We start from the raw sequence: 144,179 nt of genomic DNA on the forward strand, positions 1-144,179 counted from the left end.
TCTGCTCAGGTGATGGAGTGACTGCCTGCACAATCTGTCACTCCATCCGAGGTTTACAGATAGATGTTCTTTCGGGTGCAGGAAGATGGAAGTCATTCAAGAGGAGCAGGAAATGAGCATACGCGGTTCTGGGGTGACACACCCTTCGCAAAAGAAGTCGGGGGTTGGGTAGCGCTGGGCATGGAAAGGGGCACGAGGCGGGGTACTGTTCTACAAGGCCTGAACGCAGGGTTAAGAGGCTTAGACCATCCAGTTCCGCAGAGCTTGCCTTTTGCAGAGATCGAGGTTTGAAAAACTTCGTTAGCAATTAGAAGTCTTCTCTGAATTGGGAAATGAAATATGTGGAAATCCAGTCAAGCCTGATGAATGGTGTTCATCTGCCCAAGGCGTCTCAGTCTCTGGTCTATGGCCAGGGGCAGTGAGGCAGGTGTCGTTCATCCTCAGGGCAGGAACGACAGTAGACACTGAGTTGGTGCTGCGTGACCTATGGCAGGGGCCACATCTGGCTTTGCTGGTGTCTGTCAGTGAACTGCTGTGAGTGCAGAGGGGGCAGAGATGGCCGGGACACTCAGGGGTCCTTGCAGCATCTTGGTCATGACCCTCTCTAGACCAAACGGACGTAAAGGGGGCAAGGGAGGATCTGGGTTTGCTTCAGGCCACGTAAATCCTCTCCAGGGGAGTGGCTGTTCAGGTAACCGAGAGGATGAAAGGCCACAGGTGGGAGGTGCCATGTTCTTCCTCTGACATCCCATGTAAGACTGAGTTCTTTCTTTCACCTCCCTGGCTGTCTTGGAGCTCACTGTGTAGACCAAGCTGACCTTGAACTCACAGAGATCCACTTGTCTCTGCCTCCCAAGTGCTGGGATTAAAGCTTGAACCATCACAGCAATCACAATTGTAATTACCTTTGTGTTGAAAGAAAAATGCCTGGTCATCTACTGTGCAGGGACTGGGGCTATTTGTCATCTAACCCAGTTGAACTGTGTGGTCCCCATGCCCAGACCAGCTCAGCTCCTGCTGCCACTATGAGCAGACTAGACCTAGGTCCCTCCTGTTCAAACCCATAAAGTGAGCATAACTCTAGCTTGCTGTGGTCAAGTTGGAGCCTCATACACAGTTAGGAGGTCAATGTCTTATTCCTGTGAATCCTTTCTTAAAGAACATAAATAGCATGGGAACTGGAGAGATGGCCCAGTGGTTAAGACCACAGCTGCTCTTCCAGAGGACCTGGGTTCAATTCCCAGCACCCAGATGGTGGCTCACAACCATTTCTAGTGGGATCTGAAGCCCTCTGCTGGCATGCAGACATTCATACTTGACAGAGCATTCATACCTAAAACAAACAAATAAATAGGACATAGCAGGGAACTGGCTGGCAGTTCCAGCTTGTACCCACTCTGATACACGGGTCTCAGGGGTTTTCATCTAGAGCTGGGGGCCAGTTTGGGCCCTGATGAACATGATGAGACATGCCAACACATCATGTTCTGTTGTGTGGACGCTGAAAGAAAACATCCACCCGAATTTGCAATCACTTAAGGATAAGTGATGTGTTAGCATGGAGATGGCACTAGACATCAAAACACAGGAGGAGTGATTTCATGGTCACAGTGGGGAGGGGTGCCAAGTTCCTACGAGCCCATTATGTGTTTATGAAGACCGCACCCTGATAGTATGTACAATTATTCTGTTAATGATGACACCAGGGTCCTCTAGGTCAGTTTTCCGCTCAGTTCAGTCTCCTGCTCCACACACTCCCCAAATCTGGGAAGTCGTGATCCTATGCATACATTTGTCATGATCCTATATATAGGAGGCTATGTATGCATTTGAAGTTCACAAAGTACAGACTACACGCAGATACGGGGCATTTGTCAAGTCACTGAAGTTGACACAGTAGTGCTCTGCAGTCATTTGGGGCCTTATGACTCAGCTGTGGTCAAGAACCGTACTCCTGGTCTGAGGCATGAGAGCCCAGGTGCCCTTCCTTGCCTCTTCAGTGGCTGTAAGTGTGGGAACAGAACCACCAATGATCAAATGTGCTCAAGTGTGACACACACAAATGCCCTGCCCTCAGTCAGGTTCCCATACCAAGGACAGCTGGCTTGGAGAATTGCCAAGGAGACTTACCAAGCCTGAGTATATTTTTGCATGGGATGAGAACCGAGCTTTTCTTTTCTGGGGTTGTAGGGGACGTGTAACTTAGCATATCCTATCCAATTACACCATTTTGATTCAATGGGGGGGCTCGGGGGGTGCACCATAAAACTTGTGTATCAGGGGAGGCAACCCCTTAACACTTGATGACACTGGAGAAAGTTGTTACAGTTTTTACTGGCGTACTCTGAGCATTACCCAAGAAGGGGTGACTGCACACAGAACAGTGTTTCTTACAGAGACCAGGACCCTGCTTAGCTCTAACTTTTAATCCTGTGGTAATGGCAAGCTAGTGGAACAATGTTTCCATCATGGTTTCACCCAAACCCTCCAAACCAGAAGGGAAAAAGTTCTAGCGCCAGCATGACTGGCCTGGGAAACAGGCAAGACGGTCTTGCAAGGTTTCATGTTACATGCTCAAAACAAGACTGCTCCGTGGCCTCTTGCGTCTTCGGTGCCAGGCCACTAAATGAATGCAGGCACACTTACCCCTCTAACCAGTGGAGAACCAAGAACTTTCCTAGGGTGAGCCTTTATATTTTCCAGACTTCATCTCCTGGTATGGCTTCTTCTAGAAAGGTGGGAGTCAAATGGCGAGAGTGAATTCCATGGAACAAGAATCCGTTTGTGGTCATTTAGCAGATCGAGCATGTTTCATACATGCCACTAGAAAGTCAACTATTTTCTCTAAATCAGCCTTACAAACTCAGCCTTTTACAACCAGAAGGTTAAGACCTTTCTTTTAGAATTAAAAAGGAAACCAACAAAATGCAAAATAAATTATATTTTAGCATACTTCCTTCCCCACAAAGAGTTCACATCTCCAAGAAATGAAAACATATACATTGTCGGCCAAAGGCAAGGATAAGTATATTTGAAGGTAAACATGCTATTGAGTTAAGACACACACAAGATAATCCTGCTCGTGCTGTCTAGATTCCTTACAATAACTTGGTCACTATCTAGGAATTCTGAATCTTGATGTGAATGATCTGATAATGTCTTGGGGGGGAGGGGCAGAGAATGGGGGTGTCTTCAAGCAGTTGAAACTATGTGTCTATGTAAATGACCTGCTTCTGAAAAAGGGGCTTTACAAACTGAGGAAAACATCCCTTACTGGAGAGCTAATTGTCAAAAAGAAGAAAGTTAACAAGCCCTTTGATACATCAGTCCAGAAGCCAACAGTACCCGTGGTGGCTTGAGAGCCAGAGAACACAAAGTGAAGAATAGCATTAGCTTGGGAAGGGGTCCAACACACCCAGCGGCACCCCCAGGGATGGTGGCCTCCAGAAGCTAAGTGTGCTAGGGCAGGTGAGGGTCACAGGAGAACGTGTTGTGTCCCTGTCACAGGCAGGTCTCACACTGAAGTCATACCCAGACATGGGTTCAAAGCCAGTATCAAAACCAGGTGCTGGCTCCTGCCCAGTCTGCCCTCCCTTCTTAGGGCCTCCCAACGGCTTCCAGGGAGGTCCCTAAGCCTCTCATGCACTGGGGCATGGTTTCCCGTGCTAACTCACTTTCTGGGTTAGGTTCCCACCCGTCAGAGAGGTTAGTGACTGTGGTCACACAGTAAACTAACATGGAAGGCAAAGTCAGAGTTGACTTCCAAGTGGGAGACCTCCTCCATCCCATCATGCACCATCTTTTTCCCCAAATACCCTTTTAAAAAAGAAGTTGCAAATATGGTTATTAGTAGACAAAATAACCAAATTTGAAGTGTCTAAAATAAAACTGTCAACACCACACTCATTTTTGGCAACTTTAGTATCTAAGTTTGATGGCTACCCTGACCTTGGTCTCTCCTGCTAAGTGGATGAATTAACACATACACACTACGCAGCTCAGATGGGATGTTAGGCTCGTAATGTTTGTTCCAAGATGTTTGACTTTTCCAACCATCTAAGAGCCTGAAGCTTACATCCAAGTCTGAAACTGTTGGAGCCATTTAGTGGTCAGGATTCTACACAGGCTGTGCTGAGCACCCCCACATCAGTCATTAAGACTTGGAGGGACACACGGGGGCAGCTTCTCCAAAGTTCCAGGCTTCCTTCTGAGGGAACTACCGATAGCTGGTTCCAAAGTTCTCAGTACTAAGAGAACAGCTGACAGAGAGAAGCCCAGAGCTACTGTGTGCTCCTCCATGGGGGAGTACACATGTCCTACTCACGGGTGGCCTCATCTGGACTGCAGGAGGCAGGAGAACATAGCAGGACAGCAATGGTCTGCAGCTCGCTCTTATCTTACCTGAAATGAACTTTGACAGGAGACAGTTCTCAAGTGATTCACTGCCACCAACAGTGTGCCCAGACGGCATCCCAATATTTTAGAGCCTGTCCTGGAACTGGTGCTGTAGACCAGGATGGTTTCAAACTCACAGAGATCCACCTGCCTCTGGCCCCCTCCTTCCCCCAGTGCCGGGATTAAAGACGTATGTCACCACCGCATGGCTCAGGTTTGTTCTTTTATGATTATAAATAAACAAACAAATAGATAAGCAAGCAAGCAAACAAATAAATAGAATCACACTTACTCCTGGATTTGTCTGTCAGTACTTGGGACTCCAAAAGCCCAGGTTAGCTCGGCCTTCAACTCATAATGCCCCTGCCTCCACACCTCCCTACACTGAGATTGCAGGCACCGGTTACTCCCTTCCGGCAGCTTTGTCCTGTTGGCTTCCTCTTTTGGAGAGCATATCCCCCATTTACCCTACTTCAAAAGCTGCTCCATAGATAGCGTACTTCTGAGGAAAGGGGTAAATGGTCAAAGCACGAGCCCTCTGAAGTTCAATTACTGATTCCCCCCCTCCAAATTGCTGTTTTCCGGTCACTTTCAAATCCCTACATTTTGTTCACCTTCCTTTTTCTGGTAACCTAATCCTCTCTCCCTTGGAACATTGAGAACCTGCTTTTTTCTTGAAAGAATTTAAATGACCACAAAAACCAAAGTGGACTGCTTTTTATGCATAAGACAAAAGCAATGATCTTTGAGTTATAAAAAGCATCTGATACTGGTATTTACTAAGTTCTGAGTGAAGGGAACTGTACTCCACACTCCAGACGTGGATCCTCACTTTCAGAGAAGATCCTAGACAACAGCTGTCCACAGCTGCTTCCAAATCATGATGGATTAGCTGTTTCACTGCCGTAAGAGTGCTGCCTGTGCAGGTAGTTCACACCCCAGAGCTGAGGACAAGGACGCTCAGGAGAAAACCACACACCCTGCTACTCACCTGAAGCTTTCTACCAATATTTGGTATGGTTTCATGAAAACAATTTTTTTGTTGTTGTTTTTTCCGAGATAGGTTTGGAGGCTCTGAAGACCAGGCTGGCCTTGAACTCACAGAGATCCGCCTGCCTCTGCCTCCCGAGTGCTGGGATTAAAGGTGTGTGCCACCACCACCACCTGGCATGAAAGCAATTTGGTTGATACAGAATCAATTCTCTCCTACTGAAAAAAATTTTTTTACAGGGTGAAGTAGCAGATACCTATAATTCCAGCATTCTGGGGGCTGAGGAAAGAGGATTGCCATCAACTCTGAGGCCAACATGAGCTATATAACAAGACCCTAAATAAATAAATGAGTGGAGGGAGCTAAGGTAACTGGAGATGTTTTGGGTGGGAAAGCCAATTCAGATCTAAGTGGACAAGCTACACACAGTCTAAAACCACCACAGAACAAACCAAAATCTAAGACTTCAATTTAGAAACTAGTTGCCAAAGCCGTTCTGGAAGTAGATTAAATATTCAGAACACAGTATAATGGGGGGAGGGGGGGATGAGACAGGATAACGTGGAAATTTAAAGTGAAACTAGAGAAAGACCTGACAATGTGCTTTTTAGAATAAAGCTATATTGAATACATGCCCACACACGTCTGACAGCAATGTAATTAAATCATTAAACTATCAACATAAATGTACATTTCCACCAAAGCATATCTAGTAGCATAATAGTAATCAACAGTGTATTTAATAGGTCAAGACAAACATCAAAGTAGGACAATACAGTGATGCTTTGTTGAGATACCACCATTTGGCTTCCTGTAATGAGGTATTTGCAGAAGTGTTTGTTCACATTTAAACTCAAGTTCTTTTGTAGGAAAAGGGGGGTGATCATAAGAAAAAAACAACCACACATCTCCTGCCCCCAACTTACACAGCGGCATGGCAGCTTCTGCACTTCCTCTCAACACCAACGCGTTTATAATGGATTTGTTACTGGCTTTTGTTTTTGTGGGGGGTGCTGGAGACAAGCACAGCACTCTGCCAATGAACTACACCCACAAAATGTACAGCTACTTCCAAGGGTGACAACTGTACATTTTACCTGCAGTGGGTGCCGACTCCAGAAGACAAGAAAATCAACGCCTCAAAACAAAGGAGCTGAGACTGCCAGAGTAACATGGGAATTATCTAGCAATAAGCTGCCAGTTCCCTGCGAAACTGACACTGGTTCATTTAGCCCAGATACTGGTATAGAGGACATAGGTAAATCGATTCATCTCTGATACAATCTCGTTTGAATTTTTCTAAACATTCATTTAGTGTGTGTGTGCGCGTGTGTGATGTGCGTGTGTGTGTTTGTGCGTGTGTGCGTAATCTGAGTGTGCGCACACGCGCATTCTCTCCTCCCACACTCCAGTCTTCAGGCTTGGTGACCCATCTCCTCTCTCCCCCACGTGCACCCTCTTGACTCTGAAATGATCAATTCAGCTGAACAAGGAAACAATTTCATTTTGTGACTTCTTTCCCTCCTTCCTCCTCAGCCTGTCTGTGAGATGTGTCCTGGTCTATCCACAGAGCCTGGACTGGCCTCAAGCACACTCTCCCAGTCTTGGCCTCCTCTGAGAACGCCACGCTTGCAGCTGCTCTCATCTGCTCACAAATGTCGCAGTGACCCCTATGTACAGGTCGGCCAAGCTCACCACCCTAAAATCTTCAACAAAACTGGCCACTTTCATTCAGATCATGAATTTACAGGCAGCAACTGCAAGCACTCACTAACTGTCAGCACGTGGTGACCACCCCAGTGTTCTTCGGGGGTTCTATCCTAATCTAAATAGGAGTTGGTGCTGCCCTGACAGCGCTCTGATGGCGTGAGGTGCTCCCAGGATTAGCCTGGATGACGGCTACTAGGTTTAACTTCAACTTGAAATACTTCATACTTGTCTGTAGTATGCTTAAGGAATTTATTCATCTGCTTTTTAAGTAAAGAAGCTAAGTTAGTACCCTACATCTTGAAAACTTTCTTTGAATGTAATTTTCACAGTCTTTACATTTTAACTGGCATTGTTTATTACTGTTTGGCTACATTCTCTATAATTCCAGCAGCATCTTAAACAGACAATGTGTCTATGTACAATGGAAAAAAAAAACACATAATGGCTTGCAACATCAGGTAAGAGCCACAGTTTAACTGTACATGTTAGGGATGTCTGATCAGGACAGCCTGTTTTCTGCACCATGAACAACTTACATGTAAGTCTCAGCATTATGACTTGTGACAATAAAGAAAAAAAATCCGTACAAGAATGAAATACAGCATCCCGGAAAAATATTGGTTTCTACCACACAGGCAGTTAGAAAATGTTCACATTTTAACAAATCTGTACAAACCACAAGAAACATTCTATGGGACCATCATCCCACCTTGATGCTAAGAACTTTCTAGAAATGTAGAATAACCATGAACAATTTATAAATCTAGTATCTATGTGTTCCACAGCCCTAGAACCTAAAAAACTGATTTAAAGAACTCAATATGCCCAACATGGATCATTTTACATGCCTTGATTGTTAATGAATGCCTGCTTTTAATATCTCTCTATGATGTACAGTCAACTTGTGCCTTCAAGGAGGTCATTCAATTTTTTTTTTTAGCAAAAAAGCAATATCATTTAGCAGCAATTAAAGCGCCTTCGAGAAGACTTAAAAAAAATACAATATCCAATTAGAAAAGCCGTATTTTTAAACATTTGTACAAGAATAAGCTGCTGAAACTCAGTAATTGTAATACGACATCTGTACAGTAATTTACAATAGAGCCAGAAGGGAATTTATCATTATCCTGCATAGAACTGGCCTGCTTTTGGTTACACACTGTCTCCTGTTTTAATGAACAAGGCCTGGAAACAAAGAAAAACGCCTGTTAATTCTAAAACCCTGAAAGCCCTGGGAATACTATAATTTAGTGACGTCAACTGATTGGAAACAGGCAGCTTCTCTGTGTTAAAGGTGTAAAGAGCCCAGAAACGGCAGCTCCCTTTTAACACAACTGGTGGGGAAAACGGACAAGTGATTCGAGGTACAACTTGATAAAAGCCAGAATAGGCAAACAACAAAGTCTGTAACTGTCCAAAGACCCTAACTCACATTCTATTACAAAACACCACGGCCGCTGTCACTCAGTTCTTGCTTTGGTTTCTGCAGATCAGCTGCCGAGTGCTGACGCTGTACCAGGCACTGTAGCTCCTGTGTTACAATGTCTCATAATTTTTCCATGTGTTCTTAAATAATGAAAAACTACCCTTCATATTAGAACTCTCTGGTAACAATCAAATATACTTAGGTATTATAAACGTTATTTACAGTGTCCCTCTTCTTTTGTAACATGGTATTTATTCCTGTTCCGTGCTGCTCCAGGGCAGGGTGAGGAGTGTGCGCACTGAGTCATTGTCCATCCTCACACACGACTCCATGGAGAGCTTTAGTTCATAATCACTTCCTACCCACGTCCTGTGTAAAAAAAAAACCAAAACACTCAAATGCACTCAAATTCAAGTATGCATCTGGATCATGCCAATCCTGGTGGAGGGTCAGTAAGTGATCACACTTGAAGAAGGAGGTGCAGGAGTTGCTGTCAGCCCAGACATGTGTAGGTTTCCTGAAGAATTGGATCTTCGCATGTGTGGCAGAAGGTAAGGGTCATTTGCCAGCTGGTGCACATCAAATCGATCTTCTTTTCGGTAAGCCAAACAGCGTCTTATGAAGGCCTTCAAAAAGAAAGATGGCAACTGCAAATGGCCGTCTACCTTCTAGATACCAACCCATCGACTCCTACGGAAGGGTGGACACATCTACGACTATAAACATTTTTTTTTTTTCCAAGACTGGGTCCCTGGCTGACCTGGAACAAGCTCTTGTCGACCAGACTGATCTTGAACTCACAGAGATCCACCTGCCTCTGCCTCCCAAGTGATATAAATAAAGACATGTGCCACCACTGCCCAGCTAAATAGATCACACCTTATTGGAAGTTCAAACCTTAAGAACTACTAGGGGTAAAAATGAAATCTCACTTTAATTTGACTCTTCCACTGATGCCCTTGGTGCTACATTATAGCCTCAATTATTGCTTCCCTTTGGATATATTGTTGCAAAGTTCCATTTCTGCTTACAAAATTATTTTTAACTTATTTTTATTTCATGTGCATTGGTGTTCTGCCTGCATGTATGTCTGTGTGAGAGTGTCAGACCCCCTGGGACTGGAGTTACAGGCCGTGGTGAAGCATGTGGATGCTGGAAATTGATTCTGGGTCTTCTGGAATAGCAGCCAGTGCCCTTAACCACTGAGCCACCTCTCCAGCCCTCCTTTTTTTTTTTTTTTTACATCTCAGCATTAGGGTGGGCAGACTGAGTAAGACCTAAAAGTAAAGAAGGGTCCAAATGTTTTAGTTTTTCCCCCAATTTGCAAAGAAAAGCGAGTTGCTGTACACACAGAATGAGGAAGCATATTTTAGTGCTTAACGTTGAAGACAGAATATCCAAAGACCAGAACAGTCCCCTGCTTCCAGAACAAGTCAGCAGCCATTCCGGCCACTGTGGCTACAGAGGCACTGACCACACCAGAACCACAACTCAAGACACTTCACAAAATGTATATGTACCTTGGCTTCACTGCTTACAACTGGTTTTACAGGGAACTGGACTTCTGTGGCTTTTAGTATTGTGTTTTCCTGGAGAATGTCTTGTTGAGATTGATTGTGACCAAATGGCTTTAAAAAAAAAAAAAAGAATAAAATATTGAAAACAAAGAATCACCACAAAATTGTTTGTATTTTAACATTTTGTCCTTAGTTAGTTGAAAGTTGGGTTGTGGTCTCACAGAAACAAGATTATAGCTAAGAACAGCCTGGAAAAGCCTACTCAGTCAGTCCTCAGAAGATAAACCCTATATGATAGAGAAGCAAATGAGCCTGTCATTCAAGTACTCAGGAAGAAACAGCTCTAGATTTAGAGCCAGGAGACCAGGGTTTGGTCTCTATACTAGTCAGTTCTTAACAATTTAACATAAGCTAGAATTGACGGGAGCTTCAACTGAGAGAGTTGTCTCAGTAAACTGGCCCATGGTAATGCCTATGGAGCATTTTACTGCTTGCTAACTGGTATGAGAGAGTCATCCCTGGACAGTTGGTCCTTGGGTGAACAAGAAAGCAAGCTGAACAGGCTGAATAAGCCAGTAAGAAGTACTCCTCTGTGGAGTCGTGCTTCGTTACTGCCTGGAGTTACTGCCTTTGCTTCCTTCAATAGTGGACTACACCTATGCCAACCTGCATATTTCTTCCTGCCCAGTTGCTTTGGTCATGAAGTTATTCTCAGCAACAGAAAGCAAGCGAAGATAAGTCTTCATATGCTGCACATTTCTGACAGGTTTCTCCTCCTCTCTTCTCATAGTGATGGAGACTGGGCAGAATGCTAACTACACAGTTCTGATTTTAATATTAGCCAAGGTTTGGGGGAAAACTAAGTTTGTTGGTATTTCTCGAAGTTACAGGAAGAATTGATACGCAGGCCAAAAGTTTCCAGGGGACAGAGGGAGTTAAGAGAAAGTATAGCAACAAAGGACATTACACAGTGCTTGACTTCAGAGTTCCCAATAGAAACTGTTTGGAGAAAGAGAAGGAGAAGACACCAACCAAATCAATTATTAATATAATTTTCATCTCTGGTCTAAAGAAGCAATGAAGAAGAATAAGAATGCCTTTTTTATGGAGGCTCTAAATTGATCCTAAGTTACTGAAAATGTGCATGTAAAAGACAAAACAGAACATCTTAACTTATTTCTACTCAGTTGAACTGGTGTGGCACAACTTACTTTTCTACCATAGAGACACTGAAAGAAGATGACTCCAACTGACCAAACATCAACCTTGTTGGAAATCTTTGGTGGCTCTTTTCCAACTACAAAGCACTCAGGAGGCAAATACCTATAAGTAATGGGAGGGGAAAATAGAAAGAAAAGGATGCAATGTTTAGCTTAATACTTTCTAAATATTATAATGCTTATTTTATTTATACATAACCTCAGTTTTCATCAACAAAAACCACCAAAGTTTTAATTCATTTGACTCCAGACCCAAAATACAACTTTGTAAGACAGTATATTTAAATCCAAAGAAAGCATTATCATCATTGCGATAGTGTAACTGTGACAGTGTTGGATAGACTGTGGTAGTATAATCTGAGTAAGTTTCCAATAACAGAGGGAACACTCTCCTATCCTACTCCAACAGTCTCAACTGAAGGCAGTTCTCCTAAAACACACACCAGACCACTCTCTTCTTTAAGCCACCCAAATCCTTCACTTATTCCAAGGAGACAGGATCTCGTATTTCTTATTGAAACATAGACCTATCCTAATTCACAACATAAATTTCAAGACCTATAATCACTATTATCCCCTTTTTTCTCCCAAACTGGCTAGTCAAGGCCAACTCACACACTTCTGGACACGAGCTTTCTCTGTTGACCTCCATGGACCATGTAGGACGACTGCCTTCCCATGTCAGGGGAGACTGATGTGGTGTGTCTACAAAAGCATCAACTTCAAGAAGTGTGAGGAGCTTTGATTTGCCATGCAGTTTCAAGCACCACCAGTGTGTGAAATATACTAGATATCAAAACACTAACTTAAAAATTTTTAAACTGCTATTTATAAATATGATATATGAAAAGTAAAAATAAGTTCGTTATCTTGCTATATGTAAAACAATCCACCAGGCAGTGGTGGTACAAGTCTTAGGTGCCAGCACTTGGGAGATAGAGGAGGCAGGCAGATCTCTGTGAGTTCTAGGTCAGCCTCGTCTACGGAGTGAGTTCCAGGACAGCCAGGGCTGTTACACAGAGAAACCCTGTCTTGAGCCACACCGGCATCCAGTACTTTGATAAATTAAAAACAGCAGTTAACCATGGTTCATTTAAAAATATTGTTTTATGCTACGCTGAAGGTGTCTCTACATGTGTGGCCAAAGGAGCACGGCTCTTGAACAGGCAGGCATCTCACCTTGCAAGGGAGCGATTGTATGAACAATTTTGTAGGTAACAAATCTGACTGTGCTAGTCACCAATAAGGGAAAGAAAGAAAACTGACTACAGATATTGACAACAATTTTAAGTTTTATAAATGAGAAGTATTTTATAAAAGCAATATACATGTTTTAAAAGGATCATCCCAGTCCCCAAATACACAGCTAAATAACTCAGAACACTGAAAACTAATCATTTGTTTGGACCACTGTGTCTATAGGAAATATATTCTTTTTGTTGTTGTTTTTGAAACAGGGTCTTACTATGTAGACTTGGTTGGCCTGGGCCTTACTCTGTAGACCAAGCAGGACGTCAACTGACAAAGATCCTTCTGTCTCTGGCTCCCGAGTGCCGGGATTAACAGTAGATACTACCACACCAGGCCTGAAAGTAAGTCTTATGTCTCTACATAAGAACATCATGACTATTGTCCTGCAGGCCCCTAAAAGAAGGTTCCCTAACTAGGCCCACCTATAAGAAGACAATACCCCCCCACCCACAATGCTCAACGGTAGTGAAGTCAAGGTAAGAAATCGATGAGTGTTCTACAGAAAAGGAAACTTTGTATTTACTATAGGTCTCTAGGATTTTTGTTGTAAAAAAAAAAAAGGATAAAACACTTCTAATTAAGACTATTAACTTTTAGGAAATGACAAGCTTGAGTGAAAGTTTTCTTCAATGGGAAAGCAGTAACTTGACTTTTCTGAATATCGCATTTTTAGGCAGTACCACAGGCAGATGATATGACTTTCATTTTGCTTAAAGATAACCATAAATATGATGAATTCCTCTCCAGTAAAGTAAACTCAGCAAGAATCTGAGCAATTCAGGGAAATGGTCAGCACAGGCCCAAGCAAACTGTGTGAAGGCTGCGCTGGGTCCTCAGTAGTCACTTGTGTAGGTTTTATGTAGCTCTTTTCCCAATAAAACCAAACTTCTTGCTAAGCTCATTTACTGTGAGAATTAGGTTAGTTTTGAAAATGTTTGTCTGTATTTTCTACTTTGGTGACCTTGGCAGTGTGAGAATTCACACTCATGGGTTTTTGTAAACACCCAGTGTCCGGTTAGTGTCATATCAACTTGACACAAGATGTACAAGCAGAAGACACTAAGATGTACAAGCAGAAGTCAAATAAATCCTTTGCTCCCCAACCTGCTTTTTGGTCATGGTGTTTTATATTAGAAACAGTAACCATAATTAAGTCACCTAAGGACTGATAATATTCTAAATGACTTTCACATTTCTACCTACATAAAGAGATTTTTGAGAGTGAAATCTAAAGACTAAAAACGAGTCTACAATTAATAAACACTGTATCTACCATTTAAAAACTATAAAATATCACAGAACTTCTACAGAGAAGGTCCAAAGTTCACAGTTCTTACTAGTGACAGTTGGGCATTACATCAGCACAAGTACGTATTTAGATCATAACGATCATTCACTATCACAAAAGAAAACTTATGAATTCCGATTCACTTGTTTCTGGCAGCTACATATTACAGTTGTATGTGTATGCTGAGCCACTCTTTTTGCAACTTTTGATCTTTGCAGTTAAGAATGCAGAGAAGAACCTATTAGCCAGCCACGGGACTCTCCTCCTCAATTCAGAGGCTCAGTAAATCAATGCCTTTGGCATAGAAATCTCAAAGAATATTTGAAACTAAAACTTAACTTTTATAAAACACTGGGGACTAAGCAGTCTTGATAAATTTACTAAACCATTTACCAGTAAGTGCCTGCCCCTTGGGAAGTCAGATCCATTCCATCTACACCATAGCTATCATCATCCATAATCTTGGACAGACCAAAGTCAGTGATTTTGATTTCTCCACAAGCCGTTCCATCTACCAAAAGGATATTTCCTAAAAGCAAAATAGATTATTTTTAGCAATGTGCACACCCGTACGTATACACTCCCGCGCACGCACACACACACAACCTTAAATATGAATGAAAGGATAATCTTTACAAGAGTAATGTTTGGTAAATAAACATATTATCTGAGGACTGGTTGTGTTGGTGCATGTCTTTAATCCCAGCACTCAGGACACAGAGGAAGGTGGAGCTCTATGAATTCATCCAACCCAGGTTACACACAGAAACCCTGTTAAAAAACGCAAACAAAAAAGCAAACACAACCCTGTAAGACACACTTCCTGAAATACCTGGCTTAAGGTCATAATGTATAATAGGAGGTTTGATCTCATTGAGATATCGTAGGGCATTCACTATCTGCATCACAATAGACCGAGCTTCTTTCTCAGACATCAACTTGTGCTGCTTCAGGTAGAAGTCCAAGTCATTGCCTTCACAGTACTCCAGCACTGTACAAAACCTATACCGGAAAGGGAACAATCAGCAGAAATAAATCTAGTGCCACACAAAACCTACACTGGGAAAGGGAGAAATCACTATCCAGTAACTGAGAATCCTAATCGAGAGATGACACAATCAGAAACAAAGTCAGGATTCTTAAAAGAGTTCCATCTTTGTTTACTTACGTATCTGTATCCAAGGAGAAGTAATCATAAAGTTTAACTATTCTGGGGTGATCTAGCTCCTTGTGGATTCGATACTCTCTGCAGGCATGTTTGTGGTAGTTTTCTTTTTTTTCATCTCTCCAGCTTTTATTAAGCTGGTGGATCTTCACAGCAGCGTATCTTTGTTCATACAAGTCAAAAGCCTACAATTCAAGGCAGAACACAATCACAGTGCACATCAACCAAACAGCTAAAGACACAAGTTTGGGTGATAATTTTTGTAACAACTAGGGATCATCTCTAAGACAGTTCAATGATACACTTAAAGAAATAAGGCAGAAATGTCATGGTGATGAAGCAGAAAAGTAAAAATAATGTCAACTTTCACATTCAAGTTCTTTAAATGCTAATATTTGGGATCATGATAAAACAATGAAGCTAAAATTCTTTCAAATATGAGCCCACTCCTTTACATGGGTAATCTTATAGGGAGCAACCAGAAACACAAACGTCTATGACATTTTCTGTGTGTTGTAGGAAAAAAGTATTTTTATCTCTCTTTTCTTAGAAACTAACTTAAATTCTTTTCTATTTTAAAGTTATGTTTACTTTATGTGTATGGTTGTTATGCCTCTATGTTATCTGTACCTGTGCATGTAGTTTCTGCAGAGGCCAGAAGACTGCATTGCATTGGGTCCTCTGGAATAGGAGTCACACATGGTTGTGAGCTGTCCATGGGGGTGCTGGGAATCTGAGCCAAATCCTCTGGAAGAACTGTCAGTGCTCTTGACTACTGAGCCATCTCTCCAGCCGCAATTAATAGACTTTTTTGGGGGGGGGGTTTTCGAGACAAGGTTTCTCTGTTTATTGTTTTGGAGGCTGTCCTGGAACTCGCTCTGTAGACCAGGCTGGCCTCAAACTCACAGAGATCCACCTGCCTCCTGAGTGCTGGGATTAAAGGCATGTGCCACCAATGCCCGCAATTAATAGATTCTTAATAATTCTAAAACTACTGAAAAAAAAAAACCTTTTGTTATGACACTGTTCAATCTATACTCAGAAGAGGTATAATGAATGTTTATGTAGCCACTATCTAGTTAAAACATTTATTATTTCATCTATTCCCTTTAGGATGAGACAGTATGTGAGTCTAAACCCATGGTGCTATGCGTGTTAAGTGAGTGTTCTAACATCAAACACCACCTCCAACCACCTGACTTATTTCACCCTATAATATTTTTTGAAGTCCTACTAATTCTTTAATATTTATCTTTCTAAAGCCATAAAACACACACACACCATCACACCTAACTGTATCAATAAGAATACCTAATCTGATCTAGTATACAATCTTCAATCAATTTTCCCAATTGCCTAAAAAAAAAATCCTCAAATCACTAGCCTATTTCATAAATAACAGGAATATTATTAGTACTTTAACTTTTGCGTAATTTATAAGTATTTTAAATCTTTTGCTATTTTATCTTAGGCAACCTCAATGTGATCTGAACTATAAATTTTTAACCTTACTATGTGTATACAAGTGCAGTTATCTTCAGAAGTCAGAGGCATTAGATAGATCAGCCTTGAACTGGAGTTACAGGCAGATGTGAACCTTCTTACAAGGGCACTTGAAACTGACTGAACTCAGGTCCCTTGGTAGAGCAGCACAGAACAGCACATGTCCTTATTGCGGAACCATCTCTCCAGCCCCATAAATGTTTTACATACCAAGTGATGCTAAAGAAAGCTGAACAGCTTAAGTTTCATTGTGACTTATATGAAAAGATGGCCTGTTAAAAAACACTTAGTAACTTGCATGTTTGTTAAAGGTCTCCTTACTAGCTTAAGCAGAGGGAAACACTTTGCTAGTCAGCGTCAGCTGACTGGCTAGCAAGCAGAGCCACCCCCGAGCATGTGGGCCTAGATTGTGTAAAAAAGGGTAAGCACATGCCAGAGGAACCAAGCCTGTAATCAGCATCCCTCCTTCCCTCTTGCTCCCAGCTCTGGCTTGAGTTTCTGTTTGGCTTCCCTCAATGTAGGACTGTAACCTGTAAGATGAAGTAACTGTCCCCTCCCCAAGCTGTTTTAGTCCATTGTGTATGTCACAGCAAGAAAGAGGCAGACTACAACAAGGAGTAAAGTGACTTTATGACAAAATTACAAAACTGTGAGATCAACAGAGCAGAGGAACAGAGCCTCTGACAACAGGGAGACTGTGTGCTAGTGAGTACCAGCACCTCATGGAGCTTCAGGCTTAGGTAAAGCTAAAATGGCTGAGAAGATGGAATGAGGACTATGTAGGTATAAAAGACAACAAATCCCACCATAAGCTCTTTTTAGGTAATGAGACTGATGATAAAGTCAATCTAAAGCCAGTACACAAAGGCCACATGGTTTTAACTATACCCCCTCCACCAGCATAAAGAACAGAGAACAGTACCTTATACACCTCACTAAAGCCACCTCTTCCAAGCAGATGAAGTAATAAATATCTTTCATTTAATGTTGGATGATCTTTGAACCTTAAAAAGGCAGGGAGAAAAAAAAAACATCTATTTTGGCACATTAAAAGAACACTAGGAGCTCTGTGTACTTAATTCCCACTCTTGACTTTGACTCCCAGCTCTGTCCTTGTCACTTACCTGCTGCCAATTTTGCATACTAGCCAGCAGCTGCTTCTATGCTCTCTTAATCTTTCCACATAGTATCACCTATGTTAGCTTCTGCACTTACAAAGTATAACTATAACAGCTAGCCTCTGACAGCACCATCAATTATGCTCTATAGGAAGTCCCTTATTCCTCATAAGCTACTTTTCTTGCAAAAAATGTAAATTTACATTGAGTCATGAATGATCAAGATTTTATAGTACTGACTTGTATTTAAAAATAATTGTATTTATCAACTGATCTTTGTTCCTGGTTATATCCTAGTGTCTTTGAACTACAGTTCATCTATTTTAAAAGCAAGAATTTTTCAAATGTTTAAAAATAAGAAAAAAATACTCTCAAGTAATACATACTACCATTACTAGCTAGTGTTTATTGTAGCTGATTTATTGTAAAGATTTATTGTTTACAGTGATCTGTCTGCATGTGTCCTTGCAGGCCAGAAGAGGGCACCAGATCTCATTACAGATGGTTGTGAGCCACCGTGTGGGTGCTAGAATTGAGCTCAGGTCTTCTGAAAAAGCAGGCAGTGCTCTTCCATCTCTTCAGTCCATAACTGCTGTATGTTGAGTAATACATGCTATCATTACTACCTAATGCTTATCATACCTGCTATATTAAGCAACTTACATAGTTCATTTATTTAGTTCTCAACCAATCCTATGAAACAAAGCCTCTCATGTCTGTGTACAGATAAGGGCTTGGCTGCTACATACAAAAGGATCAGACTGGGTAAACTGTACAGGTTAACAGTAATACATGGAAGGGCTTGGCAGAAAAATATAGTGTCCAAAATTTATACTCTGACAGCAATAGTTTTAAAATGCCAGATGTAAAAATACCACATTTGTGCAATTTTACTGAAAATAAGTTTGTAAAGTTTCTCCTGAAAACTGTAGAAAACAGATTTCTGCTTAGACTGCAGGTACATTGCAAAACTGTAACAATTTACTTTATCTTAAATTCTTAAACCAGAGCCACAAATACTGAACTTAATTTTCAAAGTAAGTTAATTTCAAATTAGTTTTTTTGTTTTGTTTTGTTGTTACGAGACAGGGTTTCTCTGCATTGTTTTGGGGCTGTCGGTCCAGCCCAGCCTCGAACTCACAGAGATCCGCCTGCCTCTGCCTCCCGAGTGCTGGGATTAAAGGCGTGTGCCACCACCGCCCAGCCAATTTCAAATTAGTTTTATCCCATTTGTTTTATTAAGACTTTAACCTGATGGAATTTAGGGTATTCTCTGTTATTTCATTTCTCTCACATGCTAAAGCAATCTGTGTTTATGAATTACACATCCAGAGATGATCACAAGGGCCCTTTCTAAGCAAGGCTTTTACATTTCACAAGAGAAAATTTATATAAAGTTACGAAGCTTTAAATTACACCACTAGCCTTAGAAATCAAGTGTCAACAGACACATTTCTCTTATATACACTAATAAATGAAGATCTAGTAGATACAGGTTATTTTTAATGCACCATCCAAGACACTCATTCTAATAATTAGATTTAAACCAGAGACTACAATTTGTAGTTCTTTCCCGTTTCTTCTTATATTTTATGATCTTAGATATATAACTTGTAATAATTTCTCCTTCATTCCTGTAACATTAATTTTGACATTCAGTCAAGAAATACCTATTAGATGCCTACCATGTCCCAAGTACTATCCTAGGTTTGACGATGCAGGAAGATCAAAACAATGATCTTACTCAAGAAGCTTACAGGTTAGGGGGAGGAGACAGATAATAAAACAAAACAAAAAGAACCAGACAGTGACAATGACCATGGTAAACTGAAGAAAAGGGTATGAAAGGGGAAGTGAGGGGAAGCAGCTGGTCAGGGCGTACTTGGGGTGAAAGAAAAAGAAAGCCCCTCGCATGTTCAGAAAGGGAGTGAGAGAGGTGGGGTGGGGACGTAGCGGGGGAGCAGAACACACAGACAGCCAAGCCAGTAGCACTGTGGAATGTTTCTATGTGCAGAGATGCTGACAAAGAAAATGTTTGTTTTCCATGGGAGAGGAAGAGGACTTGTGTCATGTACAACTGCAGTGACTTACTGTGAATTATCCTCATTGTTTATTCTCTTGAGCTCCCGTATGTGAAGATTCCTGACTCTTTCCAAACGCTCCAATTCTGCCTGGATTTCGGCCTCTTCCTGAAGATGAAGGGAGGAAGCTGTAACAAGCTCCATTTATTTGTGATATAAAAAGACATTTTACATGTGTCCATAGTCACAGCGATGAGACCGACAGTGTATTACAAAGTACCACCGAGTTAGAAGACCAGGGTGCGCTCTCGGTGCCTCAGAAACAAGAGCAGAGGCCTATTGTGGGTCTATCCTCTACCTCAAAGCTGCACCTAGGTGAAAACCCATCCTTTCTGTACTCTGAAGAATCTATTTTGATAATGTCTACACGGAGTGACTGCAAGGGAGTATGAAGCTGGCTTATCACACAGATGGGTTCCCAAATCTTAATTTAAGAGGAACAAATTTACTAGCACAAAGCAAATGAAAGGAAAAATGGAATAGTTAGTACCTTATAAAATTTAGAATACAAACACACTCAAACACAATCGTTAGATAAATCCTTGTAATCTTAAAAATGCATTCCAGCAAATTTATGACTAGCAATGGCAAGGCCAAGTCCGAAAGAAGCACTTCGAACACTCAGTATGATGACACACGCACTTCCTTGTCTTCATGTGTACTGGTGCTTTGTCTGTGAGGGGTAGAATCCCTTACGACTAGAATTGGAAACAGTCGGGAGTTGCCATGTAAGTGCTGGGAATTGAACCCAGATCTTTTGGGAGAGCAGCCTGTGTTCTTACCCTTTTAGCCCTCTCCCCAGCCTGCATTTTCATATCTTAAAATACAAATTTTTAAGGAAAATTCAAAGTAAGACAGTAAGGCAAATTAAGGAAGCATAGTCTCTCCCTCCTTCTCACACACATATGCCTTTGTCAATGTTACTTTAAGTACTATCTACAGATGGATACAAACATGTCAAATTGATGGAATTTTCTAGAAATGTCCAATTTTAAAAATATTTTGGGGCTGGAGAGATGGCTCAGTGGATAAGAGCATTGACTGCTCTTCCTGATGTCCTGGGTTAAATTCCCAGTACCCACATGGCAACTCACAACTGTCTGTGACTCCAAGATCTAACACCCTCACACACACATACATGCAGGCAAAACACCAATGCACATAAATTAAAAAGAATCAATTATTGTAAAAATGTTTTGAATAGGATTATTTACTGAGTAAATACATGCAGATTACAGTAATCTATTGTTTCTGTATTATAACTATTAATCTACTGTAGAAAATAGACGAGATATTATTTCTGAATACTATAGTTGAATATCCTCTATTCTATTGCTTCTTTACTTCTCTCTAGTTACTTCTTGTTTGACATTAACAGGAAGTGATGGTGCACCATATAATCCCAACATGTGGGAGACTAGAGTAATGAAGATTATAAATCTGAATGTAGTTTGAGATACTTAAGGGAAGGGGGAAAGATACAGACAGATGATTGACAGACAGACAGACAGACAGACAGACAGACAGACAGACAGTCAGTCAGTCAGTCAGTCAGTCAGTCAGAGATAAAGTATACCGAGCCTGTCAGAATAGCAACTGAAACACTTGTTGCAATTTTACTTGGAATTACTGCATGGGGATACAATTTCAGCATATACTTCCAGAAATTTAGACTTAACTATTGAATTACAAGATTCACCTTTGACTGATGAACAGAATAACACTTCGGGTATCTATATAATAGAGGTGAACTACATTTACACCTCCCATCTAGTAAGGTCTAGTAATTCTTAGACCTTACAAAGGGCATACTCTAGGGGGAATATAATTTTGCAACAGCAATTTCACTGAGAAAAAGTATGTTGTTATAGAATGAGTACTGAGGCCTTAATTCTTACTATGATATCATCTGGGTCTTTTGAGATATAATATGTCAGTGTTAGTAGTAAGTTATGAAGTTGGGGCTTTAAGACGAGATTAGTATGCTTATGAGATCTCTGTCACACTAAATATATACCCCCCAAACCATGTATAAACCAGGAAGATGGTCTTCTCTGAAACCAAACTCTGATAAATCCTGATCTAGAATCTGAAACAAAAATTTTTGTTGCTCAAGCCACCAATCTGTTATTTTGTTATGGCAGCACAAGCAAACATATACATTCTTTTAGGCCGATGGTTCTCAGCCCTCCTAATGCTGTGACCCTTTAATACAGTTCCTCATGTTGTGGTGACCCCCAACCATAAAATTATTTTTGTTACTACTTCATAACTGTAATTTTGCTACTGTTATGACTCAGAATGAAAAAGCCCGATATGCAATCCACAAGTTGTGAACAACTGCTTAAGCAAATGTTAGAGGGAATACTGTTCAGTAACCTCTCCTAACAGAAAAGGACATGGCCCAACTGGAACACGGCTCCAGGAGTAACAACTAAGCTCCCTTGCCTCAGCTGCTTTCCAAATGTCTGCTCTATAGGCTATGTTCTTATGGCTTAAGAATGACATTCAGGGCGGTGGTGGTGCATGCCTTTAATCCCAGCACTCGGGAGGCAGAGGCAGGCAGATCTCTGTGGGTTTGAGACCAGCCTGGTCTACAAGAGCTAGTTCCAGGACAGCCTCCAAAGCCACAGAGAAACCCTGTCTCGAAAAACAAAAAAGACATTCATCTTTTTCAGTGGGTTCAGAAGTGAGGAGGAGCTGAGTTCACAGCTAATCACCATAGAATGGTGTCTTCAGACTCACAGAAAAGTCAGGTTAAATTCATAAAATAAGAGAATCTAACCAAGTACTATGTTTCCCTGGGCATTATGGCACCACCTTTAGTCCTAGCACTCCAGAGGCAGAAACAGGCAGATCTGAGTTCAAGGCAAGCCTGGACTACAGAGCAAACTCTGGGCCAGCCAAGGCTGCACACTGAGACCCTATCTCAAAAATAAAAGTTCTAATTCTGGATTCAACCACTAGTTAGCCAGTTATTTAAAACAGAGACTCTGTAGGCAGTTACAGAGTAGAAGGAACATCAGTAAGAACAGATTGCATTAAAGAGCAGTGGGTTTGGTGATGAAACACAAAATAAAAGAGCAGCTCTTCTCTATTCAAGCCAAAAAAAAAAAAAAAATCAATCAACTAGCAATTTACTAATATATACTGCAATAGTTCACAGCACCTTAAAACAATGTTTACGGTGTGATATACATCACAAAAATCAATAGCAGATCTCAATACTGCCTCATTAGTTGACCTGCAAAAACACTACTTTCATATATATATATATTTGTTTCTCTGTGTAGCCTGGCTGTCCTGGAGCTCACTCTGTAGACCAGGCTGGCCTCAAACTCACAGAGATCAACCTGTCTCTGCCTGTCCAGTGTTGGGATTAAAGGTGTGTGCCTCTACCGTCTGGTATTTTCTAATATTTTTAACGGAAAATAAGTTTCATGACCACTTCAACAGAACACTTGTCACTTAACAGATCTTCAGCACAAAAAATGTATCTTATTCATAATTAGTCTCCTTTGGCAACATAATATTGCCTGGTTCATGAATTACATCATATCCACTCCACTGTCTTGCTCTCCAACTCCTATGTCCTTCCATTTCCTCTTGAATTCATGACCTCTTCTTTAAAACACACACACATACACATAAGAGAGTTATCAATTACTTCAAATTTATCCTTATTATGTAGATAGAGAAGATATGAGCCAATAGAAGTATGAACCAACAGGCAAACAATTATGAACGATATAGAACAGGCCTGACTCTGGAATTCATAGCTGTCTTCTTTTCTAATTTCATCGTTCTAGTTTCGTTTCCAATCAGGACATCTGCCATCACTGACGGGAACATACTCTGTCTTTCCTGAGGGTATTTAACTAGCTTAGGTATCTCCCCGTCCAGTCTCTGTTATTAATGTTTACTGATGTCCCCCTCTTCCCTTACTTCACTTTCTTCATTCCTGCCTAAGAGAGAACGGTGTGTGAGGGCGTGGGACATGTGTTTGTTTTAGTCTCTTCAAATGTACAAAAATACACACTGAAACTTCTAACTGGGCATGAATGCTAAACAAGACAGGCGTGTTCCTCTGCAAGCTTCTCCATTTTATATAAACAAAGCAAAACCCTGTCTAAGCAGCTGCAAATAAACATAAGAATTCCAGTGACTGGCAAATTTAAAATACAATATTGAATATTATTCTCCTATACTGCTGTATTACAGAGGAAATCCCTTGGCTATTAACCACAGTGCTGACATTGTCTAGAGGGCTCATGTGTGGCACAAAGGACAATAGAATGCAGCCCTTTCTTCCAGCTTTCCATCTCCTTTGAACCTATTTAGGTGGGTCACATACCCTTAAAAAAGTATAAAAATAATTAACTTTTTATTCAGGATGTGTGCACACATTTATAATTTTAACTGGAAATGGCCAGTGGCCAAGAAAGTGTTCTCCTTTGTGAAGCAGTGATTTCTAGATTAAACAACTCTGATCTAAGTGAGGGAACCTCAAGTTGCAATATTAAAACAGCAAAAAAAACCAACAACAACAACAACAACAAAAAACACCAGCAAAAATCTCTCTCTCTCTCTTCCCCCCATGTGCATGTGCGCGCGCGCGCGCGTGTGTGTGTGTGTGTGTGTGTGTGTAGATAGAGTGTCATATGACCCAAGCTAGCTTGGATTTCTGATCCTCCTTGGATACTATGTGTGCACTACCACCTCCAGACACTAGGGCTATAACCTTAATAATGCATGCTAGGCAAATACTTCCAAGTGAGTGCATCGCCAGCCCCACAGAAATGTTTAAATCCTACTGCTTAGACAAGTAAATTAATATTAAACACCAAAGAAAGAAAACGTTATCTCTAAATCTTCCTTTTGGTAAGTGTCTATCATCTACAACCAGATCAGGGGTCTGATTACAAGACCCAGAGTGTGTCAAGTCTCTGGTGAGGAGGAGATAGACCATAAACACAGACAGCTTCCATCTATAGTTAGCTAGTTGCATGCTCTCATTAGCCACCCTTCAAAATCTACTCATTTTTAAGTAGGAAAAAATAGTAAGGACAAAATGTCACCTGAAGAATGCGAATGTGGTTCTTAGCACCTTTCTTGCCCATACACAACCAGAAGCCTCCTGACATTTTTCCTGGGCTTAACTGTGACTTTTTCAAATACAATGCACTTTCTACCAATGTGCCCCTAAAAACTACTCCTACTCCTCAAAGAGTAGAACCCTGTGCCACAGCATACAGAAACATAATGTGTCTATGGATGGCCTTGAGTGAGAGAATTTTCAAAGACTTCTTTTAGTTATGGACACAAATACAGAAGTGAACATTCTAATATTATACTGCTCATTATCTTTACTCAAAACTAAAATGCAAAAAAAAGTCACATATGGAACTTATTTTTGTGGTCACACTAAGGATTTGATAACTTGGATGACATTAAGTGTTCTAAAAAGGCCAAAAGAGATACAAAGTCAGGAGTATGTGGAGTCAATTCACCTAAAAACACCCTGCATTCTCCACTGTTTGAAAAGCGTGCAGGCAACCCAGTTCTGTGCATTTCAACTGGCTGCACGTCCTTCTGTGAGCAGTGAGTGAGAAAGAGCTGTGAGCTTGCTCTCGGCCTGTAAAGAGTTCACCATGGTTAGTACTGCTGCTGCTGCTGCCTGTCACTGCTTGTTTCTCTCTGCAGGTGCCAGTATCGTCAGAGAAGGAACAGGATGTCAGTGGCAGAGTTGTTGCTACACTGTTATCTCTTCAGAACGAAGCACAAGGATGAATGCCATATCGCAAGGAGCAGAGGAGAAAGAGAGAAAGAAATGGTGTCAGGTGGCATGCTGGATGTGAGTCTGTTTCAGTAGAGACTGAGATGACGGTCGGTCAACACTTAGCTGACTGCCTCTGTGTCTGTGGATGGTTCTTCCCCAGCCCTATTTCAATTACAAGCTGGTCATGGCTCCCCAGTAAAACTTCTGGCACTTTAACCAGGTCTTATAACTTTGTCTCTCTGTCTCTCTCTCTCTCTCTCTCTCTCTCTCTCTCTCTCTCTCAATCCCCAACCCCTCCTTTACTGTTTAGTACCCGATACTAAGACATCAAGCTTTCTAGCATTCTCTTCTTCAAATAACCACATATTTAAAATATAAATCTGAAGAAAACAGTGGGTGTGCTAGTGCAGACCTTTAGTCCCAGCACATGGGAGACAGAGTTCCAGGCCAGTCAGGGTATATAGTGAGACCCTGTCTCAAAATACCCAACTACAGAAACTAGAGAAAGAGCAACTATATCCACCCACTGCTCACATTATAAACATATGGAAATAGTCATTGAAAAGGAGGCAGAGAAAACTAATTGGCTTGTTGCCCACCAACTGTGTTACTCATGTAAAGCCCATGCACTCAGAAAGCTAGAGCTAATGTTCACTTGAAAGAGTTATTACAATCTGAGCAACTCCCAGCACTCGGGAGGCAGAGGTGGGTAGATCTAAGTTTGAGGTCAGCCTAGTCTACATAGTGAGTTCACTACAGCCAGGGCTATATAGAGGCACATTGCCTAATCAAAGAATTATTGCAATTTGTCTTAAAAGAAGAAAAAGGGTCACATTGTATAATTCTGTTGACTGAGAATCATGCCTTTACAGACAGGCTAAAGAAATAAACCACTTATGAATGTGTGAGTAATGACCGCATAAACTCTTAACAACTCAATTCTTTTCTTTATAAATATTAAGTAATCTGTTTTTTTGTTTTTGTCTTTTGAGACAGGGTTTCTCTGTGTAACAGCCCTGGCTGTCCTGGAACTCTCTCTGCAGAAGAGGCTGACCTAGAACTCACAGAGATCTGCCTGCCCCTGCCTCCTGAGTGTGGGACTAAAGCCGTGCGCCACCACCACCACCCAGCTTAAATTACGCTCTTGTGCTTAGTGCTGTGGCTGGAATCCAGGCCTCCCTCGTATAGAGCAGGAGAGTGCTCTATATTTTGGTTTTTTTGTTGTTGTTGTTTTATTTTGGGAGGGGTGCGGCATATGGCTCTCACTGCTTGGTGAGACACCCAATATTTTGGGAATACAGGAACGTGCCACCATGCCTAGCTTAGGAATTCTTGATGTACCAAGAAATACTACAGTGCTCTTCCTACGCCTACAAGACAAGCCTAATACTAAGCTAAGCACTTAAATAAAGGTTACAATTACAATTTTGGAGGCAAATTTGATTCATTTAACTTTATTCCACATACTTTCGAAGGTGCCTGCTTGATTTTATCACACTTTAAAACTTTATTTTCTAAAACTACAGAGTAGCATAGATATAGAGCATTATGATTCATTTAATAGTAAACAAGCTTCTCTATATTATCTATCTCTTCAATTATCATTGGAATATAAGATGCACATGACTAGATCATGAACTACATAACAAATTATCCATTTTAAGCAGCAAATGGATCTTCTATTCTAAATTCTCATGGTGCTGAATTTAACAAAAAATACGCTTGCAATTTAGGGCTAGCAAGCCTAATATAATAATCCTACTTTATGTTAAGAATTTACTTCAGGGAGAGACAGGAAGAGACAAGGCCTGAAGGTGGAAGGGAAGAGGAGAGAGATCTTTGCTACTATAACATACCCAGCTTCACACCTGTGCCCTTACCTGACCTGCTAGTACACTCAGCAGGCTCCACGACATCAAGCACTCACAGATGAGAACAGACCCAGCCTATGGGAGAAACTACACCCTTGCAGCTGAGGTACGCCCTGCCAGCTACCAAACCCAGGAGCTTAGGAACTGGGAAGACAACATGTTCTCTTGAATCAAGTCTGTCCTTTTGTGTATTGAGTCTCAGTCTGTCTCTGTCTCTGTCTCTCTGTCTCTCTCTGAATGACCTACTTTCTAGCTGTGCTTTAGAAATGCATTGCTAGTACAACTTAAGTTCCTGCTTACTACTTTCCAATTGAACAACTAAAACATAAGTACCCAGTTGTGAGCAGCAGCTCCTATTTAGTCACTCTCTAGGGTGGTTACTCGCTCAGTCTTATCATCTCTCTGCACTGCCAACAACTGCCTTTAAAACACATTCATTCTTCTCACCCAAAACTGTCCCTAAGAAGAGAACAGTACGTATGTAAGACTCTCAGCACTGTGAACTGACACTTTTCCCCCAGAATATTTCATGGCGGAGAACAAAAAAAGAGTTGGGAACTAATCAGGTAGAAGATGTTAGAAACCTAAGCCTCACAGCAAATTTGATATATAAACTGGGAAAATACAGAGAAACTGATTATAGAGGACAGTTATTAGAAAAGAGTAAATATGAAACACATAGTATGTCAAACAGTGGGAAAAATGAAAGATGGGTGTAGGTCAAAAGATGAGCTATTCTATTAACAGTGTGGGCAAATGTTACCTAGTAATGAGATAGACGTAGATGTCACTGAATATTTTCAGAGTACCTTAAATTCAATCATCAACCAACAAAATAATAAACCCTTCTCTGAATGCTGTCAAAGCTGTATTTTTAAAAAGTACACAGATGAAGGCTGACTTTAACTGCTATAAAATTTTAGTTTTATCCAACAAAATAGATATAAGAATACTTTAAATTTGCTACCAAATGTGAGACTAGTGACCCCCAAACAAAGCTCTAAATACATCTTCAGTAGCACAACTAAGAATTCACTCAGCAATAGTGTAGCAATTAACATGCAGTCTCAGTAGCAATATAATTAAGGATTTCCTTGGCCATACAGTGCAAGCAATCAAACATACAGTATCCCTTTACTATCAAGCAATCAAACACACAGTATCCCTTTACTATCAAGGACTGGCCAGAAAACACGCTAAACTTTTCTGTGTTCAAACAAAAGCACTAAAACGATTGCGGAACTTTATTTATGCATGCATGCACCTCACATGCCACAGTGGCACAAGTGTGGAGGTCAAAGGACGGTGGCCAGAATCATTTTGCTTCTTCTATCACGTAGATCCTGGGTTGCCAGGCAGCAACAAGCACCTTTACCTGCTGAGCCATTTTACTTGCCCTTGGTGAATTTTTATATGGGGCATCAAACATCCCCTCTTAACAAAACAACTTAGGTGGACACACAAATACTTATGACTCATCTGTACTAAAAGATCCCTCCCACCTCACTGTTCATTAATAGCTGCGTTATTGCTACAGCTCTATTTACAGTTCCGTCCACTACAGACAAAAGACTGCTGTTAAATATACATCTCAAAGGCATGGGAAAACTGACCAATCACAACAGAACAGAAGGATGTTGGAGAAACAGAAGAGGGTAAATAAATTATTTTGGGATTCTCTGCTCAGGTAATTTAGGTTGATGCTTTCCGAGCAGTGGCACAGGCCAATGTGGCATGGTGATGGTCACTAGAGTTATCTGCAAGCTCTAACCAAGTAGCATTTGGGAAACATCTCAAACAGGTGTTAATATGTAGTTCACTAGCAGCTGCGTCTACCATATGGGGCCCTTGGTCCTATCCCACTCTGCTCATCAGAGATGACTCAAAGACATTTTCTTCACTTACTTTATTATACCTATACATCATTCTATCTTTTAAAAAATTAAATAACTGATAATCAGAAAGCAGAATAAAACAATGGCAAGAAGAAAATTTTGGGTCTGTTCATAACCTCATTTTGATAGAAAAACAATCTCTACTGGTATTTGGAAATGAGTTTCATCAAACTCGAACCTATAAAAACTAAGGAATGAATGACTAAAATTTCTAAGTAAGCACAAAATGATACAGTAACAACAACTTAACAACACAGCAAGCCATTTTCAATTGTATCACTTCACACTACATCCTTTAGGTTATAAAAAAATGTCCTCTTTATGTATTTTGATTAAAAAATTTAAACAAATAATAGTGAATAAATTAAGTCAAAGAAATGAACACAGTTCTCCACACTCTTGACAACAAGCCAGAGACCCAGCATGGGCTGCACATACCTTTTTGAGATGTCCTAGTCTAAGTTTGAAAATTTCCTCTTGTTCATGATATTCTGCCAGAGTCAGCCTGTCAAAAGTGAGATTTTAATTATACATTGAGGTTAATGCTTAGTACTTCTTAAAAATTAAAAACAAAACATGATGAAAAAGAAAAATCACAACAAAATACAAATGTCAAAATACTGACAACTTGAAGCTTAAAACTTAGAAGTCGTAAAAACCCCTTTAAGATACTCTTCAGTATACATTTAACATTTCTGAATGGCGTAATTAACTACTATGCAAGAGGTGTAAGCATAGTCCTACAACTGCAAAACCCTCACAACTGCATCACTTGTGAGGGCCTCAGCAAGGAGACCAAGAGTTCCAGAGCAGCTTGGACTAAAAGCTAGACCCTGACACAAAACTAAACAGTAGAAATGAACTGTTGCAAGGTGTATGCGGACGGAGTGAGGGAAGGAGGAGGAAAATGAGACTACAGGAAAACAAAGTGAGGAAAATAACATCGAATAGTTCCTGGGTTTGCAAATGTGCCACAGGTACAAACAAGTTTACCTACTAACACTGTTTTCTAATCTTAAAAAGTATGGCTTTATCAAAAAATGGCTCAGAATTATATCAAACTATATAAAAAATTTAAAGCTGGTTATATAAAGGAATACACAGATTTTTTTTCTTAAACCTGAATTATAAAATATAGCTAAAGTCTGGTATTTGGATCAAAGTTAAAGCTTGGCCTCTGTAGCAAGATCCCAACATGAGAAATTTCAAAGTTCCTATACATATTGCTGGAATTTCTTGAAGGGATGTGTATTATTGTCTTAAGTTTTCAGGCTTCTAATTTTCTTTATATTTTATGATTACAGCTGTTAAAAATAACAAAAGTTGCAAAAACTATCTCCAGAGGATTTTGCATATAGTGTTTGGGGTATTTACAGATGCCAATTTCATGGTTCCTATCCCAGGGACATGACTTATAACTATAACATAAGCCCCAACATTGCAAAAAAGAAGAGTAGCTTTTTAGATTTTCTGCTGTTCATTTGCATTAATGAAAAATGTTTTAAAGAAATCTATGGTGTAACTGGGCAGTGGTGGCACATGTCTTTAATCCCAGCACTCTATGAGGTCGAAGCCAACCTGGACTACAGAGCTAGATCCAGGACAGGCTCCAAAGCCACAGAGAAACCCTGTCTTGAAAAAACAAAAAGGAAATCTATGGTGCTGGAGAGATAGCTCAGTAATTGGGAGCATTTACTGTACTTCCAGAGGACCTGACTTCAGTTCCCAACATCATGGCAGGCAGTTCACAACTGCCTGTAGCTCTTCAGCACTGGGGTAGTCTGATGCTCTGACCTCTGCCAGCACCTACATACATACATGTGGTACACACACACACACACACACACACACACACACACACACACACACACACACACACACACACACACACAGCTGTATCTTCAAAAGAGAAGGAAATTTATGTATTTAGGTCAAAGAGACTGGTTAATCAGGATCTCATTCAAAATAACAGAGCTAAGCAGACAGTGTTAAAATCAGCAGCCTTAAATTACCAGGTATTTTGTAGTACATACTTTAACATGATTAAAAAAAAATTACCTTCTTAAGCAAGTCAATTTGTCATGTCACTTAGCAAATCTCATATGCATAAATGGAAACACATAGCTAATTTCTTCCCATATAAACTGCACCCATTATTAAAGTATTAATAATAGATAATAGGTAGATAGCTCCGGTTACCTATAAACACCAGCTTATCTACTTAGGAGCTTTGTGTTCAATTTCACTTTGAGTGTAAACAATTTAAACCTTGTAAGACTAACTTTTAATAGCCTTCCATAGTGAGTGATAATCTGTACTTGGTTTTGGCCCAGGTCTCACTGTACATCTTTGACAAGCCAGGATGGCCTCAGATTCAGAGACCCACTTGCCTCTGCCTCCCAAGTGCTGGGATTAAAAAGCACTTAACAATAGTTTAACATTGTTAGAGTTAGACAACAGAAATAACAAAAATTAGCAAATATTTAGTTTTAAAAGAAACTTATCATCCAATGTTTTAAAGACATTGTGTAAGCAGGAAAACCAACCTGAAGCCTCAAAACTATACAACCAAAGTTATAGTGTTGAGAGGAGCACAGCATAGCTCCTCCGATGATTACAATCCAGTAAATATTTACTGAATATTTTATCAGGAGCCATGCACTGACTAAAAAAAAAAGCTAGCATTTTTAAGATGACAGCATTGACAACATAGAATACTGAGGAAGTGAGATTAGTCTGTCTCTGAAAACCAAGTTAGGAACAGGAAAGAAACCTTCTTCCCTACGATCAGGGGCAGGACAGGACGCCCACTTTCACTACTACTACTCAGAACTATACCGCAAGTAATAAGAGCAGGAAAGAGTGACGAAATGTATTCTAACTGTACAGGAAGAACGAAGAGTATCTTCACAGACGACACAATTCTACAAGCTCAAAATAAAATCCCAAAGAAAAGCAAAAATAAATCCTGCAACGCGCTAAGATGTGAGACAACACGTAGAAATCGTTGTTTCTACATACTAAAAACAAACAGCCCATTTCAAAAGCATTCAACATGAGCCAATGAAAAGTTCTAGAAATAAATTTAAGCCAGTAGGTTAAAATTTTTTATGTAAGAACTATAAAATATTGCTACAGAATAAAAGGACCAGGTGTATATACAGCAGAGTTAAAGGACCAGGTGTCTATACAGCAGGGTAAAAGGACCAGGTGTCTATACAGCAGGGTAAAAGGACCAGGAGTCTATACAGCAGGGTAAAAGGACCAGGTGTCTATACAGCAGAGTTAAAGGACCAGGAGTCTATACAGCAGAGTTAGAAACCAAAACTTTAAAATAGCTACTGTTATTAAATATATAGCTCCTTACTTTAAAAAAAAATTTTTTTAAAAAACAAGCCATTGGACTAATTTTAGCAGAAAACTGGGAATAACTCGAAGAAATGATTCTGAGATGGATTTTGAAGAAGCTTAGCTTGGGTAGTCTGTACATGTAGTATCAGATTTTTAGAAACCTAAGGCAGGAGGACAGCTTGAGCCCTGAAATTCAAGACCAGCCTGGTAACATAGGGAGATAAAGACGAAAGCAAAGGACTCAACAAAAATGGAGCAGATGTGAGAAAAAGAGAAGCTGAAGATTAATGGATGAATAGCATGTAAGAAAATGGAATACAACTAGTACAGAGAACACAAGACATGGTCATTACATGTGTGGAGAGACAGAATAGAATTTCCACAAGACATCAAAGGGTATCTACATCTTTACCCACATAAATTTTTGTACAGCTCCCTAAATTTTATATAAACATGTAACTTTTTAAAGTATCACCATTGTCCTTTGAGTTGTAAAAAGTAATTGACACAGAAAATTAAAAAAACAAAACAGAAAAGAAACAACTATCTGTAGCTACCTGTGAGAAGGGTTCACAGGTCTGGAAAATAACGGCAGCATACTTAAAAGGCAATTGATTCGAACATTAGATTGTTATAGCCAACTGATTCCGATACACAGAAGAGCAGACCCCACTCTGTACTAAAAAAATCAGACTTTGAGCTTTATGTCAGATAAAATTTTTCAATTAACATTTTTTCTGGTGTAACTATTTTTGTTTTAGTAGTATTAATTATGAATAACTTCTCACTGCTAACAATTTTATTTAGAGAGAAATCTAAAACAGGCTTACAGTTGTGGTAAATTTGGCCTAACAAAGGGATCATTTTCTGCTCCGTTGACTGCCTTGTTTTTTCTTTGTTTTGGTTCAGAATTGGTAGCAGGTGCCTGAGAATTATTAGCTGTGGGAGGTTTGCGTTTGGCTAGAAGTTTCCTTTGCCGTTCAATATCTTCCCTTTGTTGATTCACCCATTCTTGTTGTCTGTGTAAAAATGAACAAACAAAGTCATATTAATCTCCCATTACTTTCAAATGAAAAAAAATACATCATAAGAAACAATCAATTTAAACCTGTATTCTTTTGGTCCCACTCTTTTTTTTTACAATTTTAAGTATTTACTTAGTTGTTTTATGTGTATAAGTAGTTTGCTCATTGAATTTTAGACAGGACCTCACCGCGGGGCCTTGAATGACTTGCCCTCTGCCTCTCGAGTGCTGCGATTAAAAGTGTACATCAACACAAACGAGGGTTGATGTATGTACACATATATGCACATGCATCACAAGTGTGCCTGGTGTCTGTAGAGGTCAGATGAGGGTAACAGCTCCCCTGAACTAGAGTTACAAAAGGTTGTGAGCCATTACCTGTATGCTAGAAACTAAACTCAAGCCCTTAAGTGCTCTGAAGAGCAGTCAAGGGCTCTTAACAACACAGACATCTCCAACCCCTTGCAGCCCACTCTGGTGAAGCAAAACAACCTACAGGTCTCACTTCACACAGTCTTTAAGATGTCCCTAAACCTCCCTGGAATGTCACATCATGTAACAACACACAGCAAGTCTTCAATCAATGCTTATCAGATACAGGGTATGCAAATGATTTTGTTTTCTGTGAAATGATTTTGTTTTCTATGAAAACATGTAACTACTGGCATTATATATATATTGGTTTTTTCGAGACAGGGTTTCTCTGTGTAACTTTGGAGCCTATCCTGGCACTTACTCTGTAGACCAGGCAGGCCTGGAAATCATAGAAATCTGCCTGCCTCTGCCTCCTGAGTGCTGGGATTAAAGGCATGCACCAGCAACGCCTGGCAGTATTTTATTTCTTAAATTATTTTTCCTTTATGTGTATTGGTGTTTTGCCCACATGTATGTCTGTATACCACATGTACCAGAGGCCTGCAGAGGCCAAAAGAAAACACTGGATGCCTTGGGACTGAAATTACAGATTGTGAACTGCCATGTAAGACTTGGGAATTAAACCTGGGTCCTCTGGGAGAGCATCCAGTGCTCTTCCACCGAACCATCTCTCCAGCCCCTAATACTGTAGACCATGAACATTACTGTAGGACAGTCAGGGCTGAGTTTAGTAGCAGAGATTCTTGCTCACAAAATATTAAAAGTTATGGTTTTCATCTCAAATCCATTTCCTGCTCTCTACTTTTACATTCAGAATTTAGCTCAAGCATAAACAGTCTATCTTAACTGTCAAAATTTTATCTTCCTCCTAATATTACTTTTATATTATCATCAAGCTACTCAATATCTCAATTCTGATCACATATACTACATATTAATCTTTAACTAGCTAATTAAACCCCAAACTCATTAGGTTTGGAGAGATTTTGTCTTTCATTGTGATAAGCTAATAGCTAGCACAGCTGTCGCCAACAAAAGTTAAATAAACCTATTGAGAGCTTTTTTTTTTTTTAAGGAAAATACACTGTACTCTTTAGATGAAAGCTACTTATGTTAACCTTCTGTTAAATAATGTAGCTGTCTTATGAATTCAAATAGTAAGGAGATGCTGAACATAATTCCAAATTTATAATTCTTTAAAGTAATGAAAATTCAAACCACTAAGTTTTAAAAATGCAGTAATGGGGCTGGAGAGGTGGTTCAGGGCTTAATTACATACATTACTCTTCCTAAGGACAAGAGTGCCAGTCCCAGGGTTCACATCAGGTGGCTCAAAGTCGCCCGTTACTTCAGCTCTGATGCCATTGCACTCATACACACATACACATAATTAAAAATAAATTTTAAAAAATGTAACCATTACTAACTTCACAAGATTTTGAAATGCAAAACCATCTGTCCACTGTTCAGTAAAAGAAGCGCCATGTCTAACTGTTGTAAAGTGCCCAAGGCGTAACCGGTCTTGCATACTCTTCTCTCTGCTTGACAATTTTTCTTGTGTACTCTGAAAATGAGGGGGGGAAATTAATTATATTCATTCAAATTATAAAAGCATGCAAGGCAAAACAATATACTAAGGGAAAGGAAAATTTAGTACTAACTCACCTTTTCAATAAGAAGTTTCTTGCTCATTGATATGCACTTATTTAATCGTTCTTTGTATTTTTCAAGTAATTTTTGTTGATCATCTATTTGCCGCCTGAGATCACAGTTGGCCTACAACATGGTAGAAAATGAAAGGTCTATAATCAGTGTACATGAAAATCTTAGTAATCGTTTTAGTGGTTTGAATAAATTATGTAGATAAGATAAATACTGAAGTCTATTTACTATTAAACATTAATTTAACCTTATAGAGAACATATAGAAAATTCATGTACACATTCTAGACATTCACATATATATTCCAAGGTATATAATTTTGGCTACATAATTTGAATCTGAGTTCAGTTCCCTTTTTTTTTTTTTTTCCTTTTTTCATGACAGGGTTTCTTTGTGTAGTCCTTGTTCTCTTGTAACTCACTCTGTTGGCCAGGCTGGACTCAAACTCAAGAAGATCTGCCTGCCTCTGCCTCCTGAGTGCTGGGACTAAAGCTGTGCACCACCACCACCACCCAGCCAGTTCCCTTATTTCTAAATGGAAGTAGTATAACCTCAGCTAAAAATAAAATGTGCTATATCACGTGTGTAACCCATTTAAGAGGGAATGTGAATTTCTTCTCTCACACCACATGATCTTTCACACCACTTTCTCTACTGAACAGGGACAATACTGTAATTTGTTGACCCAATTAACTACTTTGAGAGCTCCTTGAATAGGTACCTCACAGAGGAGGCCTCTCTCTAACTCACAGAGTGTGACTACCCCTGCCATCACAGGAAGAGAATTACTACTGTGTCATGCTCAGATAACCTGCACCCCCCCAAATTTTCTAAATCACCAGGTCTGGAGGAGAGCCTGGGAATTATACTTTCTCCAGTCATGCTGCTGCTCCTACTCCTGGGTACCAAGAGCCACAGGTCTAGGCCAATCACACAGAAACCAAGAGACTAAAGTATAGTACTTTCAAATACTGGGAGAAAATAATTGTCAACTTAAAGCTACATGCTCAATAAAACTGTATATCAAAGGCAGCAAAATGAGATCTAGCACAAACAGATCTTCACTGTTAAAACAGTTCAAACAAAGCCTCAACATGGTTTGAGAGTCAGCAGGAATGTTTAACTTGAACTTGCCTCAAAATTTCATTAAGGTTGCAGACAGCCAAAATGAAGGGAAGGGTATTTGTTTAATGGCACATCTAGGGTTTTCTGTATATATCCAAGTTGTGTGGCTGTCTGAGAGTCTTTCACTATAAGTGTAGCTCAGACTAGCTTTAAACTTAAGATCCTGCTGCCCTCAGAGAGCTGGGTTATGGGCAAAAACCATGTGTAGTGTTTAATCAAGATTTAATATAAAGCCATAGTAATTATAATCACTCTAATCTTCTTCTTGCATAATAGTGGAAATAAAATGTTTTATTCTGGACAGATATGTACCTAGCTAAAGGAATACAATTCTTAACTTGTCTTACAAAGAAATTTAAGTAGATTCAGTAGAATATTCAAGAAAGCTGCGCATAGAACTGTGCTTTTTCTCTTCTCGCCTACTCTCTGGAGTCTGTTTAGAATACAGGTACTGTGACTTTGACTATTTTAATTTAGACCCAGAGGTGACCTTCAAGATGTAAACCATGCACTGAAGACTTCAAGAAGCAAACTGCTGAAGGAGCCAAGTTCTCATGAAACCGTGAGGCAATTATATCTAAGTGGCTAACACTTGTGTTCTTTCTAAAAGCACATTTCTATCTCATGTAAAGTACCGCTGTGTATATTGTGTTACTAACAAAGACAACTACTAAACACTAATATAGTGTCTCAGGATTGATTTAGTAATACACAAAACAAAACAAAGGGACACAGGACAGAAGGAGGGGCATTGCATTTAGAAATAAGATTTAATGGTGGAGCCTGGATAGCCTGGTTATCAATATAGGAAAAAATCAAAATGAAACCCTATTTCACACTATACCACAAGCCAATTCTAGCAAGATCAACAAATTGTACCAAAAGATCAATTTCTTTACTCTTAAAAATTTTTGAGAATATAATTACATTTCTCCCTCCCCCCTCCCCCCCCCCGCTTTCTTTCTTTCGAGACAGGGTTTCTCTGTGGCTTTGGAGGCTGTCCTGGAACTAGCTCTTGCAGACCAGGCTGGTCTCGAACCCACAGAGATCTGCCTGCCTCTGCATCCCGAGTAATGGGATTAAAGATGTGTGACACCACCACCCAGCTATGGCCTCATTTTTCATTGGAGAACATCTTTAGGCTCTTATAATTACTTCTTTTAGTATCTTTGATAATAATTTAGTATACATAAAGTAAAAGCTATAGACCTAAGATATTTAGTAATGTAAAAACATATAATTATCAAAAGACAACATGATGTACAAAAGACAGCATGATGTAATGAAAACACATCTCACAAAGTGGAAGAAGTCAGCATACAAAAAATGAAAAACTGAAAACAAAGAAAGGTCCTGGGTTTGATCTCCAACACAACACCCCCCCCTCCATACATACACACACGATGGCATTCATCTCTAATCGTAGCACTTGGGATGTAGAGCCAAAAGATACCAGAAATTCAAGGCCAGCCTGAGCTAAGCCATGATGAGACTCCGTGTCTCAACTTATTTCACAGAAAACAAGACAGCTAACTAATAAGTATTTTAGAAGATGTTTTAAAAATGATGCTGAAAACCAATCAGTAAACAGATGTGTAAGAAAAGTACAAGATACCATGTTACACCTATTCATCAGTGCCATCGGGAAGAACAGTGTTTTAAATCTTATAGCACTAAGATTTGGCACAGACAATGAGCAACAGTTCTGTTATGTTAACAGAATAACTTAGGGGGAAATTTGGGTATTATAATGTACAAGATGTACATGCTCTGTGCTCTCTTTTATTGCCTTATTTCCTATGCTTACAACACAGGAAAATCTTGCATTTACCTGAGGAGACATGTATTGAGAATTTTTTAGCAGAATTCTTTGTATTAGAAAAATCAGAAACAAAACACCAGCCAAAATTGGAAGAATCATGTAAATTATGGTACATTCTTTAGGGTCTTAGTGTAGACACAGGAAGGAACAAACCACGGTGTTAGGGTTTAAATCTATAAACCACCCCTCCAAAGGCTCACATGTTAAATAAGGAATAGCTGACAGACAGCTGATGAGGCCTTGAGAGGTGACTGGATCAAGAGAGCTTTTATTTCAACAGAGGATTAACCAATAAACTGACTCTAATACTGGGTCCTGGCAGAGGAAGGACATCCCTGGGAGGAGGGCTGAAGTTGAAATGCATGGATTCCATCTGACTCTCATTGTTTCTCTGCTCCCTGGCTACCATGAAGTAAGCAGCATTGCTCTTACAGGTACATCCTGCTTTTTGCCCTAGTCCTTCCATCACGACGTTCCTGTCTTACTATAGGTCCAGAAAAAACAAAGCCAAGAGACAACAAATTAAAATTTGTGAAAACTGTGAACCAAAATAAATCTTCCTTTAAGTTGATGTAACCAGGTACTCTGCCACAGCAATGAAAAGTAACTTATCTAGTTACACTTATCAATGTAGGTGTGAATGAACACATGTAATGTTCATAAAAACAAGCAAAGGATCCATAGAGGATAATTTAAACAAATAATAAAGTGTTAAAAAAGAATGTATACACAGTGGCTGGAAAGATGGCTCAATCTGTAAAGTGCTTGCAAGTCCAAAGAACTGAGTTTGACCCCCCAGAAGCCATGGGATGGGCTCGTAATCAATCCCAGTACTGGAGAGGAGAGACAGGAGGATTCCTAGGGTTCAGTCTACTCTAATTGGTAAGCTTAAAGCAAATGAGAGTACCAGCCTCAAAGGATGGGGACACACACAGATATATACACGCATATAGCACAACTATAGAGAAATACAAGGGAAGGAAAAACACATGCATCGTTAATGCCAGAAGAGTGGTCAGCAGCGAGGGATGTGACACAGCAATGTCCCAGAGGTACAAAGGCACCACACATACTGGTTTTATTAAGTTTTGATGCCACTGGTTCTCAGTGCTGCTTTAAAATTTTTTAAATTATCAACATCCATGCTACATCACATCAATTTAATCAGAGTTCCATAAGGTAGACTCCAAAATTAGTACTTCCATCTGGTGATCCTAACGAGTGGCAAGGGACAAAAAAATTTCTGCTTTATGCCTCACTCAGATTTTAAGTATACTTTTGGGTGCATTTTTAAATTTTATTGTATGCATGAATGTGTGTCTATGGGTGTGAATGAACATGCCAAGGTGTTTGTGTACAATTTACAACTCATAGTCAATTCTCTCCTTCGACCTTTATGTAGGTTCTGGGGACCCAACTTAGATCTCCAGGCTTACACAGCAAGTACCCTTATCTGCTATGCCACTTGCCAAACAGCTTAGATTTATTTATTGATTTACATACTTGGTAGTTTTATTTTATGTGTATTAGAATGTCTTGCCTGCACGCATTTCTGTGCACCACATGCATGAAGTGCCCGAGGAGGCCATAGGAGTACGTCAAATCCCCTGGAACTGACGTTAGAGAGGGCTGTGAGCCACCATGTGGGTTCTGGGAACCCAAACCAGGACTTTGTGCAAGAGCAGCAAGTGTTCTTATCCACTGAGCTATTTCACCAGTGTCTGAATTTATTTTTAAAAATATGGTTTCCATTAAAAATCTCAGAGGACTATGGTAGCAGTGCCACCCTCAGTGGTATCGGATGTCAGGCAGATAGCAATAAACTACCTATCAGTAAATAGGTATCTGACTGGTAGGTATATGATCAAATAAAAAAAATTATAAACCTACAACCCCCCACCCCACACTGGCAACACAGTTTTTCTGTGTAATCTTAGTTGTGGCCTTGAGCTCACAAAAGATCTACCTGCTTCTGCCTCCCAAGTGCTGGGATTAAAGACGTGTGCTACTACCCAGCAAAGGTGGGCATTTTCTACATTTTCTTAAATCTTACTTAGGAGTTTGTGTCTCTGTATACAGGTGTGTAGGTGCTTACAGAAGCTAACAGCTGAGCCATCTCTCTAGCCCCTAAAGTAGACTTTCAATCATATACTTATAGTACTAGAAAAAGCTTACTGTTTTAAAATACAGAACACTTTGCTATATTTAGTATTTTCTCAATAGTTTAAGTGTTACCAAAATAAGTCACATAATTTCCCCTCCATGACATATTACTTACCCTGAGCAAATCATCTATTCGACCTTCCTTCTTTTCCAGGTCCTGATTCTTATTACTTTCTAATGCTGCCAATTTCAGCATTGTAAGATCAGTCTAAATGAAAGAAAGCTACTTTATTATCTCTATTATATACACTATTACACACAAATGTGAAGGAAGAGTTTTCCAACTTCAAACAGCAAGGACAGACAGCCTGTAATATGTAAACAGACACCTTGATGAAGTTTTAAGCTTGAACAACTTCTAAAGTATAAATTCTGAGAACCTTGTGTACAATTGACTAAAGCTCATACAAAAATGCTTTGTACTATATACATCTGCTCTATACAAAGATCTACAGGATCTTTTGTGAAATCAGTTTTTAAACTGCTTATAACTGACAAGTAAAAACTGCCTGTATTTATATGGTAGATATGTTTTGATCAGGCTGGCCTTGAACTCACAGAGATCTGCCTCAAGTGCTGGGATTAGCAGCATGAAATACGACACACAGCTCAAATAAAGTTTTGTTACATGCAAAATAGTTTGCATATAACTCAGGAAGTCTAATAAATATACTGTTGTGGAGCCAAGGTACCCAACTGACAGACTGACTCCTCAATTTCAAGTCTGAAAAGGTATTACCCAGAAACTGATACACATGAAAAATAAACAAACAAACAAACAAACAAACAGACAGACAGACAGACAGACAGTATGGGCTAGGTGTAGTTTAGTGGTAGAGCATCTACTTTTTACATGCACAGAGCCCCAAATTCAATCCTCAGCACCAAAAAGCAAAGCAAAATCAAATAACCCCTCCAAAATGTGTGATCTGTATTCAAATTTCATGAAACTGGATGTTAATGATAATAATAATATTAATATAATCCAAGTACTTTGACGTAAGTGATTTTTCTAAGTGGTATAAACATATAGACACTGAAATGAACTTGTATCATGCACTTGAAATCAACACAGCAGCATCATGAAGAAATCTACTGTGTGTGTATACTTGGATATTAAGTTCAAAACCATTCAGTGAGTAAGACCGACATGTGGTGACTGCCCTAGCTCTTTTACTGCTTGAGTGCATATCAAAGGACAAGCTGGCTCTACGAGGGATGTATCAGCTCCTTCTGCCCTGCAAGCATTTCAGTCAGTAAGTTAGCTCCTGTGTTTAATTTTACTTTACAATTATATCCAGAACAAACTATAAACATTTCCTAAAAGTCATAGCAAAAATTTAAAGCTATTACTTACCTGAGTGATCTTAAAGGATAACTGCTTTGGTTGTATAACAGGGTGGTCCCCAAAAGCTAATGCAGTAGGAGAAGGACTATTCGGCCGAACCTGGAAAATTTGGTAAAATTTCTACCTTAGGTAAAAAAAAATTTCTCTTCATCAATAATTTACTAACATTTCTAAAGAAGATTTTTATCTTGTAATATCATTCAAAAACTTTTCATCATCATTTGTTTATCCAACAAGCATTCTTGGGTACCTCCTGTACAAGGCCCTGTGTGAACAACCATATATTCCTTTACCAAAAGGGACTTACACTCAAAATCCATAAAACCTTAATGCTTTATAAACAAAGCATGACCAAATCATTCTGAAACAAAATATTAAACAGATTATCCTGATGAAAAGAAATCACTGAGCATGGTAGCACAGGTCTTTAATCCCAGTACTTAGGAGGCAGAAGCAGGTAACTCTCTGTAAGTTCCAGTCTTGGCATGGCTTAAACAAACAAACAAACAAACAAAAAAGAAACAGAGAAGGAGGGAGTGAGCATGAAAGTCTGAATACAGACTTTCTTAGTACTAGAATAATAATGCACGGTCATAAGTACTCTGAAATCACATCTATTTATGAGTTTTAGAGTTTATGTAGTCATCAGTTTAAGACTGAAAGCAGTGGATGGCAACACTGTGTCAACACTATCATCTCAGCTTTCAAAAATCCAGTCTTCAGCCTTCCTTTGCAAATGGAAATGTATGGCACCCCAGTGAACAAAATGGGTAAGACACAGCTAAATGTGTCTACAGGCAAGGAGTAGAAGAGGATACAGCAAATAATGAAAGGGTGTTTGAAGTAAGAGAGTCTGGTTGATACCGATTTATAATTCATCTTCAAATTACTGAAAGCCAACTTCATTATTCTGCTAAAATAACTTCCAAGGAAATGAAAACTAAAATCTAAGATAAACAGTGCACATAAAAATTTTGTCTTGAAATGTTATAAACAAATTTAAAGCTACAAGCTAATTTTAACATCTTTTTCCTATGCTGAACTAAACAGGGTTTGTCTTAAGAATTCCCCTAAATAATGCATGGTTATTTTTATGTTAAGAAATTTTATCAGTAATAAAGTTAAAAATCAGAAATTAATAACTGAATACAGAGAGAGATGCTATAGCACTTACCTTAGCCCCCACAGGTTCTACAGAATTTTTTCTTAATAAATTAACACTACTGGATACATATAGTCAACTCAGGAAAGTTTCACCTTAAGAAACTCATTTTTTCTCTAGTAGCCAAGCATAGCTTCCAACTTTCTCTGTGGCAGATGATGCTGAATTCTTGTTTATAAAATTATATTTATTTACTTTTTATTTTATGTGTATGGGTCTTTTGCCTGTATGTATGTCTGTGTACCACATGTGGGCCTGGTGCCTGTGGAGACCTGAACGTGTTTCAGATTCCACGGAACTGGAGTTACATGTTTGTAAGTGCTAGGACTCGATCCTGGGTCTTGAGGAAGAGCAGCCAGAATGCTCTCTACCACTGAGCTGTCTCTCCAGTCCCAATCTTGAATTCCTGATCCTCCTACTTCCAATTCTTTTAAGTGCTGGGATTATAAGCATGCAACACAATGCCTGGCTAAGAAACTCACTTTCAAAAATAAAAAGTTCAAGAAGAATCAGATCATTAAAGAGGATTCAACTCCTGTTGAAGTGATTTCCCTTTTAAAACATTAAATGTGACTACATAAACGTTAACAACAGAAACACTACATTCTAAGTTATTCAATACATATATGTATATATACCCTCTAAAACAAAGACAACGAACAAAGCATCTTGAATAGTAAAAACTTACAGATGAGGAAGGAGTGGAATGTGAGTGTGAGTTTTGCGGAGAACGGATTGCAGGAGGTATGCCTCTTACTGGACTTGAGCCATTTCCACCCTGATACTGAGAAAACGAAATAGAAAAGCATAGTTGCTATTTTAGACTTCTCACTAAGGAATTAATTCAAATATACCTTCATTTATTTGTGGTGCAGGGGAATAAACCCAGGGCCTCATGCTTTGCTTCAGATAAAATCAAAGTCATTTAAATGGGTTCAGAAACAGCAAGAGCAAGGTAAGCTATGTAAAGCCCAACTACACCACATAACAATGCCTACGACTTTATCTTCTGACAATAATTTGTTATTGTGGTCCACTCAAAGACAAATAGCCTCCAAAATGAACATATCTGTTTGTTTCCTCCAAAGCTTAGCAACTTTCCTATACATTTTTCTTTAAAGGAAACCAGTTAAGTCCCTAACCCCAAGAAATTTTAAAATATTTACATATGATTTTAATGAACAACACAACTATCTCAGAATCATTGTTCACAAGATCTGTTAAGACATCCAAATATTTACTGCAGTATATAAAATAATTATATAGGACAAATCCTTTCCTTCTAACAACAAATCCCATTCTTTCTTATGGAGTTTATGCCTTCACTGCATAGAGGTCAAGAATATGCTCTACAGTGCTTTCCTCCTAGTTCGTTTCTGTACCAAGACCAGAAGAAAATATTTCATTTGTGCTTGGTTCCTCTTAGTAGTTTATTGTCTGCTTTATCTTTTATTATTGTTATTATTATTATTATCATTATTACTTTGTTTTTCAAGGTAAGGTTTCTCTGTGAGACAGTCCTGGCTTGTCGTGAAATTCACTCTGTAGACCAGGCTGGCCTTGAATTCACAAAGACGTTCCTGCCTGATATTAAAGGAATATGCCACCACCACCCAGCCATCTTTCACTTATTTTTAACTTAAGTTTGATATGAATGGAAGAAATGGGAACTGGCCAGTGTGTTTACTAAACAACTTTCTACAACCCAAGAATTTTTCTTCATTCATTTTATTTAGTGCCGGGGTCCAGCCTCCACTCAGGTTCAGGTCCTTAGACAGGGAACGGACGTCAGTGCAAGGAAAATTTCTAACCACCAGATGGGCTGCACTCAAGTGGCCTATAATAGCTCAAGCCATCTTTATTTATACTTAAACAGATTTTTTTTCTACAAGGGTTACATGAACAGCTTTATTATTGGCTCCTATTTTTTGTCTTTTAAGAAATACATAATAATCAATTTAAAAGCACCCATTGGGCCGGGTGGTGGTGGCGCACGCCTTTAATCCCAGCACTCAGGAGGCAGAGGCAGGTGGATCTCTGTGAGTTCGAGGCCAGGCTGGACCGACAGCCTCCAAAACAACACAGAGAAACCCTGTCTCGTAAAACCAAAAGCACCCATTGTTCCCCTTTATGCTTCCCCAAACCCTACATAACCTTATTCTAGACAGAGTTCAGCATCTTTGCAGGCTTAACTAACTATCAAGTCAGACACATTTTGCTCTTGCAGAACTTATATCAGCTGGCAGCTACTTGTGGTTATTAAGTAGTAGAAATGGGCATAATGCTTTAAAGACAACAATGTTCAAACCTAGACAATTATTTCATGTCTGCAAGACACGCTTTTCTACGTGAGGGCCCCACGCTCTCAATCTCTCTGTAAAAGGCAGACTTTGATAAGGCACTCTTTCCCTATCTCACTATACCATACTTCTTCCACCAACATAAAACTCCTATGTATGGCAAAGACGGATCTCTCCATCCCATATTTTATATTGCATTATTCCCATCAGAATATACTACATCTTATTATTGATTTGTTATAGTTGGTGCCCAAGGAACTTACTCAATAGTTGGCACTATGTGCATTCCTGAGGCCTTTTCCTATTCTGTATATGCATGCCTTACTCTCCTTTCCAGAACTGTGAGACATGGTTAGTATTCCAAGTGTGGTTTTCTCATACATACCTAATTGTCTCTATTGAGTCAGAAAAGTTCCCAGGATTAGGAGTTGTACTTAGTAATTCCAGATAAATGATTTCAAAGGCATTAATTAGCTCACTGCTGAAATTTAGGAGAAAATATTCCAGAAAGACCAGAATTTCCAGGGAAAGTTACAGCTATTGCATATGTGACTGACAAAATAAAACTAAAAACCGCCCAAAAAAAATCACCAATAAGAGAGAAAAGAGTCTACAAGTTGTACAAATTTTGCAAATTCCTACACTGTCCCATGAACTACTGGTCCCTGCCAAGTGAGAGTCCATTTTCACGGGTGGCTTAAGCCCCAAAGAAAGCAAATGGACAGCTAGGATGCTGATCTGTGACTAGGCTGCAAGGCTCCAGACAATGTAGTGCTTAGCATATCACCCAGTACATAGCAGACATTCCAGGGATGAGCACAAGTTCTTAATGATATTGACCATAAGTGGCTCAAGTCAATTAAAGGGAAGGGCAGTGGATAATTTGGGATTAGAAACAGTTTTACATTGGATTCTGCAACTCCCAAAAAGCATCCTCTCCCCTAGCAAAAAAAGAAAGTTTTGGAGGTTTTTTTTTAATGCTCTTAACTGTTGTCCTTATCGGCCAATCCCGCTCTCACACTCAAGTGAAGACATCTTTGTCTACTGAAGAAGTAACATTTGTTGTTTTAACAAGCAAATCAACATATTCAAATAGAAACTGGAAACCAAAAGTATGTAGAAGCAAGACAACAGTCTAGAGTAAAAAGGACTAAAAGCATGACTGTTTTTCTCAGGGTTCCTTTAGCATCTCTACCGATTATTCCATCTCAGTGTTGGGTTAGAGGACAAGGCCCACGTTGATATGAAATGGTAAGATTGCAGGTCTACTCTGTTAATCCAATTCAGTCTGCCAGACAGGGAGCTACTTTGCTCCTACAAACAGAACACTAACAGCTAACATTACCTATACTATGGGTCTCTTAAGCAAGAATGTGAAGGAAAGAAATACTACCAATACTAACATCTTTTCAAAAGCTGACTTTGTGCTTCAAAGAAATGATTTTCAGCTTGTAGAAGAACTATACCGAATAGGAACTGGAAGTAATCCTCAACAAACTTACTTCAAAATAGTCACTAATCTTGTGGCCACGTCCTCCAATACTTTTTCCTAAAAAAAAAAAAAGTATAAATTTAAAAGCCAGTCATAATTATCTGCCATTTATTACATTAAAAAGAGAAAAGTGACAAATTAAAACACATTTATTTAATTTAAAAGTGTGTGACATTTTAGTAAGGTGATGATAAGTATTAAAAACAATAATCTTTAAACATAAGATTAATCAAATCACATTAATAGATACATGTCAATTTATGGAAGTCTCAATTACTGAAAAATAGATAAATAATATTAAGGATCTCCTGTTTCCTTTTCACCCAACCTCTTCCCTCCTTTTGTCCTCCCCCATGACTAGGAATTAGACCCAAGGCTTCAGATATGCTAAGCATATGCTACCACTGAGCCATATGGCCACACCCTCAGCAAAGGGAACTTGGCCTTTAAAACCTTATTAATATTTCTTAATATCTATTAATCTCAGAAAACTAACAAACTGAAAAGGCAAGGGGCAACTTTATATCTGACAAACTGACACCAAATCTGATGATGACGAGCTTTGGTTGATACAAACCCAAATCTAATAATGTTGGCAGACAACAACATACTTATCATCAGTGCTTCTCTGCAAAATTTTTTTATTTTCCTTTTCTTCAGTTTTCTTTTTTGAGTTAGAGTCTTACTACATTTTCCAAAATGCATTTGATGAAACTTAACAGGATATATGTTTAAAAGTCTACAGTTTAATAACTGTTCTTGTGACCATATTGATAAGAAGAGTTGTCACAGGTCACACTGTTCCTTAAATACTCTGCCCTAAAATGCAGTCTCCATTAGTTTTAAACAATTCATTATTAAGAAAGGTAGTATTCATTTATTCTCATTTTCTCTCTCTCTCTGTCTCTGTCTCTCTCTCTCTCTCTCTCTCTCTCTCTCTCTGTATGTGTTTTAGGAGGCACTCGTTCTTGAATTTTAATTGTGGAGAATACATGATTTCTTCAAGTAGTAAATAGGAAATTTAAGGATATCAGTAAAAAGCTTTGCATTATATAAGTATGTAAGTAACATAGATTCAATTCTGACTTACTATCGTGTGTTCATTTAGTTTCCTCAAATGTTTTGGCTTTTTATTACTTACTTGATATGTGTTTATGCACAGCATGTGTGCCCACCTGCACATTTGCCACTTGATAGCTTAGAGGACAACTTGTGGGAATCAGTTCTCTCCTTCTACCATATGGGTTCTAGGAATGAAACTCGGTCATGTTTGGAGGCAAATGTCGTAACCCACTGATCTATCTTACCAGCATAACAAGTATATCTTGAGTGCCAGGCATTGTGAACAAACTCTATACTTAAGTCCAACACCATTAAACAAAATTGAGATTATTTTTTTAATTAAATAAGGACTTGTGACAACAACTGCTATTCAGGAATTTTGATCAACAGTTTCATACAATGTATTTACCAGTCAGACTGAATTGCAGGGTTTTCCCATGGGATGTTTTTCCTGTCTGATAACTAACACTCCTGAGGAAGGGATGTTTTGAGTTGCCTAACTAGGAGCTATTTCCCTAATTCTTTTCCTCTATTTGAACCCAAGTGTTTGTTATACTCTTCCCCACATATATGGCTCTGAACCTCAAGAGGAGCCTGCTCCTACACCGTCCCACTCTCATTTCCTCTCTTCCTCATTTAAGTCTAACTTTAATCAGGACCATTCCCCCAAAGTCTGTCATGATTAAGGAGAAAAGCTACCCCACTACCAGCTTCAAACAAGGGCCTGGTTTCCTAAAAGCAGTAGTACTTCTATATATTACTGGTACAGAATGGAAACATTACTTAAACTAGGCATGAGGTGACAAGGGAGGTTTGCTTCTGGGCTTGAAGCTCACGTCAAGAAAAGTTGGGGTGGGAAACACAGTAAGCTAGTGTCATTCTAAAGCAAACAAACGTTCAGTGAAGAAGAGATGAGGAGGTCCAATTAGGCAACCATCTTCATCCATAGGACCAGGCATTTCTGTAGACTGCAGGCTAGACAGATAAAAGGCTCAGGTTCTTGTTTTATTGAATTTACTCAGTGTCTAGGAGTACTAAGGGTGGCAGACACAGTATACATGTGGAGGTTAGAGGTCAATTTGCAAGACTTAGTTCTCTTGTTCTCCCATGTAAGTACCAAGGATTGAACTCAAGTTGTCAGGTTTGGTGGCAGGTGCCTTTAACTACTGACCCACCACATTGGCCCTTAAAACAAGTTAGCTAAACCAATTTGGAAGCCCCACCCTATTTGGGGGTTTCATTTTAAGATCATGTGAGTATCTTACTGAAATGAGTTAATGTACCTTTATAATGAAGTTACATATCCACTAGCTACAGGTTAAAGGGACTACTCCCAAGAAAAAAAAGGAAGCAAGTGCAAAATGAGATTGAATATACTACACATTTTAAAAAGGCCATAGACAAAGCCCTTTCGTTTCCCAGACAACTACTGCAAATACACCCTTTGATTCCAGTGCTATATAAAAATGATAACACAATTCATAAGCCCAGATCTTATGGATAAAAGCTGGTTCCAATACATGTAACTTTACATAAAATCATTATATATTATATTGTATATCTTTTCAGGGTCCAAATTAAATAGTAGTACCAGTTTGCTATCTGTTGGAAGAAATTATGCTGTCTGGGCTGGAGTGCTGGTTTACTGGTTAAACATGCTAACTGTGTATGGTCATTTGGATTATTGTTCAGGCCCCAGAACTGACAGATTCTAGTACTCACATAACAAGGCAGGCATCTTACATACACCTGTAACTCCCACTACAAGCAGGGTGAGAACAGGAGCATTACTGGAGCTTGCTGGCTTCCAGCCCAAGCAAGAAAAATGAGCCGTAGGTTCGAGGAGAGACCCTATCTCAAAAGAATAGGCAGCAAATGATAGAGGAATCCTGACTCTCAACACTTTCTTGTACAAATAAAGAAGCTCACTCACTTGCAAACACTCATGCACATACACTACACTCACAAAGAGAGAGAATTTTTGAAGAGACCATATATAGTCTAATGAAAATAACTTTAAGTTTATATCATAAAAGCAGATATAGAAGAAAGGATGAAATGGACATAACAAAAAGCAAGTAGTTTAACTATTCCTATAATTATTCCCTTAATAAAGAAGAAAATAGGTTGCTTGTTTTAAAGTGAGATTTCAAGCTTATATTTAAAATCAAGAAGCAAAAGAGAAAATAAAAGGAGATAAATGCTTACCAGAATGTAGGCCCAATTAAATGACACAGAAATGTCAATGGTCCCACACAGTAACTATGAGCTAATAACTACCTACAGTTCAAAGGCCTCAGGCTCAAGCTTATTTCTATGCAAAGTACAGTCCGTAGTTACTATAAATGCAAAGAATACAAAACATATAAAATTTGGAAACCACAAAGTCACTTATTCAACAGTTACAGTACTACTTAGTTAAAAATCAGAGTGATGTAAGTGTACATGGTCTCTGAAGGAAGATGGCATTGGCTTACCCTGACTACTTTCATTCTGACTTTCTGCTTTTCTCTTTCTTCCCCTGGATGACTCAGATTGTTTCTTCTCTGGTGTCTAAGGAAAATAAGTTAACAAAATTTTAAATTATGATCTTAATACACAAAATTATCACTGTCAATGTAAAAATAATCTTTCTTTTTGAGCATATAAAGCATTCAACAGTGCTTACAGAATGCAAATGCAATCACTGACATGCAATTTATTTACAAGATATAACTAAGGTTCACAGTTACAGAATTTGGCTTAAGGGAAAATGAGAAATCTGAAAATAATTAGCCCTTAACATTCTTAAATGAAGAAAATAGGAAAATTAACTGTTTCCTATTTTTTACTATTCATATATATTTAAGTCTACAAAAAATAAATTTCAATGAGAAAATAGGGACAGAGCACAAACTGACATATTTAACCCAAACTAAGAGACCATTCACCTGGATGCCTAGCAATTATTCCTCAAGAGCAATTATAGTAAACACATAGATTATGCTCTAAACCAGTGGTGAGCAAAGTATGAACAACAGGTCAACTCTGCTCACATGTTTTTATATAGTCCATGGCTTATACTCTTTTCTTGAGACAGTCTTACTATATAACCCAAGCAGATATCCACCTGCCTCTATCTTTTGAGTAATGGGATTACTCCTGGCTGTAACTCTGAATTCTTTACAAATAAGCATTTCTATCTTCTCCCTCACCTCTCACTTCAGGTCTAGCATGTAGTTATTACTAGGCAAATACATGAATGACTATTTAATAACTTACTCAAGGTTTGCACTACTAGTGTTATGTATCAGGAATCCAGATCAAATTTAGTTCTGTGCAATCCTCAAGTTCAAATGCTCTTTAAATTTTCTCTATTTGATGTATTACAAGCCCTGAATCAAAAACTAAATGAATTAACTACAAGTTATTTCAAAACATTACTACACATCTAACCATCATACATTGTCAAGTTTTTTTACTTTACAGTCCATAGATTTTTAAGGAAACCCTGTCAATCTACTTTTAGAATACTACAACAAGCTAAAATTTTTGTTAACATCTTTATGAAGAATCCTAACCCTATATTAAAATAAATGTAAATACTCCAATAATAATTTATTCATATTTCTTCCAACAATCAATGCCAACAAGTAAGTGTGTGTGTGTGTGTGTGTGTGTGTGTGTGTGTGTGTGTGTGTGTGTGTGTAGGGCTCACTATGCAACCTTGATTGGTCTGGAATTTGCTATGTAGACCAGACTGGCCTTGAACTTACAGTGATCCTCCTGTCTCTGCCTCTTGAGTGCTGGGATTAAAGGTGTGGGCCACCTCACCCAGCCTATAATAAATGTTATCTAATACCTAAGAAAATAAGATTTTTCAGAGTAAGTTAATGTCACACTGAATTTAAAGCACACCAATCCTACTGAATCCTATCTTTAGATTTTGACTAAACAAACAAAAAATCATAAAATTTAATTCTGAAAGTAATACTAGAGTCAATATTTTTTAAATCAGAAAATATGCTCTAAATGGTTCACTCCAAGGAACACTGATTTAGACAGGCTGGGAATGCTACATTTCAATTGTGGGCTGAGGATAAAGGGATATTCACCTGATTCAGACAGACTTCATTAGTGTAAACAATTAAAATGCCAACACTCCAGCTATCACAAGAGGGCTGGAGTAGAATAGTGATATATTAGGTACAAATTCTCAAACCTATTTGGGAAAGCATTCATTACACCGTTCACTTGATAACAATCTTAAAATATTCAAGATAATTTTTGAAAGGCATATAAAGCAGTACTTATAAAGGCTTTTTCCCTCTCAGAATGCAATTTCTCAGTAGGGGGAAATGAAATAAATCTTTGAGGAAAAGGAAAGGGTCACTTCCTTTAAAGGAGGTGGAGTAGTGATGTCACGATTACAGTAAAGAAGAAAAGCCATGAGGTTTATCTCAAATGAGATGGGAGTCTGAGAAATGACAAGGGAAAAAATAAAAAGACAAGTCTAAAACATTGTAAACTCTATTGTACAAGAGAGTGGAAACAAAGGGTAAGATTCAGAAGGACTGTATAAAGTTGAGTGAAAGACAGAGACTGGAGCCATGGTACATTTAGGTTAGCTCGTAAAGTGAACATCGCTACTGAATGCAGATCTTCTGTCCTTCTGGGATGTCCTAACGTTTCTCCCTTGTGAGCATCTTTCGCCTGTGGACATGCATGGAATATAATATCCTAATACGCTAGGTACCATCGAGTTTCTGAAGAGACTAATAAACCCATAATCACTGTTGTGTCACACCAGGAATCAATTTTCTTATCAACCTAAAATGCAATATTGTCAGCATCATAGGAATGTGGGGACTGAATAAATAAACAAACTCAGACATGGTACCTGAAGTATACTTAGCACACAATCATGTTGAAACACAACAATGAATTCTTTTATGTCAATAACTACACTATTAATCATCCCATATGTCCATGTACTTTATTTTTCAAAATATTAATTAAATGTTATAATGTAAAAGGATTAGCAGCTTCTGCCCTAATATACTTGCAAGTAATTTGTAGGCTGTGTAAAACATTTTCTATTTATGGACACATTAAAATGTGCATGCATGTGTATATATATGCAACATAGTATGTATGTATGTATGTATGTATGTATGTATGTATGTATGTATGCATGTGTGCCACAGAACACAGTTTAGGTCACTAGCATCCTTAACACAAATGTGCATAGAATATTTTATTGGGTTTAAATTTAAATAATGTTAGCAATATTGATATCAAACAAAACCAAAATCCACAATGAAGTCTCTACCACTGCCAATACTCTGAGTCATTCACCTGTATACAGGCCTGTTTGAAGATTGAGAATTTGGGAGGAAAATGTGCAGAAACTCAGCAAATATTCAATCACTACAGTGGCTCATCAGTGACAAAGTTCAGAATTTATCTGCAATTTTCAAACTGTTCCACAGTTGCCTGCAGAGAGAATAGGTTGTGTACCAGAAATTGCTAAAGGAGATAGATGTAGACAACTGAGCCAAGGCTCTAACCTACAGAGACACAACCTATGCTGTTACTACCCACAACTGCAGACACAGCACTTTATTTTAATATAGTAAGGTTCTCCTTTGAAGAAGCAGATTGTGACTCATCACACCCAATGGTTTCCTTGAAGCAATCTAAAGAATTCAATGACACCACCTGTGTATTTACATAAGGTATAAAATTTGCATAGATCAAATACTTTCTATAGAACTTTTCAAGTTTTTTATTACGCTTGCTCAATATGCCTTCTCTCCTACCTTTTCAACTAACCCACTGTAGCTGACCTCAGTAAGAATGAATAGAGTAGACCAAGTTGGATTTGTTTTACAGTGAGGTGAAAATGATGCACGATCATAAAAGGTTCAAGAATTCCAACACACAATAGAAGAGTGGTTTAGAGAAAAATGAAATAAAGACTAGCGTAAGTGGGGATTCATTTCTGCCAATAGTTTTTAGAGTCTTAGGGTGTGGCTTGTAAGTGCTGACATGATCCCTTAAAAGGAAGAGGAAGGCTTTGGCTCGTTCTCTCTTAAGGTAACAGTCTGGTAACTGATCATCATCCTACATCACAGCATCCTGTACCTCCAAGGGCAGAAGACCATGGTGGCTATTTACCTTCACTGTGTGAGTGTTCCTCAAATAAATATCTGTTATTTTTTCATTCAGGAGTTTGTGGACTTGATTACTCCACCTACAAACTAGCACTCAAACAGTTTAGCTTTACAAATGGCCAGGTTTGACAAACACTACTCTGGCATTTAAAGTTCTAAGACATTTGAACTCAACATGGTATAAATTTACAATATATTTTCTAGCAGTTGAAAATTTACTCAAAAAAACAAAGGCAAATTTTAAAGCACTCTAGAGGTGGTATAATTAAATTAAAGCTGTATTTTCATTTAAAACATAGGTGTTTATTCAACAAAGTTTTAATAGCTAATCATGTGGCTTCTTGGTTTATATTAAAACATGAAATTGTCTTTCTTCAATGTAAATAAAGTTTAAGGCAAAAAACCAATCCTAGTGCTGTGGCAAAATGAGAGGCATAAATCACTATGGATTGTATCTACAAGCCTCAAGTGAGATCATTAAAGTTGTTCAAGTAAGCACATTCCACACAGGGTTACAGTATATCAATGGAAGGGAGTAGAGTTCACAAAGCCTAACTAAACATGCAACACATATCTGATAATATCTTAACAAAATCACTAATACTAACAGGGCTATATTTAATTTCTTTCCAACTAAATCTTTAATAAATAAATTAGAAACACTATAGCTGGGTGATGGGAGGCAGAGGCAGGTGGATCTCTGTGAGTTGGAGGCCAGCCTGGTCTACAAAGCCCAACCCCAACCCTAACCCTAGCCCTAGCCCTAGCCCTAGCCCTAACCCTAACCCTAACCCTAACCCTAACGTTCCAGGGCAGGCTTCAAAGTAATACAGAGGAACCCTGTCTAGAAAAATAAAAAATAAAAATTAAAAAAAATAGAAAAGAAATTATGAACACTTTAAAACACAAAGAAAACTTATACTAAGCATCCTTGTTAAACTGGACTAAGAAAGGATAATGATGGAGAAATGTTTGTTATTTAATGTTACATATCAAAACCTCAATTCTTTTTTTTAGAAGATTTTATTTATTTATTATTAAGTATGCGGTGTTCTGTCTACAAGCCAGAAGAGGGCACCAGATCTCGTTAGAGATGGTTGTGAATCACCATGAGGCTGCTGGGAATTGAACTCAGCACCTCGGAAGAGCAGCCAGTGCTCTTAACCTCTAAAGCCTCCTAAAGCCTCAATTCTTACAAGGATAGTCAATGCAAATCAATGTCCCCTCCCCAAGAATGTCAAATGTATAAGATATTCTGTTTTCAACACTGGAGAAATTGCTCAGTTAAGAGCACTGGCTGCTCTTTCAGAGGACCAGGACTGATTTCCCAGCACCCACATGGAGGCTCACGGCTATCTGTAACTCCAGTCCCAGGGGATGCGACACCTACTTTTTCAGGCATTAAGTTTGAATGTGGTATACAGGCATACATGCACGCAAAACACCCATACATTTTAAATAATAAATTTAAATAATAATTCTTTTTTAAAAAGATACTGTTTTCTTTAAACTTTAAGAACTAGATTAGAATATAGCAAATTCTGTTGTGAACCTGTTCTTGCTTCCTTGTGTTTTATTACATTTGTAAAACCTATTATAAATTATGGACACTGTAATTCAAGGATATTTTCAGCTATAATGACCTGCAATTTGAATAGTCCACCTATGAAAAAAAGACAAAACTTAATAATGAACTATTATCTGGAAATCTTTGCAAGAAACTTTGACCCCTCAAAGGAAATCTGTTACGTTGCTAACTCTAAAACCTACCATAGACATTTATATATTCAATGTTTTGGAATCTTTTATCAAATAAGTTTTTCCTTGCTACTCTAATAAATAAACACATAAGCAACTTCAAGTGTATCCTATTCTATGATGTACTGCTTCTATTACATGATGGTATCGTAATATTAAAGTGGGAGAGCACCAGCAAGAAGGAAATGGGTAGCCACTCAACTCAAATATGGGCAGTTACATTTTTTAGAGCACACATATTTCACTTTCTTTATACATGCCCAGCATCCTCAACCATCAAAGGGAAGCCTAATACTGAAATAAAGACTCTTACTCTTAGTCCTAACAATAATGTTACTTACTAATCTCCCATTCTAACCTAAGCTTTTACTCAGGTCACTTAAAACAAAATCCCTGTATGTTAAAAAGAACATACTAAGGTTTCAATACTAGTGAAGAGTAATTTGGTAATTTAATGTGCCATTTTCTTTTCATTATACAGCATAACTGTTTACTGACATTTTCTTTTCTCTGGCTTTCCCTTTAAGACCTTGCTAAGTAGAATGCACCATAAAATTAGAATCAAGTTGAACTTTCTCGCTTATCCAAATTATCCTGTCAAGCCACAAAAGTAGAATCAAACAGCCATAGAGAACAGTTGTTAGGATGATTGGGTGGGCTTGGAAAGCAATAACTTGAGATAATTTACTCTGTAGTCTTGGCATTATGAATAATTACAATAGCAAAATTTAGAACAGCATTTTCAATTTCTGTCCCATCATAACAGACATGAAGTGGTAACTCTTGCATACACATATTTCAGTCAATACCTTAAACACAGGCTCCTAGCTACACCTACACCACCTACACACACACACACCTTCGTGACATTTCTTTAAAAGGATTTATTTCTTTAATTTACTTTCTGGCTGCTTTCCTGCATTCATCATGTGTGTGTTAGGCACACAGAGGCCAGAAGAGGGTATGGATCTTCAGGAACTGGAGTTACTGATGGCTGTGAGCCACTGTGTGGTTGCTGGGAACTGAACCTGGGTCCTCTGCAAAAACATCAAGTGCTCTTAATCAGTAAGTCATCTTTCCAGACCTGCTCTGATACTGTTTAAGTGTAAATACTGTGTCATAGAATATGAACTGCTTCTCAGCCTTTAACTAAGATCAAATGTAAAATATGTACAATTCAAAATTTAATCTGAAAGGCAATTATCAATCTATACTTAACAATATTAATATATAAGAGTTCCTCTGTGTAGCCCTGGCTGCCCAGGAATTCGCTTCGTAGAACAAGCTGGGAGTAAAGGTGTGTGCCACCGCCACCACCCACACACATTAAACTGAATATATTTAAACCAAAGCAAAAGCAAAGCAATGTATTAAGAAAAATGGGAATAAAAATAAAAATATCCAACTTTTTTATGATGAAATTCATTTTTAGGCTCACCCTTTTCTACTGAGCATTAAAGAAAAGGTGGCTGGCAAGTGAGATCCTGTCTGTGTCTGTTGGCTTGTCTCTAAATATACACATCAATCACCTGGCAGAGAGAGGAGGAGAGTGGAAGGGAAAGATCTGTGAGTGTGTACTACACCGGGTAAAACTAAGAAATGCTCCAGGTGCTACAATCCCCTCAGCTCCTGTGTACATTTGGCTTAATATCCTTAATGCCAAATAACACAACACCCCCAAAACAGTAATGCAAACTAGTTCTAGTAATAAAATATATTTGTAAATGTTGCTGTTCAACTCGAGTTTAGCTTATGCAGTATTACAAAAGGTGAGTATTAAAGATAAATTTGAGGCAAAAATGGAGTGTTATGGTTGTATGTCTGCTTTATAAACATAGGTACTGTGGAGTATATAATATATAAGCCCACATAAGAAACACAGACCACTGTTTCTCCTATGTTAATTATTGAAAATAACACAATTCAATGATATAAGCAAGAAAGAGAAAAACATCCGTTAGAGTGGGAATAGTGATGATATTAATAATCATAAACTCCAAATAAGCTAGAAATTACTCGTTTGCTGAGCTAAGAGGGGTGGGACAGCAACTGTACAAAATTTAGAAAAAGCTCAAGGGGGTTTCCCTTGTATTTCCATTGTATTTACATAGGGAGGACTCCTACTGCATAACTGCAAACAGGTAGTTCAAAGCAGGTTTTACAACACAGGAAAACCGCAGGCCTATTGGTAATTAGGAAATACAGTCTCCTTGACAGAGCTAAACAGCAGAACACACCTCAATTCTAACCTCTGCAGGTAGCATAATGATTGCTTTTGTGAAATTTTATCCACAACTCAAATCCAAAATCCATTCATACTTTACTTTTAAAACAGAAAAACGGTGCTAGAGATACAGCTCAGGAGGATATCCTACACATGGATCTGGGTTTACTTACCAATTTGGGGGAGGGGGAGAGAAAGGGAGTGCAGAAACAACCTGTTTCCGCTCTAAGGGAAGAAAACAGGCTACTGGATATCGTGAGCTATCTACCTCTCCAACACACAGGAAAAAGAATTCTCCTGGCTCTGTCTATGACTAAGGCTCACCTACTGTCCGGACTTGATTCGTTCACACCCTCTCAGGGTCGTGGATTGGCTGGCTTCCTATCATCTCTCTTCAGCACTTTCCTTGACTCCACCCCAATGCTGCTAGGGTCCTTCTTTCTTGTAGTAAACATCAAGACTGTGTCTCTCAATACTGTTTTCCTTCTGTCACAACCAAGACTCTGTCAAATGCAGTCAGTGTTTGCTGTCACTATTTCATTGCTTTTCCAGCTCAACTCTAGCACCTTGGTCCCTTCATCTATGATCTACGGGACCTGAACCTATACATCAAATCTTAGGGCTTTCTACAGTTGTTCCTAATCTCTTCATTGCTCTCCACGTCTACCTGTCAGAATAGGCAGCTCATCTTTGTCTAGCATATTCATCTTACCTGCTAACTTTTCTCAGCAGTAAGCACACTGTTAAGGTGAACTCATTCACAGAAACAGCTTTCAAACAGCTTTAGGATCTCAGGATCCTGTAGTGATCTATTAGTTATGATTTATTAAAGCTTGACTGCGGTTTCAGAAAAAGAAAAAAAGAGGCAGCAGTTTGAGACTTGGTGAAGAGCTCGTGTGTGGATCAGCCCTTTCAGCCTGAGCTTAAGGTGAGAGACTGAAACCAGGTCTTTTATTTTTTTGTGGGGGGGCCTTTTTTTTTTTTTAGGTTCAACCTGAAGATCAGGGAAGCAAAGCAGTGAAGCTACCAGAGAGCTCTTACCTCTAACAGGTCTGGGGCATTCCTATTCTCAATGTGTCTTAGGAGTTTTCTTGCTTATTATAATATAAAGCATGTTACGGGCTTACTACACAACCCTCAGGACACCTGTATAACTCTTTAATGTTGTTGAGGACACAGTGATGGTTAACCTTGCCTGTTAACTTGGGATTTAGGACCACTTAGAAGACAAATCTGTGTATGAAGATGGTACCAAGAGCGGACTGAATAAAATGGCGGAGGCAAGTGTAGCACCAGGACTCTTCTCTCTCTCTCTGCTTTCTGACATGGACTCTATGTCACCAGTGCCCTATGCTCCTTCTACCACAGCTAAAGCTGCTATCACTGCCACGCCTTCCTACCATGATGAAATAAGTTTCTGAAGGATGAGTCAAACAACAAACCAATCCAGTGGGCTGGAGGGAGCTCTCCGGGATTACGTACTGAAGACATGAGCATAGGTATGCCAAGGACCCCACTGCTCCTGGTCCATGTGCAAATGTTGATACTGTGAGCACTCAATGTGACACAGCCTGAGAATGCTCCCCTAACAGATCCCCTACCAAGATTAGCTAAACTTGCCTCTTTGTTCAACTATATACAGTAACCCCACCTCCTCCTTCAGCCATATACAAGAAACCTGCCTCTTTCATTCAGATGTATAAAACAAACATGCTAAATTTCCTCCTCTTCACCAAAATGCACAGTCCACCTTGCCCCAACTGTACTCTGTGTACATCTGTTGTTTTAGACAAACTTTTTTCCTTAAGCTGTCTTGTCAGGTATTCTACCACAGTAATGAGAAAGGCTAGTCAATCCAAACGGCATTCATCTGGGTGAGTTACAAATACTAAGTATTTATCATTTCAAGATTTTGTCACACTAGGACATACAAATACAAAAAATCATCAGTGTGATGCCACCATCTGGAAATGTGGTGTCTGGGAATGCTCTATAAACTCTAAGAAAATGAAAGAAAAGTACAGTAATATGATAGCACAGCTACAAAACTCCCTGGAGCAAATTTCGGAAACCCTCAGACTGCATTTTAAAATGGGGTTGTCTGTACCTAAGCCTTTATTACTACCCATGCCAGAGAATTCTAGGTCTTCGGCTACCTACAGTACCATCTCACTTGTCCATCTCAGAAAGATAAATTCAAGACTGTACAAAACTCAACTCACTACCACCTTTTTTTCCACTCTCCTTCTGGCTCATCTATCTCAAAGACAAAATAGTTAAATCATCTAGGCTCCATCCCATCCCTTCTTTTTCCCAGTATCAAATTTTATTAATCCTTGTAGGATGCAAGGACTTTTTTAAAAATGCTGCAGAACTACTACCCTAAGCACCTAGGGATTCACTGCACATTAAAGTTTGAGAAACATGCCCTAGGTGGTGACAGTCATAGTAACTTCTCAGTACACTCTAAGATTTGGGGGTTGGGGGAGGCAGGAGGGCAGAGTTTAAAAGCCAATACTGAGAACAGTGTAATTAGAGCCTGGCACTTTATAAAGAAGGCAGCACTGCCTCACAATGTTGTCTCCCTAACTCAAGTCTCATCACCCTCAGAGTCTATCCTCTACTCTGAGACCGTGGGAGCCTTCTATACTTCTATTTTTAGTTTGTTTGTTTCTCCCACTTCAAGGTTCTCCCATCACCTGAACTCCAAATCCCTCACCATGAAATTGAAGGGCCTTTAAAATGTGATCCCTGTTTCACATTCCATACCAGAAGTTTGCAATTCACTGAAATCTGTTAGGCTGCTTGGCAAAATGTCTTTGGTGATCTCAAATGCCCTAGGCCTGAAAACCACTGCCGTATCTTCATAACTAAACTGGTCACGCTTCCATACAGAAGCAAAGACACCACAATCCCTTAGCCAGATGCCTCCTCACACTGTCTTATCCTCTGGCATGCTAATGCACCCCATCTCTGTCTACCTTCTCTCACAGGCACACAGAATTGAAGGCTTCTTACTCTTAGCTCTCATAGTACCTTGCACTAACACTATTCATAAAACATTGTTTAATGTCTGTCTGCCCCCTCCCAAATGCTGATTTCACTTGAAAGTAGAGATGATATCCTATTTATTTTCATATTCTGTGGCTGGGCTACATTAGCAGACAACTGACACATAGTAACTGCTCACATTGGATTTTTGAAGCTTGTTTAATAGACTTAGAATGATGTAAAAGAAATAAACCAGAACCTTCATATCTAGCAAGTACCTGCACTAGCGAGTGGAGAGCATCTGTGTGTGGTGTGGTGTGGTGTGGTGTGGTGTGTGTGTGTGTGTGTGTGTGTGTGTGTGTGTGTGTGTGTGTGTGTTTCATGTGAATGAAGGGGCACAAGTGTGTAGAGGGGCCACACGTCAATGTCAGTTGTCTCCCTCATTCTCTTATTTTTTTGAGCCAAGGTCTCTCACTAAATCTGGAACTCACTGACTGGATAGACTGCTTGGTCAACAAATCTCAGTGATCTGTCTGTCCCCTTGAGCACAAGGGTCAAAAGCATGCTGCCACATACACTTTTATATGTGGGTGCTACGAATTCACACTCAGGTTCCTGCTTTTGCACAGCACACTTTACTGATTGAGACAGCATTCCAACCCCCACAAAAGGTTTTTATTCTGTAATCCTACAGATAAAAAGGTATGTGTACAGACTAATGAATATATAGATGAACTGAAATAAAAGTGTAAGTTAAAGTACATTCAATTAATCTAACACTGACTATGAGGTGTTTTTCAGTTCTAATAGCAAGAAGAGAGAAGAAAATATGATTCTGGGTGTGTGAACAGAAGACAAGTGAGGAAAGAGTGAGTTAAAATCCTAAGCACTAAAAGAGCAAACAGATAATGTTCAACTGGTGAACCAAACAGAATGTGCACACATTTCTATTCAAATGTGTAAGTAAATGTCAAAAGGAAAAGCTAAAGCAACTGAGGTTAGGGTATGGTTAGGTGAGAGGACATCTAATTAAAAAACATAAACAAACCTTCCAGTACTACTTGCATGCAGAAACAAACACTATTATTTAAAAAATATATTAGGGTGCTAGGGCTGCAGCTCAGTAATAGAGTATCAAGGCCTTGGTTTCATTCCAAAAATAACAACCAGGAAACAGGTTACCAAAAAAGAATAAGTGATGTCAGGACATAAGGGTTACTACCTAAATTATACTATTCAGTGTATGTAGTACAAAAAGTGCCTCTACCTCACGACCATTTTACTCCCAACGCCTTAAATCATGACCTATGAACATTTGTATTTGGTATGTAAAAAATTTCATCTCAAGGAAACTCATTAAGGTTCCTACTACAGAGAGAAAACCTGAGACTCATTTTCCTTAGATAAGTAACTTCTGACATGGAAATAAAGAATAAATAATAATAAAAGTCACTTCTTTGAATATTAGAGAACATGTGCAACCTGAGAAAATGTCAAAATACTTGCCACTAAGCCTAACTATCAATTGTAAAAATCTCATATATAGAACATTGGCAGCAAAAGCCAAATGGTTTTTCAAACTTTTCTATTGCTGCCCCAAATGTCAAAATGTCTATACAAATAAATCTGTGTACTTAAAATCCAACTAAAAATATAGTCATGGAATTCTTTAAAGGGAAATTTTATTATAGATTAATTCCTCTAAAAGAATCCAAATATTTGATCTATAACTTGTATTATGAATATTGGTAACTAAGGAAACATGAAACGCTTTATCCCTATAAAGATCTTAAATAGGGAAGCTAACTTCTATGTTTTGCTATTAGAATATGTATATATATACACAAATATATATATACAAATATATATATGGTTAACAGAAATGAAAAACACCTAGTTATTTTATTGCTCTTCATAACACAAGATTATGAAAGAACATGTGAAATTATTGAATATACTCATCTATGAAAAATATCAAGAATATTCCAAAGTCCAAAAGAAATAAAGCAGAAATATTCTTGATAAGCTGTTGTTTTGTTTTTGACTCCTTGGAATAGAACTAACCTATTTTAAAGGTCTTAGTACATACGTGCTAATCTGAAAACCTGAACTGAGATAACTGATGCTACAGGGGCAACTAACGCTTACCTCAAGGGAACCTACTGCAGATAAAGTCCCGTCACTTGCACAGTCCTTTCAGCTGCCTGCCAGTTGTCTCTGTGGAAGGGAAAGCCTGATGAGTGAGAACCCTATGCCACACTCCTGTGGAGTGTAGGGTGCCTGTACAACTGCACAAAACTGCCTACCTACAGGTTCCTAGATACTCTCAATAAACAAACAGCTACAAAGATGCCACCTTTGAGTTTCTCTCTCCATTGAACAAGGAAGCCAAATGCAATAAGAATTCCTGAGTGTTAAGGACCTACTGACAGAAAAAGACTACAAGAATCAAGTACAAATGAGTTACATTGACAGGAAAAACACAAACATATACATGCCGCATACATACACAGGTAAATTGGTTAAAATTAATGGACAGAATTGTATAACCTGAGAGAAAGCTAGACCCACAAAAAGTCATTGTATCAAAACATCAGTACTAAACCTAAACACATTCATGTCCACCATTTTCAAAAGACGCCATCAAGCATGTCATGCACAGAATGGACCATACTGTGGACCTAAATGTCCACTTATAAATACCACGTACTTTCTTGGTGAGGTCAGTTAATGGGTGCTAGCAAAAGGGATTTATTGCATGTTTTTAAAATATGTAAAATGAAACTCATCAGCTTGATTCCACAAGAAATTCTATAAAGAAGAAAGGTATATTTTTATAACTAGGCAAGCATACAAACCCTTATAAAGATCAAACCAAGATGAGAAATACTAAAAATTTAAAAACTATGAAATGCAGCATATTTCAAAATCCATCTTCATCTTACAAAACTATGAACGACTGATCTTCCATTGATAACACTTTTGTATTATTATGTGCAAATGAAGCTATAGAATGAAAAAATTATTCTAATACCAAATACAATCTTCAATCTAAATTGCTGTGCTTCTTGAAGGCCACCCCCACTCCCTATTATCACTACCCCAAGGGGGTGAGGAACTACATGGAAAATTCTAAAAGAAAACATTAACCTTCAGTACCACAGTTGTTAAGGGGAAAGGAGGGATACTCATTTAAAAGATGACTCCAGTTTTTACTTTCCCAGCACCACATTTAAAATAAAATTACTTACCTCTGATTCTTTGTCACTTAAAGATCCTAAGCTTCCAAAACTGTGATTAGAACTTTCATTATTTGTTGAGGCCTGTGAAAGATTTTTTAAAGGTGAAAATTAGGAGTGATGTTAAAAAACACAAGGTATAAAACCAATCTTTATATATATGTGAAAATCAAGTATGATTTCTTTAAGCAAGGAAACCAAGCAAGGTAAATACAACAAATACCATGTTCTCAACACTACAAATATTTGGAATGATTTGTTAAGCTACCAAAATTCTGCTGTTTCAGGATCTTACTTGTACTGGTGATTTTTTTTTTTTAACAGCATCAATTCAAAAGACAAGGAACTGAGACACGGCTGGGATACAAGATCACTAAAGTTACCAGCCAATGGAAAGAAGCATTATCAGTATGCTTAAGTCAAAATGATGGCATTCAAGGTCTCACACCTTTTTCATGGAAACAGACTGCCTTTTTTGTTCAGTTTGGATATAAGAAACTCTTAACTACTTTGACAATCTTAACTGCTTTGCTTAAGTTTCCCAATTTTCTGGACAGTGTATTTTTGAGCAGTGATGGACAGACAGACACAAGCTTTCTTGTCAGTAGGCTGGTATCTGCTTTGCTTCTGTAATCTTAGCATTTTGTGGACTTGTATCAATGTCTTAAATCTATCCTTACAGGAATGTTTTGACCAGATGATGATGACAGGTTACTGCACAAATACAAACCAACTGATATCCTCAGATGCCCTTCTCCTTTGTTTTTGTTTGTTTGTGTCTGTTTGTTTGTTTTCTATGCTGATTTTTTAATTTAAACTAAAAACAAGCTTGTTTTACATGCCAATAATAGTTCCCTCCCCCTCCCCCTCCTCCTCCGCCCCCCCTCCAGCCCTCCAATCCCATCCCCTTTCAGCTCCCCAGGGAGGGTGAGGCCTTGCATGGGGGAATCTTCAAAGTCTGTCATATCATTTGGAGCAGGGACTAGACCCTCCTCTGTGAGTCTAGGCTGAAAGAGTATCCCTCTATTTGGAGTGTGTCTCTCTCCTTTGTAAGAGTAGCTACAAATCTTACTGTTAAGTTACAAACTGGTCTAATTATTTGTAAATAAATTTCTGGTGACAACTGTGATTAAGTTATCAACACAGAATGGCAGCTGAAATTGTTAAGATTCAAGGAGTATTGGGACAGTTAAAATTGAGCAAATCTGTCAAACTAGAAACTCTGATTCTGAAGTAATGCAGGCAGTGGCAAAGTTTTTGACCATCTGTAAAACGCCATGAAGATATACACAAAGCTAAACAGGTAACAGAAATCTACAGACACATACAATACAGCCAAGTGGCAGGAATAGCTACAAATTCTCCCCGAAGCAGCAGGTGGGGCAAATGCAGAAACAGCCACCACAAGGACTGTATGGAGAACAGCAAAAAGAGAAAGGCTGTCTACAAAATGAAAACAGGGTACCACCAAACAGCAGAACCCACTCATTAAGTCAGCAAAACAATTTAAGGACAGAAGCTGTAGCTGGGAGACTCTGCCCATTGAAATAGTCATTAAGCACACACAGTCCATCCACAATTAAAAAAGGTTGAGACAGTCATCTTAAACGAATCCTGGAAAAACCTGTCCATAAAAGGAAATGAAGTACAAAAGTGTAGATTATTGAGTGTGGAATTAAGAGGAACACAGTAGGCACAATAGTAATAAAAAGAAAGAAATATTCAGATAAAAACACCAGAAGAGGGCTGGGGAGAGATGGCTCAGTAGGTAAGTGCTTGTTGTGCAAGCATGAGGACTGAGTTCAATCCAGAAGTAGTAGTAGCATGCCCCTGTAATCTCCACTCTGCTGAGGAAGAGACAGGAGCACCCCTGGGGCTTCTGGCTAGCCAACCTAGTCAAATGGAGGAACTCCAGGTTCAGTGAGAGACCTGGTCTCCGAAAATAGATGGAGGACTAGAGAGACCTGTGGTGATATTTTGTTCTAACAAATAAAGCTTTCCTGAAGATCAGAGTGCAGAGCTAGTCACACTAGTTAGCCATAGACACCAGGCAGTGGTGGCACACATCTTTAATCCCAGTACTCGGGAGGCAGAAGCAGGTAGACTCTGTGAGCGCAAGGCCACTCTGGGCTACACGAGATTATCTAGTCTAAAAGAGAAACAGAGCCAGATAGTGATGGCTCGATCTTTTAATCCCAGCACTAGGGAGCTGGAGACAGAACTATAAGGTAGGAAGAGACAAAAGACATGGCATTCAGTATTAGGATTGCTGGGGACAGGCTCACCCCTTTGGTCTGAGATTTCAGTAGAGGTAAGAGGTCTCTCTTATGGCTGGCTCCTTTACTTCTCTGACCTTTGAGCATATACCCCGATATCTGACTCCAGGGTTTTATTATTAAGATCTATTAGAACTCATGCTACAGAGACGACTTAGCTGTTAAGAGCACTAGGTGCTCATCCAGAAGATCGGATTTAATTCCCAGCACCCATATTGTAGCTCAGAACTATCTGTAACTCCAATTCTGGAGCATCTAACCCATTCTTCTGGTCTCTGCAGCAACAAGGCTGCAGGTGATGACGAGACATACATGCAGGCAAAACACCCAAACACATAATATTAAAAATAAAAATTTTATGAAGTGTATAGTAATGGAAGAAGACACCAGCATTGATCTCTGGCCTCCAAAAACATATACACTAACACATATATGTAAACACACACAAATTTCTAAAGGCACAGCCTAGAAATCTCAGAAAGAAAGGTTTTGAAGTGAACCCAAAACCAAGAGCAAAGAGAACTCTGTGGGGAAAGCTATGCTGAACCAACTTAGTATTCAAGCCATTGGATTTCTCAAAAAGCAAACAAAATGGGTCAAACTTTTGAAGATACCACAAGGAAAATAAAGATGTAATAAGAGCCCAAATTAACAAAAGTACCAGAAACACCCACAAAATAGGGGAAAACTGTAACCCACTATTTCAAAATGAGATACAGCACTACAAAATGTTTTACAGTAAGAAAGAACACTACAATCAGATTTTGAAACACGAAAGGTGGCAGAACTAGGGAAGCTTTAGAAATAGTGTCAGTGAGGAGCAAGCAATAAACACAGCAGAAGATGCTTTAAGGTCACAAGGACATTATGAAATCACAAGGAACGTAATTTTTTAAAAAAGACTTATTTATTAGATTTATTTGGGTGCATGCGTGTGTCCATCTGTCTGTTCACCATGTGTGTTCCAGGGATTGAACTCAGGTTGCTGGGCTTGGCAAATAAGCACCTTTACTCACTGACCCATCTCTTAAAGACTGCTGAAAAGAGAAAATAACAAAAATTACAATTTAAGGAGTACTTCCTGAAAATATCTCTATGAGTTTCAGGACAGCCAGGGCTACACAGAGAAACCCGTCTCAAAAAACAAAACAAATAAGCCAACAAACAAAAATATTAGAATCAGTAAGGGTTAATCCATGTGAGGACTGACAATATAAAAAAAGAAAAAGGAAAACTACCTTGGAAACTTGAAATGAAAATGGAAAAGAGTAATAATAATAATAACAACAACAAAGACATCAAGAAGTGAAAGAGGGAGGGGCTGGAGAGGTAGCAGCTGACTGCTCTCCCAGAGGACCCAGCTCCATTCCCAGCACCCACATGATGAATTACAACCATCTCTAACTCCAGGGGATCTAACACACACGGTATACTTACATATAGGCAAGATGTCCATACACATAAAATAAATAATTTTAAAGAAGCTAAAGAACCTCCAAAACAGACCAAAACAATCACAAGAAGACTAGACTGTGCAAGTTTCTGGTCCAAATAATGAGACAGTGATGTAGAAGGAGGAAAGAAAGGATGACGGTGGTGGTGGTGGTGGTGGTGGAGGGGGGGAGAAGAATGGTGATGATGATGATAATGGTGATGATGATGATGACTGTATGATGAGCCAAACTTTCCTGGAACGGGAAAGCATGAATTTTAAATTAGGAAGAAGGGTTGAAGAGATGGCTCAGTGGCGCACACTGCTCTTGCAGAGGATCTGAGTTTAGTTTCCAGCACATGTTAGGTACCTCATAACCTCCTCTAATTGCAGCCCCAGGGGATCTGGTGCCCTCTTTTGGCCTCTGTAAGTACCTGTATTAATATGCATATATCTATACACGCAGACATAATTAAAGACAAAATAAATCTTTTTTTCCCTAAGTAAAGAAAGAAACCTTAAAATTGAAAGGATGCTCTTGCTGAGCCAAGCAGACCCAAAGCACATGTAATAAAGATTAAATGCTATCGATAAAGACAAGATCCTAAAATGCTTCTGAGGAGAAACAATTCATTCACAAGTATCAGGAATCAGAATGGCACCAGAGAGACTAGCAGTAACACAGAAAACTAAAGGGCAATGGAACACTGCTTCAAAAATTTGGGAAAATGATTTCAAATCTAGAATTTCCAATTATATTCCTAGATAATAAACAAAAAAATTACAAATAAGAAAATATGCACGATCGCAAAAAAAAAATCACCATGTTCCTTTCCAAAGGAAGTGACTGTAAAATGTGCCCTACCAAAACAAAGAAACAACCCAAGAGACAGAAGATATGGGATACAAGGAAAATACAAATCAGCTGGAAATGAATACTCAGGACTAGAAGAGCAATTCTAGGATAATACACATACCAGAGGAACAGAGCAAACAGCCTCGGTTAGAAAACATGAATACAGTACTTCAGGGGAGAGGTTAAAAGAACAAGGAAAAGCAGGGGAAGAATAATTAGTATTTTAAAATGATGTCTGCACCTCTCTACTGAGAAGTACATGAATGATTACACTAATCCAACAAATAACTGTTAAGTGTAGAGAAAATAAAAAGTTTTACTAAGGAAGCCGGGCGGTGATGGTGCATGCCTTTAATCCCAGCACTCGGGAGGGAGAGGCAGGCGGATCTCTGGGAGTTCGAGGCTAGGCTGGACCGACAGCCTCCAAAATAATACAGAGAAACCCTGTCTCATAAAACAAAAACAAAAACAAAAAAAAGTTTTACTAAGGAAGTATAATAATGGAATCATTAAGTTCAGCTATGAATAAATTTACAGTAAAAATGTAAGCATTGAAATACTAACTATAAAGTACTAAATACTATCAAAATTAAATGAGGCAGGGCCATATACTTCTGTAAAGGCAGCCGATCGGATGATTTAACAGTTAGCTCCTTGCATTCTATAATATGGAGTCATTATGTTTTTTTAATTTCTTTCTACTTTTGTGTTGGCATCACACTGTCTTAATTTACCATATTTCTTGGCATCTAATAGTACAACTCTCCCAGCTCTGTACTGTCCTTAAATACTATCTTGATAAGTCACTTTGCCACACCTGCCCATGAATTCAAAAGTATGTTCTCATACCTTGGTATTTTGACCTTACATATGGATACAAATTTTGGAAGTTTATTAAATTTTTACCTTCCCCCAAATACTGCAACTTTTAACTGATATTGCAGCAGTATAATGCTGAATCTTTCCACTCATAAGTATTGCCACTCTCATTCATTCAGACATTTTTTGGTTTCTCTGCACTTTTATACAATCCTCGGTGAAACTGTCAATTATTTCTTGTCAGATTTATTTTGAAGTATCTTATAATTTTTATGCTCTTGTACAGAATACCTTTTCAAAAACTTACTTCCCATTCATTGGTATGCAGAAATATTAATAATTTTGGAATGACTTATATAAGTGACTTGACCAAGTGTATTCTCATGTCAGTTCTTTGTGATATCTTCTGTAACAATCCTAAGAATAATCTTTATTCCAATATGAGAGGTGGTAACATGACTCTGTTGCGTTATGTTAACTAAGTAAGCTGTGTAAGCAAATACAATGAATCATTCTCTACAGACTGGGAGGACTACTATTGAGCTCTGCTATTTATTTCAATGGCTCCATCATCACTATGTGGATTACGATGGTATAATTATAATTACTTTCTTGCTTTGGCCTCTCAGGTGTTTGGATTACAGATATTAAGACACAGCATCTGGTTCTAAGTATTCCTATTTAAGGTCAATTATTTGAATGTTAACAGTCTTAGCACAGATTCCTTGGATAGTAAAACTAGCAACTTCTTCATAAATACCACTTATTCTTAACTTTACCTTCTATGTCAGAACTAATATGCATTTTCGCCATATGTTCACAGTGCCCTGTGTCATAAAGTAAGATTTACTTAATGCTTTTGTTCTTTGGTTTTAAAAATTAGACTAGCCAGGGGATGGCTCACGCCTTTAATCCTAGTACTCAAGAGGTGGATCTCTGTGAGTTAGAGGCCAGCCTGGTCTACAGATGGAGTTCCAGGACAGCCTCCAAAGTTACAGAGAAACCCTGTCTCATAAAAACACAAACAAACAAAAAAGATTTTTAAAAAGCAGAAAACTGTCCCAGCACTCGGGAGGCAGAGGCAGGTGGATTTCTGTGAGTTCGAGGCCAGCCTGGTCTACAGAGTGAGTTCCAGGACAGCCTCCAAAACCACAGAGAAACTCTATCTCGAAAAACAAAAACAAAAACAAAAACAAAAAAAAAAAGCAGAAAACTGTTAAGTCCCTATGTATCCAGTAAGCATAAGTAAGGCCATAAAAATATTAAGGATCATCATTTAGCCAGATCAAACTATAATTGACCACCTATTTTAACAAAGTTAAAATAGATGGCATTTCATCTATGGCTCCTTGAGGGCCACAATGACAGAGCTAAGAAAAGCATTTGTAGAATTCATAAGACCTACAGATATTCACTACTTGGCCTATACAGAAAGTTATCAAAATGCTTCTACAAAGACCATATGAAAATTGGGGGGAGGGGTTTGAATGCAATGCTGTACTTCACCATTAGATGCCCCCATCTAACCATGCTAATCTAACATAAACAGTCCCTGCTTCCCTAAAAAGCAGTATCTCAATTTTTTGTCTTACACAATTAACATTTCCTGTCTTAGGTACTCAACTTCCATTCTGATACTGGATCAGTCAAGCATCAAAGGTTCTGTTTTGTTCTGTCTTACATTTTTGGTGGGACTACAAATTAACCTGTCTATCTCCTACAGACACTCTGAAGAAGATCCTTCTCATACAAACTCCTGATCCATGCCCATAGGTAAAAATGAGAGAGAACACACAAAAGCAACATGAAACTAATCCACTCTTTCCCATAGAGCAGCGGTTCTTAACCCTCCTAATGTTGCCACCCTTTAATACAGTTCCTGGTGTTGTGGTGACCCCCAACCATAAAATTATTTTCATTGCTACTTCATAACTGTAATTTTGCTACTGTTATGAACTGTAAATATTTTTGGAGATAGAGGTTGCTAAAGGGGCAGCCCAGAGGTTGAGAACAGCTGTTCTAGAGCTTGGGATCTCAGTGACATAAGCACAGGGTGGAGGTAAAAGGTTACTTCATGGGCTGGAATCCCTTACGAACACCACAATCAGAAGGAAAACAGTTCCTGTGGTCAAGATGGCCAGGGCTGCCTGCCTTCTGCCCAGTCTCATCTCCTCAGTCTCTGAACCTGCCTGAGTCTCTTCCCTTCCTTGAGACAGATAAATCTGGTTTCTTTTTCTGTAATAAAAGTCAATAATTGGTATAAAATGGAAAGCACTTCAAAAACGGTTCAGCAAAATATCTGGAGTGGACAAAAGAAAAAACTGAAATCACCAACTCAGACAAGATGACTTGTCCATCTTAGCATTTAACAAGGTATTCTGACAAGCACTAGCTCTAAACAAGACTAGGCTTTGGATCCTTTCTACAATTTAAATCAGTGTTGTCATTATTCTGTTCTTAACTCTGCTACCTGCCAAATACCCATCCATTATTATTATGCTTTTAGTTCTGTTGGTTTAGACTTCGGTCTGTACCTATGAATGAAAAAAAAAAAAAACCTGCTGCATGCTCCCATTTCCTGAGACATCATCAGTTCATTGGCATATTTTCGAAATATCCATTAATTGCTGGACAATAGTGGTGCATGCCTTTAAAATCAGCAGAGGAAGCAGAGGCAGGTGGATCTCTGTGAGTTCTAGGCCAGCCTGCTCTACAAAGCAAGTTCCAAGATAGCTTGGGCTGTACAGAAAAAGCCTGTCTCAAAAAACAAAACAAGACAACAACAACAACAACAAAAAAAATCCATCAGTTAAGCTAATGGATTTAGTTAAAACATCTGATATTTTAACAGAATGTTTTAAAATTTAAGTTTAATTTACAAAATATTGTAACAACCCTATTACCTTACCTCCCATGAACTAGATTAGATGATAGATGTGTAAAACCAAATATGTCTATATAGAAGCTAATAGCTACACCTATTGTGTTCTGGCTACTATTAGAATGACTATAATATATGAGGCAGGTATATAATTCTGTCTGCAAATCAAGAACATTAAATGAAACCTGACACATAATGAGTCCTTTAAAATATATGATGAGATGCCGGGCAGGCAGCTTAAATGTAGAGAATTTATCTACCAGGCACAAGACCCTGGCTTCCCTACACACAAACACATATGAAACAGATGGCTTTGGTTTTTATTCTCATCTGATGTTACCACTTAAGAGGTAAGGAATATTATTAGTAAACCGAACAGTGGCTCTATTTTCATTTCCAGAAACCTTGCTAGCTCTGGCTACAGGTAATAGAATAACGCAAGAGCAGGTTTTAAAGGCTTCCCTGATACTTTTTAGAATAAATCAAGTCTCAAAACAAATCTTTGGCTGTGCATACAGCTCAGTGGCAGAGTGTTTGTCTAGCATGTACAAGGCCCTAGCTTAAAAGTCCGGTAAAAGTGAAGGAAAATAGAAACTTAAAACAAAACTACCCTAAATAAATTTAGTCACCACTGTTCCCAAAACCCATTAGAATAAGGCATGCTGTTTTGATTTCTATTTTTAAGCTTTTTAAAAATTTGTTTTTATTTTTTAATGTAGGTGTGTTTTTCCTGCATGTATGTCTGTGCATCACTTGCATGCTGGCCCATGGCAGACAGAAGAGGATATCAGAGCCCCTAGGACTGGAGTTATAGACTAGTATGAGCTACCTACCACACGGCTGCTGGAAATCAAACCCAAGTCCTCTGGAGAGTAGCCAGTGCTCTTAACCACTGAGCCATATCCGGCCCTGCTCTGAACTCAAAAGTTATTTCATTCCCCAAATTAAGATATGCAAGTTTTTTTGTCCTCAACATATTAGCAGGCTACAAGAAAATAAAACATTTAAATGTGATGTAATAAAGTAGGCTCAGGTACATCTAGTGTCAATGGAAGGAAATAGGAGGTCCACCTAATTGGCATTTGGGTATTCAGGCAGTCAGAGGAACAGCCTCAAGATCTGCACATATCAAACAGTGGTGAGTCTGATGACACTGATGACAAAAGGGGTCAAGGACATATGAAACAAGGTCAAGTGCACAGTCCCCCCCCCAAAAAAAAGGTAGGAAAAACTGCCTGTTGGAAGAAATCAGTTTGCTAGGCTAGAGAAAAGTATAAATGTGAAGAAAAAAATGGAGGGGAGAAGCATAAGATTGGGCCATAAGATAAGGCAGGAATCAAAAAGAGATTATTAACGCTAAGTAAACTAGAAAATTATGCTAAACCATTTAAAAAATTCCAAGAAAGACAGTACATAATCAGACATGCCTTTCAAAAACATCCACCATACTAGGAAAATAACATTTTAAGTGCAAACAAATCCCAAACTCTCTATCCCTTTAGGGGATAATTGAACAGTAAAATAAAACAGCAGCCGTGATGATATGGAGAGAGCACTCTTTTTCTCAAGAGGGTGGCTATGGGGTAGAGGTAACAGTTGCAATGATTAATCAAAGAAAAGAGGGGCAGTACAGCACTAGACTTTAAAGTGACTCTGCTCACAACTGACATGGAAACAGGATCCAGCCTGTTCTTTTGGCCAATCCTATGGCGAAGGATGTTAATCTCAGGGTCTCTTGGAACCAGAGCTGACAACTGGCGTGAGCTGCTCTTCTGCCTACAATATTGTGTACATAAGAAACACTGAGTAACTCCATAAGCTTATTGCAATAAGTAAGTTCAACTGGGTTGCAGGACACAAGAGCCACATACAACTCAATACCTTTATAATACTGTGAAAAAGGAAAAATTCAAAGAGCTATACACCAAAAGCCACAAAACACCACTGAAAGGAAACTAAACACCTAAGCAAATGTGATGACTAGACAACTTACTAAGATTACAATACTTAAACTGACCTAACATTCACCTACAACGCTGACCTAAACTGCAGTTGTCTTTTTTTTTTCAGAAGGTGACCAACTGATTCTAAAAGTCAGACTCAAATGCAAGAGACCCAGGACAGCCAAAATAATCTTAAAGAAGAACCACTTCATTTTTAAAATGTACCACAAAACTATACTGCAAGTGTGGCTATGACGTTGAGGACAGAGTTCAGATCAGCAAAGAACTAAGAGTAGATAAGTAAACCAACATATTTATGTCCAATGAATCAACAACTAGATAAGAGAGAGAGAAACAGAGAGAGAGAGAGAGACTCAGAGAGAAGAGAGAGAGAGAGAGAGAGAGAGAGAGAGACGAAGAGAGAGAGAGACGAAGAGAGAGAGAGACGAAGAGAGAGAGAGAAGAGAGAGAGAGAGACTCAGAGAGAGTTCGAAATGATCCAAGACCTGAATGTATGGGCTAAAATTATAATCATTTTTTTGGGTTCACTTTATGGTTGCTGTAACAAAATAACCAGGGAAAACACCTTAAACATTTCATCACATAGCCCCATGCATTTGATGATAGCATCACAGAAGGAACATGAAGAAGAGACAGAGGAAAGCAGAGATGGAAAAGAGCAGAGGAACTAGTAACTCTTTCAAAGGCTTACCCTTTAGTAAGTACCTTCTTCTTCCCACTAAGTAAGCTCACCTCCTAAGGCTTCCTCAATACCCTCAAATAGCACCACCAGCTAGGGATCAAGTGTTTAACACATAAGCTTGTAAGGGACATAATATATTCACACCTCAACAATGTCTTAGGAAAAAAAATAGGTATACATTACGTGACATTGAACTACGCAAGTTTCTTAATTACGATACCCAAAGAATGGGAAGAAAATCTGCAAATCATTTCTCATACAAGAGTCTATTACACATCACACATAAAAACCCCTTGTAACTCCAGATTTAAGAGCAACCAGACTTTAAAAAAGGCAAAGGATTTGACTAGATATTCCATCAGAGAAGATATATAAATGTTAAGTTGGTAACATCACTAATCAGTAAGGAAATGTAAACAAAAATACTATATACACCAACCAAAATACTATACTGGAAATGATAATAACAAGTACTGATAAGGATAGAGAAACTATACTTCTTTGTGCATTTGCTGGTGAGGATATAAAACAATTAGAAAACAGTATGGCAGTTTCTCAAAATAAGAAACATGAAATTATCATGAGAGAGATAAAGGATGACTCAGCACACGCAAATCAGAAGACGTAATGCAGCATATGAACAGACCCAGAGACAGAAATCACAACAGTCTCAAGAGATGTGGAAACGACCTGTGGACAAGTTCAACATCCTTTCATGACCAACACTAAAGAAACTAGCAGTAAAGGGATCATACTGCAACATTATGAAGGCTGATGGCAAATCTATTCCCTACATTACACTCAAAGAAGAAAACTGAAAGTCCTTCCTCTAAAATCAGTAACGAAAATCGTCACTCTTATTCAATATGGTACTTGAATTGCTAGCCAGAGTCATAAGACAAGAGCAAAAAAATAAAGGAGACATAAATAGAAACTCACTCAAATCACCCCTTTTACAGATAACATGTTCCCTACTCAAGAGGCCTCTGAAAAACTTTGATTTGATAGACTTTGAGCAAAATATTAGGATATGTGTTCAACATACAAAACCAGTAGCTTTTCTATATATCAAAAACAAACACTGAGAAGGAAATCAAGAACACAATCCCATTCATGATTGGACAGCATGGCACAAAACTTTAAAAGTGTGTGTGTGTGTGTATGGGTGTGGGTGTGTGTTTGTGTTTGTAAGAAATCTATAATGAAAATCTTAAAATGTTAAAGACTAGCACAATATTGCGACAATACTATATTATCAAACCTACTCTACAGATTAAACACAATCATCCATCAAATGTCAAGTACATTCTTCACAAAAAAAGAAAAGAAAATTCTACAGCTCACAGAAATATTAATGACACCAAGTAGCCAAAGGCACTCTGAGCAAGGCTAGAGGTATCACAGTACCTGATTTCAAATTATACTAAACCCTATTAACAGATACAACATGCTACTGAGACTAGCACACACAGATCAACTGAGCAGAGGAAACAGAAACCCACATGGGCACAGTCATGTGATTTTCAACTAAGGTACTAATCTATTCAAATTTGGTGGGGAAAACTACATATCCACATGCAGAAGGAAATTATATCCCTTTATTTCACTCTGTGCAAAAATCAATTCAAAATGGAGTGAAAAATTCCACGTAAAACCTCACACTTAGAAATTGCTACAGGAAAAGCAGAAAAATACGTACGTACGTACATACATACATACAAGCAAGACCTTCTGTCCAAGAAATTAATAGCAAGAACTGTCAAACACAACTCCAATAACATAGAAATATGCTGTACAGCAAATAAATCAGGTTTCCAAATACTAGCTTCTTTTTTACATATTACAAAAATCATAAAAAGTAATAATTTGTTCTTAAGCATGTATATAGGGCTCCTGTACAAAAGATACATAGTTTCAGAGGATGGGTGTGTGTGTGTGTGTGTGTGTGTGTGTGTATGTGTGTGTGTGTGGTGTGTACACACACTATGGTGGTCAGTGAAGTCTGTAAGACTTGGTTCTCTCCTTTCAACACAAGAGTCCTCTGGTCAGACTGTCTCAACTGCCCCACCAAGTATGTTCCAGACTACTTAATACAAAGACAGGGCATTAAATGAGATTAAATTTTACTCACTTTCGCTCCAACACTGCAACTCCCGGTACTCCCGGTGCTCCCTGTCGCAACTCCAGTAAATCTCGCTTCCAGTAATTCTTGCCTTCTTGGATCCAGACTGTGAAGCTCATCCATTGCACCTATGATAAAAAAACAACACATGCACATGTGTGTATGCACAAATATGTCCATTACATATAGTGAGGCTGCAATAAAAAATTTACAAACAGCTGGTCAGTGGTAGCATATGCCTTTAATCCCAGCAAGTTCAAGATCAGCCTGGTCTACAGAGTGAGTTCCAGGACAACCTCCAAAGCTACACAGGGCAACCATGTCTCGGAGGGGAAAAAATATCTTTTTTTTTTTAACAAATGAATGCTATAAACAGAAAAAAAAGAAACTACAAAACTACAATGTTTTTAAAGGTGCACCCCATTTAACAAAGCATCTTATAAGCACATTCATACTTTTGACTATAGCCCACAGTACACCCAAATTAAGCATCAAGCACAAATTATGTAAGCATGCACACAAACATAAAGATATTCCACAAAACACCTGGCCTACTGTAGGGCAGTAATAAAAGTCCTAAACAATCTAGGTGCTATGGCACATATCTACAATATTAACACTAAGGAGGGCAAGGAAGGAAGATCATGAGTTCAAGGACAGCCTAGGACACACAAAGAGCTCTAGGCAGCATGGGTTACATATCTCATCTCAAAAGCAAAAGAGTCCTATACAACCTCAATTCTGTGTCTAATACGTTAAAGGGTGAGAAGAACACAACCTTCAACATTAGCTGTGAGTTATAAGTGAACCACCAAGGGAGAACTCCCCTAGCATACTCAGAGCCTTAGTTCACTCATCAGCGCCTCAAAAAAAAAGGGGGGGGTGGTTACATTATGCATATTCTACAATTAAAACATTTAACTTTTAAAACTAATGAAGTGGACTTCATCGAAATTTTAAAGGTTTGTTAGTGCAAGACATTTCAGGTGAACAGAGGAGCAAGACGAGGAGAAGATGGTTTCAAAGCATCTGAGTGCCCCACACCTCTCCTCTGGCCTGGCCTGATAATGCACCAGCACTCCCTACTTTGTCCAGCACCAGTCAGCAATAACAGGGATTATATTTCCCACGGTTATGGCAAATGTGTAGTTTCCTCTAGGACCTAACCCTTCTGTATGTGCTCCTTGAAGTAGTCACCTGGAGGGGGAGCATTAAGCCAAGATGCTCACCCAGTGCTGCCTCACCTCAACAGTCTCTAACACTTTCAACAACTTTTAAAAGAAGGGATATATGCGGTGCCCCTAGCACAGGTCCTGGCACCGAAAAGGTGTTAAAGAATGCACTGGCAGTGCCTGGACATTGTTAGCTATCAGGTAACCACTTCAGCTAAGATAGTTTCAAGCTGTACAAATTCTTAGGTCCTTCTGTAGCCCAGACCAGAACCTGCATTTTAATAAGGCCCCGTGAGCACTTTGTATTTGAGAAGCTCTGCTGTCAAACAAAGATTTGTCAACTTTTTTATTTAAGGAGAAAGATCCTAAGTATTTCCATCTCTGTAGGCCAACAGGTAAAATCATGTACACATATACATAACAAGAAAAAAGGTTTCCACAAACTTCATGAACAAAACTCAAGTAATAATCATTGTGAACAGTATCTTACAATACTACAAGTCTGCTAGTAAGAAAACAACAGATTCTTTGGAAGAGCAGAATACCTCACTACTAGAGTTTCCTATTCCAAGTCTCTTGCTAATACTCAACCCATAAGTTGCTAATCTAAAATGAATCTCTGTATTTATCTTCAAAAATGTTTTTAATCTTTTAATATAAAAATCACTTTGTTATAACAAACTCATAAGTAAAATATGATCCAGCTAGATTAATGTAGCTACTCAAACACTCACTGAGTCCCTAACCATAGTAGCAATGAACTTCTATAGTTCTGAAGCCCAGGAGCTTCACCCAGTTTTACATTGTCACTATCTATTACATTCTTAGATCTTATTCACTTTTATGTGTGCATGTGCCTGAGTGTATGCATGTGCACAACATGCATGCAGATGCCCATAGGAGCTAGAAAATGGTCTCTTATCTCCAGGAAATGAGGATGTGAGTTGCCGTGTGGGTGCTAGGAACTAAGCCAGGTCCTTGGCAAGAGCACTGATCTGATGTGACTTTCACTGGTTAAGAGGTACAGCCAAATATTGATACCAAACTCCGCATGTGATTTTAGTTGAAGACATTTTTTACCCAGAAGCCAACTGTAAAACTCTATTGGGTAGCTCTTTTGACGTTTGCCTTGCAGTGTCAGTACAGCACAGAACCAATCAAAGAGTGAGTAGAAGCTCCTCACTGTAGACTCTGAAACACGGGAGTTCCTTTGTACCCCTGGATACAGATGAAGCTGAAACTACACCAACGTACATCAGTGTTCTGAAGTCTCTGATGGCACTTGTGTACATGAGCGTGCATCATACTTCACTACATGCATACTGTTTGTGTTTTGGTTTGGTTTTTGATTTTTCAAGATAAGAGTTTTTTTGTGTAGCTCTGGCTGTCCTGAACTCACTCTACATGCAGATCAGGCTGGCCACTACCTCACAGAGATCTGCCTGCCTCTGCCTCCTGAGTGCTGGAATTAAAGGTGTACACAACCATGCCCAACGTGTGTACATTGCTTTATGTTCTAATTTTATGTCATATTCATTTAAAACCCTTAATCAATTTTCAAAAGTAAATAGTATTTGATACTATTATCTAATTTACAATGGTTGATCCTCTTTGATCATAAAAATTTCTATCTCAGCCTTTCAACAACTGTTAAAAACAAACAAACCCAGCACTCGGGAGGCAGAAGCAAGCGGATCTCTGTGAGTTCAAGGCCAGCCTGGTCTACAAAGCAAGTTCCAGGACAGCCTCCAAAAGAATACAGAGAAACCCTGTCTTGAAAAACCAAACAAACAAACAAACAAACACTAAGCCAGTCAGAATACTCAGCTTTTGTTCTTAACAAGTATCCGTGGAGGCAATGCTACTTTAACTCCATGAGAGTAAATGGCATTCATGATAGTGATTCACATTATCTGCAAATTATTTGCTGATAAGTAACACACTAACAACCATAGGCCTTGAACATCTTACATTACTTTTTTTAATCTGTTCCACACATATTGATCACTGTAGCAACATTTTAGTGAATTCCACTTCTCTTTGTGCTTAGGTATTTTCTCAACTTTGAAAACACTTGTCTGTAGCTAGGCAATGGTGGTGCATCCCTTTAATCCCAGTACTCTGGTGGATCTCTGTGAGCTCAAGGTCAGCCTGGTCTATACAGAGCTAGATCCAGGACAGCCAAGGTTGTTACACAGAGAAACCCTATGGGGGAGGGGGGAAAACGGGTGGAGGAAGGGAGGGAGGGAGAGGAAGGGAGGGAGGAAGAGAGGGAATACCTGTCTGTAAGTACTCCACAAAGAGTACTCACAAGGTTAATTTTTCTGCCACTTTAAATTTGCAAGTTGAGTTCTCCAGTAAATAACAAAAGTAGCATCAGTAACATCTGTTAACTCCTCAAGAGCCAGGAGGACCACTATATACCATGTGCCTTGCTTTTTAATTGTCTACCAAAGTCACCCCAAATGTCCTTAAGTGTTAAAAACAATTATTCTTTCCAAAAAGCTACAAGTTTTAAACAAGTCTCTTACACAATTTTTGGCTTCTGTGATAGAATTTAATTAACTCAACATCAGTAAATGACTCTGCTTAGCTAACAAATGAGTCCACTAGAAATCTGTTTTGACGGTAACTTCACATTTTTTTTCATTTTTATTTTTAGGAAGAAATTATGCTATGATGAGATACTTCGTTTCAAATTTTCCAATTATAATCCCAAAAGTTGGGAATATTGGGGTATGCTTACCCTGGTTATGTCAATATACATTCTTCTATCCCAATTGTACTGTTACTGTATAATAAGAACAATGTTTTGCTTTTTTTTTGATATTTAATTCAACAAAATAATCCAAATTTCATTCAGGGGCCAACAGTGTTCAGTGGCAGAGCGCACACTTAGCATGCACAACACTTGGGTAGCTTCAGCACATGTGTGCACACAAATCTATTTTCTCTTGTTTTGATGGGCATGAACTAATAATAAAGAACACAAGTAACAGAGACTAACAACAGCCATGGCACTCACATTGTAACTATGTCACTAAAATGTACAGGCTAAGAGCAGTATGAAGCTATGAGGACTGTTAATGTATGGCCTCTGTCACAACTACTCAGCTCTGTCACTGTAGCACAAAAAGAGATATAGCCATATATTTTGGGAAGATTTAACACTATCTGTAGACACTGAAATAGAATTTTCAGTATCTATTCTTCCTCTGATCTTTTAAAGCATATTTAAAATGCAGAAGTACGTAGGATTGCTGACTATCATCTGAGAGCACAATTCAAAGATTTCAATCTAATACAAGCTGTCATTTAACATGCAAGTGTTCAATTACAAGGGTGAAACTTTCTAAACAACACCACAACCCAGTAAGCTATTATATAGTGTATACTCTGTAAAAAAAAAAAAAAAAAAAAAAAAACTAGACCACACTAAAGACATCAACATTCTAAAGGAACATCCTACAATAGTGCCTACCAGTAATCCTAGAACTCTAGATCAGGGCCAACCTGGGCCACATAGTAAGTTCAAGGCTAGGCTGAACTACATGGCAAGACTTGTCTCAAAAAAAAAAATCTTCTATCTGTGCTATATCCCATTATTTGTACTAGCCCATTTTTCAGATTTATAGCTATAAACCCCAAATTTCAAGTAAAAACAAGAGCTGAAGCCAGGCGGTGGTGGCGCACACCTTTAATCCCAGCACTTGGAAGGCAGAGGCAGGCGGATCTCTGTGAGTTCAAGACCAGTAAATTCCAGGACAGTCTCCAAAGCCACAGAGAAACCCTGTCTTGGGAGAAAAAACAAACAAACAAAAACAAACAAACAAAAAAGAAAACACCAATAAACCAAGAGCTGAGACTACCCAAGTCAGACATCAATAGCATTTTACATGAGGAAAACAGACTTGGTAAACTGAAGCACACGACTTGAACTCATTAGAACACTGTGCTGTGTCCCACTCTTCTCCTCTCTGCCTGTGTCTTTCATACATCGATTATAAACTCAGAAACACCAGCTGTCATCAAAACACAACTTCCCATAGTATCATAGGTGTACTAATTACAGCCAATCAGCATCACTTACAATTACACCACCCCTGTTTTTAACAAGATGTTTCACTGAGTGAGTTTTAGTTGTCTAAGTCTTCATTTTCTGATAGTTATAATAAAATGAAAATACTTAGAATACATATCTTTAAAGGTTACTGTCTGTTACCAGAAAGTCAAGAAAGCTATTCATTAAAAGTCTCTCTAACAGACTCTGCTGTTGCTGGGACATCACCATAACATCTTAAAACTTGAAACTTCCTAAAGTCCAAAAACTTTTAATTCATTCCAGATAGTGTTACTTTCTGTATTGCACCTGATGGCTTATTATACATAACAGTTTAAGTTTTTCTTCTATTAATATTTTTTCATATAATGCCTCATAAGGCTGGAGACATTTTTATTAAAAAAGGAAAACTAGGATAAAGCTAAGAAATCAGTTTAATAAAATAAAATACTCCATTTAACTCAACCCTTTTTGTTCATCTTAAAACACTTGAAAGTATGGGAACAAGAATCCTAGGAAGCAACCATTTTTCTAATACTTTAGGATGAATTCTGAGTAGTGTCTTCAAACATCCATTGTAGTCATTCTCCAGGGTCTAGCCAGAGAAATGTAGTTCTCACCTATGCAAAAATGGAGGGAGGGAGGGAGGGAGGGAGGGAGGGAGGGAGGGAGGGAGGGAGGGAGGGAGGGAGGGAGGGAGGGAGGGAGGGAGGAGGCTTGCTGTGCGACTCCTAGATGTCTCAGAAACTACAACCGTAAATTATCAAAAACATGGCTGCCTAAACATAAGCTGAGCAAGGACATGAACAGACATGCTTACTCGGAAGAGGAAAATCTCAGAACGCCTCAACCCTAGATAAAAACTTACAAATAAGGAATGCCAAGAGCAGGACAAATAGTTTGTCCCAGGGAAGAGCATACCACCTGGTTACTTAATACCAAATGGTCAACCCTGAAACCATACATACAAGTAGAATTATACAGGTTGAACAAGTTGTGGATTTTTTATTTTGTTTTCTCAAGACAGGGTTTCTCTGTATAATAGCCCTGGATAATTGTCCTGGAACTCCTGTTGTAAGCCAGGCTGGCCTGGAACCTGCCTCTGCCTCCCAAGTGCTGGAATTGAAGGTGTGGGCCACTACACCCACCTTGACCAGCTGAGATTTATATATATATATGATACATGAGTAAAGGGGGTTGCAGACTCTTCCTCTGTGGTTAAGGGGAGCTTCTGCAGCCAGGCAATGTGTGGTAGGGTAGTACCTGCATCAAGGGCCTACCAAAGAGGGCAAGCAGTCCTGAGAGGCCACTGCATAAGGCTGTGAAAGGGAAACTGGAATTGTGCTAGAGACCCCAAGATGTTGAGGTGTCAGAGCTATAGCAGCACATCTACTACAGAGAGCTACATGCAGGGAATGCAGCCAGCCCAAGAGAGAGAAACAGTGTGTGCAGTAAAGCTGGAAGGCCAGGGCCGTCAGTCCTCGGACATCAGGCATGGAGCCAGAGGATTTGCAGTTTCCTCTGCTGGGTTTCAATCTTGCTGCTTTGGTCCAGTATTTTAAATTTTTCAAAAAATTAATTAAAAATATCCACTTCATATAATAAATATTTTCACTGATAATGTAGTACATAATTTATTGTCATTAAATCTAAAGTTTGACTCCCTATTTTAAAACCAAATATTCTCATGCCAAATGCCAAATGGGTACCACAAAAATCAATCAAAAGTCTTAATTTCCTAACAACTTTCTCTTGAAATGAGTTTAATAATAAAAACACACCCTACACTTTTCTAAAATTTGTTAGAACTCTATCTAGTTTTCCCCCAAAAGGAAAGAGGTCACAATTTTCTCACTAATGCAACCTTCCCTACTGATCTGAAATACCCTCTGGTCACCTATCACATCTCATACAAGCAAAGTCTGCCTGCCCACTTTCTTCTGCTCTAGCAAACTATCTCTGAGCCACAGACACATACTCCAACCAAGTATTTTGCTCAAATAATTACACAGTCATGACAAGCACAGACTCTTAAGTCTATGCTCAATTATATCAGACTGTAGTGAGAAAACTGAGAATCACCTCAAGTCTAATACTGTATCACATTTTAAACACTATTCTTGTAGACCTCACAGGAAAGGATTAAGATATACTCGGATCAAACTGCACAGATTGAATCGCAGACAACACATTCTCTATATATCATGACTTTTAAAAACTAATTTAAATTTTATCCTTTATTAATAAAGTCTGATGACTAATCTTTCTGTCATCAAAAAAATAAACACATGCAGGGGCTGGAGAGATGGTTCAGCACTTGAGACACAAGCCCAAAGACCTGAGTTTGGATCTCCAGAAGCTTGTGAGCCAGCCAATCTAGAATATGCAACAGAAACAACAGGAGACAAGGACAAAGGCAAGAACCTATACTGTAAGCTGTCTCTGACCTCCACATGCATGTCATAGAACACAACACACACATATATACACACTCTAAAACTGTGTAGGCTTGGTCTATTTATGTTCAAGCATATATAGATTTAATTTATGTTTATATATATCCTATCTTTAAGCATATATACATTTATATTTATACATAAAACAGGAAGATCATCATGTGAAATTCACAGAAATGTTACAGTAAAACAAGTTTGTATGTTGACTAAATCTGTCACTTAGGGTTCGTTCAATAACATGCACCTATTCACGTGTTAATATAAAGGTGAACACCAGCACATACAATATATATCTCATGATTTACGCTCCTTTTAGCTTTCTCCCAGGGGTCTGAAATTCCTAGTGGGTAGAACAGCGAAGATTTTAATGCTTAATTTCTCTAATGTCATGTAAGATAATTAGCCAAGATCCTTTTTCTCTAGCCTCAGGCTTACAATTTTAATTTTCCTTCTCATGCATTCATACATGAATATACAGATACACACTTTATAGATCTTATTTCTGTATTAACATATAGTCTCATTTTAAAAATGAGGGAAGTGAAAAGGAGGTTAAGCAATATAGTCATCTGTTAAAGAATATGACACTCAACTAAGAACACCTTAATTCCAAAGGAAGGTTCCAGAAGAGGTGTGTGTATATACATGATGGAAAAAGACAGTAGAGATAGAGACAAAGGGAGAGATGGGGGAGGGGTGAGTGTACAATTGTGCTGAGAAGGAATTTTCAGTTTCAAAATACAGTCGGTTGGGAAGCAGGCTCACCTTCTCTCCTCAGACTGAAAATTCAGCCATGTTTTCACACCAAATACCCATCACCATTCATCTTTTCTGCTTTCATTTCTTTCTTCACTCTCAAGACAACAGCTACTTATTAAACAACAAAAAAATAAAGAATCCCAAAACTGCCATCTCCTAGGTCCCACTACCCTGAAGTATGGGCAAACCTATGCAGTCATTTAAAAATATTTTTTCTTTCAATTGTCATGATTTTCTGACAAGATTTATTTCATAATGCCAATTTATTTGCCACATGAACAAAAGAGTACATACTTCTATTTTAAAAACAAGCAATTTCATTTTGTTCTCTTTGGGCCCTTAATAAAGAACACAAAATTGCTAACAATAATGAAAAATGCAAAAATGCACATTAATTAAACATATCCCACCTGAAAGCCCTGTCATGTCAAAGTGAGAGCATTCTACCTTATTTTTCTCTGAGACTCTTTTTCCCTTTTTTTCCAACAATGAAGATTATGTACTATAATAGCTCCTGATAGTTATAACTTCAAAGTGCCAGAAAAAAAGAGGTTCATGATGTGATAAATTTTGTGAATGTTAACGTTCTGCTAGATGAAAGAACATTCATTAAAATTCTATCCAATTCTGTTTGGGTTTATTTTTTGTTACTAGCAATCATATGTTCAGAAACTCATTAAGTTGGTGAAATCCAATGCCCCATCACCAAAGAACCAAGCTTTACATTTTTGAAAAATAAAACCGAACAATATTATATATGAGAAAATAAAAGTGGCAGTTCTTCACCAAAAACACAAGCCACAAATACGTGTTCACTTAGTATCTGTACATTCTCAGACACGTGACAAACTCAGTATCTGTGTTCTGAGGGTATGCTGTTATTGGTACCTAAAGGTACAAAGCCATAAATTCACAAATTTTTGGAAATGAACACTAGGGTCAGCCAGGGCTACATAGCAAGACTGTTTCAAACCAAATCAAATAACCCAACAACAAAGCCTTGATAGGCATCATACCTATGTAATGGATCTATTAGGATCTACTGTCAGTTTACCATAACTGACATAAACATGAAATTTTACAAAATAGAAAGCTTAAAACTTCCTGTATTTTCTGGTGAGACACTCACAAATTTTAGACCCAAAGAGGCTGTCTGGCAGCCAATCTGTTTATTACCTTACATCCAATATGATGGATTACTAGGCAACCCTGAAATTGGTCTTCATGAAAACATGTCAGAATGTGGGAACCCTCAGCTATGGAAAGGTACATGCAGAGCTCTTTGAGTTCTTTGAGCAAATACCTACATGTAGCTAGCCCTAAGGACACCTGCTGGTGACAACAGCAGATCAGAAGAATATTCAGGAGACAAAACAACCAACAACTAATTGACAGATAAAATTGGAAAGGAATGTTGGTAGACATGGTTTGGAGAACTCTCAGGATTTTGTGTGTGTCTGCATAATGTACGTGTATGCACTTGTGTATGAAGGCAAGAAGTCAACATCGTTGTCTTCCTCAGTCAGTGATTCACCACTGGAAGAGGGGAAATAGGCTCTCTCACTGAACCTGAAGCTAGCCGACTGGCTGCCAGGAATCCCCACACTCCTCCGTCTCCAGCTCCGCAGCCCTGGATTACACATTTCCACTGCTGCACCTGGCCTTTTATGTGAGTGACAGGAATCCGACCCAAAGATCTCATGCTGGTGAGGCAGCACTGTTTGATCTGATCCATCTCCTCAGCCTGGGATTTCTTTCTTGAACAAGATGTGAAGGAGAAGGGGCACTAGTGAGTTTCTTTGTCAGGATTACCTACTTATCCAGCAGTAAGGAAGGACAGAGACTCTAAAGAGGTCTGCTCTAAGGCAGATGATTGGATCTAATGATCCAACTGTCATCAGCTAAGAGCATGAGATAACAAGGAGGAAAGGCTCAAATACAGCACAGCGCAGCATATAGAACCAAGAGCAGTAAGATGGGAAAATGGTTTCGCTGCCATCTAAATACACAAGTGACTGATGCTACTATACATAAGCCAAAAGGACAAGATATTGCTGCAACTTTCAACATGAATTAAAAAAAAAAAGTAAAAGAAGGAACTTGAGATAATTGTGGCTGGACACACTGCATATAATCAATATTATGAAGCATGTGGAGTAAATTACTGTGCAGTATTAACACTCTATAAACTTATCACTTGCCCACCTTATTTGATTATACTACACAGGCAAGGTATGCCTGAATAATTCTCCATAACACAGGAAAAAAATTAATTCTGAATCCATTTTTGTAACACTAGAAACAGCTCCTCATTCCAAGTTGTTATTTGTGTATTTTAAAACACTTAATTATGGAACCAGGTGTGGTGGCATACTCCTATAATCCCCAAAACTCAAGGGACAGAGGCAGGTGACTCCTACGTTCCAAGACAGCTTGAACTACAAAGTGAGACAGTCTCAAAAACCAGGAACTGGGGATGCAGTTCAGTGGTAACACATTTGCCTGGTGGACAGCTGGGTCCTCAGCACTGAAAACAATAGTAATTAAAAATAGGAAGATTGGCCGGGCGGTGGTGGCGCACGCCTTTAATCCCAGCACTCGAGAGGCAGAGGCAGGTGGATCTCTGTGAGTTCGAGGCTGCGCTGGACCGACAGCCTCCAAAACAATACAGAGAAACCTTGTCTCGTAAAACCAAAAAAAAAAAAAAAATAGGAAGATTATGGGATGTTGAGCATCTCTACTGGCACTTACAACAAATCAAACACCCATCTTGTTCTCTCCAACTGTACTTTGAAGATACAATGAAAGAGGAAAGACAAAAACAGTATGTGCATAATACTAATACTGGCTTGGCTAAAACAAGTAATGATAGCAACGACAGCAACATAAAAACTAATAAAATATGGTTGGCTTGGGCCAGCAAGATGGTTCAGTGGGTAAAGGGGAGGGAAGGGAGAAAAATCCTTTCCAACAAGCAAGCATGAACAAATCTACAATAGGACATTATGTTAAGTGACACAAGCCACACAAAGAAAAAAACAAATACCTTATACACACAAAATCAAACAAATTTAACACACAAAAAAGAACAGAATGGGACTGGTTGGGGAAGGAGTTGAGGAAATAAATGCTGGTCAAATCATACAAAGATTCTATTAAAGTACCTCACAACAGCACTACTACAGGAGGTGGGAGCAATGTAAATGTCATTGGTAGATCAATGAATAAACACACTGCAGGACGTTATTAAGCCTAACAAAAGGAAAATTCTGACATTTGCTACAACATGACAAACCGCTAAAGACATTACACTAAAATAAGCCACGAGAAGGGTAAAATAGTGTATAGTGTATGGTTCTACTCAATTGAAAGTAGTCAAAGGTTATGGTATAATCTTTTTGTATACTATGAAGATAGGAACTAAGAGGCAACCAAGCCATGTGGTAAAACATTGATTTAAAAAACATATGTTGGAAAAATATAGTTGAAAACAAGCCTAAGCTAAAGGCCCAACTTTCATAATTAACAGTAAGTCTCCATGTCATTTTGGGGGGCTGATGATCCAAAGACAGTCCAACAAGAAAGCTTGTTTCAGTCAAACTCAGAGGCTGTGGTGCCAGGGGCTGGGTTAGGGAAGGATGAACAGTCATGGTTTAACAACAAAAGTACAGCTTCTAAAGATAAAAACAATCTGGAAATAGCTGTCTAACAATAAGACCACACTTAGCAGTATTGAACCTGGAAATGACTAACACAGTAAGCTGTATGTCATATTTTTCACTACAATTAAATGTTTTAATACAATTAACATACTTTGCACTGCTGTACCAAAATGAGGTTAACAATTTTGATTCTGGACTTTTCTTTATCTATTAAAAAAAATGTCTGCTCACTAACAGCCTTTCGAGGGGACAACCATTTTGTTTCATGTATGGAGCTCAAATTTCTATGTCCATAAGTGAGACTTCATTTTTATACATGCATCCTATTCATCTGCAAACTGTCTATGGCTGCACTTGCACTGTAACACAGAGAGCAGTTGCAAAACTAGTCTTGGGGCTAGCGACGAATTAGTTGAGTGCTTGCCTAGCATGCTTGAGGCCCTTGGTTCCATCTCCAACATGGCATAAAATGGGTATTGTGGTACATACGTGTGGTTCCAGCATCAGGAGGCTAAGGTAAGAGGATAAAAGTTCAAGGCCATCCTGGGAAACCTATAAAGTTTGAGGATACACTACCTGAGTTAGTGTCTCAAAGAAACAAAAATAAAAATACAAAAAGCTGGTTTAAGGATCCAAAGTGTATGTTGCTCAGTGGTATAACATACACAAGACTATGGCTATGAGTCTCACCTCCTCCACCCACAAAGGTTTGACAACTCACATCTAATTCCAAAGTAAGGGATAAGATGCACAACAGAAATCAATCAACTATCAAAATCACTGACTCAATACAATGCTTTTCTAAAGAATAAAGTCACAGTTTTAGTTTTTTATGTGGCTTTTTATTTGACTTTAGTCACCAAGATGTAGGCACAGGTACAACTGCCCACAAAATAATGTTGCATTATGACATTTTCATGCATGTATATCACACATTTTATCATATGTCACTCTATATCCTCTTATGACTATCCCAATCTTACTCCCCAAGGTCCCCCTTTCTACTTTCAAGTCTTTTACTTAGATTTGTTTGTAGGTATTTTAATCTGGAGTTTATGTATAAAGTATGTATTTGAGTCTTGCTCATTTTTCTTCATATGATACTACTCAGATCTATCCATTTCTAGCAAATAACATAACCTAATTCATTATGACAGAATTAGAGTCTACAGAGCTTATATGGCACTTCATCCACCCACTGGCTGGTAAACATTTAGGCTGCTGATCCCATGTATCCTGTCTGTTGTGAATACTGTTAATCACTAATAAACCCGAATGTGCAGGAGTAGTGGTCAGAAAGAAAATGGCACTATTAGAAAGTGTGCGTTGTTGCTGTGGGTGCAGCCTGGTTGGAGGAAGTGTGTCACTGTGGAGTAGGGTTTTGAGGTCTCATATGTGCTCAAGCCACACCCAGTATCACAGTTCACTTCCTGTTGCCTGCAAGATAAAGAACTCTCAGCTCCTTTTCCAGCACCATGCATCTGGCCATGAGATAATGAACTGAACCTCTGAACTGTAATCCACCCAAATTAAATATTTTCCTTTATAAGAGTTTGCCATGGGCATGGTGTCTCTTCACAGCAATGAAACCTTAACTAAGACACTAGGTATCCACTATATGCTGACTTTTTCATTCCTTCAAGTGTGTAATCAAGTTCTATAGCAGGGTCATATGGCAGTTCTAGTTTTTTAAGGAAATCCCACACTAATTTCCACAAGAGCTGAAATATTTAGATTCCCATAAGCAGTGTCTAGGGGGTAATAATCCCTTCAAACTCTGCAGTATTTGTTTCCTTTTTGTTTTTCCCTCCTGGGCAAGAGCCCCACCACAAAGTTATACCCCTGGCTCTTTTTACTTTTGAATCAGGGTCTCACCAAGTTGCTCAGGCTGCCCTTGATCTCACCAAGTAGCTGGGGTCACAGGTCTCTGCCACTAGGCCCAGCTGATTCTCCTGATGCTAGACACTATGAATTAGGGTGACGTTAAATCTACAGAGAGATATTGTCATTTTTTTGTTGTCTGAGACAGAGTCTTGCTATGTAGCCAGCTGGCCTGGAATTGCAGCAATCTTCCTACCACTGCCTTAAGGGTACTGGGATTCCACCAACTTCTAATAGCTAAGGATGCTAAACATTTTTGCTCATACATATACATATACATATACATACGCATACACATACACATATACATATACACAGTCACCTTATTTTTAGTGCCTGTAGAAACTGAGGTAATCCACGGTCTTAAAGATAAAGCTTTATCACCTATTATTAAGTTCGGGCTATTCCTATTAAATACAGGCTTTCTACTTACTAAATCTGAAAATTTTAGACCTAAAATTCATTTCACTTTACACAAATTTAGAAGATGCCATAAATTAAAATGTGCAATAAGGTGAAGATTTAGCATAATGGTAGAGGCATACCAAGCATACATGAGGCACTGAGTTTCTCTCCAAGGCAACACACACACACACACACACACACACACACACACACACACACCTGTCCCTGATCATAGAAGGAGTAAGAGTCTAAGAGCTGGAGGTTTTGGAGAGCCCAAGCAAAACAGTGTCTTCTAGACATAACAGGACCACTACATCCATGAACTCAAAGCTGCTGTGGTTGCCTATACAAGACCTGACAAGAATCAAGCCCCTCGACATCTAGCATGGAGGGGAGAGGAGCTCAAAGGCCCCCACCCCTGAGTAGCTATGGACATTCAATAGCTTCTGGGGAAGGAAGTCAGTTTTTTAGAAGGGTATGGACCCTGACAGGTCACCCACACTCCAGAGGATGGATGGCCCCATACCATTAGTTTATGGGCAGCACGAATTGGAATTAATCAGTTTTTTTGTTGTTGGTTTTTTTTTTTTTTTTTGGTTTTACGAGACAAGGTTTCTCTGTATTGTTTTGGAGGCTGTCGGTCCAGCCTGGCCTCGATAATCAGTTATTTTTAAAAAAACAAACAAACAAACAAACGATGACACAAAAAGTGGGAAGGGATCAAAGTGAATTTAAGGAGTTTCTTGGGATTTCTATTGCTATGAAGAAACACAATGACCACAAAAACTCTTAAAAGAAAAACAACTAATTGGAGCAGCACAAGTTTACAGTTCTAGAGGTTTTAGTCCATTATCATCATCATGGTGGCCTGCAGGCAGACATGGTGCTGGCTATGTCTTGATCAAAAGGCAATAAGAAGTGGACTATGACACTGAGCAAAACTTAAAGAGACCTCAAAGCCTGCACCCACAGTGACACACTCCCTTCAACAAGGCCTCATCTACTTCAACAAGGCCACATCTTCCAATAATGTTACTCCCTGAACTTATGGAAGTCAATTACATTCAAACTACCACAGTGAGTTAAGAGAAAGAAGGGGGGGGGGCAAGTACCATCAAAATACATTATATGAGACTCAATTAATTCATAAAATATGTTTTATTAAAATTCTTTTGAGTCTTAGCTTCCAAGATGACCTACAAGAAAACACAGCATGTGTGCCAGGATAAAGCCATGAACAAGTTCATCACCTTGAATGGAGCAGCTGCTATCAGGAAGACTTCTGAAGCATCACCAATGCTATTCCTCCCAGTCTATGTGAAGCTAAATTACCTTGTGAACTGCGCCATTCACAGCAGGAAGGTCAAGAATCAATCATGGGAAGCTGGGAAGGACCCTAATTTGTATTTGCTGATTCTGTCCCATGGCCCCCAGTCAAAGCCCATGTGAAGAGTTGTATCCCTTTTCTAGAATTTTTTACAATTATTTATTTGGAGAGGGAGGAAGTAAGCCACAGCACACATGTGGAAGAATCAAATTTAGGCATCAAATTCAGGTGGGTAGGTTTGGATGGGTCATCTTTTGGGCCCCCAAGGTCTAGACTCTTAAAAATGGAAGAAAAACAATCTTCTGGGGAAAAAAAAAAGAGTAAGATGAAAATTATACGTTTCAACTAAAACTAGAACAAAACTTAAACAGAAAACCAAGGAAGGAGAAAAAAGTGAACAGAGCTGAAAATTGATTCCTGGGTAAAACAAATAGCCACTAACAATCTACTCAGGGTCAGAAACAAGACACAAAGAACAAATACATACAACTTCAAGAAAAGGCATCACTATAGTGTAAAAAAAAAAAAAAGACACAAAGAACAACTACAATTTGACACAGACACATTTGAATTTTCCTTTAAAAAATTGCAGAAATTACTAAAAATACTTGTGTCAAACTGACACAAAAATTAAAACTCAAAAGAGTGTAAAGGTGTGGGGCAAAGGTGGCCATGCCTGTAGCAGCAGCACTGGAGAGGAAGAGGTAGGCGGATCTCTGATCTCTGTGAGTTTGAGGCCAACTGATCTAGAGAGCAAGTTCCAGGACAGCCAGGGCTACAGAGAGAAATTGGGGCTGGAGAAATGGCTCAGAAGTTAAGATGTCCTGAGTTCAAGTCCCAGCAACCATTTGTAATGGGATCTGATTCCCTCTTCTGCTATGCATAAAAACAGATGACTCATATACATATATATTTTAAAAGATAAGCAAAACTATTCAGCAATTTGCATATAAGCAATAATAATTTCAGAACTAGTCTGTGTTTCAGGAATGCAAGGTTGGCTTAATATAGAACAATAGCAATTCCACAGTGTAGGAGTTAATCTTGCTAGCCTGATCAGGTTGAGAAGTGCCTAGCAGTTAAGGAAAGCACTCCTGTACTAAGCACCAAGAGGACCAACTAACTCAAGAAAACCCACCTGAATATTGGTAGCATAACCCTAGAGGCTGCGGCCTGAAAGAAACAGAAGGAAAGAGAATGTGTTCTCACTCTGCTTCCCTCATCACACCAAGTTCTGCTAGTTCTGCAAGCATGAGCCAAATTAAAACTCCTTTAGAATATTTCTCTCGGCCCCCTGAATGTGGGTGTAAGCTAGGAGCACTGGGCAGTCTATGGGGCCTCTGGCAGTGGAACCAGGATGTATCCCTAATACACAAACGGACTTTGAGAGCCCCTTTCCCATGGAGGGATACTCTCTTAGCCTAGCTACACAGGGGAGGGTCTAAGCCCTGCCCCAAATGACTTGACAGATTTTGATGATCCCTCATAGAAGGCCTCACCCTCTCTGGGTAGTGGATGGGGATGGGGGTGCCAGTGGGTGCATGGGAGGATGGAAGAGGGAACTGGGATTAGTATGTAAAATAAGATTGTTTCTAATTTAAATAAAATTTATAAAAAAGGAGTATTTCTCTCTTAGTTATGTGTTACAGTGAGCAAAGAAAAAATTCACATGACCTTATTTAAAAGACTTAGAAAAAAGTTACTTATCTAAAAAGATGCAGAAGTTCTTAATGAAAACACTTATTCATTATTTAAATGAACCATTAATCAGGAACAAAAGAATTTCATCTAAAGGTGACAGATCAAAAATGCCAAAATACTAAATTGCAAAATACTAAAATTATGAAACACAAGACAAGAGTTCCATTATAACACATTGATACTGAACTATAGTCAGTCACTGAAGTAAATCTAGAACAAAAGCTATAAACTGTCGACAGAAATGCAAATGAGCTTGAGAGTAAAAGAATTATAAGCAAGGTTGCTAGTTGTCAAGTCAGCACAGAAAATATCTGCTTCTACATTATCAGCAATAAACCAAAATTAATGTCTAAAAAGGTATACTTATAATCACACTGAAAGGCATAAGACACCTAAGCGCATAACAGTAATTATGTGATCACTATGGAATATTATAAATTATTAATAGAAATGGGATATAGTGTGTGTGTGTATGTTTTGAAATAGTCTTTATTTTTTAAAATGGTCTATAAGTTTAATTTGTAACGTAAAACAGGTCAATCATTATTGTTTTATTTTTTTGCAAATTCTACTTTTTTGTAGAATTTCCAAGAGCTAAAACTGACCAATACAATCCTAAATAAAATCAGAAGTCCATGCAAAATTCCTATTGCCACACTTACAAATTATCACAAGGTTCTCTGCTTAGAGATTCACGCATCTGATATCAATGGCAACTAGGTATATATCCCTGTCAAAAGGCCACAAGAGATGTCCAGGGTGAATCAGAAATGTCCCACTAATGCTCGTATGCTCAGACTCCATCGAAAGGCTGTGGAGTCTTTGGGCCCGCCGTTAGGAGCAGCAGCTGCCACGCTCTCCTACCAGCACATACACACAGCCCACTCTGCCTTGGTGGACCACAATCTTCTGAAACCATGCACAGGTATTCTGATTACAACAGCACAAAAGGTAATGAATGCAGAGGAACATTTGCTTCCACATTCACTCAGAATTTTGGCATAACTCAGTTCACAGGCCTGACAGGGTTGGACTCATCTTCTGTGGGTCATCTGCATTTCTTCATACAGCTAAATCTTCCCGAGCCAGTTTGAGACCAACCTCAGCTATAAAGGAGGACACTGTTTCAAAACTAAACATGAGCAAAGGAGAAAAGACTAGCTTTCTCAAACTCTATTGCTGTCTCTCAATTCTGCTTTCAAACCCTTTGCCTTCATCTTGTCACTTTTAAAAAATCTACTAATCAGCAACAACCACAAAATCCCTCTGCAGCATATCTAGATTCATATTCAACTAAATAATCAAAGAACAAAACTAGCATTAGCTTTAGAATTCTGCCTACCAAAAAGCAGGAAAGTGTTTCAGTAGCCATCAAGTTTATCGCAGAGCTACATTAAGACATATGGTACTCACCCAGGAACAAATGACACAGTCCAGGTAACACTGGGTACAGACATTTCATGCACAAAGCAGGTAGCACTACGAAGAGCAGCAGGGCTGGTACTATAAAACAGTCCTATGTAAATCAGTCCTATGTAAATAAAACCTACCGTACATCACAACACACACAAATCAATCAGAACAACATAGCTTAAGACACTACGATGTGACTTCAGAAACTCAGTAAATCACCTCTCTGAAACATCACAGAACTGTGACAAAATCCTGTTTGATTAAGGTGAGATGAAAAAGCATCTATGATACACTACAAGCCACCTCTACTCCTACCCTCTTGATGCAGTGAAAGTCCTACACAAGGAAGGTCCCCAATTTCCCTGTAGGAGGGGAAGACTGCTGGCATCTCTTATCACCCTGCCCCTCCTGGCCAGCTTCACATTGCAAAGTCCAGACAGTCAAGAATCAGAAGAATGGGGGCTCCTTCCTCCAATCAATCCCCACTTGGAAGGAGAAATTCTACTTCAGATACAGCAGAGCACAGAGCAACAATCCTGGGCTCCAAACACTCACTTAGTAGGACCAAGCTTGTTTTATTTTGCTTTGTTTTTCTATGAGAACAAGGGTTACTACACCCAACAGTAGTGCCCTGGTCCTAAGGCGCGGTGGCACTTCTACTGCTTCCACTCCTGGCTTCACTAAAGGCAGGCACAGGTTTGAGGTGGTGATGCATAAAACCAGAAGACATTGTAGTGTCACATGTGGCACCCTTTATTTCCAACAAACTGGGGAAGTTCATCCCTAAGGGAACTATTAAAAATAATCTTTGGAGAGCTTTAGAGTGGACAGGTACAAGAAAACTGGCAGTTCAATGACAGCAGCAGCAAAATGCAAAACTCAAGAGCAAACTGTCAGTCTAACAAGAGAACTGTAGTAAGTCTCTGCAAAGAGAGGTAGTAAAGAGTTCTCTGGGGGTAAACCCAGCTATAATATAAAAGCCTGCAGTGCTTGGCCTCTGCCAAAAGGCATGACTTTAATTGGGTCAGACTGTGGAGCAATTTAAGCCCTGAGATGTTGATGAAAACAGAGTAATTAGTAGAAGCTGACAGCTGAGCAAGCTAGCAACAAAAGTAACCTAGCTAAAAACTAAATGAAGAGATCAAGAGCCATCAAGCAGAGCAGGGCCAGCACAGCAGCCATCTCAGTTACAAGGCCTGCGCACACACCCAGAAGAACATCATCTAAGAAGCAACTTCACAGGCTGTACTGCACAGAAACCCACTCCTGCCAAGCACACCTACAGATGAGCAGGTAAACAGAAACAATTCCAGGGCTGAGACATCAACACACAGAGTTTTCAAAACTCAAAGTGTTCAATTTTCAATAAAACCACTGTGAGGCATTCAAAGAAAAGGGGAAGTGTTAAGCTCTACTCAATGGTGAGACAGCCCAAGTACTGGGTTAAACAAATAGTTCAAAGCAGCCATACTATTCAAAGAGAAGAAACCATGCTGAAAGGCTTAAATAAAGGTTTTATATAACATCACTTCTTCACATGAAAAACAGCAACAAAAAGAAGGAATTATTTTAAAACTAGAATTCTGAAGTATAAGTGCAAAGTAACTAGAATTTAAAATTTCCTGAAGAGGGTGAGCAGTGGACTGGAGCTGGCAGGGAATGAGTCTGTTCTAGCTACACTGAGGGTAACTCAAACCACCACGAAAAAGCATGCATGCCAGGAAAGGTTAATTACACAGACCACTGTAGAAGTATAACTTCACCATCTGATTTAAACAGCAAATGCACACAATTATCTTGTTAGATCCTTGATATATAAAAGTGGTGGCACATGTCTGTAATCCTATCACCTGGGAGATACAAAGGCAGGAAGATCAGTTCAAAGTTATCTTAGCTACACCATGAGTTCAAGAATCACGTAAGACTGCCTCAGAAACAGTGAAACAAACAAAAGTAATATAGGAACAAACTTTATTGATGTATGGAAATGACACAGAATAACAAGTAGAATATATTCAAAGAAATGAACATAAGCAAAAAATGTTAAGCAGTAATAAACCTAGTATAATAAATTACAAATATTTGTATCCTTTTCTTATCCTGATTTCCTTAAAAAGCAGTAAAACTGCATGAATAATTATAACCAGGCATGTTAGGGTTAATACATATAACAAATATGGGGAGAATGGATATATACAAAGGTTCTGGCCAGGCGTTGGTGGCGCTCGCCTTTAATCCCAGCACTCGGGAGGCAGAGGCAGGCAGATCTCTGTGAATTAGAGGCCAGCCTGGTCCACAAAGCGAGTTCCAGGACAGCTGGACAATACAAAGAAACCCTGTCTCGAAAAACCAAAAATAATAATAATAATAATAATAATAATAGTAATAATAAATAAATAAATAAAGGTTCTGACACACTACAATGCACAATATAAATCCTAGAGAGATCACTAAAGAAAATCTTTAAATTAACACATTCATTTAACCCTACACCAGTAAAGAATTAAGAACAAAAGTGACAAACAACAAGCAAAATGTCAGACATAAACTAAAGTATGTAAATAACCCTAATTATGAATAGATTAAGTGATACAACATAGTCAAAAGACGGTCAAACTAAAAAGAACAAAACCCAACTAAAACACTCTACAGAAGACACTTTCAACTCAAAACTACAAACAGGATGGAGTAACTGGGTGGAAAAGGTATAACTTGCAAACAATTATAAAACACACTACTATCAGATCATACGGCTCTTCACAACATTTAAATGTTAGAGGCAAGGAATACCTTATAGCAATTAAGGAGTTATTCTATCTGGAAGCTGTAACAATTAACATGCACTCCCCAAGCCGGACGGTGGTGGCACACGCCTTTAAAACCAGTACTCGGGAGGCAGAGGCAGGCGGATCTCTGTGAGTTCGAGGCCGGGCTGGGCTACAGAGCAAGTTTCAGGACAGCCTCCAAAGCCACAGAGAAACCCTGTCTCGTAAAAAAAAAAAAAAAAAAAAAAAACCATGCACCTGCCATATAATGAAGCCCCCAAATAGATATGATAAAACCCACAGGATTAAAAGCTGCAACGACAATGACTCAAGACTCCAATACTGGGCCTTCGAGAATTAACAAACAAATGTACAGAAAAAAACCAAAGTACATGTTAGTTATTTTTCTCGTACTGTCACCAAATTCTTAACAAGAAGTAATTTAGGGAGCAATGAAGCTGGGCACAGAGAGCAAAGGCAGACAGATCTCTGTGAGTTTGAGGCCAGCCTGGTCTACGTAGTGAGTTCAGGACAGCCAGAGATACATGATACCCTGGGGGAGGGGGGGCCGATGCTTTATTTTGGCTAATGGTTTGAGGGCAGTCCAACATGACAGACAAGGCATGGTAGAGTAACAGTGGTAAGTCTGTGGCTTGGTCTCTTCACAGCTTTCTTATACACCGCAGGACCACCTGCCCAGGGACAGCACTGCCCACAGTGAACTGGGTCCTTGCACAGCAACAAGCAACCAAGAAAACACCCTACAGGCTTGTCCACAGGCCATCCTAAGGAGGCATTCTCTCAAATGCAGTTCCCTCTTCCAGGTGACCCTAGCTTATGTCAAGTTGACAAAACAACCAGGACAAACACTCTCAACAGACCATATATTCTATAAACAAACACCAACAAACTGAAAGCATACAAAAAATGTTCCATAACCACAGTGGAATTAAATTAAAAATCGGTTACAGAAAGCATTTGGGGGAATTCACAGTCCCCTGGAAATTAACATACTCTTAAACAACCAATGAGTCAAAAGAAATCAGAGAAAATAGAGATGAATAAAAGTGAAGAGAACATATCAGGATTGCTAGAATCAAATTAATTCGTTGAAGAAATTTACAGCTACAAACGATAGGAAGCATTTTATAAATTTAGAAAAAAGTCTTCTTAAACACCATAAAGTTAAAAAACAAAGGCACAAATTAGGGGGAAAATGTTTCATGGTTCAACAGGTTAAGGTGCTTTGCCACCAGGCCGGGTGACCTGACTTTAACCAGAGGAAGCCACATGGGTAGAAAGAGAGACCTATCTAGTCCCACAGCTGTCCTCTGACCTTCACAAGTTTGCTGGGTTGAGCATATATACACATAAACATTCAAACATATAAAATAAATATTAATAAAAACAATTTTAAATGAGTTTTTAGATGGAGTGGAAAGGGTAAGAGAGGGGTTAAGAGGGTATACTCCAAATACATGTATGAAACTGTCAAAGAATAAACTTTTTAAGAGTTCTCCAAAATAAAATTCTCTCTCTCTCTCTCTCTCTCTCTCTCTCTCTCTCTCTCTCTCTCTCTCTCTCTCTCTCTCTCACACACACACACACACACACACACACACACACACACACACACACACACACACACCCCACAATGAAAATGGAAAAAGAAACCACAATAAGCCTTTAATCCCAGCACTTGGAAGGCAGGCAGATCTCAGCGCATTCAAAGCCAGCCTGGTCTACAAAGCAAGTTCCAGAACAGCTAGGGCTGTTACACAGAGAAACCCTGTCTCAAAAAGCAAAAAAAAAAAAAAAAAAAAAAAAAAAAAAAATTAAAAATGCTTTTAAAATGAAATGAAAATTAAAAGCACAGAGAAACGCCACTCCACATCCATCAGAACAGTTACAGTGAATCAACTGGCAATCCCAGCTGTGGGTGGGGATGCTAAAGAGGGGGAGATCTCATACTGCTCACGGGAATGTGAAACAGTGAAACCACTTTCGAAAACTAGCAGGATCTTCTAAAGGCAAACACACAGCCTATAATCCAGTAACTTTGCTGGTAGGCGTATACTAAGCAGACATTAACAGTGCATGAATAGGACAGTATAAGATGTTCCTAAGAACACTAATAGGAAGCCCAGCTGTGAAGCCATGCTTTTAAACCCAGCACTTGGTGTCAGAGACAGCAGATCTCTGAATTCAAGGCCAGTCTGGTAGTGAGACCCTGTCTTTAAAAAAAAAAAAAAAAAAAAAGAACATTATTAGGGGAGCTGCAGGTGTACTTCAGCAATAGCCTGCTTTGCTTAGCATGTAAATTTGCCCAGGAGTACCACAAATACATATTCTTCTAAAAGAAGGAACATGACTAATAGCAATCACGAAGTATACAGAGTATATAAAGTTATAGCATTTTCATGCAAATACTTGAAAAGTAAATCAGGAACTTACACAGATAAATACTGGTGGGAACAAGCTGGACTTGAACTGTATACTGAGTGTATTTGTATGACGTTCAAAGCCCAGCTTACAATGTCAGAACAATGGGAGAAGACCTGGGGAAGGAGGGCTTTTACTTCTTGAGGAGCAGTTACACAGGTCAGTTTATAACAACTCACTGAGCATTAGTTTGTGAGCATTTCTGTAGGCTATGCTTTTCCTGAAAGACACCACACTACACAACTTTAGTTACAGTAAGAGTATTTGAACTTTAGGGACCAGTAACTTTCAAGGGCTTAAACACTTAAAAATGTCATAAGGAAAAATTGGCACTGAAATCAGTAAGGCTATAATGCTTCATACAATGGAAAACATACAAGTATCTAAAAGGAAAAACAAGAGGAAGGGATTGTTTCCACCTGATATTGCAAGGTATGAATGACATAACTACCATTGATTCCAAGTCTAGGGTTCAGATGCTAAGAAAAACTGACAATGGGATTTTAATACAAATATTTAAATCCAATCCCACTAGTGATCAAGATCTACTGAAACAAAATAATCTGCTTATTTGTTTGTTTTTCAAGACAAGGTTTCTCTATGTTAACATCTCTAGCTGTCCTGGAATTCACTCTGTAGACCAGGCTGACCTCCAATTCACAGAGATCTGCCTGGCTCTGCCTCCCCAGTCAGGAACTAAATGCGTGTACCACCACTGCCCAATCTTTTTTTTTTTTAATAACAACACTTTTTTTTAAGATTTATTTATTTATTATGAACCCAACACCCTGCCCCCATGTACGTCTACACACCAGCAGAAGGCACCAGATCTCATTACAGATGGTTGTGAGCCACCATGTGGTTGCTGGGAATTGAACTCATGACCTCTGGAAGAGCAGTCAGTGCTCTTAACCTCTGAGCCATCTCTCCAGCCCCCCACCACTGCCCAATCTTAATAGCAATTAAATTTCCCTTCTCTAGAGGGTACTTTGTTCAGACCTCTGTGACAGACTCCACGATGCATGTCTGTAATGTCAGCACTTCACAGCAAGATGGCAGTCAGTGGCAGAAGTGCCCAGAAGCTCAGGAGCCAACTAGCCTGGAGTTCACTGAGCACTTGCATAGGAGAAGCAAGAAGGACCCTCCCTCCACTGGACAGAAAGCAAGAAAAAACTCCCAAAAGTTGTCCTCTGGAATGCACAACACTCCCCTCCCTCTGTCCGTCCACCTCCCCAACTCAGTTCCAAGATACACCTCTCCAGGTCTTCCTGAAGTCCAGAGGCAGAATTCATCCCAGACCCAAAGCAGGAAAGCAACAGAGATGCAAGAGGTCTGAGGTACCCGGAAGTAGTGCAGTATGAAGTCTGCGGGGTCTACAAAGACCAGCTTGCTCACAGAGGACAAAGAGAGGAGGGAATTAGAACTAATGCAAGCTGTCTGATAAAAAACAAAAACAAAAATGTGTATGGCTACTGAGTTCAAATCTCTTCATATGTTTCTAAATTCTAATTTGCTGGCCAGGCCAGGCAGTAGTGGTACACACCTTTATTTCAGAATTGGGGAGACAGTCAGGTGGATTTCTGAGTTAGAGGCCAGCCTGGTTTACAGAGTGAGTTCCAGGACAGCCAGGGCTAACAGAGAAACCCTCTGAAAACCCAAAAGAAAAAAAAAAGTGCTAATTCTGGCTGCCCAAGGTCACATGGGTAAGAACTGACGGAAAGACACAAACCTGGGTCCACGTACCTAGCTAGCCCCTTCATACCAGCTACAAAACTAAGGAGCTCAGGCACAGCAAACACTGTGCTAGCACAAGTACGAAGAAAAAGATGGCACAAGCCCTCCTGTGTTTCAGGGCTATTGCTCTAGAGCTTAGTAATGAATGACTTAACCATGTTTCAAATGTGGTCAATTCTCACACCACTAAAACAAAACAAACAAAAGACTCCAGGAACTGCTAGGCATGGCTGATGCATACCTATGTGTATCCTAACAATTGGGGAGGCTGAAGCATGTGAACCATGAACTTGAGGCCAGACTAGACTACTAAAGATCCTGCCTGGGGGGAAAGGGAAGAAAGGGGGAAGAAATCTATAAATTTGTTAAATTAAGAAATTACAGTGGGGCCCTGGTGAGATGGCTCAGCGGTTACGAGCACAGGTTGCTCTTCCAGAGGACCTGGGTTCAAGTTCCAGAACCCACATGGCAGCTCACAATTGTCTGTGACTCCATTTCCAGGGGATCTGACACCTTCATATAGACATACATGCAAGCAAAACACCAATATACATAAACTAAGAATTATTTACAAAGGGAGGGAGGGAGGGAGGGAGGGAGGGAGGGAGGACAGTAAGTGCTAAAACCTTAACTGGTACCCAGATTCAACAAAAAGTATATGTTTAAAACCATTATCTTATATTAACTTTCTACATGAAAATTTATTTTTACACATAGTATCAATGTTCAAAAAATGTATGTAATCATATACCACTTAATATAGGGCATGTTCTAAGAAATGTACACCTTGGGCTATTTGAGTCTCAAACAAACATCAGAGTAGTTACACAGATAAAGAGGACTATGCAACACAATATTAAGGGGTTGTATACACTTATGATCTGTAAGTCATTATGTAGTACATGACTATGATGCTATCAAATAGGAATATTGGGACGAGCAGGGGGCTGGGAGTTTGCAATATGCTGCCATTTATTAGTACTTAAAATTATAAAAGCGAGTCTAAAACAGTAAGAAATGCCTGGACCAACTCGAACAGAGCACTGATAAAAAAAATTTTTTTTGGTTTTTACAAGACAGGGTTTCTCTGTATTAGAGCACTGATAAATTAAATCATATACTCGTACAGTCTTGAGTGGGCACCTCTAGTTAAGTGCAAGACATAATTAGTAACACTTAACCCTGGTATTCTAGGATGCACTAAACCCTACCCTAGCTTATAAACTCAAGTCTATCTCATACCCTGAAAGCACGGAAACTAAAGAACAATGAAAAATTTGGCAATTTACTAAAAGTCCACTAATGATTTAAATCCAGTCTCCTAAAAACTTTTAAATTTATCTTGTCATTATATCACTGTCTTTAGTAACCACAAAATAACAATTAAGATAAAAAGAAATAATCACATAAACACCTATAATAGTTGTTTTATTATCTCTTCCTCAGGAAAACTTTACCTCACTTCATCCATTTGATCTCAAGAGAAAAAGCTACCTAACACCTTATTGGTTACCATTCCTGTGTCCTCCAAGGCCCTAGAAGGGTTAAGGAACTGGCAATTCAAACAGATGAGCAGTAACCAAAATTTGACACGTGGACATTACAAAGAAAAGGTTGTCTTTCATTTGTAGTTGCTAAGCTACAGGTAAAATGCCTGGGATTCCAGAAGCAAGAAGCTAGAACAATCCAGAAATGGAAACAGAGAGATCCACAGATAATATCTAAGCTCTTGAATCTAGTTGCTTCCAGAGTCACTCACACTTCTCCCCACAATTCCCAGCTGCACGAATAAAACTGTTAACATTGTGAACACAAGTAACCAAAAAACCATGACTAAGCTGGGAATGTGGCATATGCCTATAATCCTACTACTTAAATGCTAAAGCTCAGTGTAGTCCAGTTTGAGACTTAGCACTGCTGAACTTCTCTGTGTACTAGGACAGGGAGAGGGTTCATTCTTCATTTCTCTGAACCTCTGTACAGATCTCCTCATCTATAAACAGGGATATTAACAGTACTCACTTCCTGTGACTGTCAGAAGTAAATGAACTATGACTTACCAAGATCCCAGAACATTGAGAAGCACTGCTATCTTTAAGTAAATTAAATCATTTTTAAAAGTATACAAGCTTGACCAATTACAGTAATATTTACCAAAACACTTCTTTACAGGGGAAAAAAAGTATTTTAAGGGAGAAACACTATTGGCAGAAAAACAAAACAAAACAAAACAACCGCACATGCCTTTGGTCTCCCAAGACAGTGGTTATTATTAGCGCCACACAAACCTCTCTGACCTTCCCCAGTGGCACTACATTTATCATCAAAAGGGAAGCACACATTCTGTGAGCAGGAAACCATGAAATCGCACCTAATACCAGCACTTCTCAGACAAGGCTTCTGAATTTAAAGCTAAAGGCAGCGTGGTGTTTTCTCCAGCTAATTGGTTTCTAAGGCTAGGTACAGATTTAGAAAACTGTGTAGAACCACATAAGATGATAAGAAACAAACATTGTAAGTCATTTAAGAAAACTATTTATTTGGCTTTGCAATGAATCTGGAGACTATAACATTTATTTAAGAAGAATTTGCCTTCTTGAGAGTCACCAAATATCAGACCTAATGATGAAGCTACACTGGGAAGACTGAATTCAAAGTTAACCTACCACCGGGATTTGCTCAATAGATACTTCTACCCCAGTCTTTCAATTTCTATCAACCCATTCAACCTCTCTGCCTCTCATTAGATTTGCCAAAAAATTTTGCCAATAATTTGCCAAGCAAAGTTAGAACTAAAACTATGTGTTTTTTTTAATAATGGATAGATGGCCCAGACATTGTGTCAAGCTTTTCTCTGCCCATATTGAATATTAATAAAAGACAAAGATCTGCCACAAAGCATTATAGACTCTGCCACCAAATTACACAGCCTTCACAGGGGCTCCTCTTTCCTTTACAATTAAAGTGCTCTGTTCAAATGTCTACCTGCAATAGCCCTAGCTGGTTTATAAGGCCAAAATATTACAATAGATTGAACTCCAAATTAGATTATCAAACACGAAGAGCTTTTCCACTAATTGCCAACATCTTCCATGAAGGCTCTAAATTTACCTTTTTAAAAAATGTCATATAAGATTAGTTTTGGTCTTGTCTTCATGCATATGTAAAAGTCATGCCAAAAAAATTAACAAAAGTTTACCTGTAAACTGAACAAATCTCAAAAAGACGGCTTTGTAATTAAAATAGAGGAGGAACCAATGGAATTACTCAAAAACCAAATTTCCACCTTTTCGGCACTATGCCTAGTGATTATAATCCAAAACCTTACTTCGAATCCTAGCCTACCATTGATTACCCGGGGCAGTCTGGGCACTTCTCTGCTTCAATGTTCTCACCTGTAAAACCAGAGTAATTTAACAGCACTATGTTATGAATTAGTACAGGCAGACACTAACTTTAATTATTTTATTATTACTCATGCTACCCTCTAACCTGGAGGCAAACCAGGGTACAGACTGAGATACACTCCAGAAATACTTTCTGAGAGTTACAACCAACTCACTGTCTTCCTTACATATTTACTTACATAACTTTTAGCATATTCCCAAGTGTCATTTTTAGAAAATAAGACTACATCGAATATTACTTGTAGTGCTCATAGAGTTAAATAGTAAGGACTTGTTAGAAACAATGGCCACCCAAACAAGCTAAGGCACTCACTGCATGGTTCAGGCTGGCCTTGAACTCTCATCTCACATCTTAGCCTTTCAAGTTTTTTGTTTTTTACTTAAGATAGGGTCACACTATGTAGTGTGAGTCTACATGTGTATGCCACATTTGTTCTTCACAAGAATTTTTGAAGAGGCATATCAGTGCCTCTAATCCCCACCCCCGAGGGCCGCACTACCCCAGTTTTATATTTAAAAAGCTATTGTTGGGGGCTGGAGAGATGGCTCAGAGATTAAGAGCACAGCATGTTCTTCCAGAGGTCCTGAGTTCAATTCCCAGCAACCACATGGTGACTCACAACCATCTATAATGAGGTCTGATGCCCTCTCCTGGGGTACAAGCATGTACACAGATAAAAAACTGTATGCATAATAAATGTTTTTAAAAAAAAAAGGTATTGCAAAGTGTAAGAGAAAAACCACAAACCTAAGTCTGAATGTTGGTCTCAACTCTATTAGAGTGAAAGCCTAGGTAAGTTATCCGCATTCCCTCAACTGAAAAATGAAAGATACAGACTAGATGGCTTCCACAGGGCCTCGCTGCACCGTGACCCTCATTTTATGAAACTGAAGCACCGAGATAAGCAACTTGTCCATTCACACAGCTAGCTAACAGTCACCTCATCTATGCCAAACTGCTTCTCCACTCAACCAGGAATGGCAGCACACTGGTAACCCAGTTCAAAGCTCATCCTTGACTACACAGCTACTTTGGGGCCAGTACGGGCTACATGAGACACTGTCTCAAAACAAACAAAAAATACACCACTATTCTAAACTTTCATGTTATAAATCTATTTATTCAATGAATCATGTATTAAAAAATTGGACCTTTAAGTTAAGTCTCAAGCTAGAGGAGTCACTGCATTTACTAAACTGGCTTCAGCAAGTTAACAGCACTTGCTAAGTAGCTGGGACCAAAGTTTAGCTCCCAAAACCCACATAACAAGTTAAGGATCCTGAAAAAGGCAGTAACTCTGTCTAACTGACCAGCTAGACACCCTGGCTTCTGTACACATAGGCAGGTGTGTGCATGCCTGCTCCCCCTTCACTCTGACAGCTACACATTTATGCCTAACATCCCAACACCCAAAATTTTAAGATAGAGAAGAGATTATGTTCCATATAAGATTAAAAATGAATTGCTGTAATAATATTACATGTACAGCCCTCAGAATATGAAATTAAAATTCTTGATTTTATTTTATATCCAGGTTATATTTAATGTGCATTGTTTAATTCAAGAGAGATCAATTTAAACATTTTCCTCATTTCTGACTATATCTTCAAAAACATTAGAAAAAATGTAAGTATATTACTTCTAAAACCATATAAGCAATTACAAACAAAAGACTAGACTATATTGATAATTTCTCTTTCAAAATTGAAAACTGGCCCCCCAAAGTATTCTAAAATCCTGTGCTCAGTGTATTACACTCAACTAAACTGTACCATCAGAGTACTCAGATCTCTAAATGTCTTCAAAGCTTATTATATTTACAGGGAACTTAGCAACATTTCAACAGGACTCCACAAAACCCTCAGAGGAAAATCACAGCAAAATGCACAAGAATAAAACCAACAATAATTTCATATTACTGACTTGAGAACATCCAAAACATTCATGGAAATATAAGTACAATTTAACTTTATTTAGGGATTTTTAAGGGATTCTTAACAAAAAGAAAATGTCAGAATGTTTCTATTTTTAAACTAGATGGAACCCTAACTTGTTAAATCCAAGAGCACTCAATCTAAGAGTCTACTAAATTTATGTCCACTTTACCCCGCATCCCCTGCAAAATGTCTCTCTAGTCTGCATTAAATCCCCAGAGTTAGATACTTCTTCCCACTTTTGGACAAGCTTGGCAGCATAGCAGCTACATGGTCTTAGGTTCTTGTCCAAAATCTACAACTCAACTCATTCACCTGCTGAATCAGCTCTGCTCTCTAAACCAGGAGAATGAGTCTATTTCCACTAAAGTTTTTAAAATCTGTGTCCCACCCACCCACCTGTTTCTACTCTTCAGTCTCCACTCACTCTCTGTGGATCTTCACAGACACTTTGGGAAGAGAGTACTTCCACACTGCCAGTAGCCTTTTAAAAACTCTGCCACTTGCAGATTTCGGTGTAGTAGCAGAGAACAGTCATTCTAGAAAGACTAAGTACTTCATACACCTCAATCAAAACATATCACAACAGATACAGGGCAGAAGCAAGATCCAGCTGCTCTTCCACTAAGTCAAAAAAATCCTATAAGAACATATAAAACAATAGCACTATACTAATTTTTTCATTTTAGAACTATTTTTTCACAAAAATTTCACTTAACATGTAACTGGCTTACTACATTTAAAATTAGTGAGTACTTTTGAAGTTATCAGTTTTGGGTTTTTTTTTTTTGGTTTGGTTTTTGGTTTTTCGAGACAGTTTTAACATAGCAAACACTAATAATTAACAGAAAAAGAGTTTTGGGGTATCTTTAGTGATGTTTAACGGAATAATGGGGTCCTCAGACCAAAAGGTTTGTAAAATGTAACATCTCTCAGGTTCTCAGACCTCTATGCTGGGTTTTCTTTTCCCTGGCTCTACTAATGTGTAAATGGCACACACGCTGACTCCTGAGCTAGAATCCTAAAACATCCACAACCTGTCCTCTAGCCAGTGATCTCAAGGAATTGTGAGTCCACATCTTATTCTCAACATCTCCTAGGTACTTAAGCATCTGAAGTTAAAAAGTTCAAACATGGAAGCTTGTCTGAAAGCAGCAACTCAGTCGCTCTGTGAAGCTGCCCATCACTGATACTTCCACTACTCACAAAAAGGTAAAGTTGCTCATAACTAACAAGATCCATGAGGGAAAAAAAAGATGCTCTGAATAATCAATCACTGATTCTTAACAATGATGAGTTTAAAAAGTGATCATGTTAACATGCAAAGAGACAAGAATAAAATTAAAGTCTGCTTATTTGGTTGGTAAGACACTAAGTTTCCTAAATTCTAACACACTGACCTTTACTTGAATACCTCCCCCTTCTTCTTTTCCCTTTTTCTTTTGCTGCTGCTTGAGACAGGGTCTCTTTATGTAACTCTGGCTGTCCTAGAACTCACTAATAGACTCAAAGATCTCTTGCCTCTGCTATCAGTGCAGGGATTAAAGGTATGTGCCACCATGCCCAATGAAAATATTAATTTCTTAACTCTTCATCCTTATGTTATAGAAAATAAAATGGGTTGGAGAGTACAGGTTCAAAAGCTCCAACAGAAACCCTGCTAAGTACATATGAGAAACCTTCCAAATTAATAAAAAAATTTGGAACTCAGAGCAAAGAAAACAGCCTATCCTGTATCTATCATAAAAATCCTGAAGAGCTAACAGATTCTTAAACTTATCTATATTATTTTTGCAGATAAAATAAAACTATATGAATATGAAAATGGGAATTACAACAAGAAAGGTAGGAAGAGAGCCAAATATAAAACATTAAAGATAATCGGATTACCTTTTTTAGACTTTTGGAGTCAAATATGTCAAAACTTCAAAATAACTTTTACAGACACGTGTGACACCTCTTTAAGCACTTTCAAAGTTTAATTTGCTGAAAAGCAGATCACCAGGGGCTCTGGATACGGCTGAGCAGTTAAGAACACTTGCTGCTCTTGGAGAGCACCACATGGCAGCCCACAACCATCTTTAACTCCAGCTCCAGGGGATGCAAAACCCTCTTCTGACCTCCACTGGCACTAGGCATGCATCTGGTACACACACATAAACACAGACAAAACACTCAGACACATGAGTAAAAATCTGGAAGTTGAACCACTGACAAAAAGTTCACAAACATATATGTACCTAAACATCTTTTGCTTCACAATTTTTTTCTGTGACTGACAGTTAATTTGGTTCAGGTTTTCAAGAAGCAAGGCATGTACTGTTCTTAATACATTCACTAAACATTTTGAATCAAGTTCCATCAGCATTTCTTCCTAGTTCTCACTTGAAATCAAAAGTTCTCAAACTTAATCAGTGTATGCAGCATGTTAACATATATACCTGCAAAAGGTGAACACTTGTGATAACAAAAACTGGGACTCCACTCAATGATAAACGTTTCCATCTTGATCCTTGGGGCTTCCTACAGACAATTCCTATTGACTGGTAAAATCTAATATGGTTCTAAGCCTCAAAAATGGAGAGAAGGGGGATTAACACAGTTTTAATTTGCATGCTAGTTAATAAAAAGGAAATGTCCCACAATAACCTTATAATTTTGGGGCTGGGGTACAGTCCTGTGGCAGGGAACTTGTCTACTTTATGGAAGTGAGAAAGAAAGAAGGAAAAGTTGGTGTCAGTCAATAATGTTTACAAAACCATATCCTATGATTTCAAGTATTAACTGATACTCCCTATTTTAGGTTAACAAAAAAAAAAACCCCACAAAAACTTCTACTGTAAACTAAACTGCCAGGGAAGGAGGGGACATTTGGAAGTTTGAACTAAATATGTGCAGCCACTCAAAATTTTCAACATCAGGAGTGGTGCAGAATAGCACACTTGGACAAGAAGTCTGGCTAGAACTGACCTTCCTCAGAAACTCCATCTGAATTTGGTGGCTGCCAAATTCCTAGTACTGATAACAGATGTCAACTGTTAAACCAACATCATGCCCTCAGCAGATTATCTAATGCAAGTTCTGGTTCATAGTAGTGGCTCAATAAACACCTGAAAAATGAATGAGGAATTATTTTTCAAAGGTGTAGTACTTTAGAAACCAAGATAGTCTTTCAAAGCTCACACTGTCTATCATTAGGTATCTTAAGGAAAAGTGGAAATGTGCTACAAGCCCTAGTCACAAAACACATTTTAAACCATTTACTTACAAATAATCAAGTTCACACATGTACTTAAACTGCTTACAAATTTTCAAGCGCAGAAAGAAAAACTAAGATGTATTAAATTTTAGTCATTCAATAAATAAGCTTTTATCTTCTATTAAGGAAAAATCAGTGTCGGGGTGAGATGAAAGGGGAAAATGTCTGTCAATGTAGTCGGTGTGTTTAATGGATGCCATAAATCAAACCTTCCCATGAATTTTCTAGAGCATATTCATGTCAATCTTTGAGCCTATTGTCACTTTCACACATGCTCACGGGAACAAAATGACAAAGAATGCTATGCCTGAACCGCTGGATCCGGGCATGAAACATTTGATTAGCAATTATCTAGGCACTGGATAATAAATATAGAAACATTTTAAAAATACATTAATCCTGTCGACTCCTACATAAATCGAATCTCTGAATTTCTTTACAAGGTTCACTAGACTGCCGGACTTCTAAACGTTTTCTTCTTTTTTTTTTTTTTTAAGGTGCCGATAATCTCCCGTGTGAGACAACTGGGAGCCAACAACCCATTTACTAACAGCTAATGAACACGGCTACGCATTTTCCAGACAAAAGCGCGTTAAAATATCCCATGCACATTTATTCTTCCCTGGTAAACGAGTGTTCTTCCAAATTCCATTTTATGTAGTATACTTAAAGTTAAATGCAGCAAGTTCAAATTTCAGTCAAAAGCTCTAGGTGCCTTACTAGCTTAGCTGTGTGACTGCTACATCTGGCGGAGAACACTTGCATGCAAGAAGCCAAAAAACTTAGAAAACAATTGTAACCGATCTCCGTGAGTGTTTTGCAGAAACCTTCACGAAGGAATTTCCCACAGGGAAAAAAAACTACAATCCCTGGCCGAGAAGAACGCGTGCTTTCTTGCACCCGCGAGCAAACGCGCAGGAACCGACGGCGAAGGAAGGAAAGTTGCAACCATCTGGAGGTGGTGGCTCCGGCAGCCTTGCCCACGAGTCGCTCTGCCGTTGGGATCGCTCTAGGGGCCGCGTTGGGGATCCGAGTCGGATCCGAGTCAGCCCAGAGCATTCCCGCGGAGGGCGAGGGGCATCCTCCCGGTCCCGGGCAGCCCGGCTCGCCGCGCGGGGGACCGCCTCTATGGGAGGAGTGCGGGCTAGGGGAGGGGGCTCGCGCGCCAAGGCTGCACCGCGAGGGCAAGCCCACCCGAGCCCCGAGGCCGAGAGGCTCAGGGAGCAAGGGCAGGCCTCCCGCCCGCGAACCGCCACCCCCCACCCCAGCCCGGGGTCGCCGTGGGCCGAGGGAGCCCGCGGGAGGGCGCGGCGGCGCTTACCTTCCCTGGGCCTCCCGGATGGCGGCGTGTGATTCAGCAGGGACCTGGCCGCCGCCGCCGAGCCCGGGGTTGGAGACGTGGAGAGCCGGGACCAAGATGGCGGCCCCTCCAAACTTCCACTGCTACTTTGGACACTCATCAAGCTACTTTCTGGGAGCCCGACTCCCCCCCCCTGCGACGGCGGCGGCACCGGCACCCGCCTCCGTCATGGCGGGGGCCGCGCTGAGGGCGAGCGCGGGCGCGAGGGCTGGGAGGGGAGCGCCGCGCCGCCGGGGGAGCGCGCCGGGCGGAGGGCAGGCGGGGAGGGCAGCGCTGAGGGGAGGCGCGGGGCCGGGGCCGCGGGGCCGGGGCCGGAGCGCGGGCGGAGCGCGGACCGGCGTGCCGGCCGAGGCCACTTCCGCGGGCGGAACCTGCCGGCACCTCTGCAGTGCGTCGGGCCCCGGCGTCGCCCGGGCAGCGGCGGGCGGTGGGTGGCGGCTGAGGCGGCGGGCTAACCTCTGCATCAGTTACGGGCGGCGGCGGCGGCGGCGTCACGCGCCGCCAAGGCAAACACTATCGCGAGGCTCCAGCGCCTCCGGTAGCAGCAGCGGCGGCGGCGGCGGCGGCGGCCGCGGGGCCGGCAGGGGGGAGGGGGCGGGCCCTGCCCGGGCGGGGCGAGGGCGGGGAGGGCGCGAGCGCGCAGGGAGGCGCGGGGCCCGCTGCGCGGCGCGGGGCGGCGAGTCGCGTGCGCGGGGCCGGCCGGAGGGAGGCGCGCCCCCGCTGCCACCTGCCTCCCCCTCGCCGCGGCGCGCCTGCTCCGACGCGCGCCCCACACCCAGCCTGCCCGAGACGCCTCTGCTCTCGCCCGGCTCGGGAGTCTCAAAATGGAACTGAAAAGTTGAGAGTTGCCTCTTGCCCCTCAAGAAAAAAAAAAAAAGCCGGTGTGCGCTTACCCGTCTGCAGAACGGGTCGTTACGGAATAAAAGAGCTAGGAAAATTCAACTTTCCTTAAAAACAATCTACCAAAGGAATTGAGAAATCCTACCGGTGGGGTAGCCTGTGTATGTATGTGTGTGTGTGGTGGAAGCTGTTCTTTGTTTTCACAGAAGTGGAAAGTCTAAATAGGAAATTTTGACTACTAAATTCACATTAAGGAGGGGGAGGAAAAACATAGTGTTCGTCTTCAAGAAGGTATGGTTTCTAGAAATTTCCAGTTCCTAGTGCCGCTGTTGAGTATTGACGACAAATTCACAAAACAAATTACAGCTTTTGCTAAAATTTATAGACAGAGCATAGCTTTCTACACACCCACGTACACATACCAGCGATTGGCCATCTTGTTCATAAAAGAACAGTCGAGTAGCCCAGGAAAAATACAACAAGGTTATTGCTCTCTTTAAACAACCAAATGGAATAGAACACTAAAAAGATTGTGCTGTAGAGCAACTGTGCCAGCATAAGGAAATGACATGATTACCAGGGGGACAAAAATGTCATTTCTATTTTTTATTTTTATGACTTTGCATTTCTCATAGTAATGTTTTCTTCAGATAAACTATGGTCCTAGCATAGAGCCTTGGTTGTCAGTTATCTCCAGAAGTCTTTCTGTGCTTCAGATTCTTCTGTTTTTAGTCACATTCTGCTTTTGAAACCTAAGAGCTGTCACAGACTGAACAACTTTCTTCAATAGAATGGACTCACTGTAACCTGCATGCCGGGCTCACACTGTACCACGGGTGCAGCTCTGAAGCCCCCTGTACAATCAGTGGTGACTGTCTCCTGCCCTCCCAACTCCCCTCTCCCTAGTCCCTTGCGGTTCCTCCCTGCTCCACCCCCATGCCCCGCAGAACCATAGATCTGCTTTCTGTGCCACGAAGTAGTTTGAATTTTCTTGGATTTTAGATGAAGTGTACAGTGTTTTTCTGTCTGGTTTCTCTCAATGTAATTATTTTAATAGCCACATGGTTGCATTTTCTTACATGAATATATCGCACTTTATCCCTTCATCTGTTGATGGACATTTGCTCCCCTCCCCCCTTTTGCTATATTACTTCCATGAACATTCATGTACAAGGCTTTGTATGGACATACACCATCCACATTCTTGGTTGCATACCTATGCCCGTATATGTAAATAAGTGTAGACTCTTTCTGGTTGTTGGGCCTGTGTATGCTGGGGATCAAGCTCAGTGCTTCATACATGCGAGGCAAACACTCCACTTCAGCCCCTCTGCGTGTTTTAAGAGTAAGCTTAATCTGCAGATTGTATCATAAAGAACACAGGACAGGAAGGAAGTTAAGAGACCTGACATTAATGTAAGCAAGTAAAAACAAAAAATCTTTATTTCAACTTTCCCATCCAGAACACCAAGGTTAGACTCACGGGCGACTCCTGTCAATTCTAGGACTTTAGTTCAAAGCTCAGTTCCTCTAAACTGTAAAAAGAAACCCAAGCCAGACAGGCAACGTGGCTCATATCTTTAATCCCAGGACTTGAAAGGTTGAGACAGGAGGATTGCTTTGAGTAGCAGGCTACACTGGACTATATGGTCTACAGCCATCATTGACCTTTATGCCAACTAAGTTGGGTCTGAAGCAGTGTGGGGTTTTCTGTTTTGTTTTGTTTTTAATGGTGACCAGAGGAACACAGCACATACATAAGCATGTTGCTTCAGGGATACCGTGCTTGTGCCGATCTTGCCTTCTTGTAGCTTATGATAATGATAACACTCACCAGCTTCTAAAGAAGCCTCTTCCAGTAATAAGAAAGAAAACTAGCTCGTCTTACAAGTGGAATGTCAGGCATCATCTAAACTCATGCCTTCAAAAACTACCAAAGGGGCTGGGCGTTGGTGGCGCACACCTTTAGTCCCAGCACTCGGGAGGCAGAGACAGGTGGATCACTGTGAGTTCAAGGCCAGCCTGGTCTACAGAGGGAATTCCAGGACGGGCCCCAAAGCTACTCAAAGAAACCCTGTCTCAAAAAAAAAAAAAAACCATCAAAGGGTAATGGTAGAATTTTCATACTATGTTATAAAAGTAAAAGGTGGGTATGATCTCAAAAATTAATAACTAGTATAGGTTGTGAGATTATATAATTGCTGTTTCTACCTCTGTCCTTCCCCAACTTGTGTACAACAAATTATATATTTTTAAATTTTTATTTCTTTTATGCACACTGTGTGTCTGTGTGAGAGTGTCTGATCCCCAGAGACTGGGGTTACAGACAGTTATGAACTGCCATGTGAGTGCTGGGACTTGAACCTAGGTCCTCTGGAAGAGTAGCCAATGCTCTTAACCACTAAGCCATCTCTCCAATCCCCAAATTATATATTTTTATATTCAGGAAAAGTTCATTAAATGACTTTTAGGCAATTTAAGCATAAAATGTCTCTAGACAAAAAGTTATATAAATGAGTAGTTTTTATAAGCTGTATACAACAATGCCCACTTATGCCCCCAGCTCCTTGGTAACTGAAGCAGGAAGACTAAGAGTTCAAGGCCAACTGGGCCATATATTCAAGAATCTCTCTTCAGGGGCTTGGAGAGATAGCTCAGCAGTTAAGAGCACTGGCTGCTTTTCCAGAGGTCCTGAGTTCAATTCCCAGCAACCACATGGTGGCTCACAGCCATCTAGAGTGGGATCTGATGCCTTCTTCTGGCATAAGGTCATACATGCAGATAAAGCACTCATATAAATAAGATAAATCTTTTTTCAAAAGATTTTGAAAATGTATGTGTATAGATGTGTGTATTATGATAACTTAAAATAATTATGCCCAATTGGTAAAATTTATAAATTGTAAGTTCACTATACATGTACCTCACACGTGTGTTAATACATAGGCTTTCAAAAAAGTATCGGATAGACGGCTACATTAATAGATTGCGTGATGGGAAAAAAATTACAGAAACATCAGGAGAACCCAAATTCGAACTGAAGGGGATATCCGCCACCGAAGGTGAAGAGATCTCAAGAGCAAGGACACGTCACTGGTAGGGTTCTCTGGGCAATCTTCCTGCCTGGAATATTCCTGGAGAGGAAGCAAGCTTGTGAACACGAGAGGCAGCATTGCAAGTGAGAGAAAGCATGGAATCTTCCTGGAAAGACCAGCTGAGAGAGAAAAGGCCCTGTGCGCTGGACACGTCATTGGCCGAGTCCTGAAGCGTCTGAAGCAGTATCTAGCCCAGGCCAAGGCTTCTGTCAACTTTGTGGAATGAATGGGTGATGAGGCTCAATGAGGTGAGGGAGCAAAGCAGGAGAAGTCTCCAGAGGTCTCCTCAGGGAAGGTCATTCGTAGCCATGGAGACCTGAACCCTCATCTATAGAGGACTCTTAATTTACAGCTGTGCCTACTAGACTCTTCTATTTGTACTTAGAAGTACGATTATTTTAAAAGGACCCAATATTATAGATGGAAGAAATATACCTCTTAATATTTGATTTATTCTCAATTCAAATGAAAAAAGAAATTTCCTATCCATCTGAACCCTTTTCCCCAAGCCAGCACAAATGAGACAAATTGAATGAAGGTGTCCTTTGTAAGTGTTTCACTCAGCGGGCTGGAGGAGCCAGTGCATGTTGCCCTGAGCCCTGACTGTGCGCCCCCCACCGAAGTGTTCAGTGGTGTCAGAGCTGCAGCTTTAAATCAGCTGGGGGGGGGGTAGTCCCTCCTGTAAGCAAACAAAAGCCACAAAGTAGCTTCCTCTCCCCATCAGAGCTGCTTACTAAACATCAGCCTTTACCATAGTCATCATGGTCCTCCGTCTTCCTTCCCTGTGCCGAAAACCCAGTGGGACAAGGACCCTGGTCTGTCATGTGTACAATTATATTTCCAGAATCTGGCACCTGTCTAGCATACAGTTAGTGTTATGTATTTGTTGAGCCAATGTGGCTTTTTTCTTCTTCTTTCTTTTTTTTTTTTTTTTTTTTTTTTTTTTTTTTGGTTTTTCAAGACAGGGTTTCTCTGTGGCTTTGGAGGCTGTCCTGGAACTAGCTCTTGTAGACCAGGCTGGTCTGGAACTCACAGAGACCCGCCTGCCTCTGCCTCCAGAGTGCTGGGGTTAAAGGTGTGCGCCACCAACGCCCGGTGAGACAATGTGTGATACACATAACTGGCCAGCAAGCCCTTGAGCCCCCTGAGCTAACGTCATAATCATCTGGGCTGTCTGTCCACCAAGCGGAGGAAGGAAGAGAAGTGTTTTACTGTCCCTCCCCCTCACTCACGCTTCACTGACTGATGTGTGTGGTTTGGCAAGTTCACTGACCTTGTCAGGGTTGCCAAGCACTGGGGAGGCAGAGGCACCAAGCTCTCTGTGAACTAGACCTCGAGCCAGCCTGGTCTACATAGTGAGTTCTAGGATAGCCCGAGAGAGCTATGTAGAGAGACACTGTCAAAAAAAGAAAAGAAAAGAAACCAGCTATGGAAAAATAACATCAGTTTTATTTCATTTATAAAGAAAAACTTTTGCATGTACTCTCTTTACATTAAGAATTATGATTATTTGGTATATCTGAATTTAACTGAGCATCCTGGTCTTTAACTAACTAATTCTGGCTTTCTGACCCTTTTGAGTCCATAAATTAGTGCCCAGTAAAGTTGAAAACAGGATGACTTGGCAATTCCATCCCAAACAAATACTACAGGAGTCCTGTTCCTGTGCACCAGGAGTTGAGAATGTGCTCGGCGTAATTGTTTGCAGTAGCCCCAAACTGAAAGCCACCCAAATGTCCATCACCAGGAGAATGGAGCCCAGAGGGGTAGACCACGCCTTTAATCCTAGCACTTGAAGCCAGCTAGGTCTACAAATTGAGTTCCAGGACAACCAGGGCTACACAGAGAAACACTTTCTCGAAACCAGCCCTCCCCCCCCCAAAAAAACAAAAACAACAACAAAAAACCCAAGAGACTAGATAGATACCGAATATTCACCCAGAGAGACTACACAAAGGTCAGAGTGCTCGCCAACACGACACTGGTTAAAAAGGACAGGTGAGAGGTGACAGCTACTTAGGAGCTCAGGAGTCTGGAGTCAGCCTGGGCAACATGGAGCCAGCTCAAGAAAGGAAGAGAGGGGTTAGAGAGGGGGCTCAGTGCTTAAGTTAAGCTCCTCTTCCAGGGGATCCAAGTTCAGTGCCCAGCACCCACCCTGGATAGCTTACAGCTGCCTGAATCTCCAGTTCCAGAGAATCTGACGCCACCTTCTAAAGCAGCCCCTACCCAAACACACAAAGAAATTTAAATTAAAAAAATCTTTGAAAAAGAAAAGAGTCCAGGGTGGTGGCATGTGCCTTTAATCTCAGCACTAGGAAGACAGAGGCAGATAAATCTCTGTGAGTTCAAGGCCAGCCTGGTCCATAGAGCAAATTTCAGGACAGTCACAGCTACATAGTGAGATCCTGTCTCAAAAAAACAAAACAAATAAATCAATAAAATAAAAAATAAATGAAAATTAAAAATCAAAAGAAACCAGTTATAGAAAAATAAAATCAGCCTGACTTATAAAAATACCAAAACATTAAGGACTAAATACATTGTTCATAGAGAAATATGTGATTGTCATGGTTAGCCGTGGCTGTCGACTTGATTGAACCTGGCATTGACTGTGAGAGTAGGGTATTTCTCAGAAGGATTCATTGAAGTGGGTGGGCCCTCTCCAAGGGAAGGTGCCCACCTGGAAAGAGGGCAAAGCAGTGATGCTCTCCCTGCTACCTTCGGTGAGTGCTCCTGCCGCCACTGCTGCTTCTTGTAGTGCAGGACTAACGACTAAAGGCTCTTCTTCAGGATCAGGACGGACTCCGATTACTGAAGCATCTAGCCTCAGACTGAACAGCTTCTCCCGGATGCATACAACTGTTGGTGAGCCAGAACTGTGAAAGACAATCTAACAAGTAGTTTTATGATGAATGTCCCTTCTGTTTTGTGCCTCTAGATAACCCTGTCTAATATAGTGGCTAAACTAAAAAGGAAAAAAAAAAATGGGAGTAAGAAGCCAAAAGGAGATGTCTACATCCATCTCAAAAAAAGGATAGATATGATCATGGGCAGCCTTCGTGGCTTCAAATGCCTCAGTGAAGCAACGTTTAAATTAGATGAAAATACAGATGTTTGATTTCCCCCTGCTTAAATTGGCATACATATATGTATGAAGCATCACATAACAAATATCAAGGAAATGAGATGTACTGAGCCTTCTTCCTTCTTATCAAAAGGAAGTTAAAATGTCAGCATAGCGCCTTCCACACAGACTTAGCCTACCTTTTGGCTCTTTTCTTTATCCAACTATACCCACAGATTGGAGCTCCTGGGACACCTGTTCTGCCATCTCTCTGCCTCAACTGGACAAAAGACTCTATCACACTGAATTCAGAAGAACACCCATTTCAAATAGGAGTGGGTTGGTTGTAAGGATTCAGGCATTATGAGCCGGGCGTTGGTGGCGCATGCCTTTAATCCCAGCACTCGGGAGGCAGAGGCAAGCAGATCTCTGTGTGTTCGAGGCCAGCCTGGTCTACAAAGTGAGTTCCAGGACAGCCTCCAAAGCTACAGAGAAACCCTGTCTCAAAAAACCAAAAAAAAAAAAAGGATTCAGGCATTATGCTAGCCTGCCCCTGTCACCTGGCAGATTGCCCTTAAGCAGTACTCTCTGGTCAGGCCACAGTTCCATGTGTACTAGTCTGCACGCAGGTGCAAAGGACCCTTTAAAAGACAGACCCCTGCCCACTTATGCTCTCTTTTCGCTCTTTCCCGCTCTGCCCCAAGGTTCCCCTGGGGCAGACAGGACTTGGCCAGTTTCCCGCTTTTCTTCTGTCCTCTCTCTGTGTTTCTGGGTCTCTTCATTTTTTCTCTTTCCTTCCCCCTCCCTCCCCTTCCTAATAAAACTTCTCAATAACTGTTATCTCAGCTATTTCCAGAACTTCCTAATAAAAGTTCTCTGTCTGCCTGGTGTGTTTGTCCCTCCACCTCGGTCTCCCTGGCCTGCCATGGAATCCACACAAGGTCCCCTCAAGCTTTATCATAACATTTGTTCTACCTGCACTGTAAGCTTGAAAGTTCAGGCTTCCACATGCTTTATAAAGTTTGTTCTAGAAGGGGATGGAGAGATGGTTCCATGGTTACGAACACTGGCGGCTCTTCAAGAGGACCTGGGTTTGCACAATCATCCATGACTTCAATCCCAAGGGATCTGACATCCTCTTTTGACCTCCACAGGCACCAGGCACACACAATACACAGACATACATACAAGCGAAACAGCCATACATATAAAACAATAGTAAAATATGAATAATAAAATATACGAGTAATTTAAAAAATTGCATTCCAGAGCTGGAATAATAGGCTGGGTGAGTGACTAGGATGTGGCTCAGTGGTAGAGCCCTTGCCTAGCCTGCCCAAGGTCCTGGTTTCATACTGGGTCACACCTTTTCTGGCCTTTCCAGCAATAGAAATGCTTGTCCTTGTTGGTCAATTCAATGGCGTTGAATCTAAGCTCATACTCAGCAAAGAACTGGAACTACAAGATTCTCATGATTCATCTTATCTGATATTAAAAGATCATAACCAACTTTAGAACAGTATGTTCCTCTCCCGTAAAGTGTACTGCAAGCTGCCCTCCAAGGACACCAGGATTATACAATGTTTGCAGATACAAAGTGCAACAAACTGACTCGGCATGCTTTAGCAAAGCGTGATAATTAGAAAAATAAAGGAGAAAATACATTAAACCAACTTCATGCCCGTGCTGTTAGTTACTCATACTCATCCTAAAGTTGTTGATTAAACCAAAATGCAAATGCATCACACTGGGGGGGGGGGAGGATCCCCCAAATGCTCCTCTTTGTTCAAGGTCCTGAGTTCAATCCCCCAAAAAGGTCTCTCTCTCTCTCTCTCTCTCTCTCTCTCTCTCTCTCTCTCTCTCTCTCCCTCTCTCCCTCCCTCCTTCCCTCCCTCCCTCCCTCCCTCCTTCTCTCTGTCTCCTTCTGTCTCTCAGATGATATCTTTCCCTAGCTGGTTTTGAACTCTTAGACTCACTCCTCCTGACTCAGACCGAAATAGCTGAGATAACAGGTGTAGGCCATAGTGCCTGCTTCAACAAATCTGTCTTATTACATAGCAAAAATGACAAGAAACATATTGCCATAGTCAGCTTTTGTCAACGTGACATAGACCTAGACATATGTGAGAAGAGGGAATCCCAAGTGAAGAATTGCGTCCATCAGATTGACCCGTGGGCATATCTGGGGGGTCATTTTCTTAACTGCTGGTGGATGTGGGTGGGAGGATCCAGCCCACTGTTGACAGCGCCATCGATGGGCTGAAGGTCCTGGGGTGTATAGAAAAGGCAGCTAAGCAACCTAAGAGAGCAAGCCCGCGAGCAGCGCTCCTCCATGGTCTCTGCTTCCGTTCTGGCCTCCAGGTTTCTGCCTTGAGCTCTTACTCTAACCTCTAAGAGGGAAGAAACTCTTTGCCTCCCCGGGTTGCATTTGGTCATGGTGTTCATCACAGCCACAGAGACCAAAGCAGGGCACACATTTATCCGTAGATATATTTAGAAACTCTGGATTAATGCAGGAATGTCAAATATTATTGAGGATCCTCTCCCCCTTGATCCTCCTTCTCTTTCACTCAGTAAATGCTCATAAAGCAAGCGATACTTTGTCCTTGGATGTGGTACAGGTTAGAAGTATAAGTTCAGCTTTGGGAGCCCATTCTACATGGAGGGATGCTCTCTCAGCCTGGACACAGGGGGAAGGGCCTAGGTCCTGCCCTGGATGAAATGACAAACTCTGGAGATTCCCCCCCAAGGAGGGCCTCACCCTCCATGGGGAACGATGTGGGGATTGGGCTGGGGGGGGGGCAAGGGAGGAGGGGTGGGAAAAAAGAAGTATAAGTTCAGTTTTGAAAAGTTATCTGAGGGTGGATTTAAAAGAAAAAAACTAAGAGACAGAATTATAAAACATAACCTGACACCATGGTTCTAAGTTTTTTTTCCTCCAAACCCAGGAAACAAATCTGTTGTTACAATTACTCAATACAAAAATTGGAGCCAGGCATTGGTGGTGCAAGCCTTTAATCCCAGCACTCAGAGGCAGAGGTAGGTGGATCTCTATGAGTTCGAGGCCAGCCTGGTCTACAGAGCAAGTTCCTCCAGGACAGCCTCCAAAACAGTACAGAGAAACCCTGTCTCTTTGAAAAACAAAAAAACAAAAAACAAAAAAAAAGAAAGAAAGAAAATGGAAAGAAGTATTAAAACAACCACCTTATTAATATGAAAGGAAATGAATGGTGCTTTCTTGTGGGGAGGAGAGGAAATGTCTTAAAATAATAAACACACAATGAATTTTCTCACGTTATGTTTATCTACTGAGCTGGTGTGCACTTTGGGCACTTGCTGAATGCATTGTTTGCAATGACTTACACCCTGTATATCCACCATGCTTGCAAACAGTTATAGACTAATAAATGCTTGTAGGAAATATTTGTTGAGCACCTGCCAAGGACAAAGTGTTTTTGCCTACTGCCATGGGAATGCAGAGATGGGTCACATGATACCAAATGTGGCATTCTGATAAGTGGATAGGAGAATTCACAGACCCATACTTGAAGCTTCCTAAATGAGAAACAATTTCAGCTGAACCTTGATCTATATCTAGATCAAGATTATTTATTTTTCAACATCCAACACTTTTCACTTATCCACTGAGTGTGGGTCTATCCCATTCACTGACTAAGGTCCTATTTTTCATTACACTCTTTGGTTTTATGTAGTCTTGAAATCTTCAATCTTTGTGGGTTTTTTTCTTACCTTTTTTTTTTTTTTACTTTATTCAGAGGCCTTACCAACCTTTAAAATCTCCCCTAGAAAAGCATCTTTAAAATATTTATTGCCTTTTCCGCTATCTGTACAATAAATATAAGCTAGATTGGAGAGGACAAGGACACAAGTGGTAAGATGTAGTGTTCCTTCATGAAACTAAGTCACTTAACTACTCAAAATACAGGGAAAAAAACCTTCTAATTAAGTTAAATAAAGCATTAGTTTCATTGGTGATCAAAAAAGTGTATCAGGAACATTCTCCCATGGGTTTGACATAATTTGATGAATCATAACATCATGACTCACTGAATAGTAAAAAGAACTCATGATTTGGAAGATCGGAGTTGGAAAGAGTTGATGGGGATGTCTAAGACAAATTAGCTGGAGACTGAGTTAATAAAAACACTAATATTGAGAGGTGATTTGATGGTGTTGTCTAAAATGCTAACAACATGATCATAATGTAGTAGTATAATATAGTATTTATGCAATATGCAATATAGCATATATATAGTTACATCTGGATTATGTTTATTCTATATCTTAATTTGTGTTTGTATATGGGTGGTTTGCCTACATGCATGTCTGTGCACCACTGTGTGTCTGGTACCTTCATAGGTCAGAAGAGGATGTCAGGTCCCCTGAACTAGATTTACAGGTGATTGTAATGGTGGGGGTGATTTTTTGGAAGCAATTTAGCAATATGCTAAAAAGGCCCCTTTTAAATAATTGGGCATAGTAGTATACACTTTTAATCCTAGTGCTAGGGAGGCAAAGGCAGACAGAGCTCTGTGAGCTTGAAGCCACCTTGGTCCCCATAAAGAGTTCCAGGACAGACAGAGCTACATGGTGAAACCCTGTCTAAAAAATATTTTTTAAAAATTCTCTTTTTAGCCGGGCGTTGGTGACGCACGCCTTTAATCCCAGCACTCAGGAGGCAGAGGCAGGCGGATCTCTGTAAGTTTGAGACCAGCCTGGACTACCAAGCGAGTTCCAGGACAGCCTCCAAAACCACAGAGAAACCCTGTCTCGAAAAAAAAAAATTCTCTTTTTTGGCCGGGCAGTGATGGCACATGCCTTTAATCCCAGCACACCGGAGGCAGAGGCAGGCGGATCCCTGTGAGTTTGAGACAAACCTGGTCTACAAGAACTAGTTCCAGGACAAACTCCAAAACCACAGAGAAACCCTGTCTCACCCCTGCCCCCCCCCAAATTCTCTCTTTTTTTTCTTTGAAAGTTACTTGATCCCAGGAGTTTAAAGACTAGCCTGGGCAACACGGCAAATAAGACTCTGCATGTGTGTCTCAGGGGTTATGTATCATCTATTTATCTGCTTATCATAGTCTTTAAAAATATTTTCAGCTTATTTATATGTATGAAAGCTTTACTACATGTCTGTATGCACACCATATGCATGCCTGGTGCCCAGGGAGGCCATAAGAAGGCATTGTATCCCCTGACTGAAATGACTGGTGGTTGTGAGCCACCATGCAAGTTCTGGAAAGTGCTGGAAACAGAACCTGGGTCCTCTAAAGAGGAGCAAGTGTTCTTAATTACTGAGACCCCCCCCCCATCTCTCCCCTCTATCATAGTCTTCATCTATAGTGTGTGCATAATGAAGAGATTGAAAGGAGATAAACTCAACAGAGTTGCTTTCATATGTGGCACAACGATGGGAGGCTTTTGTTGATGACTTTTATACTTTTCAGTATTTTACAAATGTTTTACCAGAACAGCAATTACTTTATGAGGGGGAAAAATGCTGTGGTTCGTCTGTTTGTTTGTGTTTGGCACCCGGGATTAATTAGTAAAGAAGGGTTAAGAGAAGCTAGTGGGGGGAAGCGAAGCACAACCCAAGAAAGCAAAACTTGGCGCTTCCTCTTCTACAAGGGCAGAGTTCCGTTGGGTTTGTTTTTTTAATGGGTATGATCACACAGAGAAAGAAAGTATTTATGAAAAGCTCTCAGGAACCTGCTAGCAGGATCAGAGGAAAGTCCACCTTCCAAAATCACACTAGAAGGCAAGAGCAAACGAAACCAGAGTCCGCAGAACTAGCGACAAATGTGAAAAGAAGCAGCAGGCACACAAGAAAACAGTGACGAAACCGGCAGCAGTGAGACTAAGCATGATAAATTTAGTTATTAAATTTAGATTCCCTATTAATAGAAAAAGCCTCTCAGATGGTGTTAAAAATTAAATCCAATACTTTGCTGCTTATAAAAAAATGCATCCAAATAAAACAACACAGAAACACTGCAAAGAAGGCAATAGGTAAAAACGTAATAAGTAACCAAGCTTGCAACAACTTAAACACAACACCATTAAATTAAAAGAGAATTTGAAGCAAGAAATCTTGAAAAGTGATATTCATTTGTAAACATTAGATACACACACACATACACACACACACGCACACACACACAAGACATATGGCAATCGACACAATTCACAAAATGGAAACTACGATTAGCTTATCGTGAGAGTGGGGTAGAACCAGTGTCTCTGCATGTCTAGTTTCCCAAATGGGAAACCGTGCTTCCTTTCAGAGAGTGCGGGGCCTGCTATTAGATATAGACAACCGGATGTAAGAGAATGACGCTGTGTTCCTCAGGCCAAGGGACATCATCATCATCTGCTGGAGGAAAGCTCACAGACCGGTAGGTACAAAGATGAAAGCAGCCAGGACCTCTCCATCACTGCCCACACAGCATTTCCTGCTACAGCATGGCACACTTGCACTGACTTTGCATATGTATAAATAAACCTCCATTGCATCCAGCCTCCGGTGTCTCTGTCCCTCATTTGTCGTTGTGGGATAACCTATTCTGCCTTCATTCATACTGCCCAAAGAACCAAGAAAAGGGGAAAAAAACGAAAACTGTGTTCTACTGGAGGTATTGGAAAATTTTTAAATATTAAGATGTGGCACAGTGTGTGGATGGGGGAAGAGAGTAATCATTTCATTAAGGAGGCTGTGTGAGATTGGTAGATAGATTGGGGCATTTCTAAATGTTGAAATGAGTTCAAGGCCAGCCTGGTCTACATAGCAAGTTCCAGGACAACCAGGGTTACATAGAGATACCCTGTCTAAAAAAAAATAATAATAAATATAAAGATTTTTTTTTGTTTTTTTACGAGACAGGGTTTCTCTGTATTGTTTTTGGAGGCTGTCCGTCCAACCTGGCCTCGAACTCACAGAGATCCGCCTGCCTCTGCCTCCCAAGTGCTGGGATTAAAGGCATGCACCACCACTGCCTGGCTAAGATTTAAAAAGGAAAATATAGTAGAAATATTTTCATGACCATGACTAAGTTAGGTAAATATTTTTTTCTTTCTTCTTTTTTGGTTTTTTGAGACAGGGTTTCTCTGTAGCTTTGGAGGCTGTCCTGGAACTAGCTCTTGTAGACCAGACTGGTCTCAAACTCACAAAGATCCTCCTGCCTCTGCCTCCCGTGTGCTGGGATTAAAAGGCGTGTGCCACCACCACCTGGCAGGTAAAGATTTTTTAATGTGATTTTTTTGTTTTGTTTTGTTTTGCTTTGTTTTTCAGACAGGCTATCAAATTATGTAGTCCTGGCTGACCTAAAACATAATTTGTAGACCAGGCTGGTTTTGAATTCCAGGCAATCTTGCTGCCTCATTCTCTCAAGTGCTAGGATTGCAAGTATGAGTAACCATACCTGGTTTAGGCAAAGATTTAGTAAACCAAGCACTAAATAAACTAAACAAACCAGAGGGAACCACCTGAATCATATAAAACAAAGCATCACTGATCAGTAAAAGAGTCACTTCAAGCCTGTGAAAGCAAAGAGTAGAAACAGATATCTGTAAGACATATATTGGAAAAGAACTTTTATTCAGGATATTAAAAAACCCCAAATCTACAAATCAAAACAGAAAAATTAAAAAATATAAGTAGAAAAATGGACAGAAACTTGGTTACTTCTAAAAAGAATCATCAAATAGTCAAAGAAAGTATACAAATGTTACCAGCTTTAGTTAACAGAAAAATGCAAATTAAGGCCAAATATGATTATGAGTCACTGGAAAGCTTAAAATGAAAAAGGTGAGCTATCTGTTACATTTGGAGCATGGGCGGCTCTCATACATTGGTGTGAGTGGAGATAGGTGCTCTGGAAAATGGGTGGCTCTACCGGCCAAAGCCAGACATAAACATTTCTGTGACCCATTAGTCCTATTTCTTAGTAGACACTGAACAGAAATGCACATGTCATTCAAAGGACGTATACAAGAACATTCATAAGCAGCACTATTCATAATAACTCTAAGCAGATGCACTGTGAAACATTCATACAAAGAAATACCATACGGAAAAGAAAAATCTGAAAAACAAAAAAATCTGGTAGTTGTTCAGACCCTGAGGCTGGGTGTCTCTGTGGTCCCAGTCTGGTGCTGGAGTCCTAGAGGGTTTCTGGAGATCTCCTGGTCCTCAGTCAACACTGGAGCCCTGAAGTTTGGTTTATAACTAGTCATAGCGACAGGAGAGAACTGGCCAGTGAGACTAAGGGCTAGTAGGCAAGAAAGGAAGCTTCCTTCTTCCGGGTCCTTTAGGAAGGGCTGCCACCAGAAGGTGTGCCCTGGATTTAGGGTGTGTCATCCTGCTTCAAAAATCTAATTAAGAAAATTCCTTAGGAGTACAGAGTTCCAGGACAGACTGGGCTACATAGACCCCTGTTTCAAAAGAAAGACAAGGCAGGTAGGCAGGCTAGGAGGGGATGGGGTGGATCGCTCTCATGGGGTGCCCAGCAATTTGGATTTTAGTTTATTCCAGATGTCATTAAATTGACAACCAATATTAGCCATCATCACATGGCCAGAAGTAGAAATGAAGATAAGAACCCAGTGACCCAAACCAGAGGTCTGGAAGTCAGTCAGGGCGGTTACCCTCCTGCCTGGTTCTCCTCCCCAGGCCTCACTGGTCTTCAGTCACACAGCCTGCTTAAAGAGCCTTTTGAATTTAGCCCCTCCCACCCATCAACCCCATTGCCTCAGTCCAAGTTTTCGTTACCTCCCTCCTAGTTTGTGGTAACAGCTTTCCAGCTAGTCTTCCCGACTCTATCCTCAGCCCTTTCAGTGAAGCTGCTATGATCTGAGCCTGCTTTTCCACTTTGAAATTCTTCTGTGGCTGCTCCGAAATGACAGGCTAAAGTTCAAACTCTTTAGCACTGTGTGATTTCCCCTTATCTTCTTTATCTTATCCTCTCTGGCTTGTCTTTCCAGTTTTACCTTTGGCTCCTGGAGATCCCATACTCCAACCACACCAGAGACACCAGAGCTGCCAGACAGGTCAGGTGTGATGTCACTGCCCTGCCTGGCTTCTGTCTCCAAGCTCCCCATTGTCCGATAATGGCTGACCCATTATCCAAAATTCATTCCAAGTCATCTTTGCCTTGGAAATCTCTTGGGAATTTTCATTTATGTATGTATGTATGTACGTACGTACGTATGTATGTATGTATGTATGTGTCCTGGAACTCACTCTGTAGACCAATCTGCCCTCGAAGAGATCTGCTTGCCTCTGCCTGCTGAGGGCTGGGATTATAGTCTTGTGCCACTATGCCTGGCTGGGAATTTTTTCACCAACTTTCCATCTTGTTATTATCACTCAAGTTAAAGCATGAGCAATTTTCCTCTTTGCCAAGGTGCATCTCATATTCTCATATTATCGCTTACCATGCATTATTAAATCTGTTTCCTCAGGCAGCACTAAATGCTGCCTGTAATTCTTACACCACTTACCACTTTATTTTATAATTGTTTTTTATATGTCCACCTCCCTTATTTGGTTCTGAGTCCCTTGAGGATAGAGACTTCAGTTGAACCTATTTCCATACCCTCAGCACAGAGTAGGCAACAGAGTAGAAATTCACTAAATAAAAATGAATGGATAATAGTGATTGTGCTAGTGCAACAGAATTGTAAGTAGTTTTTTTTTCCCGTGCTCTTAGTTGATCAGATATCCTGTACCTATGACTTATTCTTTAGATTTTTGTTTTCCACCTGTCTCTCTTTTAAAGCAGGGTCTCACTATGTGGCCCTGGCCTAGAACTCACTATGTAGACTAGACTGGCCTGAAAACTCATTGAAATCGGGGATAAAAGGTATGTACCACACCCAGCTTCTATGGTTTTTTTTGTTTTGTTTTTTTTCTTTTTTTTAAGAAGTGAATTTTAAATACAACTTTTGGTAGTATCATATTACTGTTATTTATTTTAGATGATTTTTTTTATTTGTAAGATATCTAGACTCCCAAGTTGTGGAATGCACTGATACACAGTGAGGAAAGACAAGAAAAGGCCCTCTCTGCTGTGCTCAGTTAAAAGTTAACTCAGACTGACAGCCTTCAAAACAATACAGAGAAACCCTGTCTCGTAAAAACCAAAAAAAAAAAAAAAAAAAAAAGTTAACTCAGCGCTCAACTTACAAGTCCTCCTGAGAGTATTGTGGTGGTTGCTCCCTTGATTTTAAGGCCTCTCTTTGGCCTCTGGGACATAGTGTTCTACAGTCTTTACACCTGATCAATTGTCCTTGGTCAGTCCTCTTGTCAGACACTGTTCATTCGACCCATGAAGAATAAGACCACTATCACAGTTCAAAGCCAAATTTAATGTAAGGTTTAAATTAAGTACTGGCCAGGTGGATGGGCTTTGGCCAGGTTCATACCCAGAATCAAGTATGGCAAGAGCTTAAGAAGAAAATCCCACAATTCCTTGCATTTCCCATCGGGTCCTACCAGGGCAAGCATATATCCTGGCATATTTCCTGCCTATGACCTCCAGCCCACATGTGATCAACCGCATCTGGTGCAGATGGGTCAAACAAACTTGTGGAAACATGTGGCTTGTTATCTCCCATAAACAATAACTGCCAGCATTCCAGAAACCGTCTGTCCCTGGGCAAAGGTACCCCTGTAGATCAGAGGTATTTTTGTTTCATGGATCTTTTAGGCATAGTAATTAAAACTTAAAATATAATGCTGACTGTCACATTTCCCCCCTTGAGTTGTATCCTGAGTCAAACCCTTGACTCTGTGATGGGTCCCTGTTTATATTGGGATCTAGTAACCATCAGTTTAATGGTACCCAGATAGAAGTTATCATTTAGGTAAACCCTGCCACATGTTTGCAAACCTCAACTGTTCCCCATGATCCCTTCCTCTCTTTAAAGCCATTGTCACCTGGGTGACTCTTAAATCACAAAATTTAGTGCCAGAGCAAGGTATATTCTTGCATATAAAGACAGGGAAGTACAGTTTTAATACCTTATTAAACAAGCATTATTTTTAAATCCTACCTTTCATAAATCTTTTTTCAGGACAGGAGTTATCATACAAAAATCTATCCTAATCCAAAACATCTTGGGGACTGCAATTGCTTCCTCGATAGGCCCACTCTCTGTGGTCACCTTTAATCATGATGGCCGGGAAGTCACATGACATCTGTCTTCACCAGCCCTAGCAAGATGGCTGACAGACATGTGGCTGCCTAAAGACTGTGGCAATCCAAAGTGGAATTATTATGTAGTTCCTTTAAAATTATCCATGCATCAATTTTTAACTATCAACTCCCAGTGTTACTAGTTTCAACATTTTTTATTTTCAGATTTTACAGATTTTTAACCATATCCAAAAAATAAACTTATAAATCAAGGTGCAGAATGTTCACATAAATTAAGTCTAATTTTTTTGGCTGTAATTTTTTTCCCCTGTCACTGTGTCAGGTGGCTCAGACTGACACAGGAAATAGAGGAAACTTATAGATGTGCCTGGGTCTAGCCAAGGAAGAGTCATAATCCAACTCTAGAGCATAAAACAACTTTAAAGTTATCCACACCCAAAAGACATCTAAACTCCTACTAACCCGAATCCAGTGACCAGAGAGCTCAGAGATAAATTCTGAGCCCTAGCCATAAATGGGATCATAGCAGTCAGTGGTGGTGACTGGCTGCTGTCAGCATCAGAAACAGCAAAAATATCTGACCCATTTCTGTCTCAGCTCCATGCTTGCAACAAAACTTACGGACACACCAGGAGACACAGATAAAACTTTCCAACAGACAAACGATGCAACAAAACTTAACCAACAAAACAAGCAGACACAACATTCTCCAGAAACACATAAACAAAACTCTCCGAGGGAAACAAACCAAACTTTCCAACCAGAACCAGAACCAAATGGGCAGGTGACGTTGCATTATATGCCCCAGACGGGAGAATATTGGAGTCCTGTTGAACCCCCTCCATGTCCCAGATAAGGATCCCATAGAAGAGAACCAGATTATGACTCACCAGGAGACCTCGGTAGATACATACTGCAAATCTCAGCAAGGCAGTACACTCCCATGTAGTCCAGGAAGTGAAAGCAACCTCAGAGCCTTCAAAGGCACATGCCTCCTGAAGCGACCCCTCAGTCTGGAGTAGAAGGTACAGCTTTAAAAATTGGGTGGGTAGTCTGAATTTCACAGGCACGTCCAGAAAATGTTAATCCCACCGATCAAGAATAAGGTCACTACCACAACCAAATTTGAAACAAGCTTTAATTAAATACTGGCCAGGTGGATGGGCTCTGGCCAGGTCCATACTCAAGTTCCTAGGAAATGGCCCAGTCAGGCTGGGCGTTGGTGGCGCACACCTTTAATCCCAGCACTTGGAAGGCAGAGGCAGGCGGATCTCTGTGAGTTAGAGGCCAGGCTGGACTGACAGCCTTCAAAACAATACAGAGAAACCCTGTCTCGTAAAACCAACAACAAAAAAAGAAGGCCCAGCCAGGGGCAGGCATATATCCTGACATATTTCCTGCCTAGGTACTGGTGCAGATGGGTCAAACAAACTTATTTAGGGGAGTGAAAAAAAAAAAACAAGACTTGTTATCTCCCGTAAACAACAGCATCCAGCATTTCAGGAACTGTCTGTCCTTGGGCAAGGGGCTTGCAGATCAGAGGCATTTTTCTTTCATGGTTCTCTAAGGCATAGTAATTAAAACTTAAAATGTAAATTGGCTCTCACAACGCCCCTCCTCTTCTGAGTCTCTAAGTAAAGACACTATTTCACTCCCTTGGATCTTGTTTCTCGACTTCTTCTGCACATTCAAATCTCCTGAGAAGCTTTGAAAATGGATCGCCAAAAGCATGGGAACCCCACTCCTCCAGAGGTCAGGAAAGGAGAACCACAGGTTCAAGGCCTGCCTGGGCGGCAAAATGGATTCGAAGCCAGAATAGCAATTTAAAAAGACCTCATGTCAAAGTCAAAAGTAAAAAGAGGGTTCAGGAGACAGTTGAGTGGTAGAACCTAGCATGTGTGGTGTTCTGGGTTCAATCCCGTGTCCCCCACACAAAACAAACAAGTGGAGCCGACACTGAGAACTACACCTAGGTTTGAATGTACCTCCCAGCAATTAGTTCACAATGTCTGTCTCTAATCCAAGCCTCTCTGCAGGATCCAACCTCAAATACCCACCTGTTTCTCCCCAACTACTCTTGGTCCCTCTGCTGACAGCTGTATCTGAGACTCAACAGTTTCTTTTTCTTTTTCCCCTATCTCTGTATGTGGGCTCACTATTTAATCTGCTTATATCAAAATTTTAGGAACTGTCTTTGATTGTGAACAATCCTTTGCTTTCCATAGCTACAAAGTTACATCTTTATCTGTTCTGTTTTTGAAACAGAGTCTGTCTATATAGAGTCCTTGCAGGCTTCAACTTGCAATGTAGCCAGGTTACATGGCAATCCTCTTGTCTTAACCTCCTAAATTACAGGAAAGTAAATCTTGTACTTCATGCAATAGAACATGTCTTGTAGTCTCAACTATGTTGGGGACTGAGGCAGGGGCATCTCTTGAACCTACCAGTTTGAGACCAGCATGGGCAAAGTAGTGAGACCCTGCCACAAAACAACATAACAAAAAAGGTTCAGGCCAGGCGGTGGTGGCGCACGCCTTTAATCCCAGCACTCGGGAGGCAGAGGCAGGCGGATCTTTGTGAGTTCGAGGCCAGGCTGGACCGATAGCCTCCAAAAAACAATACAGAGAAACCCTGTCTCGAAAAAAAAAAAAAAAAGCAAAAAAGGTTCAGAGGCAGAACACCTCCCTATTGTCTGTTCGAGGCTGAGTGAATAAAGGAAAGTTAAGGATGAGAGTTTAGATCCCCGGGTTGCATGTAAGGCTGGGTGTGGTAGAGCAAGCTTGTTCTTCCAGCTCACCTGCTTTGGGATGGGAGACTAAGTCAGGAGGGTCTCCAGGAGTGAATGCTTGCCAGCCAGCCTGCAGAGAACAAGAGGCTGTGTGTCTCCTGTATCTCGAGTAAGATGGAAGGTGAGGACTGACAGCCAAGCTTGTCTTCTGATCTCTCCATGTGTGCTGTGCCAAATGGGTGTCCCCATTACATACACACATAAAAACAAATCAGCAAAAAAGAGAGGGGATTGGGAAGCAGAGAGGAAGAGAGAAATAATAGAGAGGAAGGAGAAACATTCAAGAGAGAAGTAGACAGACGGGGCAGGGGCGTGGCAGACACAGAGAGAGGGACCCAACTGCTCTGGTCATTAAGGACAGACGTTACCATTTTGTCTAACACCTGACTCCGTAAAGGCTGATGCCAATACAACCTTTTTAGGTTCAAGGTTGTTACTGAATAATAGTAAAGAATGTGGAAACATTCGCTACTAAAGCTACATTGCAGTTTTTTAAACAAACATATTTTTATATTGATAGCATCAATGATTTATTATTAGCTAGCTTTCTGAATGCTCACTGTGGAGTGTTTGCATATATTATTGAATGTGACATGATAAACTCTAGAAGATGGTCCCGCTGTTCTCTTCATTTACTACTGAAAATAACCAAAGCTAGGCAGGATTAGTGAGCATGTCCAAGTCCGCCAGAAGTGAAACCCGAATCTGCTAAAGGTGAAAGTTCACGCTGTCCGATGCTCTACACCCGCCCTTTCCTTTCCATTTCTGCAGGTGTGCCTTTCCGTGTCTGGATGGATGCCACGGCCCTTCCGTTGTGTCAGGTCAGGAGCTGACACAGGGCCACGTTAGCTGCCCGTGCTCAGCCCGGCTCTTTCCTCTCACTGCCTCAGCAGGAGACGAAAGCCTCGGCTGAAGACAGATCCACAGCATCAGTAAGAACTCGGGCTCAGGGGGCGACAGAACCGGTGGTGGAATAGGGATGATGACATCAAGGGAATCTGGAGCTCTTATTTGCCTAAATGCAGTCAAACAAAACTGCTGCAGCATATATTGCTTTTATTCGTTGTGTTAAACATTTATAGACTTGTTAAACAGAAGAGTTGTAAGTGCAAGTTTAAGCCTTCTGCCACTTTCCTGGCTTGGGTTATCAATTTAACTTAACATTATCAACACAGTCCTACTTTTCACGTATTATGGCCTTTGATACTGATGACTGCTAAATTTTACATATACACCTTTATTGCTTTGGATAAGTCAGTGTATTTTCCGTGGAGTAGCCTTGAATGGATCTTTTCAGGGTTTTGAGATAGTCTGCGCCTAGTCTAGTTACTGCTTTTTATAGACCTGTCATCAGACAGATTAGAAGACTATTCTAATATTTATTGTTGCATGTGAAAGGGTCCGTATAAAAAGATTCAGACCAAACTGGATAGGAAAATTGGAAATGCAGATGGAGTGGTGTGACCAATTTATTCTTTCCTTAATAGCCTTCATTGTTATAATGAAGCATCCCTTCCTCTAATTCTAAATTATGGGGCCTCGTTTATTCCCAAACACAATGAGTATATACGAAGACTTTTCTTCTCTTTCTTATTTCAAAGATCCAGTTTCTCATAATCTAGTAGGTGAGAGAATTGGACAGACGTGAGTTGGAATCTTGATTAAGAGGCAAAAAAGGTGGATTCACCCTCCAGAACCCTCATTTGTATAAGCCTTTGAAGCACATGGACTCTTTATTGCTGTGAGTCTCACATGTAAACATCTAACACCTTTATTTCCTTGGTAAAGAAAGGAAGAAGAGAAGGAGGAATAGACAAACAAAATGGCACTATTTGCTCTATACACCATTGTAGTACAAATAATAAAAACCCAGAGACCGATACTGGGGTTAAAGGTGAATACCAGAGAAGCAAAGAGACCAACCACTAGAAAATTCTCACCTCTACCAATGCTCAAACTGAAGGGGTGATCGTGACCTCAGACTGTATCTCCAGACTGCACTGCTCTCCACTAAATCCCAGACTCCTCTCACCTTATATTCCTCTCCAGTGCTGGGATCAAAGGTGTGAGCTCTGTTTCTCTTTTAGACTGATTCACTTACATGTAACCCAGGGTGGCCTTGAACTCAGAGATCCATTTGTCCCTGTCTCCCAAGTGCTGGGATTAGAGGTGTGGCCACCACTGCCTGTCCTCTATGGCTAACTAGTGGCTTAGCTCTTAACTAGGTGTGCAGATAACTAGTGGGTTATTAGCCCTGCACTCTAATCTTCAGGCAAGCTTTTATTTGTTAGATTACAAACAAAGTATCACTACACACCTTTTTTGTTATTCACAAGTAAGGAATATTTGGAGGAGCCACCACAGAGGATGACACATTTGTCCTCTGGTGCCAGTGTCAGAAGAGGTAGTTCTTATCGTAGAAACTCAGGTCCTGAGATGATGGGAGGTCAGTCACTCACAGCGTTGTTTTGTCCATGCACCATTTTTTCTTGGATATGCGGTGCCATGTAAAAAATCATGCGGTGAGTGCTTATAATCCCAGTGCTGGGGAAGTATAGACAGGTAGATCCCTGAGGCGGGGGTGTCCTGTGACAAGGAGACCCCTTGGCCAATGAGAGTCCTTGCCTCAAGAGAGAGAGAGAGAGAGAGAGAGAGAGAGAGAGAGAGAGAGAGAGAGAGAGAGAGAAATGAGTCACTTATCATGTTAGAGGGAGTATGTGGGCATGGAAACATTGGTAGGAGGAAGCAAAGAGGCTTCAACATGAAGTTCAAAGTTGGAGAAGATAAATTCATGAGATAAAAAGCTGTCAGCCTAATGAAAATGTCTAAAAGTTCAGGGTTCAGGACTTACAAACATGACTAGCTCTGATAGCGATGACTCCTTGAGGAGTTAAACTAAGGGTAAACTCTACCTGCATGAAGCCTCATGCACAAGGGCCTCTCTGTTTGGCCTAGGAGCTAAAACAATAAATGCTTGCCACTGGTTCTGTAGTTTTCACAAAAACTGGAAGAACTAATGTCTGTAGCAAAATATGGTTTCACAATCTTGAAATAAAACTTCAGAGCTTTCGATGCAAAACCTTGGCACCAAGACCCAGAAATGATCAGAATCGAAAGTGAAGGTTTGTGTGTCTTGACTTTGGTGTGAACCCCCTTGTGCACTTAATTAAGCAACGTGGTGAAAATGTCCCTGAAGCTTTGGGTGGCACCTAAAATGAAGAAAACTGGGACGAGGCCGTGAACACTGTTGTGTGGTCGTGTCCTTGATCCTTGACCATGGTGGCATCATTACTGTTCTGGTTCACCTTCTCCAGTTTCTTCATCTTACAGATAGAAGCAGGACACCGCCCCACCCCCACCCCACCCCCTGCCCCTCGTCAAGCCAGTTCACCTTAAAACTTTGAAACCACACTCTCTGAGGTCAATGAGGCCAGTTTCCAGCTTTTCATGTGAGCTGAGCTCCTAGAGAAAATTCCCTTTAGTCTTAACAATGTTAGTACTTGAAGGTAAAGGAGGCTAGAATAATATATCAGCTGGGCACAACATGTGAACCAGGGATGGATTTTTTTTCCCCAAAAAGATTATTATTACACAATTAAATCTACAGGATTTCTTTTTATCCTTCTGCAACTTTTCTGTACACTTAAATTTCTAGTAAGTAGTTCCAATGTAAGTTTCAAAACCTGCTTTTCCATTTAGAAACTTCAAACTTTGAATATATAAAAGAAAATAAATGAAATATTTACAGTCTTAGTTTCTTTTCCTGTTGCTGTGATAAAGTACCCTGACAAAGGCAACTTAAGGGAGAGGTTTATTTTAGCAACAGTGCAATAGGGAAAGTTCAAAGTGGTAGGGGTTATAATAGATTCACAGTGTATGAGACTGGGGTGGGGAAGGCAGAGCAGATGGGGCTGGAAGCAACTGGTTACATGACAGCCACAGTCAAGCACAGAGAACAAGAAATCACACACGCCTCTGTGAGTTCGAGGCCAGCCTGGTCTACAGAGCGAGTTCCAGGACAGCCTCCAAAGCCACAGAGAAACCCTGTCTCGAAAAAAGACCAAAAAAAAAATCATACACTCTAGAGTGGATATTACTTTCTCCACTCTTATACAGTCCAGGATCCCCTGAGCAGACAACGGTGCTGCCCTAAGTGGGCAGGTCTTCCTGTCACCACAGCTGTCATCAAGATAAGCCACCATGCACAGACACGCCCACTGTCCAACCTTCGGTAGACAGCTTTCACTAAGAAGCTCTTTTCAGGTGCCCCGAGATTATGTCACTTTGGCAAACTAACTATAACATATGTTAATTCAATTTAAGATTAAAATGGACATCTCTGAGTTTATTACTCCATTTGATAAACAAAAACATTTATCAATAATATTAATGCTTCCAATTAAAGTTCCTCTCTACCTCATCCCCAAAAGAACTATTATTCTGAATATATTTCATGAACCTCTTGTTTTTATTTAAAGACCTACTGATTCTGTATGAATCCTTAATTACATTCCTTGAGAGCTGAAGTTTAATTCCCCTTCTGCTTATTGGTTACATTTATTTATTCTCTAAATCTGTTTTATCTTTTACCCATTTTTCTAACTAGTTTTTTTTGTCTGGTTGATTTATAGATTTTTTTATATGCTAAGGATACTTTAACTATTATGAGTATTACTGTAAAAAGGTTTTCAATATTTTTTCTTGTCTTGGTAGTTTTGTTAACATCTATGTTAAGAAACTTGAATCATCATCAACTTGTTCTTTATAATGTGAGGAAGGGCTCTAAACTGATGTATTTGTCTGTTTTAGCATATTCGTGGGCAAACTAACAGTTCTACTAAAATGTCAATGCTTCAGATCCCAGGCCTGTGGATTTGTCACCTTTCTTGACAAGAGGGATTCTTATAGATGTAGTTTAGGGCGAGGAAATTGTTCAGAATTACCTGGGGAGGGGCCTCGGTCACAGGGAAACGTGAAAACAGAATGGTCAGCACAAAGCAATGCTATCAGTGCTGGAGCTTGGTCCAAGGGATTTCAGTAGCTTTTAGAGACTAGAAATAAGTCATGGAAGTGAATGCTTGTTGGGAAGAGCCAATAAGGAATGAACTGCTAACTCCCTGATTAGACTCAGGTCAGATTTCTGACTTATAGAACTACAAACACTCTCAAATAGCCCAACATGCAAGGTTGCTGGCATTTGTTAGGGAGAAGACAAACATACGTGTCTAAATGGCACTTTTTATTAAACATTCCATACATTTTCTATTAAGTTAAAATACCATCTTTCCATATGTAGAATTTGTGCACTCAGGCTATTTTTCAAATTCTCTATGCTGATCCTGAGGAGAACGGATTTATTTTCCTGATTCATAACTATGCTTTGTCACAATTTTCTAAAGTTCTTCACCTAACCTCCACTCCTAACTTTTAGAATCTCACCATTTTCCCCATCTTTCCTAGCTTCTTAATTGCAGTCTCTGGTCTCATCTTCCTCTAGGTCACTTAGCATTCTGTTTCTAGAATTAATTAAAAAGCAAACATCATTTCTACTCTTTAAATTCATCATAGCCTCCCACCTTTCACCTCCAAACTCACAAAAAAGTGTTGCAATGAATGTCTTTTCCCAATGTCACTTCCTGTTACCCCCAACAGACCTGCTCCAGACATCAAACAACCTAAAACTCATAAAGTTAAAACGTTTACAATCCTTTCTATCTCTAGGTTTGTCCCTGCTTCTGCCAGAATATTGTCCATTCCTTCCCAAAGTCCATCAGAACTGTGTATTTGAAACTCAGATTAACATATCAACTTCCAACAACAAGCTTCCCTTGCTCCCCTTTAGACTGGACTGGCGTCCTTCCCTCATGTACCTGCAACAGAACAATATTATTCTTTGAGTTTGTACTTAAATGTTTTTGTTACAATAATTGATTTCTTTGTCTAGCTCCCTCAACAGATAATAGACTACTTAAAGGCAGGAACTGTTTTTTATTTCTAGATCCATGGTGCCTAACAAAAGACGAACAACTCTAGGACAGTAAGAATATCAGAAATAATTAACTGATAGTTCTTATTAAAACCTTAGCCAAGTGCTTTCCAACAGTCTCAAAACTGCTAGGTATCGGTTCTTAAGCTTGTGTTCTGTAAAAGTGCTTTGAGCTAAGAATAATACCATCCAGGTTGTTCACTCCTCTTATGCAGGAGGCTTGGCTACCAGTGAGTCTGGGATTGTCCCAAAGGAAGACTGTTCCCGCTCTTGAACAAATTCAAAGGACCATAACTAAGGCTGTAAAAGTAAACTCAGAGGAGAAAGTTCTCAGATGTTTTCAGCAGGAATGACATTGTTGGAATATTTTTTATTTGAACCTCCCACTCAGATACTCCCACTCAAATAACCATCAGATTCAGGGAGGGACCCCTCTATGCTCCCATCGCACTGGAAACAAATACTCTGCCTAGCACATCATGTCACATGTAAAGGATGTGAAAGACACTTGTCTCTCCCACAATCCATGATTTTAAACAAGGGGATGGTTTGGTCCCCTTTCCTGGTAAGAGTGCTCCAGGAAATCTCAGGTTATCACAATGATATAGGAGAATCCCTGTTAGTGTGTAGGAACCAGAGATGCTGCAAGTGTCCTAGCATGTGTAGGATAGCCCTGTACAGCACAAGACTGTCCTGACCAAAATACCTACAGTAGCCTCATTAGAAATCAGACTTTATCGCCGGCGGTGGTGGCGCACGCCTTTAATCCCAGCACTCGGGAGGCAGAGGCAGGCGGATCTCTGTGAGTTCGAGGCCAGGCTGGACCAACAGCCTCCAAAACAAAACAGAGAAACCTTATCTCGTAAAACCAAAAAAAAAAAAAAAAAAGAAATCAGACTTTATCTTTGATCTCCCATTGGCTAAGAGAAGCCCAGCACTAAAAGAAAAGTCACTTTGAAGAAACTACAAAGAAGCATGAGCAGGAATGCCTTGTAACTGCTAAGTTATGGGGCTTAAAGAATCAATTACTTTCTAATCACCTTTCATTGCAACTTCCATGAAACTATTAAACAAATGATGAAATAGGAATAATGAAAGGATGGGGTTATTAAACCCAGGTACTTCTATGTTGAGTTGGTTCAGGAAAGGTTAATTCTAACAGAAATAGCAAACAAACTTGTCATCTCCATCCTCCTCCTTCAGGCCACCCATTGCTAGATGTCCCCTTTGTACTCTCACACAACAGCCCTCAGCCGCCTCCATCTGTACCACCTAGGGACAAACATCCTCGATTGGGCATCTAATGCGCCTCTCCTTTAGAGCCCAGGTTAACTGTCAGAGCTGATAATCTAGGTGGCTTCTAGGCAAGATTTCTACACTGTCTTCCTTCCAAGCCTATACAGTTTTCCCTACCCATATCTGTGACTCTAGGCCATTTATGAACAATTATAGCTTTTAAGAGCATTGTGTTAGGCTGAATGTAATGGTGTATGAGTTTAATCCCAGCACTCAGGAGGCAGAGACTGGCAGATCTCTATGCCTAGTCTACACAGTGAGTTCCAGTAGAGCCAGAACTACATAGTCTACAAAATAAGACTGTGTTTCAACGAGGGGAAATGCTTTCAGTAAGTTGAAGTATAAGAATTTTAGAGGAAGGGGGATTCTTTTGATGTATTGATTTTGAGTTACTCGAAGTGGAGGATATTTTTTGAGGTGCTGGCTTTGAGTTACTCCAACTATGAGGTTTTTTTTTTTTTTTTCGTTTTTCGAGACAGGGTTTCTCTGTATTGTCTTGGAGGCTGTCCTGAAACTTGCTTGGTAGACCAGGCTGGCCTTGAACTTACAGAGATCCTCCTGCCTCTGCCTCCCAAGTGCTGGGATTAAAGGCGTGCGCCACCAACGCCGAGCCCCAACTATGAGTTTTACATTAGCTCTCTGACAGTTTCTAGATCCCTTCCTACTTAAAAAAAAAAAAACCGTCATTTATTGTCTCTGCTTCTGCTGTAATGACACCTCTGTAAGCGAGAAAGCTGTTCCTTCATTTGAACTGTGTATCTTCAGTGCTGGGAACGGCACCTGCCATGTAGAGGTACACATTAAATATTTCTGAATGAAAGAATAATGAATGTATGAAAAAGTAACTTACTGTAGGCAGAAATTGTTTTGTTTATTTTATTTGTATGTTTGCAAAAATATATGTATGTGCACGCTTGGTGCCCTTGGAGATCAGAGGGCATCACATCCCCTGGAACTAGAGTTACAGATGGTCATGAGCCATCACAAGGATGCTGGGAATCAAACCTGGGTCCTCTGCTAGAGTGGTAAGGGCCCTTAATCACTGAACCATCTCTCCAGCTTTGGCTTTTTTGGTGGGTTTTTTGTTTGTTTGTTTGTTTGGTATTTTTAGACAGGGTCTCACCTTACAGGCCAGCCTGGTCCAAACTTACCATGTGGACCAACCTCATCTCTGATTTGTAATGATCCTCTTGCCTGTAGCTCTCAGGTGCAGGAATTATAGGCATATGCCACCAAGTCTGGTCTGAGATTGAATTTTTAGGATGAAATAGTATATGCTACAATCAAAGGACACTACATGTTGAGGAACGGGAGACTGGATGACACTGAGAACACTAGACTGAATCATAACGTCATGACAGGGCTGAGAACCAGGGACCCAAAAGCATAACATGAAGCAGGAAAGAAAAATAACTGAAGGCCTGGGAGACGACTCACCAGGTGAAGGTACCTGCACCAAGCCCCACAGCTTGGACTCAACCCTGAGAACTCAAACCGTAGAAGGAGAGAATCAACTCTTGCAGAATGTCTTGACTTCAACATGTGTGTCATGGTACATGATAATACGTATAAGAGCACACACACACAGAATACAAAATTTTTAATTGAATTTTAATAAGCACCCCATAGTAACGAAAAGCCAGGTGAAATTCATTTATCTTTGTGGCTGACATAGGAGAAGCTACCTGGTAGGCTCTCAGTGAAATGGCTACAAGTGCTGCAGCATCATCCTGAGAAGCCCAAAGCACTGTGGTTAAGCAGTGACTAGACAGACATAAATCTTAATTTGTAAGATCTTAATGTGCACATTAAGACTCCACCTATGTACCTTATTGGAGCAAAATGTAAGAGATTATTCATGACTTATGAAAAAATATGTCAAATTCATCTATGTCATTTGTGTTTGATAATTAATTTTAGGAGCCTGGCAAGATGGCTCAGCAGTTAAGAGCACTGGCTGTTCTTCCAGAGGACCTGGGTTCAATTCCCAGCACCACATAAAAGCTCACTACTGTCTGTAACTCCAATTCCAGGGAACGTGACACACTCACACAGACAACTATGCAAGCAAAACACCAATACACATAAAATAAGAATAAATAAATCATTAATAAACTTTTTAAAAATTAGTTCTAGTTTACAAGAGGGAAAATGAAGACATATGAAATAAAAAGCTGCCGGGCGTTGGTGGCGCATGCCTTTAATCCCAGCACTCGGGAGGCAGAGGCAGGCGGATCTCTGTGAGTTCGAGGCCAGCCTGGACTACCAAGTGAGTTCCAGGACAGCCTCCAAAGCCACAAAGAAACCCTGTCTCGAAAAACCAAAAAAAAAAAAAAAAAAGAAATAAAAAGCTATCATAAAAATGATCTTAAGTCAATCAGTATTACATCCTACATGAAATTTCTATATAACCAGACTTTTACTTCAGTATTCAGAATTGAAGCTGGGACTTTGTGTGCTCTAGACAAATGTTCAATCTGAGCTACATTCCCAACTCTATGCAACCATCAAGTTGCAGTGAAATTGAAATTAAATTTAAAAATCACTCAAATATTAGAGCTATAATTTTAAGATTTTAAACATTTGTCAACTGAAAAATGTCAATGAGAAACAGATTTGACATATGGTAACAATGTGCTTATTTATTACATAGACCAATTTGGTTTTTAATGTTAGAAGTCCCATGGAGGGTAGCTA

At 39.8% G+C, this 144,179-nt stretch overlaps 1 protein-coding gene across 2 annotated transcripts; it reads right to left on the reverse strand.

Annotated features, from left to right (window-relative positions):
- Positions 1-7,427: 7,427 nt before the first annotated feature.
- Positions 7,428-113,449, reverse strand: Tlk1 (tousled like kinase 1). Of its 2 annotated transcripts, XM_005065165.4 has the most exons (20): positions 113,195-113,449; positions 77,505-77,623; positions 64,476-64,547; positions 50,574-50,649; positions 47,045-47,091; positions 43,931-44,026; positions 42,090-42,179; positions 40,848-40,940; positions 35,626-35,736; positions 35,388-35,524; positions 33,392-33,580; positions 29,649-29,715; positions 19,676-19,773; positions 17,389-17,470; positions 14,967-15,148; positions 14,631-14,800; positions 14,192-14,327; positions 11,251-11,362; positions 10,043-10,150; positions 7,428-9,148 (listed from the first exon to the last, which is right to left on the reverse strand). In XM_005065165.4, exons 1-20 carry the CDS (start codon positions 113,331-113,333, stop codon positions 8,972-8,974), a joined length of 2,301 nt encoding a protein of 766 aa, XP_005065222.1. In that variant the 5' UTR covers positions 113,334-113,449; the 3' UTR covers positions 7,428-8,971. The 2 variants fall into 2 exon arrangements, with proteins under 2 accessions (XP_005065222.1, XP_012977303.1); XM_013121849.3 differs by lacking the exon at positions 40,848-40,940.
- Positions 113,450-144,179: the final 30,730 nt, after the last annotated feature.

The sequence above is a fragment of the Mesocricetus auratus genome, unplaced genomic scaffold, assembly GCF_017639785.1.
Source record: "Mesocricetus auratus isolate SY011 unplaced genomic scaffold, BCM_Maur_2.0 Super-Scaffold_100004, whole genome shotgun sequence".
Taxonomy (NCBI): domain Eukaryota; kingdom Metazoa; phylum Chordata; class Mammalia; order Rodentia; family Cricetidae; genus Mesocricetus; species Mesocricetus auratus.

Excerpts from the sequence above, each read along its gene's own strand:
- Tlk1 (XM_005065165.4), bottom strand. The coding sequence starts at position 113,333 with ATGAGTGTCCAAAGTAGCAGTGGAAGTTTGGAGGGGCCGCCATCTTGG. Across the intron at positions 77,624-113,194 it reads ATCCGGGAGGCCCAGGGAAG|GTGCAATGGATGAGCTTCAC; the intron begins GTAAGCGCCGCC and ends TTTTTATCATAG. Across the intron at positions 29,716-33,391 it reads AGGCCAAATTTACCACAACT|GCTGACTCTGGCAGAATATC; the intron begins GTAAGCCTGTTT and ends CACTTTTGACAG.